The sequence below is a fragment of the Sarcophilus harrisii genome, chromosome 4, assembly GCF_902635505.1.
Source record: "Sarcophilus harrisii chromosome 4, mSarHar1.11, whole genome shotgun sequence".
In the NCBI taxonomy this organism is placed as follows: Eukaryota; Metazoa; Chordata; class Mammalia; order Dasyuromorphia; family Dasyuridae; genus Sarcophilus; species Sarcophilus harrisii.
In genome coordinates, this window is record NC_045429.1 from 350,839,871 (window position 1) to 350,961,766 (window position 121,896).

At 35.0% G+C, this 121,896-nt stretch overlaps 2 protein-coding genes and 1 pseudogene across 4 annotated transcripts; 1 reads left to right on the forward strand and 2 right to left on the reverse strand.

Moving 5' to 3' along the window:
• Nucleotides 1-8,515: 8,515 nt before the first annotated feature.
• On the reverse strand, nt 8,516-28,446 carry LOC111720470 (annotated as a pseudogene).
• An 80-nt stretch (nt 28,447-28,526) lies between these two features.
• On the forward strand, nt 28,527-106,584 carry CLTC (clathrin heavy chain). Of its 2 annotated transcripts, XM_031966508.1 has the most exons (33): nt 28,527-29,022; nt 54,571-54,778; nt 56,946-57,214; nt 58,274-58,435; nt 59,413-59,526; nt 59,957-60,130; nt 63,022-63,219; nt 65,038-65,238; nt 69,730-69,882; nt 73,203-73,325; nt 73,799-73,936; nt 77,184-77,348; nt 77,614-77,794; nt 82,037-82,200; nt 87,650-87,775; nt 88,455-88,597; nt 91,155-91,389; nt 91,651-91,773; nt 91,883-92,028; nt 92,317-92,500; nt 92,688-92,880; nt 93,497-93,654; nt 93,807-93,971; nt 94,141-94,248; nt 94,335-94,502; nt 94,616-94,765; nt 94,866-94,997; nt 95,109-95,219; nt 96,264-96,434; nt 97,091-97,312; nt 98,722-98,742; nt 102,592-102,667; nt 105,540-106,584. In XM_031966508.1, the coding sequence occupies exons 1-33, from the start codon at nt 28,981-28,983 to the stop codon at nt 105,662-105,664; spliced, it is 5,049 nt and encodes a 1,682-aa protein (XP_031822368.1). In that variant the 5' UTR covers nt 28,527-28,980; the 3' UTR covers nt 105,665-106,584. The 2 variants fall into 2 exon arrangements, with proteins under 2 accessions (XP_031822368.1, XP_031822369.1); XM_031966509.1 differs by lacking the exon at nt 98,722-98,742 and having other exon boundaries at nt 28,528-29,022.
• A 3,302-nt stretch (nt 106,585-109,886) lies between these two features.
• Nucleotides 109,887-120,456, reverse strand: PTRH2 (peptidyl-tRNA hydrolase 2). Of its 2 annotated transcripts, XM_031966510.1 has the most exons (3): nt 120,108-120,456; nt 111,929-112,032; nt 109,887-110,585 (listed from the first exon to the last, which is right to left on the reverse strand). In XM_031966510.1, exon 3 carries the CDS (start codon nt 110,564-110,566, stop codon nt 110,027-110,029), a length of 540 nt encoding a protein of 179 aa, XP_031822370.1. In that variant the 5' UTR covers nt 110,567-110,585; nt 111,929-112,032; nt 120,108-120,456; the 3' UTR covers nt 109,887-110,026. The 2 variants fall into 2 exon arrangements, with proteins under 2 accessions (XP_031822370.1, XP_003767966.1); XM_003767918.4 differs by lacking the exon at nt 111,929-112,032.
• Nucleotides 120,457-121,896: the final 1,440 nt, after the last annotated feature.

Below are 121,896 nucleotides of genomic sequence, written 5' to 3' on the forward strand. Positions count from 1 at the left end.
AGTCACAAAAGAAAATTATTCAAATGTGCTAGAACCAGAGGACAAAATAAAAATCAAGAAAAATCCATAGAATTCCTTCTTTGAGAAATGGCAAACTACAAACACCCAGGAATATCAGTTAGTTGCTAGACCTTTGAAATCAAAGAAAAAATATACTGCTAAAAATCAGAAAGAATGCAAGTAACTACAAATCAAAGTTAAGATTTTTAAAAAGGGGAGCAGCTAGGTGGTATAGTGGATTCAGCACCAGCCCTTAAGTCAGGAAGACCTGAGTTCAAATGTGACCTCAGACATTTAACACTTCCTGGTTGTGTGACCCTGGACAAGTCACTTAACACCCCCCCATTGCCTCAGCAAAAAAAAAAAAGATTTTTAAAAAAATTATGCCACAATTACAACAAAGAAGAGCAAAATTCAGAATACAGTATTCCAGAAGCCAAAAGATTAAGTCTTACAATCATAAATAATTTAACCTGCAAGATTAAAATATAATCCTACTAGGTGAAACAAAATCTTTAATAGAATGTTTTTAAGCCTTTTTGATGAGAATACAAGAAAAGAAACTTTGAAACACAAACATAAGAATTGAAAGTCCTAAGAAGGTAAAATGCATCTGAGTAATAAAACAATTGCTAAATAAACCATTGTGCAGTGTTTATAATGTTAGAGCAGATAAAAATCAGGGTCACAGAATTAGAGAAAAAAGATAAGCACAAGGCCTGGATAGAATTTTCTTATTTTATTGCTTTTTTAAAAAGAGAGAAAGGAAAAGAGTAGGGGAAAGAGATATGCTAGAAAAGAGATGGCAAAGAAGAGGTAGCAACTTATTTGTAATAATTTTGGTACATGAAACAAGATTATAAATATGGAAGAAAAAATAGGGAGGATGATATTCTCATGATTCCCACTTATCTGGAGAAGACAAAACAGGGATGAACACATATATCCACATAGAAATAGAGTATACATACCATAAACTTAAGAAGCAAATGAAGGAGACAGAAAATGGAAAATGGGGTGGGGCTTAAGAGAGATGACAGATCTGAAGTACAGATAATAACAAAGGGAAAACAAACAACTTTGAAAGTAAAATCCAAAAAAGGGAGGATTAAAATAAGAAAAAGTAGATGGTCAAGATCAAGATCTGAATTTGGTGAGGAGAGGAATAGAGATGAAAAAGAATAGATGATTTTAATAATAAATTGTTAGTGTTAATTAGATTTTTTTTGGGGGAGGGGGAGTCCACATTCTTATTTGCAAAGAGATGGGCAGGGAGGAAAAAAGAAAAATTATATTGATTTAATGAGAAGAAATACATAATTAGCAATCATAATTAGTGTAAATGGAATAAACAGAATAAAGGAAAGAAGGGGTATATAAACCATTAAGCATATTACATGCTAGACACTATACTAAGCAGTTTTTTCCCAATATTAACTTATTTGATCCTCACAATAATCCTGTGTGATAGGGTTTTTATAGTGAAGAAATTGTAGATTATAGGTTAGATAGTAAAATCCATCAATAGGTGATTTACAAGAAACACATTTGAAACACAAAGGTTTCACATAATATTAAAAAACAGGACTACAGAACAATTTATTTCAGGCATATTTGAAAAAGCAAGGATAGCAATTGTGATCTCAAACATAACAAATAAAAACATGATTAAAGAAATATAATTAAAAAAAATAAGCAGATAAAGTACATAATTCTTAAGGGTACCATAGATAATGAAATAATGTAAATGCAGCATATATATGCACACATGTGTGTATATATGTTTATATATGTACATATGTGGAAGTATGTATATATACACACATATTTTACAGATGAGAAAAATGAGACAAATAAGACCAAGTGATTTAGTCAAAGTCACATTTATAATAAGTGTCTGGGGCCAGATTTGAATTCAGGAAGTTGAATCTTCTTGATTCTAGGCCCAGTGCTCTCCACACTGTGCTACCTAACTGTATTTTTCTTCTCTTCTCTTCTCTTCTCTTCTCTTCTCTTCTCTTCTCTTCTTCTTTCTCTCTCTCCCTCCCTCTTACCCTCCTCCTTCTTCTCCTCCTCTTCCTCCTCCTCCTCCTTCTTCTTCTTCTTTTCTCTTTCTCTTTCTCTCTCTCTCTCTCTCTCTCTCTTTCTCTCTTCTATCATCTCTTTCTCTTTTCCCCCCAAATACTATAATATCTAAGTACTTACTTAAAGGAAAATGTAACTGAATTAAATTGCGGATTAAACATCAAAACTGTACTAGTCAGAGATCTCAATATACCTCTTTCAGAACTACACACAAAAAGAAATTTAACAAAAAGACAAATAAGAAAGAAATTATTAAAGATTCAAAGGGAAATTTTGAAAAGTTAGTTATCTTAGATCTCTGGCAATTATTATATTGTATATTTATCAGCTGTACATGGCAAATTAGCTACTTGCTAGGTATAAAAGCCTTATAAAGAAAAAGGCAGCATGACATTATGGATAAAGAACTGACTTTAGAGTCAACTAGGCCAAGTGCCCTTGTTATATATTGACTGACTCCAGACAAATTATGTAACCTCTCAATGCCACCAGATAATTTTCTTACACTATAAATTGCAGGATCTGTGTTTGTAAATGGAATCCCTCACTGATAGATCTCTATAATGATAAAATCTCAGTTCTGGTTGACAACCAAACAAAGCTCATAAACAAAGAATATTCCTTTCTGACCTTTACTCAGGTCCTTTACTGACTGGTTCTTTACTGACCACAACATAAGAAAATTATAATAAAAAACAACTTTTGAAGAAAGGATTAAAACTTAAAGTGGAAGCTAATTAATTGAATCCTAAATAATATGTGAGCCAAAGAACATACCATTAAAAAAAGTAGATGTCTTCAAAGAAAATGAAAATAATAAGAAAATGTACCAAAACCTTTGGTAACCAGCCAAGGCAGTCATTAGAGGAAAATGTATATCTTAAAACACTTTCATCAGCAAAAGAAAGGTCAGATCAATAAACTAGATATATAGCTTACTGTACTTACCTAAAAAAGCAGCAAATAAAAAATCCCCAACAAAGCACAAATGTAGGTAATTTGAAAAACAAAGCAGAAATAAAATTGAAACAAACATTGTATTGATAGACAATAAGAGCTTTTTTGAAAAATTAATAAAATACATAAAACAGGTAATCAGAACCAAAAAAAGACAACCAAATAGTTGATATGAGAAAATAAAAAGAAGAAAATAAAAGTTAAACTTTTGTCCAATTATGTCAGCAAAACTATTGATTTGAAATGACTATGTACAAATATCTAAAATATTCCAATTACCAGAACAAAAAACTGAAAATTTAATAACTGAAATTCAGAAAAAGAAAATGAAAAATTATATCTGGACAGCTAAAGAAAAAATGTCAGGACAAGATAAATTTACAAGTGAATTCTAGCATACATTCCAAGAACAATTAATTCTAATATTCATAAATTACCCACAAAAACAGAGGAAGATGGTATCTTACCAGTTCCTTCTATGAGATACATATGATCCTGATACTTAACCAGGGAGAGCTAAAGCAAAGAAATAAAACTATAGACCAATATCTCTAATAAATATCAATGCAAAAATACTAAATAAAATAATAGCAAAGATCTACAACAACATATTGGAAACATCGTACAATATGATCTTTGAAGTGCCTAGATGGATTATTCCAGTGGTTTTCCAAATCTTTTAAGGCCACAGAGTCCTCTAGTTATTTTTTGATTTCCTTCTTTAGTACTTGTTGATTATAAAAATGATGAAGCAGAAACCAATTGAAAACTATTAACAATTACATGAAATAATGCTCCAACTCAGCAATAAGAAAAATGCAAATCAAAACTACTCTGAGGTTTCACTTCATAGTCTGAAAATTGGCAAGAATTCCAAAAAGTGGAAGTGGTCAAAGTTGAAGGGGTTATGGAATGATAGGTACACTAATGCATTATTGGTGGTAGTACAAATATTTTGGAAAGTATTTTGGAATTATGGAATAAAGGTACTAAAATCTCTATATCCTTTGGTTTGGAGATTACACTACTAGGCATATATGCCTCAAAAGTCATTGATAAGAAAAAAAAATCCTCACATTAACTAAAATATTTATACCAGTGCTTTTTGTGATAGGTAAAGATTTGAAAGCAAAGTAGATTCTCATTAACTGGTGATAAGTGAGTGTAATGGAATATTACTATGCTGTAAGAAAAGATGAATGTGATAAATACAAAGAAATTAGAAAAATATATATGAACTGATACAGAATGACTACAATAATGTAAATGGAAAGAACAACCACCAAAAAAAATCAAAAGTAAATATTACAAAATTATAAAGAATATGTCTGAAATTCTTCACAATAGTAGCTAGTATTTGTATATCACTTTCTGCATACATAACATATATGTGTTAAGCATTTTACAATTATTATCTCATTTGATCTTCACAACTCTTCCTGGAATTTAAGGAAACTAAAGGAAAAAGGTTCAGTGACTTTCCCCAAATCACACAGCTACTAAGTATCTGAGGCTGAATTTGAATTTAAATCTTCCTGCCTCCAGACATAACAGTCTATTAGTATACCAGGCAGCATCCTCATCCCACATCTCTGCAAAGATGAGAGGTCCACAAGTGTTATCTATTGCATGTTTTCAGGCTTTTTTTTTTTTTTTTTGATAAATTGATCCCTATGGACTTGGCTCTTTTTTTTTTTTTTTAAACAATGACGCGAGTCAAGGCAATTCCAATAGACTTATAATACAAAGAGCCACCCACATCAAGGAAGATAATTATAGAGCCTGAAGATGGATCAAAATATAATGTTTTCATTTTTTGTTATTGTTATTGTTTGTTTACTTGTTTTTTTCTTTTCTCATGTTTTCCCTCCCTTTTGACCTTATTTTTCTGGTGCGGAATGACAAATGTGGAAATATGTTTAGAAGAATTGCACATGTTTAACTTTTATCCGATTACTTGTTGTCTTGGAGAGGGTGGGAGAAAAATATGGAACACAGGGTTTTGCAAGAATGAATGTTTTAAAAACATACCACCAATCTCATTAGAAGAGTCTTTTAAACATTGATTGGGAAGTCACCAAGTTCATAGTGAATACAAGTCATTCAAATTTCTAATTTTCACTTGAAAGTTACAATTTTTAATCTCATTTCTAAAATATATAAAGAACTATGTCAAATTTATGAGAATACAAGTCATTACCCAAGTGATAAATGGTCAAAGGATATGAACAGATAATTTTCAGATGATAAAATTAAAACCATCTATAATCAGTCTTATGAAAAGATTCTCTAAATCACTATTGATTAAAGAAATGCAAATTAAAACAACTCTGAGGTATCACCTCGCTCTTTCAGATTGGCTAAGGCAGGAAAAGATAATAAATGTTGAAGGGGATGTGGTAAAACTGGGACACCAATGCATTGTTGGTGGAATTATGAAATGATCTAGCCATTCTGGAGAGCAATTTAGAACTATGCCCAAGAGCTATTAAACTGTGTATACCCTTTGATTCATCAGTGTCACTACTGGGTCTGTATCCCAAGGAAATCATAAAGGGAAAAGGACCCACATGTGAAAAAATGTTTATAGCAGCCCTTTTTGTGGTGTCAAAGAATTGAAAAGTATGAGTAGGTGTCCATCAATTGGGGGATGCCTAAATAAGTTATGGTATGTGAAAGTAATGGAATATCATTATTCTATAAAAACGATGAACAAGATGATTTTAGAAAGGCCTGAAAAGATTTATAAGAACTGATGCTGAGAAAAACAAACAGAACTAGGAATACATTGTACACAGTAATAGCAAGTTTGTGTGGTGATCAATTATGAAAGATTTGGTTCTTCTCAGTGGTTCAGTGATCCAAGGCAATCCTAATATACTTTGGATGAAAAATGCCATCTGCCTCCAGAGAGAAAACTATGGAGACAAAATGTAAATCAACATATGCTATGTTCACTTTTTTTCTTTTTCTTCTGTTTTTTTTTTCCTTCTCATTATTTTCCTCTTTTGTTCTGATTTTTCTTTTCCAACATAATTCATAAAGAAATATATTTTTTAAATTAACATACATGTATACTAGAAAAATAAAGAAAATAATACAAAAAAGAAAAAAAAAAGGAAGTTACAATTTTATCATTGACAACAAATACTGTTGATTGCTTTTCCTTGAAATGAGTCTTTTTCCTTCATTTGTTCTTGAGAAAATGTCTGAGAAATACCAAAGACTGAGTAACCACAGATTTTTGTTCTTTCAAATAACAATGGTGTTCCATGAAAAAGGTGGCTAGATTATCTCTCAGCTCAAACAGTGGCAAAAGGACTTTTTTCAAGACAATGTCTCATTATTCAGCAGAAGTGCATTATTCATGCTTCCCCTTTCATCAGATAGAATATTAAAAGGATGTGTGTTTAAAGGTTGAGATATTTTAAAATTAATCACATTTGTTACTTCATCAAGGTCAATTTCAAATGAAAATGGATTCTTTTTTTTCCAGTGATGAAATGTAACTTCTAATATAGTTTGGTATCACTGCCTTGATCATTGCTAAAGCATTTTATCCACCATTACTTTTGTCCTAATATTGAAAATGCAAACACAATAGCTATTTCAGGATAATTCCAGGATAAGGCACGAGATTCAAAAAAGTTATTTAATAATTTGAATATTTCAGCACCACTTATGTTTGTTAATAAGCACTCTTCTAAAAGGTCTTTTTAAATCATTAGCTATTGCTGATATTGGATGAATAAAAGCAAAATAGCAAGCCTATATATTTGTAGATTTGTCAGTTTGTAAGGTAAAAGTACAATTCTCTTTGATGAGCTATTAATTCAGTCTTCATGTTTATAGCTAGATCTTTAATTCACAGGCCATGTAACCTCCAGATAACTCCACTGATTTGAAAATACCCTGAAAGGTCTTGGGGAATAGCAGGGGTCTCTCGACCTTACTTTGGGAACCATTAGTGTATTGGTTAAAGAATTGGACTTGACCTCTGAGAGATTTAAGATGTAAATCCTCCCCCTAATATATCCTGACTATGTGACAGTACTCAAGTGATCCCAGGCCAATTTCCTAAGGCTTTAAAAGTTTCAGAAAAGTTGCTGATTTGCACTTATAGGAGGTTCCTTACTAGAAATTTCTTCACACTACTAAAATTACAAGTGAAGACTGAAAAAAAAAGGGGGTGGGGTGGGGGAGGTAAGCAATTTCAGTCACTTTACTGGTCATATGATCCAAGTATCTCCCACCAGCATCTCAAATTCAACATGTTTGAAACAGAAATCATCATGTCTCTCCCTTCTCCAGTTCATTCTCTACATAGCTCCCAAAATTATCCCTATTGTTTCTAAGATAAAAAGAGCATACTTATTAACTTGGTATTTAAGGCACTTACAATCTGATTTGAATTTACCTTTTTAACCTTGTTTCACATTACTCCACAGACTCTTATGTTCTAACTAAACTGAGTAACAAGCTCGTCCCTATTCTTTACTGCTTAACTCTTGCTTCTGTCATTTCATCAGTCTATCAAGAAACTTTTAAGTGCTTACAATGTACCAGTCAGTGAATGTGAAAAACACAGAGTATACAAAGAAAAGATAAAAGCAAAAAACAAACCAAAAAAAAATCCATTCCCTGTTCTCAAGGAATGCATGTTTAGCGAAGGAAACAAACTAAATAACTAAGGAAACAAACTAAATAGGCATATAGAAGAAATATGCAAGGTGGATAAAAGAAATCTGAAAAGTCAAGGATAATCCTTGCAGTTGGGGGGACAGGAAAAGGTCTGATGGTATTTGAACAGAGCTTACCAAGCATTGGAGACGAGAGTTGGGAAAGGGAATGAAATATTCCAGGAACTGCAAGTGAACTTGTGTGTGGATCATAGAATGCTTGGGGCAAGGGGGGAGGGGGAATGAATAAGAATGTTGGAAAAGTAGGCAAGGAGTCAGGGTATGAATGGCTTCAAATTCAAAGAATTTTTTATTTGATCCCAGAGGTAATAAGGACCTAAATGAGTAGTGGGTATGTTATATTCAGACCTGCCCTTTAGGAAGATCACTTTGGCTGCTCTACTGAGTGGAGGAGGAGCTAGTGGGGAAAGACTTGAGGCAGGGAGAGTAGTTAGAAGGCTATTGTAGTAGTTTAAAAAAAAAAGTGATCAGATACACTTGAGGATTTTTTAAGAAATAGAAAGACAAACAGCAGACAAGGATGGAAGATAATGGGAAGAATAGTGGAAGAATTTTCTAGAGAAATCAGGAGGGAATAGAATTCAGGACACACAGAGTGATTTGCCTTGTTAAGGAGGGCTCTTTACCTGAGGAGGATACAATGGAAGGAGATGTCTGAGTGATGTAAGATGAGCAAGGGAGAAATGCTATGCATTCATTTTTACTTACCAGTAAATTTTATTTATAAATTATTTTATTTTATTTATAAATTAAAATTTCAAGGATGGTAGATTTTAAATATTATTCAAGGCAGCAACATCCATGGATAACACATAGTTTTCAAAGGCAATTACCTGTTCCTTCAGCATATCACTTTCAACTTTATTATCTTCAGTTACACAGTGTATTTGAGATTTTTGGATGCCAGGTCACATTCATTCATTTTAGAAGATCCCTAGAACAAGCTGAATGCTTCTGATACATTCCTTCCATTTTGCCATGTCTTTCTCATCCATCATTCCAAAGAGGGAAGGCTTTTTAAACAGTTTCAGGGTGTTTTTTTTTTTTTTTATTTCTCTGATTCACACTGAGCAAGACTTTCCTGTTTTAGGCCCTTTGCTTCTTCACTTTGTTCTTCATCATCAGATCCAAAGAGATTGATGCTATCATCATTTTTGCTGTTGTAGTTCTCCTTCATGTAACATCTTTTTTCTGTATCATCTGCAAGCCCATATCTGCCCAAAGCACTCTTTATTCCTGGCAAGTTTGTCTTTTGCTTTTCTTAAGACTTAAAATAGTTAACTAATAGGTCTGTATACTAAAGAAATCATAAAAGAGAAAAAAGGACCCACATATACAAAAATATTTATAGCAGCTCTTTTTGTGGTGGTAAAGAATTGGAAATTGAGTAATATTCATCAATTGGAGAATGGCTGAACAAATTGTGGCAAAAGATTATGATAGAATACTATTATGCTATAAGAAATAATGAGTAGATGAATTTCAGAAAAACATGGAAAGACTTACATTGTGTGATGATCAACTATGATAGACTTAGCTCTTCTCAACAATATAGTAATCCAAGACAGTTTCAATAGACTTGGGTGAAAAATGCTGACCACATCCAGAGAAAGAACTATAGAGTCTGAATGCAGATCAAAGCATATTATTTTTATTTGTTTTGGTTTTTTCTTTTTCCTGGTTTTTCCCCTTTTGTTCTAAGGCTTTTTTCACAACATGACAAATATGTAAATACATTTAACATGACTGTACATCTTATATCAGATTGCTTGCTGTCTGGGGGGAAGGGGGTGAAAGGAAGGAGAGAGAAAATTAGAGTTAAAATCTTACAAAAATGAATGTAGAAAAATATCTTTATATATAATAGGAAAAATACTATGAAGTAAAAAAAAAGACAATGTGGTTATACCAACATAGACCATAGTACAAATCAGCAGATGGTAGGCCTAAGATTGTATCAGATACCGAAATGTCAATTAGTGATAACTTATGTTTTTTAATAATAATAGCTTTTTTATTTTTCAAAATACATGCAAACATAATTTTCAATATTCACCCTTACAAAACCTTGTGTTCCAAATTTTTCTTCCCCCTCTCCCTCCCCTCTCTTTACCTCCTTCTTCTCCTAGACAGCAAGTAATCCAATATAGGTTAAACATATACAATTCTTCTAAACATATTTCCACATTTATCATGCTGCACAAGAAAAATCAGATCAAAATGGGGAAAATGTAAAAGAAAAAAACAAGTAAACAAACAACAACAAAAAAGGTGGAAATACTATGTTATAATCCACATTTAGTCTTGAAAGACCTCTCTGGATGCACATGGCTCTCTCCATTACAAATCTATTAGAATTGACCTGAATCACCTCATTGTTGAAAAGAGCCAAGTCTACCACAGCTAGTCATCACATAATCTTATTGTTGCTGAATACAATGTTCTCTTGATTCTATTCATTTCACTAAGCATCAGTTCATGTAAGTCTCTCCAAGTCTTTCTGAAATTAACTTGCTGATTGTTTCCTATATACAATAATATTCCATAACATTCATATACCATGACTTATATTCAGCTATTTCTCAACTGATGACTATCCACTCAGCTTCCAGTTCCTTGCTACTACAAAAAGGGCTGCCACAAACATTTTTGCAATATGGGTCCTTTTCCCTTTTTTATGATCTCTTTGGGATACAACTCAATGAACACATTGCTGGATCAAAGGATATGCACAGTTTGATAGCCTTTTGGGCATAGTTCCAAATTGTTCTTCAGAATGATTGTATCAATTCACAATTCCACCAACAATATATTAGTGTCTCACTTTTCCCCATCCCCTCCAACATTTATTATTATCTTTTCCTGTCATTTTAGCCAATTTGAGAATGTAGTGATACCTTAGAGTAGTCTTAACTTTCATTTCTCTGATCAATGGTGATTGAGAATTTTTTTCATATGACTAGAAGTGGACTTAATTTCTTTATCTGAAAATTGTTTATATCCTTTGACTCTTTATCAATTGGAGAATGGCTTGTATTCTTACATATTTGAGTCAATTCTCTATATATTTTAGAAATAAGATCTCTATCAGAATCCTTGTATGTAAAATCCCCCCCCCCCCACCTTAGTTTTCCACTTCCCTTCTAATCTTGGCTGCATTGCTTTTGTTTGTACAAAACCTTTTTAATATAATTTAATATAATCGAAATTATTCATTTTGCATTTCATATTCTCTTGTTCTTATTTGGCCATATATTTTTTCTCCACAGATCTAAGAGATAGACTATCCCCTCTCCTTCTAATTTGTTTATAGTATCACCCTTTATGTCTAAATAATGAACCCATTTCTACCTTATATTGGTATAAGGTGTTAAGTGTTGGTTAATGCCTAATTTCTGCCATACAAATTTCCAATTTTCCCAGTAATTTGTCAAATAGTGAGTTTTTATCCCAGAAGCTGAAGTCTTTGGTTTTATCAAACACTATATTACTATAATCATTGACAATTGTGTCTTGTTAACCTAAACTATTCCACTAATCTATTACTCTATTTCTTAGTACCAAATGTTTTGATGACTTTAACTTTGTAATATAGTTTTAGGTCTGGTACAGCTGGGGATAGGAAATATTTTTGAACATAGCTTTTGTCTCCAACTCCAGGGAGTTGTTGAAGTGCTACAGACTATAGGTTTCTTGATATCTTGGAAGTCCTTGACAGCAGGAATGATTGAGGTAAAGTGATGACAATTCTATAAAAGGAAATAAAATGCCTTCACAATGACAGTAGTTTCAGAAATAGGGAGTAATGGAAAATTAGGTGAGGGTCAAAATGGAGAGATATGACAGGCTAAGAAATTTGGACTTTTCCATTTGAAGGCTTTTGAACCATGGGGCGGCATGAGCAAAACAGTTTTAGGAAGATCATTTTGGCCAGTATTACATAGGATAAATTAGAGGTGAGCAGAGACAGAATATGACTGATTAGGAGATTTTTAATAGTCTAGGTATGAGGTGATGACTAAGTCGGGGGGAGATGCCTACAATAATAGAAAAAAAGAGATGACTATAAAAGATGGAATGAAAGAAATAGTGATAAAGTCTGATGGATAATTAGATGTGATGGAGGCAGAGGGAGACAGACAAGCCTAGGATGGTTTAGAGCAGGGCTTCTTAAACTTTTGCCACTTAAAACCCCTTTTTGTCTGAGATATTTTTACATGACCCCACATATAAAGATATATAAAATAGATATATAACTCAAACATTTACTGAAAATAAATCATAATTTTGCAACCCCCAAATTCAATTATGAGATCTCACAGTTTAAGAAGCTAGGATTTAAGAGGCCTTAAATCTGAGTATTAGAAATGGAAATTCCAAAGAGAAAATTAGTTTTTAGAGAAAGTTGAATTCAGATTAAGAAGTACTAAGAGTGGGGCAGCTAGTGGCGCAATGGATAGAGCATCAGCCCTGAAGACAGGAGGACCTGAGTTCAAATATGATCTCAGACACTTAACACTTCCTAGCTGTGGGACCCTGGGCAAGTCACTTAACCCCAATTGCCTCAAGAAAAAAAAAAAGGGAAAAAAGGTAGAAATAGTTGCCTAGAAGGCATTGAATAGAGAGATTCATGGTTGTGGTTCAGGAAAGAAGTCTAGCTGAGAGGCATAGATTTTGCAATCTTTCAAAAGGAGATGATCATGATTGAAGCTCTTCCATTTAAGTCTATGCTTACCTGCAACCTTTTGAACTCTGGAAGCAGGTTATCTTTTCTCTTAGTTCTTTATATTCAAACCAAACTTTGTTGACAGGCACTTGATAGACCCTGGGAGAAAGAAAGACTGCTGTAGACTTTCGTGCTTAGAACACAGGGTTTTTACAAAAGTTTATGGTGCCATTGAAGCCAATCAATTGCCTTTGCTAGTGAAGTTGGCTCTTCTGAGGGGAAAAGTTCTTCTTAACAAATGTGTATAACATATAGCTAAGTTGCCTTTTGTTTTTAATAAATGTGGTGCCATAATAAACATGCTGCTAATTTCCTTTTTTTTTTTTTTTTTTTTTTTTTAATTTTTTTTTATTTAATAGCCTTTTATTTACAGGATATATACATGGGTAACTTTACAGCATTAACAATTGCCAAACCTCTTGTTCCAATTTTTCAGCTCTTACCCCCCCACCCCCTCCCCTAAATGTCAGGATGACCAGTAGATGTTAAAATATATTAAAATATAACTTAGATACACAATAAGTATACATGACCAAAACATTATTTTGCTGTACAAAAAGAATCAGACTCTGAATTATTGTACAATTAGCTTATGAAGGAAATCAAAAATGCAGGTGGGCATAACTATAGGGATTGGGAATTCAATGTAATGGTTTTAGTCATCTCCCAGAGTTCTTTTCTGGTATAGCTAGTTCAGTTCATTACTGCTCCATTAGAAATGATTTGGTTGATCTGTTGCTGAGGATGGCCCGATCCATCAGAACTGGTCATCATCTAGTATTATTGTTGCGTATATAATGATCTCCTGGTCCTGCTCATTTCACTCAGCATCAGTTCGTGTAAGTCTCTCCAGGCCTTTCTGAAATCATCCTGTTGGTCATTTCTTACAGAACAGTAATATTCCATAATTTTCATATACCACAATTTATTCAGCCATTCTCCAACTGATGGACATCCATTCAGTTTCCAGTTTCTAGCCACTACAAAAAGGGCTGCCACAAACATTCGTGCACATACAGGTCCCTTTCCCTTCTTTATAATCTCTTTGGGATATAATCCCAGTGCTGCTAATTTCCTAATGCTAAATTAGATTATATCTAAATGGGGCTTCACAGGATCTCCATTCACCAAGTTTTATGCTTTTTCCAACGTTTTCTCTGGCTCAGGGCCTCCTAATGATTCCATTTATTTCATTTTAAGAAACCTCATTGCTTTTAGCTAGGAGTTGCTTCAGACTATAAAGGGAGACATTATCCTAGAACTTTGCTGACAGGAAGTCTTTAATATAAATTAGTCTCTAGTTGGAAAATGTTTTGAAATAACTTTTCAAATATTACTGGGCATGCCGAGGTTTAATTTCATAATGCTAATTTGATGCATCCTAATGCTATTTTAAACCCATTCCCCCATCCCATATTGTGCTGCAAATTGTTTTATGCTGTAGAATAATAGTTTTGAAAACCATGGTGTTGGTGTATGAGTCTGCATCAAGGGTCCAGAAAAAAGAAAATGAATTTTCTGATCATCTTAACATTCTATGGTGAAGACTATGAATCTCTTTCTAAAATAACATTTTAAAATACTCAAAACAAAATACTTAAATTTACATAAGCAATCACATATATTGAAATATAGTTTTTGAAATATTTTTAAAAATAAGCTCACAGAGAATACATCCAGTCATTCTGGAGAGCAATTTGGAACTATGCTCAAAAAGTTATCAAACTGTGCATACCTTTTGATCCAGCAGTGTTTTTACTGGGCTTATACCCCAAAGAGATACTAAAGAAGGGAAAAGGACCTGTATGTGCCAAAATGTTTGTGGCAGCCCCTTTTGTAGTGGCTAGAAGCTGGAAAATGCACCCAGAGAGAGGACTGTGGGGTTGAGTGTGGATCACAATATGGTATTTTCATCTTTTTTTTAATTGTTGTTTGCTTGCATTTTGTTTTCTTTCTCATTTTTTCCCTTTTTTATCTGATTTTTCTTGTGTAGCCTGATACTTGTGAAAATATGTATAGAAGAACTGCACGTTTAATATATATGAATTACTTGCCATCTAGGGGAGTAAGTAGAGGGAAGGGAAGGGAAAAAATTTTAGAACATAAGGTTTTGCAAAGGTGAATGTTGAAAATTATCTATGCATTTATTTTGAAAATAAAAAGCTTTAATAAAAAAATAAGTTAATGACTAATGCTAAGTGAAGTGAATAGAACTAGGAGAACATTGTACACAACAACAGCAAGATTATATGATGATAGATCCTGATGGATGAGGCTTTTTTCAACAAAGATGATTCAGGCCAGTTTCAAAACAAAATAATCTTAAATGATTTTCAACTCTGTCTCCCTCACTGGTGATTGTTCTTCATGATTGTGATCTTTGTCTTTTGGTCAATTTGCAGCTAGACTAAATTCCTTTCCCAGGAACTGAATTTTTCATTTTTCTATTATAACAATGGACATAAACTTGAATTAGTCAAGAGAATACATCAGATCATTTCTTTCCTTTTTTTAACATTCATTTTTTAAAATTCTGAGTTCCAAATTCCCCTCCCCCATTTATTGAGAAGGCAAACAATGTAATACCCAGTATACATGTGAACTCATGCAAAATATATTTCTACATTAAACAAGTTGCCAAAAAAATGCTAAAAACAATATACTTCAATCTGCACTCAGAGTTTATTAGTTCTTTCTCAGAAAGTGGATAGCATTTTTTCATCATGAGTCCTTTGAAATGTCTTAGATTGCTGTATTGATATAGTAGGTAAGTCTTTTGCAGTTGATCATTATAATATCATTGTTATAAGGTACACTGTTTTCTTAATTCTTCTCACTTCACTTTGCATCAGTTCACATAGCTCTTCCCAACCATCCTATTCATTTCTCATAGTACAATAGTATTCCATCACAATTTTATACTACAAATTGTCCAGCCATTCCTCAGTTGAAGGGTATCCCCTCGATTTCCAATTCTTTGTCATCACAAAAAGAGCAGCTTTAAATATTTTTGTACATATGAGTCCTTTTCTTTTGTCAGGTCATTTCTAGACTCTACACAATATGGAAAGCCTTTTTGTTTCCCAGAGGCTTGTTGAGATGAAATGATCAGAAATGTTAGTAGCAGCCTTAGAATAAATAATAAGAATACAGGTCACTTAATGTCAAGGTGACATTTCATTGTCCTATGTATTTAATCAATATTTTGAATGAAGAATAGTAGCTGTCTAGTAAACCCATATTTATTTTAATTCTAATCTGTGATGACTGCATATTTTAAAATCAGCCGGAGTCAGGAATTCAGGTTAAGGGAAAATCTTCAATCTTTATTTTCAGTAGAGGTGAAGAAGGGTTGGAGGTAAAAGGGGAATTGGCAATAGCAATGTGTGCATCTGAGTCAAGAAGCCAGCCAGATCAGAAGCCACAAGACCAGAAGCCACCAGAGCCGAACCCAGCCAGCAGTCTCTCTCAGCCTCTCTTCCTGCCCCTCTGCCTCCATTCACCAAAATCATCATTTCCTATACAACACATCAGGACTTGTACAGAGAGTGGGCAGAGGCCATTCTTTCTCCAAGCATATATATTAATAGAATATAGTCCAATTACTATTTAGTCTCACATGCTTGGGACTTCAGTGCATCAACTCAAGCCTTAGCCCATTACACTAATCCACAGAAAACCAGAAAATAACTAATCCATTTTTTGGTATGCACTCATCCTAGACTTCATTTTTTTTGAGACAAATGACAAACTAATATTAGGATCTATGACTTTTGTTGGTCTGGGTACTATTTGCCAATACAGATCATATACCCTCAGACTCAGTCTTCAAATTGACTAAAATATTCATCATCCTACATACAACCTAGTGATGATTCTTACTGAATTTAGCTAGGCTGGTCCTTAGACAATATACATAGAAAATTCATTACCTAACTTCTCACTGAAGTTTGTCCAGCTTAACAAGACTTGGAAGAGTTTGAATTTTGCTGCTGTAATCTTCAAGAACACAGCATTGTTATCTCCATAATTACAGAGAAGCAATAGAGTAGCACCTCAGTGAGTTAGGTTTTTATAACAAAAGTAATTTTCAGGATTTATTGTAAGGTCTTTTTAGTGGCCTAAATCATCTATATTTACAACAATGTACAATAATGTTTGCTCTGAATGCTCTAGAATCATTTCTTAACATTCCCCTCTTCTTCCTTGTAACAAAGAATAATATCTTGACCTGTGTCTTATCATTGGACTGAGATGATTCTGGAAAAGAAAGTGAGGCTGATGACTTTGGGCAACTCTGCCTCACTTAAATCCAATTCATGCACAAGTCAAGACATCATCCTGTAATGTCATTGATCCTCTTTGAAAAAACAAAGGATGAAAGAACTAATTCACAAACTATTTTGGCTACTCTTTTTGTCAAGGATATGAATAGATATGTTCCTTTGCTAAAACTCCAACCAAGCCTCAGATTTCTTTGTAGAACATTTTCCCCTTCAAAGTTACCTTTAACATTTATTTTAACTTGATTTTTCAATTTTAAGGCTGTGGTAATGGTACAGAATTTTAAAACAGTGAAATTTGTTTCAGTCTCATAAAAATGACAACTTAAATTCTTCAAATTGTTTTCCTCACACAATCCTTACAGTAAGTGGTGCATGTATTATTTTCTCTACTTTACAAATGAAGAAACTGAGGCTTAGAGATAATCCTTGTATCCCACAGTTAATAAGACACACACATATATATTATAATAAGCCTTAGAGATAAATACATATACACACACACACACACACACACACACACATATATATGTATTGCATGCAAGTCCAGGCCAAGGATGATCCTGGGCATCTCAAAGCCTTTTAGAGACAGTGCTGGTTACTCATAACTCAAATGCTTCATGTTCAATGATTTTGATTACAAAGCCTTGCATAAGGCTTTATAAAAATCATTCTTTTATGTATATATTATCTATCCCTATATATTATTACTATCCTCTCATGTCTTTCATGTTACACAAAAGAGCCTACTCCACTTCCCAAAACACAGTAGGAACTCACTAAATGTTAAGTGACTTGTGGATCTTATGTGATGTTTGATTCCTTCCTGTACCTTCAAAAAAAGAAAAAGAAAAGGTCTCACAGATGCTTCAAAAGATACAGACCTAGTTCAACCCTGCTATGATTCAAGCCAGCCTCCCTAGGGATCGGAGATGCTTCAAAGCTGCCAGATAAATGGCAAAAACCATGTGTCTGAATACTGCTTCAATATAAATGTTTTTGTCCATGGCAAGCATTCTGCAGAAACAATTCACATACAGACCATTTCAGTGGTGGGCAATTCTCTGATCTCATTTCCTAGTCACTGCAGATCAGATTTGAAATGTGTGAGTGGAGTTGGAAAGAAAATGAAGGAACCCCATAATAAAAGGGTACTGAGAGGTGCCTCCCTATTTCTTCATCCCCTCATTGACACATATGTATTAAAGGGGAGCAGCAATCCTAAAAGTAGCAGATAAACCAACAAGTCCATAGACCTGGCTAACTGTAATTACTTTCTCCCTGAAGTCACACAATGTTCTCTTATTGATAGGTTTTTAGGTATAAGAAGATATAGAAAAAAGGAAGGCCATTTACCTGAGTTACTGATAACTTGGCCACATTGTTTAAACTTATTCCAGAAATCTAAGATCTGATAGAATCATTTACAGTAGTAAACAAGAAAATGTCCATGTTTGCAATGTAAATGCTTGGGCATCAAAGGTGACCTTTTTAAGTAGATTTAAAGCTATCAGCCTAACCAATCTCTGGAACCCTTATTAATGGAATGAAACAAAATATTCCATTGCATATACAACATAAAAATTCATCAACTATTTAGGATCATGTCCCTTCTCTCTCCCACATACCTTGTACACAATAAAATTCCTACAAAGAACAGTGTATCCTGAGGGCAAAAATGAGCACAAGCTAAAGAATCTGTGCAAACAAGGAGCTTTTGTCCTATGGCCCCCACAGTATTATTTATACATCTTATTAATAAAGTACAGCCATTTCCACTATGGCTGTGTTCTATATCTCCCCTACAATCCCCCCCCCAAAAAAGAAATTTTTTGTTTCCTAAGTTCAATAAGCACGCTTTCTTAGTATTCTGTTTTCTCATCTCCTAGAGTATTCAAAATAATGTCATTTGTACCATCTGATAATTGTTAATATTGCTTCAGTTTGTGAGCATTTACCTTATTTCAGTACCTTATTTTTCTATTTGCCAGGAAAAAATTCCCAAGAAAATTTTCAAGCAAAATTGAAATTTTTAAATAAAAAATTAAAATATAAAGGAAATATTTTAAGGGAATTCCTAGATTGCTAATTAGCCTAAAATTTATGAAAATTACACGATAGTCATATTGTTATATAAAACGATATGGCATCTGAATCAGTAAATTTTGTTAGGTGTTCCAAGTAGTGATAAAAATGATTTTTGAAATCTCTACACACTGTCGCAGTATTTTATCAAGTTCCCATAGGTTCAAATATATTGGGCTTCAGTATCACATTTTCATCTGACTACTGGAGTATTCCTGAGCTAATCAATATCCTTCACCTGCCACACTGAGTAAATTGTCAGATTTTATCAGTTCTACTTGTACATCTCTTACAATCATCCCATTTCCCCATAATTCTCATAATTCAAATATTTGTTAGTTCTTGCTTGAACTGCTGCAGTGTCTTTACAATCTATACTAGACATAGATATCTAATTATTATTTCTAAAGCACAGGTCTTTATCATTGACTTATTCAAAAAGTATCGGAGGTTCCCCATGGCCTCTAGAATAAAGAACAAATTCCTCTGATATTTCAAAACATTCATAATTTGCCTATATATTGTTTCCAGATTGACTATATTTTTACTTCCTTTCACAGACTTTATAATCCATTTACTGCCTCCATATCTTAGTCTGGACACTCCCCCATGCCTGGAATATTCTCTTTTCACCTTTAACTCTTGGAACCTCTAGCTTCTTTCAAGAAGTGGTTCCTGCTACAAGAAACCTTTTCTCATTTCCCTGGTTGTTAATGCCCAGCCCCTATTACTTTAAATTTATTTTGATTTATCTGTGCACTAGTTGTTTCCTCAAGGAGGACAAATTCATTTGTCTTTGTATTTCCTGTAACTAGCACAATGATTGACATATACTAATTATTTAATAAATATTTATTGAATCAAATTTAATTAATAGAAGCTATTTCCATTTAGAAAAGATAAAGTGAAAAATGGGAAGAATTTTGTCTTCAGCCAAGTCAGGCTTCTGCAAATGTCTCACAGCCAAAATTTTAAAGGCAGAAACTTCTATTGCATTAGATTGGACTAAATAACAAGCAGCATCATTAGGAATTGATATTTGAAAAATACCTTTTAATGTGGCAGAATCTTTTACATAGATGCATATGGAGAAACAAACACTAGGCCAGAAGTTCATGACTTTTTTATATTATGTATTCCCTTGTAGAATAAATTTCTTTTAAAAAAATTCATAATTGAAGAAAATGCTAGGTTTCAGTTAGAGAGGTTAGTTAAAAATAAAAATACATTTTCCTCCATCTAAGTTCATGGATCATTTGAAGATACCAAGTTAACAAATTCTGCACTAAATGGAGAAAAAACTAGATTTGAATCTCATCTCTAACACTTATTGATTATGTGACAACAGGCAATTCCTGGACTTCAGTTTCTTTTGTAATATGGATATGTTGAACAGTTGTGAAGGTAATAAACTGAAAAGTATTAGGGTAGCCACTTGAGTTTCTCCAAGATCCCAGAGAACTGGGAATTGAGAATATGGGAACTTCTGGGTCATGGGATGAACAATGTGGCAAATTAGATACTTTCTTCAGAATCCTTTCATTCTTAAAATTTCCACAAAATAAATTATGTGCCAATAAAAAAAAGGAACTCCATAAGGTAAAAAATACTTACAAACTAACAACAGAGAAGACTAATCCCTAAAGTGCTCAGTGATTCTGCCTAGGGTCTACTTTGGGATTTTACCTGTTTACTGAAAAGATTCTGCAAGTACACTCTACCCTCTAGCTATGGGCCCACCTAGAAACGCGTAATAGACACTAATTCTGTTCCGCTATGGGAAGGGTTGCTTCCTGCTTTCCTTCTAATCTTGTTTCATTAGTTTTGTTTATATAAAATTTTTTTAATTTAATGTAATCAGAATTATCCACTTTGCATTTCATAATGTTTTCTGTCTCTGGTTGGTCATAATTTCTTCTCTTCTCCATAAATCTGACAGGTAAACTATTCCTTGCTCTTCTAATTTGCTTATGGTGTCGCCTTTTTTGTTCAAACCCATATATCCATCTAGACCTTATCTTGATATCTTGGTATATCTTGGTGTGAAATATTGCTCCTTGTTTTTGACATATGATTTTCTTGTTTTTCCACCAATTTTTGTCAAATGGTGAGTTCTTGATGAAGTACAGTAGTCATCCTGAGGCCTCCAGACTTAAGGCATGCTATTGTTCCAAAAATATGTTTGTCAATAACCCTAAAGTCTCCTGGATTTAGGAATATTATGATATAGTCCTAGAAACTTTGTTAACTTCCAGATAGTAATCTGTTGGTCAGTGATAACGAGATTTCTGAGACAAATGATGAAGTGCATACCAGACTTCTCAGTTCTACCTCTAGGCTATAAAATTAGCTTATCAGTGAAGTGAAGAGCCAGATTTCTGTCTTTTCCTAATACATTTGTTTTCTTGCTCCTGGTTCTTTGCCAGATCCTTTTGGAACTTGGCCTGCTTCAATTGGAGTTACAATTACAATAAACTTTGTCCCTTGACTTGAAGATGAGCAAAAATCAACCTAAACCTTGTTTTTCAAATTCCAAAATATGTAGAAATTTAATTAATTTGAAAAAATATTATTATAATTCTCATAACACATCACAACAATTTTTCCTAATTTTCATTTATTTTTTGTTATAACTGTGACATTTATATGAACTTTTCCAAAAATAAGGAAGATGAGACTGTATATGACACCAAATATTAATTATCAACTCATTAAAAAAAATTGAATTTAACATATTTCCAACATTGCTTTGCTTGACTGTTCTCTTTTAAGCTTCTTTCTGTTCTCTTCTATGTACTTTGTAATGCTTCAGTCATTTTTTAAAATATTAGTATCATCGTGTCCTACTTCTTCCCACTTCTCTGATAAAAGCCTTTCCTTATAATACAAATAAGCAAAACAAATTTACATTTTGTCCATGTCTGAAATGTCTCATTGTGTATCTTTAGTCTATTACCTGCATGGGAAGAAGTGGGAAGCATGAATCATTGTTAGTCTTTTGGAATAGTAGTTAGTATTATATCAATCATAGTTAAGTCACATAACTTCTTAATGCTATATAACTCTTTATAATTGTAGATATGTGGATATGAATTGGAAAAGTTTCTTCACCTGGGAATTCCCTAAATCTCTTAAATCACAGATCTAGTCCCTATTCCCTACTGTATTGCATGATAAATATATCAGCTATTCCCCAGTAAACGGACACCCATTGTTTTCCTCAGTACTTTGCTTTAACAATAAATACTGCTACAATTTTGTGCAGCTGGAGCCCTTTTTCAATTTGAATTCTTTGTGGGGAGTATGCATGTATGTAGGTATAAATAAGTGCATAATAGTGATATTGCTGGCCAAAAGGGTATGCAGAGTTTATTTTTTCCCCAGAATGGTTGGATCATTTCATAGCTCCACCAATGGTGCTTTTGTGTGTCTGTTGTATTCTTTTTTTCCTCCTGTTTATGTGAATTTTCCCAGGTATACTTGTTGCTAAAGTTGGAAAGCTTTAGCCCATTTACTAAGGGTTGGGCTCACTCTCTTGGTGCATCCCCTTTCCCAAACTCTGTGGGCTTCTGGATCCTTTTTTTTTTTTAAGCTGAATATCTTACTTTTGTTTTCTTTACCATCAGTTCTTTTGTTTAGATCTTTCCTGAGGTACATTGGAAAGCTGATCGTTTCTATATCCCTTCATGTTGTCACATTAATTGGGCATGGGAAGTTTGAGATCAGATGTACTGCAGATTGTTTCCACAACAATTGTGTCATGGGGTAAAGGCTATAGGTATTGAGTGAACCTTGGTCCTCTGACTGACTTTCTGAGCTTGGCAATAGCACAGAGGTGAACAGATCAGAGGTGGAGGTAGGGGAGGAAGGTAGAACAGGAAAAAAACTTGTTGGGTCACACTTTTCCAGGATAGATAGGAGTAAGGTGGTGGGAAGTAGAAAGAAAGTACCATACGAGCTTTATCTCACAAAGTGTTTAAACTGAATGAGTTTAATGAGAAACAATTCTACAAGTGGCAAGAGGGTCAAAATATTAAAATATAAAGGAAAAGGAATAAGAATAATACAAGTCTATTTCAATTCTACAAGAAGTTGTGGGGAAAAAAGCAAAAGACCTCAAGCTACAACTAAAAATGACACAATTTGCAAATCTGAGACTACTCATTAATGACAATTTAATGAAGGAGGGATATATGAGGCAATTCTGCCTCAACAATAACAAAAAGCTAACTATGAAAATAATTGATTTGCAGAACAACCCAAATAAAAATTATCTGTTTAGAAGTCTTATTTTTGTTTCAAAGAGAATTGGGGAAATGGACAACTGTGCCAAAGTCATACTACTTGACTTACTAATGGCATGGAAGGCAGGTTATCAGTTTAAAAGGTGCTTCTGTTCTATTCCAGAATGTGTGGCATACAACTCTGTTGCTGCCTGGGACTTCCAGTAAGGGGTGTGGAAGTTCCCTGGTGCCAACAGAAAAAACAGCTATTCCCACATGGCAGAGTGTGTGTCCTTGTTCCTTTGTGTCTTCCTAAGAGAAGAGATGAATGAAAAGTGGGCCTGAGATAGACAGATCTAGTCTAGTTTTGAGAAGTTGGGTCTCAGATTCCAACTAACTGGTAGCAGAAGTCTCTGCTACTAAGAAGATATTTCCTGACAGGAAAAAGAATCCAGACCTTGGCTTGCCAGAAGACAAGGACTTTGAGGGAATTATTTAAACAGCATGGATACTTTCATGGACAATGAAAGATATGGCACCTGTCCCATTAGTGGTCTATAGCAATCTTAGCAAGGTCATCAAGCTGGGTTATTCCTGACCTCATCTGTGAGGTCATTCTTTATCCCTGACATTTATTTCCAGCTGTCTTGCCATTGTGGGTAATGCCTCCCCTGCCTTGTTCTGGAAATAAGCATTGGAGGTAATTCCATTCCTTCCTTTGTTTCTGCAAACACTGTGTCAGTTGAACTATCCTAATGATCCAGTTACCATCCCTGTGACTTAAGATCATAAAATTCCTCTCTAGTACCATTCTTCTATTTTGGTTATAAGCTTGTCCTTTTTGAGTATAGGGAATATCTGCATTTTGTATTTGTATCCCCAGCATTTAACACAGTTTTTGACACATAGGGAACCTTTAAATACATCTACATTTACACTAAATATTCAACAACCATTTATTAAATTCCTATTATATGTGGTGATTCAAGACCATTCTAGTAGACTTGGGATAGAAAATTTCATCTGCATCCAGAGAGAGTTTGTTTGCTTTTTCTCTCTTGTTATTTTTCTTTTTTGGTTTGATTTTTTTTGTACAACATGACAGATAAGGAAATGTTTAAAAGAATTGTATATGTTTAACCTATAACAGATAGTTTGCTGTTTTGGGGAGGGAGAAAAATTTGGAACCGAAAAATCTTACAAAAATGAATGTTGGAAACGATTTTTAAATGTATTTGGAAAAATAAGATATTATTGCAGGGAAAAATCAACTTAAATTGTGTGCACTGGTGATACAAAGACACACAAAATTAAAGTCCCTGTCTTCAAGGGCATTCTACTGGGGATTAGAGGCAAGCTAGATAGTTTAATACAAAGCAAAGAGTAAAGGAAGAAAAGGAGAAACCAGGCAGAATAACAGTTGAGAAAGGGAGGGCAGAAGAGATGACATCTAAGCTGAACTTTGATGGAAGAAACATCAAAAACAAAGATTGCATTATAGACTGTACAAATGCATACAGCCCAGAAGTGAAATGTCTAGACAGTTCTAGACAGAGACTAGTCTAATTTGGCTGAAATGTAGAATGTACAAGGTAGACAACATAAGGGGGAAGGATAGGTTGTGTTTTGAGTAACAGCAGGAAAGCAGTGTCACGGGATAACTAAATAGTTGGATAAGAGGGAGGTATGAAGTGTAGGAAAACAAAGGTGGGGGGTGGGATATAAGTTATAAAAGGCTTTAAACACCATAGATATTTTTTAATCTTGGAGGTGATAGGGAACCACTAGACAATATTGAGTAGGGGGCTGAATTGGACTGACCTAAACTTTAGGAAAATCACTTTGGTTGAGTGGAGGATGGCATGAAGTAGTAAGAGACTTGTGGCTGGGAGACCAATCAGCAGGAAATTGCAATAATTCAGGCATGTGGTGATAAAGGGCCTTTGGATGATGGTAGCAGTGTCAAAAAATGGTGTATATTTGAGATAAGTTACCAAGGGAGGTAAAATTGATAGATTTTGGCAAGAGACTGGATATGGGGTTGAAAGAGAATGAGTAGCTGACAATGACTCCTAGGTTGATGGAATCTGAACTCAGATGTTGATTACTGACCTAGCATTTTATCAAGTGTACCACCTAGCTACCTCAATAGGAAGCTGCGTTTTCTTCAACAATAGTAGTAAAGTTAGAAAGAGGGGAGGGTCTGGGGAAAAGGGATAAATTAAGAAGCTTGTAGAGGAAACAGAGTCACTTAAATATTCTGAGCAGGTAGTAACATGGTCAGACTTGTGTCTATATTGGCATCTGGGTAGAAATGGAGGGATCACAAGTAGGGGATATATGTGGGGTAAGAGATGATAAAGCCTTGGACTAGGGTGGTTGCAGTGGGGTTGGAAAAGAATAAGAAAAGAGCAACTGAATGGATTTTAGCAGGTAAGGAAGGAGTTTGTTAAGAATATGGGTGATAAGACAACATTATACACAGCAGCAACAAGATTATACAATGCTGGATGTGGCTCTTTTCAACACTGAGGTGATTCAGGATAGTTCCAATGGTCCTGTGATGGAGAGAACCATCTGTACCCAGAGAGAAAACTGTGGGGACTGAGTGTGGATCACAACATAGTATATTCACTTTTTTATGGTTGTTTGCACTTTTTTCTTTCTCATTTATTTCCCTTTTTGATCTGATTTTTCTTGTGCAGCAAGATAATTGTGGAAATATGTATAGAAGAGCTGTATATGTTTAGCATATATATTGGATTATTTGCCTTCTAGGGGAGGGGGTAAGAGGAGAGGAGGGAGAAAAAAATTTGGAACACAAGATTCAATTCCTTCATTTTACAGATGAGAAAACCAAGGCTAGAAAGATTAAGTGATTTGTACAAATAGATACAAGTAGTAATAGGTAGGATTTGAACCCAAGTCTTTTGTTTCCAGAACCATGAAACTGGATGGTGAGACACACAGGTATTGCAGGGAGGGAAGAAGAGAGACAAAGGTAAGTTTCAGAGGTATCAACTGGACATTCAGGTAGAGTTTGCTAGCAGGTAGCTGGTGATAGGTTCAAATTCATTATCATTTTCAGGTATTTGGTCCAAGAATGCAACTTGGCTTTCTGCCATGCAAATCACTCCCAAACTACAGTAACAAGGTCTTGGCTCCTGTTTCAGATTTCTTTTATCATGGGAAAGAATGATCTATATTTGGAAATAAGGCAAAGCAAGACTCAAATTAACATGTGAAACATAGAAAACCTTGTTTCAATCCAAGAATATTTTTATATAATACACTTTGTGTTCCTAAAATATCTTTAATAAAGAGCACTAAAAGTTACTACTATGCCTCTATCCACAAAGTATTTTCCCCATGGTTTCAAAATTTCTAGAATATACTTTCTAAGTAAAAATAAAAGGAAGTCTAATTTCTTCTACTTCTTCCAAGATTCCTAATTTCCTCAGCCTGGGCACTTTCTCCATTGACAAGGATTATAACCATTCTACATTTCAGTAGATGACTCCAAATTGCTGTTGCCTGTACTAGGTAAACCATCTTTTGGTAATAGACCTGTCCTCATTTTGCTAGGCTAGTTAATGACAGGCTATATATAACTGGGCTCACATCTATAACATTTCCATTTTTTAAGAAATTGCCAGAGTTTGTATTCTGTTGGCATAGAATTTCAGGAGCTGAAGTTCACAACGCATGCAGCAAAAAGGGATTTTGGTGCATGTACAGCATCTGCATTAGAGAAAACTAGAGTTTTCACTGCCTTAAAGATATAGGTTTGGTATTAGCATAGCCCCTCGTTTTTATAAGTAACTTATAAATCTTCCTCTAAATGGTATATAAATGTTAAGTCGTTATGGAGTATACAAACCATGTCTTTCAGAAGATTCCTTGTTTAGATGTCATATTATGTTTTCAAGTTGATAATTAAGAACAAAATTCTTGAGGTCTAGTCCAGTCCCCTTCCTCTTGGTCTGCACCATACAAAGATATTCAAGTGATTTTCAATGCCTGTTAATATATTCTAAATCTTTTTTGTGCTTAATTTAAATCCTTGTCATAATTTAGAGCACATCTTTACGGGCCTTAGAGAGAAGTGAGTTTATGGGGGAAGAGATCAGGTTGAAACATGTTTCCATAGATGATAAAGCTCTCAGAACTTTAAATGATTCCAAGCAGTTTATTGCTACTGGCCACTTTATAATAAATGTCATATTCTGTTCAAGGTGCACAGGTACGCTCCACCACTCATTACTCTCCTACTGAGACTCACAGAACAAGAACAGACTAGCAAACATTCGGTTAACTCTACAGAGAAGGACTAGGACCTGCTCAAAGTCACAAAAGTAGCTACATGACTCAGTTGTGTTAGATCTGAAATTCGTAAGATCCGAGTTCAAATGCAACAGACCCTAGGCGGTGTGATGTCTATCCAATTTTCTCGCCTGTAAACAGGACTGTAAATAGTACTTGATTCTCAGGACTGTTGTGGGGCTCGCGTTATTTGTAAAAGGGCTTTGCAAATTTCAAAGAGCTGTATAAATGCTAGCTAATACTAGTAAGCGAAATGGGATTTGAACCCTGGCACTGCTCTTGATTCCACAGCCCTATTCTAGACTTCAAATGCAGTGCTTCCCCATGGGCCCTCTGAAGCAAGCCCCGACATGGGCCCTCTGAAGCAAGCCCCGAGAACGCAGGATCACAAGGTCCACTAGGGCAAGGATCAGGCTTTATTTCAATAGCTTCTTACTTCCCTCCACACCTGGTCTAGGGCAAGTGCCCGCCAACTTCCCCTCCCCCTCCCCTCTGCAGCAGGAACTGTGGAATGAATGAATGAACGAATGAATGAATGAAGGGGCAAGCCCGGCCTGCGGCCCGGACCTCAGTTTCCCCCCCAGGCAGGGCAGGTGCATTTGGATTTTAATCTTCCCGAGGGGCACCCACCCACGAAATTAGGCGGGGGCGAGCCGGCAGCTGGCTGGGTTGAGGCCTGGCCCCCGCGCCCGCCCTTCCGAGACGCAGAGGCGGTTTTCCTTAGTCACGGGGAGAGGAGGGTGGAGGCCTGCTGGCGCCCCGACCTCAGCCGGCCGGTCCCCGGAATACGGGTTGGAGTGAGAGGGGAATTTTCTCCCTCTCACAGGACTAATATCGCCGCCGCCGTCGGAGCAGCTTCTTCCTAGTCCTGATCCCCGCGCTCAACGAACCCCCCCCCCCCCCCCCCCCCCCCCCCCCCCCCCCCCCCCCCCCCCCCCCCCCCCCCCCCCCCCCCAAGCAGCGGCGAAGCTACTTGCCCTCCCTTCCCGCATCACGTGTACCCGGAAGCATGTGGGAGGGCCCAAACCGCCCACGGAAATGACGTAGATCCACCCTAGTCGCATGATGTGGCAAAATGAAAAAAAAAGGTTGGGGGTTGGGGAGGAAAAGTGAGAGGGAGGGGAAAGTGATGAGTCCAGAAAATAGTCCCTCGAGGTCCTAAGGGACTACGACGCTGGTCAGAGCAAAGAGACCGGCTGGCTTGCGCACTGCGCTCCCAATTCCTGAGCCCGGCCGGGCGTCGTCTTTTTGGGGGAGGGGTACATAAGGCGGAGGGAGTACTTTGCACTGGACCCGGCCGAAGTGCTCTCCCAGAAATCCCTCCGCCGGGCTCAGCCGTTTCCGGAGTCTGCGCTGCGCCCGGTTCCGCCATTGCGGCTCTCCCAACCCCAGGAGCCTCCGCCCCCGGCCAGAGCTTGTCCGTCCGTCCGTCTGCCTGCCCGCCAGCTACCCCCCCCCACGCCTGCACCCCAAGAGAGCAGCCTCACCGCGCCCGACCTCCCCCCCTTCCCCTCCTCCTCTTCCCCCCGCGAAGAGCCCCGGCGGCCTCAGCCCCTCAGCCCCAGTGACAGGAGCAGACAGGAGCCCCCGGCAGCGCCATGGCCCAGATCCTGCCCATCCGTTTCCAGGAGCATCTCCAGGTGCGGCCGGCCGCCCGTCGGGGCTGGTGCGAGGGCCCGAGCCAGGGTTAGGGTTGCTGCGGGGTGGGTGGCTCCGGGCCTGGCTCGTAGCGGGGGCCCGGCCGGGGTTGAGGCGGGCGGCGGGGAGGAGGGGAGGGAGATGCGGTGAGGGATCTAGAGATGGAGCCTGCGAAGGGGCAAGAGGGCGAGGACCGTGGCCGCCCCGCTGTCAGGTGTTGCGCACCGCAGCCGGACAGGCCCTTCCTCTTCCCGGGAGTCGCCTCCCCCACCTGAGGTCATAGAGGTGGGGGGGGGTTGTCACCTCCTGTTTCCCCTTTTTCCTATGCACCCCCCTATGTTGGCGCCCTGGAGAGTGTGAGTGTGTGTGTGTGTGTGTGTGTGTGTGTGTGTAGGTGGAAAAAAGCAGCAGCTCTTTCCCTCCTCCCTCTGCGTCTCCCTGCGACGGGAAGGGCACCTTTCTAAGGGAGAGGGGAGCTGTCTGCTTCTCCTTCTCCCCCTCCCCCCTGGGGAGGGAAGGTCACCTCTCCTGGACCCCCCCAAAAAGGGGAGCGTGATGACTCGGTCCTGTGTCCACCGGACACACCACGGCACAAGGTCCTTGGGGGAAAGGAGGATGTTCCCCCTCCCCACGGAGAAACTAGAAAGCATGACTTCAGTCCTGGTTGCAGGGATGAGGGATGACTATGTGAGACGGCCCAGGGGTCACCGAGGCCTGCTGGAGATTGAGGCCAGCTTAAGCTCAGTGGAGCTAGGGGCATCCCTTGGAGGTTATCTCAGAAAGGAACAGGGCCCCCAGGTGGAGAGAATCTGGCTTGCCATTGACCTGCAGAATTCCCGAGTCCTCACTGTCATTTAGCTTACCTAGACCTTCCCAAATGTTATGAGTCTATCAAAAGGGCTTGAGTAGCAAGAATCGGGCTAAGCCGGCCTGCGTCTGCTGGCAGGTGCATTATGGAAATGGTCTAGAATAGGTTTTTCTAGCCTCTGTTCTTGGAACGCCCCCTCTACAGTGGCCACTGTCACCTTGGCTGAAACCATATTTTTCCCAAATGAACAATCTGTTTTAGTTCAGGCTCATCAGAAGTTAGTTGGTTTTTTGTTTTGCTTTGTTATTTTTAATTAAAGTATTATTGATGTCAGGCATTGATGTCTAACCATTGCACTCCTCCTTCCTCCCATCTTAGAGTATTTTTGTTAACTTTTACTCTTTGTTACTACACCTAGGACAGAGGAGCAAGCTTCATGTTGGAAAAATCTACTGTTTTTAGGCCATTGATATTATCTTTGTTGATATATGCAAGAGAAAAAGAAACTGTTTCTTTTTTTTTAAACCTGTGTTTAAGAAACTATTTAGAAAGACTAAAGAAACAGTGGTGCTTAGGAACAACACTTAGTCCAAGTTTTCTGAGCATGGATGGAGGAAAGCATTCTATATTGTAACAGAATACACCTTAGCATCAAAGAGACCATAATATTAAATTTTATTTTAATGGTGGAATCTGCCTTTATTTTTAGATTGAGAAATAGTCATATTGTGAAAAATGTGACTCAGAAAGAAGAAATGAAAACTAGTATTCTAATCAGATTTTCTGCAGTACAGTTTCTCACACAATTGTATGTAGAACTTTTTTTAAAAGCAGATAGGACTTTTTTATTTTTTGAACTACAGAATAAAGCCTACCAGATAATCTTTTGAATTGTAATCCTCCTTTTTCTAAAGTTTGGCAATGGTAAAACAATACCATTTACCCTCTTATTTAATAAAAATGTACTGAGTAGGTAGAAGAAATATTTTTAAAATCGAAAACTTATTTATACTCATTGATTTCTTTAAAAGCCAGGTGTATCACAGATTGGATTTGGACGGGATAGACCTTGGATTTTTTTTTTTTTAATGTTATTTGCAAGGTTCCTTTTATATAGTTTTGTGCAGTATACTTTAAAAGTATACAGTAAGTTTGCACCATCAGTAATTTGGGATAATTTCAAGACACATAAAACCTAGATAAAATAGTTTATTAACAGTACTTTTAGTATAGAGGCTGTTTAACCTTTTTAAAGATGTTTGTCACTAATAACTGTAACTTGATTTCTATAGACTTATATTTATTGACAAGCTTTATATCTATCAGCAAAGGTTAATTTAACTCAGGAGAAGACGTTCCAGGGATTGAAGAGAGATGGTCAGCCTACCTATGTGTAAGGTTCTCTTGGAATAGGAGGTTTCCTTTAGAGACAGAAAGTGGAAAAAACTTTACTATTCCCCACCTTCAAACTGTTGTTCTCTCTCTCTCTCTTTTTTTTTTTTTTTTTTTTTTTAAAAGCACACATAGCAGATGCTATTATATTCCCAGGTTCTTTGGATTTGTAGTTGATCTTTCTCTTCTCTGGTGAATAAAGATATGAAATGTGTAGGTTAAGTGGTAAGAACTGCCAGAGCAAGTTTAATTTAAAAAGCAGGAAGCAATAATGAATTATTGGGAGACTTCTCTTTTTCACCTTTGTCCCCAGTTCCTACAGTAACTGTTGTTCTCCAGAATAAGCAGGTGTACAACAGAACATGCTGGGAAAGAAAGTTCCTAACTATGTCATTTAAATTGTAGTAATGGATAATCTCTTGAGATGAAAATGTAATCAAAAAGGGATATGGTTGATGGTTGAGAATGAACTTGTTTCACCATGATTGAGAACAGTTTATTAATTGGAAGCTTATGGAACTGACATTTAACTTGGTCACTTAATGCTTATTCTGCTTCTTAGAACAGTTATTTCTGATTATAATTGATTGGATCATCTGTGTAGAATTAGAGGGGATCTTGGGCCATCTAGTTCAACCTTCTTATTGTATAATTGATGTGATTTGTTCAAGATTACACTAGAATTCCATTATTTTGAGTGGTTTGTTCAACTTTGCCACCATATTCCTTAAATTTTCTTGCGTTTGATTTGATATAAAACCTACCATTGAACCTAAATATGTATTTTAAGATCTTTTGGATATGTCTCATTCTTTTTCTAGAAAAAATATGATAATGTACTAAGGATTTTCTTATTTTCTACTTGAGACTTTGTATTCATTTCTTCTTCTTCCTCCTCCTCCTCCTGCTACCTTCCTAGTTTAGGTACTAATCACCTCTGGAACATAATAGTCTCTTAACTGCTATCCCGGTCTCCTTTCTACAACTTAATATTCACATAAGTTTGACCATGTGTTTCTTGCTCTTCTGTACTCCCAGTGGCCTATAGGAGAAAATATGAGCTCTAGTTGGCCTTTGAAGCCTTCAGCATTGTTTTAAGTTATATTTATAACCTTAACCTGTAATATATTCTGTTTAGTCAGAATGGACTCAGTTATCTAATAGTTTTATCTTGTACAGACCATCTCTTGAGAAATTGAAATATTATCTTCACATTTTCACCTATCTAAATTTTTTCTGTTTATTCCAGGGCTAGCTTAGTGCTAGCCAAGAAATATGGGAGGATTGCTACAACTCAGCTAAAAACTGATCTGGCATATTTTTTCTTAGACTTGTTACTAGGGCAATTCTTGGCCTTATCAAAATCTCCCTTGTACTATATACCTTTGTGACTCTGCTCATATAAAATCAAATGAAATAACATGAGAACTGCTTTACAAATTTTAATAATATAAATGCTATTATTATAAATTCCACAAAGATAGGGACTATTAATATTTGAATGAAATTGGGAAGAAGACCAAGGTGAATAGTTTAGAGATATAAATAAAATCCTAATGTGTTAAATGTTCTTTGCTGCTGAATTTGAGGTCAAATAATTGACCTATTCTTCAGTCAGTTATGTTGAGATTTTGTTAGATTGTATGTTATCTTTTCCTCATTAAGCTATTAGACAATTACTTTATAGCTCTCCTGCCACCAGAAACTTCTGAGCAGCTCATCCTTGGGCGGGATACCAACCCTTTGTCATGGACCCCCACCCTGTACTGTGTTTGTACAACCCTGCCTTCTTTTCTACTGCTATATATATATCTGTACTATTGCACCCATTAAAATGAGGCTTGATCAGAAAAAAAAAAAAAAAAAAAAAAATTACTTTATAGCTCAGGTACCACAGTTCCTTCTCCAAAACATGTATCCATAGAGGCCACATATTCCAGAAGAAATAGCGCCAACTCTAGCATTAGAAAGCCTAGGTTCAGATCCTATTCTCATTACTTATCTGTTTGCCCTTAGTCAAATCACTTAACCTTTCTGCTCATTTGTAAAATGAGGAATTTGGATTAGATGACTTCAGAGTTAGAGACATATGGATATAATGTTGGGATGGGGTGGGGGGGAGAAGAAAAGCCATTTTAATTGAAACAAGAGGGTATTTGAAAGGATGATATTTTTGGGGGGTACTTATGGTGTTGTAGAATTGTTTTGTTATAGTAAAATCTTGTACATTTCTTTTGATATTGTAAAAAGTTCTGAAGGAGAGGTGGATGTTTTATAAATGAAATAGGATTTATTAAGCACTTACTGTGTTTCTGACACTGACAAGCTCTAGGGCTACAAAATACAAAAAGCAGTATAGTCTTTGCCTTCCAGAATCTTTCAAATAGTTGAAGACAATAGACCTTAGAGAATGATGGCCAGTGCTTGCTAAGCATAGATGATGAATGGAGCAGTAGAGCAAGTGATTGACATCCTTTTTAGGAATGGTAGGGTTGATTTGATTATTGGTTGTAGCAATGTCCAAGATGAGAACTGGAAGCCATAACACAGTTAAGTAGGCATAGCATGAAGATAGCAGAGAATAGTAGCAGATAGCATTTGGGGTCTAGACTATGCTAATTAAGGATAACTCTCCCACTAAATATCATATACCTAATCCTGGAAGGACCCTTATATGTGTGGTTGGTAATAGTGAACCAGAATGCTATGCTTGGAATAAGAACTTATGGGTTCAAGTCTTTGTCACTTAATAGTTGTGTATTTTAGAAGTCTGTTCCTACTATTAAGGACTGTTCCAACTCTAAATGTATGATCCTATGACTCAACTTTCTTGTCTTCTCTAAGTCTTACAAAATTATTCAGACTATTCCACTGATGTGAGTAATTTTGTTGGATATTGTAGGAATAGTGTAACAATAAAGACTCTGAAGGAATCTAGAATGTATTGGCTATGGTTTCAAACTGTGTATTTAAAAAAAAAAAAAAAAAGATTAGTAGGTACACCAGAATAGTGTTTCTTTGCCATACTAACAGCCACAATAAAGCTTATGCAGCTTATCTCATGGTGGCATATACCACTTTGGTAATTGCTAGTTTTAGGGTCTAAGAAAGAAGTGCTCATGTACTACTGTATTATCCAGCTTTTCATGTTTCTCTTCTGTTCTAGGGGTTGATCTGGCTTACCTATGTGCTTATAAGACAGCACCTTTGCCTTCCATCTGCATAATAAGCAATACTTCTTAAATATATATGACAACTTAGATATATTAACACATTATTTTGAATGGCAGTTACCCAGGGTTGTGCTTTGGAAAAGCAAATGTCAGCAACTGCCATCTGCCTGCTGGGTGAAGATAACAGGACTCAAAATTGGTCTGTATTTAAACAAGTTTTGGTAGACAGGTACAGGAAGAAGATCAACTTATTCTATGTGGAGGTCTTTATAGGTCCTTTTTGGGGGAAAAGTGGTAGAAACATTACCAATACAGAAGGAAAATATATTCTTCAGAAGTAATATAGCTGGGTACTATCTCTTGACTGTCTTTTTAATGCTCATCTTTGAAAGAAAAACTAGCCTATGGTCAGTTTATAATTTAAATTTGATTTTGTGATTTAAAAATAAAATTATAGTTCCCCAAAAAATCTATGAAACCCATATAATGATGCTAAGTGGACAGAAACCCTTTTTATTTTATTACTATTTTATACATGCTCTTCTGAAAAGGTTTGTTTTATCTTCTTCCCCTAGACAGAAGAGTGAGTTTATTTCTTAATATTTGTATATAGACCTTCGTGTTAAATGATAGGAGTACTCTTCTTAAATCTGATAAATTTATTAAAAGTTAATTGAGAGTACTTACCTCCTTAAACACTTACTAAAACAATAAATTAGGTTCTCCCTCCATTCTTGACTGAATGCTTTTTGTTAATATCTTCAAAGCTTTATTTAGATGTTTAGCCTTTAATGCACATCCTATCTTTCAGACTAGAGAGCTTACCTGACTACTGACTTTGATATGAAATACCAATTTAAAAATTTCTCATCTTATTTTTAAGTTAACTTAAAACATCTTAAACATTTATAACCTGAATTTAATAACAGTTTTACCCCTACAAAAAAAAAAGTTTCAGTTCACCAGGGCATGAATCAATAGCACAGGTATAGAATCTAGTGACATGTATGTGCTTGCATATTGGATGTCTTTGTTTTGAAATAAAAAAAAATAGAATTATATTATTTGGCAAGAATGCTTTAGGTCATCACAGTCATTAAAAGTATTTGATTTTCTTCTTTCCCTTGAAGAAGAAAAGATATGAATAGATACATATCATGTTAGTGGAACTCAATCAGATCCTATTCCCTAAAGCAAACTCTTCAACACCTTCTCTTCACCATCATCCCTTTCCCACCAGGCTATGTAATAGGTTCACCCAGAATGAGTAGGATAGAACCATGAATATTTCTATGTTCTTAAAAAAGAGATAAATAAGGTCCTCAAGTTTTTTTTGGGAAAAGCAGTAATTTTTAGGGACTTTTTTTGTATATGGAAAGGGGCTATTAATTTGAATTCTTTTTAAAAGTTTTTGGAAAAAATTTTAAGCTTCAGGGAAATCCATTTTATTTTGTCAGTATACATCTGTTGCTGTGAAATGCTAATTGTATTTAGAGATATAAATTAAGCTTATTGGCTTTTAAGTTAGTGAGTTCCATTGCTTTTAGCTTACATCTTGATATAACAATAACACTCAGTCTTCTGAGTGTCCAACTGTACTATTTGCTATTTTACGTATAAAAGAATTGTTATTTGTCAGGTAAGTTTGAAAATAACAAAATTACATTTAATTGCCAAGGCCATTTTCATGTACTAGGAACTCAGTTGTTCTCCCTCCATTTCCTCCCACCCCTCACTTGCTAACGTTAGCAGTATGTCAATACTGTGAGACATGATTGCTATTTTGGTACTTCTTTCTATAGAATTTTTAAGGGCAGGTCCTGTAGTGACAAATATTTAATTTATTTAAGACTTGGTGAAACATGTTAAAATTTCCTTTTTTGGATGAGCAGAAAATTATTAGAAATACTTGGAATAATTTCAGAGCATTGTAATCTGTATTCTAATATTTCTAGATACCATTGTAAATACCATATAAATTATCAGGATCTTTTTACATCTACCTTTTTTTTTTCACTTTAGCTTCAAATCTTTTTAAAAAAAAAAAAGCCACCAATAATTTCTAACCTCACTCAGTCTAATCCTCTTAGCTACTTATTGTCTTATGTACCCTCAGAAAGAGCCTGCTAAAGTATTGTGAAATACAAATTTGGGTATGACATGTTGAAAATATATGGCATAAGTTAAAAAAAGTTAAAATCGCCTTCATTTTAATTTAATATACCAAAGGACTTATGCTAGTTTAATAGCAAAAGCCACTAACCATCTAAAACACCATACTTTGCAAAGACAAAGACCATGAATATGTCTCTTGAACATTCTTTAATATTGAAAAGAAATTTAATATTGAACAAATGGACCAGACTTAAATAATTCAAAAAGCCTTGATTTTGAATAGCGTGGGAATTGTAGTGGAGAAGACCTCCCAGAGGCAGAGAAAACCCAAGGTCAAATTTGACTTAAGACATTTAAGAGTTGTGTGACCTGGCCAAGGCATTGTAACACCTACCTTGAAGGGTGGTTATGAGGATTAACTGAGATAATATTTGTAAACACAGTGTTTGGTACATAAAGAAAATTAATAAACCCTCCTTTTCTCCTATTGTATTTTTTAAAATGAGGTTAAGTCCCCAGAATCAATTGCATATGATGAAGGATTTTAGAGCTAACTAAGTGTCATTGTCTCTCTTTTTCTTCTATGTGAATCACCAACAACAGATTTATTCCTTAATAGAATAATATCCTTCTTTGGTCAAGAATATGTGGTGACTACATTTTTCCTGCTGGAACCTTCAAACACACTTGAAAGTTTTTGGTCTAACAATTTTTAAAAATCTCTATCTCTTCTCTCCTTCCCTTTTTTGGCGCCATTAGTATAGAGGATATACCTCGTGATCCATTCTCCTGATGAAACTCTTAACTATTCTACAGTTGTGACTTGCCTTGGGTCACACTATGTGTGTTAGAAGCAAGGCTTAAAAAAAAAAAAAACTAGAGGCTTTTCTGAATCCAAAGTTGGCTCTTTTGTTTACTTTGCTGTGCTGTTTTATAACAGTGTAACAGTGTAGAAACAGAAAATTACTTGAAAGTAAATCAGGCTCATCTGTCATTTTTGTCCGAGTACAGTATGAAAATGTTAACATTATCCAGATTTTTAGATTGTTTGAACACCTGTTAAGAATTACTTCCATGTCAGAAGAGTAAGATGTAAGTTCCATTCATTAAAGCAACTTGAACTTGAATCTTATTTTGGGTATATAAATTGACCAAAAGTTTAAAATTATGTAATCTGAGTTTTGATTAGATTTTTTCCATGTGAAGACTATTAAATTGATTATTGTTCCCTCTCTAGGGCCAATATGCCATCCTGTACTTCTCCTTGACTTTGCTTAAAAAAAAAAAAAAATCTAATACATTTATCCCTTCCACTTTGAGACTTTTGTCTATCACAGTTTTGATGTATTGTGGGTTGGCATAAGAAATTACATGGGAATTTTGGGGGAATTTTTCAGAAGCTGGAAATAACACAGAAAAATTTTAGAAACTCAGAAAAAAAATTGCCTAAAATATATGTACAAGATTATATAATATCAACAGTTTATCCTTTAATATCATAATAATTCAGATTTCTCATAAGAAGGGAGGACCAAAAATTTTATGCAGATTTTCTAGCTTAGGGTTGTGCCCCAACTCCTTAGGTGTACAAGGAATAACTGGAGTTCTAACAAATCTGTCAACAAAGGGTAGTTATGTGATCCATTTTTAGGGTAGAAAGGGTTGAGTTATATCTTAATAAAACAATGCTAGGCTAAGAGTTGACCCATAGAAATACTATTGCTATGGGACTCATCTAAGTTTAAATTTAACTTAAATTTTAAATTTCAATTAAGCTTAAATAAGAAATGTAATAAATGCCCTATTTATTGAACCTACGAGTTCAAACATTTGATATCTGTAATTCTAATTTGGAATGGCATTTAATAAGTTTTTCTTGGATTGTTTTAGAGGTCAGAATATTACTCTTCAATCCTCCAATGAAACTCTATTTCTTTTCTTACAAAGATTGTTTATAAAAGGACATCAGGGTAGGCATCTAATTTTTGGGCATCAGCTCAGCTGTCGCCTTCTCTGAAGTCTATCTACCCTGATCTCCTGGGGGTTAGTAACTCTATCTTCTGCAGTTATCTTAGTTTCGGGGACATGCTTTACCCCTATAGCAGACCAGAGCACAAAGATTTCTTCATTTGTTATAAGCACTAGAGTGCCTTTCACACTCTTGGCACTTAATAAATGATTGGTATTAATAAATTGCTCGATGCCAACCAAATGCCTCAAATAGATAAACGATGATGGAGTTTTTATGAGAATGTAATGCTTTATATAAGCTTGGTAAAATTATTCTTATGTTATTGTTTTTTCAGATACCTAATTTATTTTATGTTATGAGACTCAGAAATGAAACCTCCTTTTTATTTACTAGTCTCTTTTTATTTACAAGTACTTGAATAAATGTTTGGATGGTGGTGGAGGAAAAGCAATTCTTAGAGCAAATGAATTTTCAATCATTCTTGTGACATCTTGTGAAATATTTCTTAATGGTGCCATGTCACTTTAATGGTGCTTATATCTCTCTGATATTCAGTGAAGTTCAGAATGAGGTGGTAGGAATTCTTTTCACTAGTTTTTGCTGACAAACTAGATGGACAAAAAAATATAGTATCTTTTCTAGTAGCTTTTGAAAATCTACAATACTTGGTATAGAAGCATCTAGATTTCATAGAATAATAGAAATAATTGCTTCTCAAAAGATTTTTGACCTCTTAAAGCCCTGACTATGAATTTACCCTTTTGGTTCTATCAAATGGTTCATGTCTTTCCAGTGTCCTATGTAAAGTGAGCTGTTTCAAAAGATAGCATATAGAATAGCAACAAGTTTAATTAATGCTGCTCTCATATCGAAATTCAGCTGAACAGCGTGTCCCTTACCTAACATTGTTAGATCAGGGAGTTAAAGATTTCATTTGTTTCATAAAGATAAACGTTTGGGGCTTTTTCTGCTGAGAACAATGGTTGATATCCTGTTGTCCCTGAATTTAAGGAATGCTGCTTTTTCAGCATTTTTCTTCCCGTCTTTTGGAAGAACTCAGCAACTGTAGTTTCATATGACAGAATCTGCTGACTTCCAGGAAGGACTCAGTGGGATGACTACTGTCAGCACATTTTCACTGGAAGTTATCATCAGTCTTCTGTTGGAGAATGTTGCAAGGTTGTGAAATGGAACTGTGGTAAATTAATGATCTAGGATAATTACTTTAAGCACAGCTATCTGCATTTTGGTATTGCGTTACATTATCATGTCATAGTAGAGCCCTGAATTAAATCATAAAGAATTCCATACATTAAATCTTTTTTAAAAAGGTAGCACGGTGTTTAGAATTGACTTTTAAGTCAAAATTCAAGTCTTGCAACTGACATATAGTGTCTTTGTGACCCTTGGGATAAATCACTTAACTTCTTGGTTTCCTAGATCACAGTTATGAACTTTTCCCACTTGTGGTTCCTTTTTCTTTTTTCTTTTTTTCATTTTAATAGTACTTTAGTAAAAGATAGTTTTCAATATCCATTTTTGTAAGATTCTGAGTTCAAAATTGTTTTCTTCCTCCTCCCCAAGACAGCAACTAATCTGAGATAGATTATACATATACAATCTTTTTAAAAAAATTTTTAATAGCTTTTTATTTACAAGTTATATGCATGAGTAATTTTACAGCATTGACAATTGCCAAAGCTTTTATTCCAATTTTTCCCCTCTTTCCCCCCACCCCCTCCCCTAGATGGCAGGATGACCAATACATGTTTAAATATATTAAAGATATACAATCATTTTAAAACACATTTCCATATTAGGCATGTTGTAAAAGAAAAATCAGAACAAAAGGGGAAAACCATGAGAAGGGGGAAAAAAAACACAAAAAGGTAAAAATAATATGCTTTGATCTATATTCAGTTTCCATATATTTCTCTAGATGTGGATAGTATTTTCCATCCCAAGTCTATTGAAATTGTCTTGGATCACTGTACTGCTGAGAAGAGCTAAGTCTATCATAGTTGATTATCACACAGTTTTGTTGTTACCATGTACAGTGTTCTGGTTCTGCTTACTTCACTCAGCATTAGTTCATGGAAATCTGTCTAAGCTTTTCTGAAATCAGCTTGCTCATCATTTCTTATAGAACAATAGTATTCCATTACATTTATATACCATAACTTATTCAGTCATTCCTTAACGGGCATTCATTCAATTTCCAATTCCTTGCCACCATAAAGAGCTGCCACAAATATTTTTGCATATGTGGGCCCTTTTTCTTCTTTTACAAACTCTTTGAGATAACAGACCCAGCAGTGGCATGACCCCTTTTTGACTAATGATTTTTTTATGTAAACCCAGGTATATAGATATAAAATAGGTATACACTTCAAACATTTACTGATAATCTTAATTTCATAATCCCCACATTGAGTTACATGACCCCATATGGGGTTGTGACCTCACATTTTTTTTAATTTTTATTTTATTTTATTTTATTTTTTTATTTTTTATTATTATTTTTTTATTTAATAGCCTTTTATTTACAGGATATATACATAGGTAACTTTACAGCATTAGCAATTGCCAAACCTCTTGTTCCAATTTTTCACCTCTTACCCCCCCACCCCCTCCCCTAGATGGCAGGATGACCAGTAGATGTTAAATATATTAAAATATAAAGTAGATACACAATAAGTATACATGACCAAAACATTATTTTGCTGTACAAAAAGAATCAGACTCTGAAATATTGTACAATTAGCTTGTGAAGGAAATCAAAAATGCAGGTGTGCATAAATATAGGGATTGGGAATTCAATGTAATGGTTTTTAGTCATCTCCCAGAGTTCTTTTTCTGGGCATAGCTGGTTCAGTTCATTACTGCTCCATTGGAAATGATTTGGTCTCATTGCTGAGGATGGCCTGGTCCATCAGAACTGGTCATCATATAGTATTGTTGTTGAAGTATATAATGATCTCCTGGTCCTGCTCATTTCACTCAGCATCAGTTCGTGTAAGTCTCTCCAGGCCTTTCTGAAATCATCCTGTTGGTGACCTCACATTTTTAAGAAACTTTGCCGTAATAAATTGTAGATCTACATATGCTATGGTAGTTTCCACCAGTGGAGTTTCCTATATCAATGAAATCATATGTCTGGATCAAAAGAAAAAAAACAAAACAAAACCCTACCTCTGAGTATTTGAGTTCTGTAGTAAGAGTTATTTTCACAATCTTTGTCAGTAACCAAAAATACTTTTTTTCTTTTTGCAGAAAAGCTTATGATAGTGGAAATGGTATTGTACATAATTTCGAAATAGCTATTCATATTTCAGTTGAATTAAGCCAGCATTTCCTTTGCATTCTAACTATCCAGGCAGAACAAAGAGGAAGAATCTTTAAAAAATGTAAAGTCTAGCACTAATTGTGAAACCATCAGTTCAGTTCTTAGTAACTGTCATAAATAAAAGATGGCTACAGTATTTAAGCTAAAGCAATGAGTGAGTTCTTCCCTAGTATTTCTGTGGATGTTTTGAAGTACTAGAAATTGCTTTCCAGGAACTGGTATAATTACAGTAAAGCTTGGTTCTGATGACTTTTCAGATGTGATCATAAATAGTTTAAGTATTTCATTAATTATTAGACTCTGAGACAATTTGACAATCTTAACTATGTTATTTGTAGACACATACAACTGAGATTGGATACCAGGAAATCCTTACATGAGTTGTAGGAAAAAACTTTGTAAATTTTAGATTTTGCAAGTCAGAATACTTGAATTAGCATTGGGATATTGCCTGTTCCATTGGGAAAAAAAAAAATCAAAAAATAGGCTTTTTCATATTTCCAGTAATACAATCCTATAGACCAGTAGTCTTCAAAGTGGGGTTCATGGTCCAAATCTAAGAAATATGTGACTCACCAATTAGAGAATGAAAAGATGAGTCGCAATCCACCTTCCAAGGAATATTGTGGGACTTGCCTTTATCTTCTAGCATTTCCTTTGCTATACAAAACTCTACCTTCCCCCCCTGCCAAACTACTATTAGCCCTTCCAGGCAGTCAGAACTCAATTATTACCTGGTACCCAGAACAGAAGACTAATCTCCACCTGCTATCCAGTAGATCATTTTGTGGCTGTGACAAGTGCCATTTGGAAGATGGGCTCTGTGATTTTCATTTGGAGTGGGACAAACTAAATTACACAGGATGTTTTACTTTGGATAGGCTGTAATGTTCATTTCAGATCTCTTTATCTACCTATTTCTGGGTTACTGTCAAGGACACCATGATCCTTTCAGTTACCAGGTTCACTATTTTGGTGTTGTCAGTTTCCCTACCTTATCTACTTGTCAAATATAGTTTATACCTTTCTGCTCACTAGAGCACCACTCTAGTTGAGTCTCTCTTAGCTCTTAATTGGATTATTGCAGTAGCTTTATAATTCATTTTCCTGTCAGACCCAGAGAGACTAAATGACTTGCCCAAGGTCTAATGGATTGTGTAACAGTGATAGAATTTGAATTTAGGTCCTCTGGCTTCAAATCTAATACTGTTTCTATTGTTGGCTCCCCACTGAGATAATAAAGGAAACAAATTGTTTTGATTGAAAGTAGCTTTAGAGAATCAGTGAGAGTGGAGGTTAATAAGATATATGCAAATATACTTCCTACATGGAATAGGATTATACTTGATAGAGGAAGTTTATCACTATTACATGAGGTGTAAAATATAAAGCCATCTTTATGTAGTCGAATGGGCAGTTTATTCACTTGGTTGATCAGTATATGTATCTTGGAGAGAAAATGAGCTGGGTTTAAAATTGCATAGAAAAAAGCATGTAAGATTGCATTTGGGAATTTGTACAGTGCTTAGATAATCCCAAATTGTCCTCTGGCATGTGCAGCTATCTGTTTAATAGCACTGATCATCCAGTGATGCTTTAAGTCTCTGAATCATAGAAGACCACAATTTTATAAATACCAGAATTGCAGTGACCTAAAAAAAAAAGATGCATGGTGGGTTTTAGGCATGCAAAACAGTATAGATTATTTAGGAAATATATAATTGGGAAAAGAGACTTGGCATATAGTAAGAATTTACAGTGATAGATGGATAGACAGTCCCACAGTGGTAAGGCTTCATAGTTTATGAAGAATTTATGGAAAGATTTAGGCAAGAATCACACAGGATGAGAAAACGGGGTGGAATTTTGATCTTTTCTCTTGAAGAGCTGAAAAACTAATTCATTGCAAATACAGGTCTCTCAAAGAGCCATCACACTTAAGTTCATTTTGTTTTCTGCATATTTGTAAATTTAATAGAAAAAGTGGTCATTTTACACATGAATCAGCAAGGCACTAAAGTCCAGAGTCTTGTTCTTATAAAGGTCTAGAACTTAATTTTCCTGAACTCGTCTGTAGGATTTTTATGTGTCATCTGGCATTTCTATTTTTTTAAAAAATTTATTTATTTTTTTTTTATTTAATAGCCTTTTATTTACAGGTTATATGCATGGGTAACTTTACAGCATTAAAAATTGCTAAACCTCTTGTTCCAATTTTTCACCTCTTACCCCCCCACCCCCTCCCCTAGATGGCAGGATGACCAGTAGATGTTAAATACATTAAAATATAAATTAGATACACCAATAAGTATACATGACCAAAACGTTATTTTGCTGTACAAAAAGAATCAGACTTTGAAATATTGTACAATTAGCTTGTGAAGGAAATCAAAAATGCAGGTGGGCATAAATATAGGGATTGGGAATTCAATGTAATGGTTTTTAGTCATCTCCCAGAGTTCTTTTTCTGGGTATAGCTAGTTCAGTTCATTACTGCTCCATTAGAAATGATTTGGTTGATCTCGTTGCTGAGGATGGCCAGGTCCATCAGAACTGGTCATCATATAGTATTGTTGTTGAAGTATATAATGATCTCCTGGTCCTGCTCATTTCACTCAGCATCAGTTCGTGTAAGTCTCTCCAGGCCTTTCTGAAATCATCCTGTTGGTCATTTCTTACAGAACAGTAATATTCCATAATTTTCATATACCACAATTTATTCAGCCATTCTCCAACTGATGGACATCCATTCAGTTTCCAGTTTCTAGCCACTACAAAAAGGGCTGCCACAAACATTCGTGCACATACAGGTCCCTTTCCCTTCTTTATAATCTCTTTGGGATATAATCCCAGTAGTAACACTGCTGGATCAAAGGGTATGCACAGTTTGATAACTTTTTGAGCATAGTTCCAAACTACTCTCCAAAATGGTTGGATTCGTTCACAACTCCACCAACAATGCATCAATGTCCCAGTTTTCCCACATCCCCTCCAACAATCATCATTATTTTTTCCTGTCATCTTAGCCAATCTGACAGGTGTGTAGTGGTATCTTAGAGTTGTCTTAATTTGCATTTCTCTGATTAATAATGACTTGGAGCATCTTTTCATATGACTAGAAATAGTTTCAATTTCTTCATCTGAGAATTGTCTGTTCATATCCTTTGACCATTTTTCAATTGGAGAATGGCTTGATTTTTTTATAAATTAGAGTTAATTCTCTATATATTTTGGAAATGAGGCCTTTATCACAACCTTTGACTGTAAAAATATTTTCCCAGTTTATTGCTTCCCTTCTAATCTTGTCTGCATTAGTTTTGTTTGTACAAAAACTTTTCAGTTTGGTATAGTCGAAATTTTCTATTTTGTGATCAGTAATGATCTCTAGTTCTGCTTTGGTCATAAAGTCCTTCCCCTTCCACAGGTCTGAGAGGTAAACTATCCTGTGTTCCTCTAATTTATTAATAATTTCATTCTTTATGCCTAGGTCATGAACCCATTTTGACCTTATCTTGGTGTACGGTGTTAAGTGTGGATCAATGCCTAGTTTCTGATCTGGCATTTCTATTGATCAGCACCTACTGATTCCAGGCACTATTGAATATACAAATAATGATACAAACTTTGCTTTTTAGGAATACATGATACAGAGTAAGTACAGAGTAGATTGAGGGTTAATTAAGAAAGGCCTCATAGTTGGAGAAGGTGTTGCATCTTGAAGTAGTAAGGGATTCTATGAAGTCCAACTTTGGTGGGGTAGGGTTGGAAATACAAAGTCACAGAGATGAGATAATGACATGTCTTGTATGAAAAACAGCAGAAAGGCAAGTCTGATAGGCAGGATTATCCAGTTGAGGAGGGAGAAGTAAGCTATAATATTACTGGAAAGATAGGTTGGAGCTAGGTTGCTTTCATAAAAGCAGTAGGGAACCTCTGGAGTGTGAATACAAAAAACAAAATGGAGGATAGACTTGAGGCAGGAAAATTCAGTTAGGAAGCCATTGCAGTAATTTAGGTGAAAAGTGATGAAGGCCTTACTCTAGGAATATCTGGACATTTGCAGTCTGCTAGCCCAAACACTAACTATAGGTCATGCAATTGCTGTTTCTAACTTAAATCTTTGAGGAATTATCTTAATGCTTCAGTGATAAAACATGCTATGTTTAAAACACAGTGAATAAGGACTGTTCTTCCTTATATTAGAGCTTCATTTTTTGGGTGTTGAAGGTGGTATGTGCTTTGATCCATAAGAGTTTAGTCTTGAAGTCTTTAGACTTCAGTATAAGACTGAATTCACTTTAAAAATGCTGTCTTGGAGGCATAGCATTTTGGCAAAAATAACAAAATCTTGGGGACATTGAGCTTGTTTTAAAAAATATTTTGAAAACTGTTTCAACGGCAGCTAGGTGGCATAGGGGAGAAAGTACTTGCCCTGGAATCAGGAGGATCTGAGTTCAAAATCTGGTCTTGGACACTAGCTGTGTGGTCCTGGAAAAGTCACTTAATCCTGTTTGCCTTAGTTTCCTCATCTGTAAAATGAACTAAAGAAGGAAATGAAAAATCACTCCAGTATCTTTGCAGAGAAAATCCCAAATGGAATAGAATTGGACACAGCTAATTGATTAAAGAATTACATTAACATTTCAGTATAATTAGTTTCCTTTGTAATGCTATTTTTATTTTATCTATTTAAAAATTCTGAGAAGGGTCCAGATTGCTAAACAGGTCCACGATACTATGTTTAAGAATCCTATAGACATTTAAATTGCTTCGTATAACCTGGTAGAGCTATTTTAATATCTTGCTTTGTAAACTGTGTATGCTTATGAACTAGGTTTTTGTTCTATGGCCAGACTAAAACAAATTCCACAGGATCTTGAATGAATGAATGAACTATGATTTGTATGGGCACCACACCTTTTTAAGGAGCTGCAGTCTTCCAGGTGTGTAATGGCCCTGTACTAAGGTGTGGTTTCTACTTGCTGAAACAAGTAGCTGTGGTCAAAGTTTAAATGAATATAGTAGTCTTTATTTGGTGATTTTCTTAGGCTGTCTTTTAGGAACACAAAATAAAAGGCCTATTTGTCCCATGTAATTTTTTTTCAATAACAATTACTATTACTGGTACTGCTACTACTACTAGCACTACTACTTACAGAGGCAACATTTCTTAGTGAATAGAGAACTGACAAAGTCCAAATTTTGATTCTATTGGCTGTATGACTCCACAAATCATTTACTCTCTACTGTTTCTTAACTCTAAGCCTAGAACTTGAGAACAAAAATTTTTTTGATTGTGGGGAGGGGGGGGGGTAAGAAGGGAGAAAGATTTATAAACACAGGGATTGTATACCTGAAACAAGCAAACCTCATTCTATCAAATTACCATATGGTATTCTCATTCCCGTTTTACTGAACTTCTTAATGAGTAGCAGAACAAAAATTGAGGAATTGACTTTCCTTTATTGGAGGGAGGCAGTACAATAGGAGAGAAGAGACCTGGACTTCACTTGTAAGGCTCACAATTCTGAAATTTATCTAGTTGCTTTGACTCGACTGTTTTCTCTTGCTCTGCATATAAAGAAATGAGACTTGACTGTCATAGTTCAGATAAGTATTTGACCGGTACTTTTAATTGAGGATGAAGTGTATACCTTGCCTTATTGCAATGAGGGCAGAGCTTAGGAGTATGGTACATGATTTCTTAAAAAATGACTTAGAAAAAATTGTTCATTGGGGGCAACTAGGTGGCGCAGTGGATAAAGCACTGACCCTGAATTCAGGAGGACTTGAGTTCAACTTTGGCCTCAAACACTTAACACTTCCTGGCTGTGTGATCCTAGGCAAGTCATTTAATTGCAGTTGCCTCAAATAAATAAATAAATGGAGCAACTTCTTTAAAAAAAAAAAAAAAAAAAAACACAAAAAACTTCATTTTTCAGATGTCCTGGCTTTGAGGTAAAGTAGGGATAGTGTTTCTTGTTTAGTGGATTAGGAAGTTAGTGAAATACTAGGTAAGAATTAGGAGGTACTGTCACCTATTCTGAACCACAGGAGAAATATAATCCAATATAATTCATCCAGGCCTAATGCTTATATGGAAATAGAAACAAAGTGAAAAGTTAATGGCTAATGTTTATATAACTCTTCACATGTATTATTTCCCTTGAGGTAGGTATTAATTACCCTTATTCTATGAGGAGTATTTTATTTTTCCAATTACTTGTTAAGATAGTTTTTTTTTTTTAACATTCATTTTTAAATCTAAGATTTTGAATTCCAAATTTTTTCTCCCTCCTTCTTCCCCTCCGCCCCAAGACAAACAAGTAATCTTATGTAGGAAGTTTTTGAAGTGTGAGAGAGAACTGAAAGTAGAATTTGACATACTCTCTTCAGTATATAAGCAAAGAACAAATCAAAGAAGCTTTTCTTAAAACCTTATTGTAGTAATTCATTTATAGTAGTGACAAATTTCCTTCCCTTCTCCTTCTCACTCCGCCCTCTTTCTCCCTCCCTCCCTTGTCTCTGGGTCTTTCCGTGTGTGTGTGTGTGTGTGTGTGTGTGTGTGTGTGCGCGCGCGCGCGCGCGTGCATGCGTTCATCTCCCTGTCTCTGTATGTGTGTCTCTCCCTATGTGTGTGTGTGTGTCTGTGTATCTCTTTCTCTGTCTCCTGCCTCCTTCTCTTCTCCCCTTCCGCCGCGCGCCCCCCCCCCCCCCCCCCCCCCCCCCATTTCTCTCTGTTTCTTAAAAAGCTGTGTCTATCTTTTTTGCACATACTAGAAAATACAAGGGATCCTCACAGACCTGATCCCACCAACTGGCATGGTAGTTTTGATTTGTTCTGGTTCCATTTTCCACTTCTTAGGTACTGATGTGGAATTTAATGTAATCTACGAAAATCACTGCAGCTCAACTCCTCATTTCAAGATCCAATAGCCTAGAGCCCAGGGGTCCTCAAACTATGGCTCGCGGGCCAGATGCAGCAGCTGAGGATGTTTACCCCCTCACCCAGGGCTATGAAGTTTCTTTATTTAAAGGCCCACAAAACAAAGTTTTTGTTTTTACTATAGTCCGACCCTCCACCAGTCTGAGAGACAGTGAACTGGCCCCCTATTTAAAAAGTTTGAGGACCCCTGACCCTAGACCATGAAGTCCAGGTTACAGGCCATGGATATATTACTATAAAAAAAAATTACACTATTCCAAAATTATACAGCTTGCACCTTCTCAGTAATTGGAAAGATACTAAGTCTGAGTAAAAAAAAGATACCTTTCTGAGAACTTAATACTTCTAAACGTTATTTGTTCTGTCCTGTACTTTAAAAAAAAAAAGTACAGGTGGTGTATGTACTTTTTTACCATTTTCTTAATTCTCTTTAATTTTTTTTTTTTATAGATTTTTATTGACAGAATATATGCATGGGTAATTTTTCAACATTGTCCCTTGCAATCACTTCTGTTCCCTTCCCTTCCTCCACCCCTTCCCCTAGATGGCAGGAAGTCTCATACATGTTAGACATGTTAAAGTATATCTTAAATACAATATATGTATTCGTATTTATACAGTTCTCTTGTACAAGAAAAATCAGATTTAGAAAGGTAAAAATGAGCTGGGAAGAAAAAAAAAATGCAAGCAGTCCACATTATTTCCCGGTGTTCTTTCTCTGGGTGTAGCTGGTTCTATTCATCACTGATCAATTGGAACGGCTAATTTCTCTTTTTTAATTTAATTTTTTAAAGCAGAGACTTTCTCTTCTTTTTTTGTTTCAAATTCTTTCCCTTTCCATACTACCTTTTCCATCCAATCTGAAGCAAGAAAAAAATTTTATGACTACATAGTCATGCAAAACAAAATTTCATATTGGCTGTGTTTGAAGATTCAATCTATTCTGAGGCCATCAAATTTCTATTTGGTGGTGAATAACATTTTATTGCAACTTCTTTGAAATTGTGGTGGGTTGTTGAATTACTTTTTGTATTTTTTTCTCAACCACATGTAAACAAATTTAACATTCATTTTTTTTTATAATTTGTGAGTTCTAAATTCCCTCTCTCCTTCCTTCCTGTATTTTGATAGAGATTATACATGTGCAGTCATGCAAAACATTTCATATTAGCCATGCAAAAGAAAACACAGACCAAAACATCCAAGAAAAATTAAGTGAGAGAATGTCTTGATCTCGTATCACTTCTTTCTTTCTTTATTTTTTTTATTTAAAAGTATTTTATCTTTTATTTTATCTTTTATTTTTTTATTTTTTTTATTTAAAAGTATTTTATTTTTTCTCAATTATGTGCCCAGGGTCACACAGTGAAGAAGTGTTAAGTGTCTGAGGCTGGATGGGCTGGTACTCTATCCACTGTGCCATCTAGATGCCCTGTAAAGATAATTTTGAATATTCAGTTTTGTAAGATTTTGTGTTCCAGATTTTTTTCCTCTCCCTTTTTCTCCCCCTAGACAGCAAGCAGTATAGTATAGGTTATATGTGTACCATAAATGTAAATATATTTCCATGTTAGTCATGTGAAAGAAAAATCAGAACAAAAGGGAAAGAAAAAAAAAGTGACAAAGTATGCTTTGATCTGCATTCAGTCTCCATAGTTCTTTTTCTGGATGTGCATATACATTTTCTTTCCCAAGTCTATTGGAATTATCTTGGATTACTGTATTTCTGAGAAGAGCTAAAACTGTCATAGTTGATCATCACACAATCTTGTAGTTACTGTATACAAGGTTCTCTTGGTACTACTCACTTCAACATCAATTCATATAAATTTTTCCAAGTTTTTTTTGAAATCTCTCTGCTCATTATTTCTTAAGGAACAGTAGTATAACTTATTCAACCATTCTCCAGATGATGGGTATCCCCTCATTTTCCAGTTCTTTTCTACCACCAAAAAAGCTGCTATAAGTATTTTATAAATATAGGTCCTTTTTCTTCTTTCCTTCATCTTGATGGGATATAGACCTAGTAGTGATATTGTTGGGTGAAAAAGAGTATGCACAGTTTAATAGCGCTTTGGGCATAATTCCAAATTGCTTTTTTGAATGGTTGGACTAGTTTCACAGCTCTGTCAACAGTGCGTTAGTATACTTGCCCATGTCACTCCTAGCATGCCATTTTCCTTTTTTGTCTCATAGCCAACTAACTAATGGATGTGAAGTGGTAACTCAGAGTTGTTTTAATTTGCATTTTTGTACTTATTAGTAATTTAGAGCATTCTTTTTATTGATATTGATAGCTTTGAAAACTGCCTATTCATATCCATTGACCATTTATCAATTGGGGTAAGACTCGTATAAATTTTACTCAATTCCCTGTATGTTTGAGAAAAGAGACCTTTATCAGAAAAATTTGTGGGGGGACAGCCGGGTGGCACAGTGGATAGAGCACCAACCCTGCTGTAGGAGGACCTGAGTTCAAATGTGGCCTTGCATTCTAGCTGTGTGACCTCGGGCACTTTAACCCCAGTTGCCTTGTCAAAAGAAAAGAAAAACTTGCTACAAAGATTTCATCCCCATATTCTTGCTTTTCTTCTGATTTTAGTTGCATTGGTTTTTGTTGGTATAAATTTTTTTATATAATCAAAATTATCCATGTTGCCTTCTGTGAACCTCCCTATATCTTTGTTTGCTCATGAACTCTTTGGGCCCTACTAATTTGCTTGTGATTATCATCTAAACCATGCATCTATTTTGATCTTAAACTTGCTATCCAGTGTGAGATAATGGCCTGTCCCTAGTTTCTGTTATTTACATATATATAATCTTGTTTCTATATTCCAGTTTTTTATTTTTGTTAAGTGTAGCGAGTTCTTTCTGTAATAGCTGGAATGTTTGGATTTGTCACAAACTGTTTACTATCTTTAATAACATTTATGTGTTCAAATCTAATGTGTTAAAACCTCTTATTTCTTACCCAGTACTAAATTATTCTGATGATTACTATAATTCTTTATACTGTACTATAATCTTAAATAGGCTCCCTTCCCTCCTCACTTTCTTCTTTTTTTTTTTTTTTTTTTTTTTGACTCTTTTGATATTCTTGGCCTTTTGTTTCTCCAGTGAATTTTTTTCCCCCCTGACTCTATAGAAGTTAATGACAGTTTAGTTTGGTGTAGTATTGAATAAGACTTAGTGTTCTTTTCTCTGCCTTTCATGAGTAAATATTTCTGCAGTTATTTAGAATGCTTTTGTAATTGTAATTTTGTACTATAGCTCTTATATGTCTTGAGTAGACTTTCAAGTATTTTATACTGTTTTATACTGTTGTTTTGTTTCTTCCTTTTGGATTTTGTAGAGAATATAGGAAAAAGTGGATTTGTTGAAGTCAATTGTTTTGGTTATTATATAATTATCTTTTCCTCAAAAAATTGCAAAGATCGGTATGCTGGTTTTTTAATGTTCTTCACTGATCAATATAGTTCATTGATCAACAATAGGTGATTGTTTCCTTCATTCATAGTATTGAGCCACACGATTATTATGGCATTTAAAGCATCCCTGGAGCCTTTCTTTAGATAATTTCATTGTTTCTCTTCCCTTAATAGGAAGATAAAGGCCTCAGAAATGGAAGGGTTAGGATAAAGCATCATGCAATTAAAATAAGTGAGATTCTTTTTTTGGGTCTTAACATCAGAGCAGGTTTGAGCATGGATATTTTCATGACTAATGGAATCATGGATTCTAAAAATTGGAGGAACTTCAGAGGACCATTTTGTCTAAACTTTACCCCTCAAATGCTTTCCCTCTCAAATGAGTTATTATTGAGTTTCAGGACTTTACAAGGAGAGTAAACTCAATAATTCTCAAGACCGTTCATTTTTCCATTGTGTGAAGACTAATCTTGTGAATAAAGAATATCTTGTGACCAAAATATTGTAAGGAAATGGATATAATAAGTAAATAGGGTGATCAGATGCTTAATAAGTATTAGGTGTCCTAGTGACCTAACATAGTGTTATCTTATACCTTAGTTTATAATAACTTAATATATATAATTTAATATTATTAACCTAAACATAATAATAGCTAGTATTTATAGAGCCTACTATGTGCCAGGTGCTGTACTTTAAAATATTATCTCATGTGGCAAGTACTTTAAAACATTATCTCATTTGATACCTTAGGATACAGTGCAAATATCCCCATTTTACTGTTGGGGTAACTGAGGCAAATAGAAATTGTGAGGCAAACAGATCACTTGGCTAAGTCTGAAGCCAGTTGAATCCTGGCCTAGCATTCTATCCATCTCATCCCTAGGCATCCCAAGTTTAGGTGGTTCTCCATGACCAGCCACTGTTCATTTGTGTCCAACTCTTCATGACCCCATGATCCATACTGCACATGAAATTTCCCTGGCAAAGATGTAACTTAGCATATCCTTCTCCAGTGGATTAAAGCAAACTGAGAGTTAAGTAACTTGCCCAGGGTTGCACAGTAAGTATCTGAGATCAAATTTGAACTCAGGCCTTCCTGATTCCAGTCCCAGTGCTCCATCCTGTGAACCATTTAGCTGCCTTTAACTAGCTATTATTTTCAACTATACTTTTATATATTCCAAAATTAGGTGTGACAGATCTCTTGATCTCAATAATTATCATTTATTTTCAGTGCTTGCAGGAATTCAGGTTAGATTCTTTACAAAGGCTTTCAAAAATAACTAGACAGGCTCATAATACTTTACTCTTTCCAGCATCTTTATGTGTATCATCCAATAATGAACAGAATTGATTATTTTGACATTCTCTAAACTAAATGATTTCTCTATTTTTGGAACATTCCTTGTTCTATTTTCTCTCAAACCCCTACTTTTTCTGTACTTCTTAAAGATTCTTACCAAGTGCTATAAAGCATTCTTTGATCTACTTAGTTGCTTATAATTCTTACATTGTTAGATCATACACAACATCTTGCACTACTCTTTTTTATGTATGTTTTGTATTATCTCTCAAATACACAAAGATAAGATGCTTGCTTCAACAGATTGTGAGCTTCTTTGAGGGAGGGAAGGTGTGTGTGTGTGTCTGTCTGTCTGTCTGTCTCTCTCTCTCTCTCTCTCTCTCTCTCTCTCTCTCTCTTTCTGTCTCCCTCCTAAAGACTTAAAGATTTGAAGTTGTAGGAGATATAGAGTACGTGGAGTCCCTGTACATGAGAGATAAATTGATAACTTTATATTCTAAAATGCCTTATCAGTCAGCAAGCTTATATACTATGTGCTAGGGGGGGTATAAAAATGAAATAATGTCTGCCCTCAAGGAGCTTATATTCTGAGGGGTTAGGGACAACTTGTATAAATGGGTACTTGCAAAAACAGAATGTAATCTTAGGGAGAGGCACTAGCAGCCTGGGATGGGGAATAGGTAGGGGGATTCTACCAGCACTTCATGTAGAACCATGACTGTTAGCTGTGGCTTATTGTTTTCACTATTTCTGATTTGTAGTTGGATGGTTTTTAATTCTGTGTCAGTTTTTTATGTATGGAACTGAATTTAGTGCTGCTGAGCTTCTCTTAAGGCAGAAGCCATTACTACCTTTTGCCTCTCACTGCTTTGTTTGAAATCATGAAATCAGGGTGGCAGTGCTCTAGTTTTGGCAAGTGAAAAATTATATCATGTCCGCCAATTTACAATATTCAATTAAATATCTTTCTGGAATTACTTGCTAGTAACTAATTGGTATTTGTTATATAACTATTATTTTGCTGTGTGCTTCTCTATTAATGGACCTATCTCTTCTTTCAGCTCCAGAATCTGGGTATCAACCCAGCAAATATTGGCTTCAGTACTTTGACTATGGAGTCAGACAAATTCATCTGCATTAGAGAAAAAGTAGGAGAGCAGGCCCAGGTGGTAATCATTGATATGAATGATCCAAGTAATCCCATTCGTCGACCAATTTCAGCTGACAGTGCCATCATGAATCCAGCTAGCAAAGTAATTGCATTAAAAGGTATGAAGAACCAATTTTAATATTATAAATTCACCTCATTGAAGGTATAAGTTCACTATTTGGGCTCTAGGTTTTAATGTAGTACATTTGTTAAATTTGACTAAAATGACATAGATTGGCAAAGATTAGGCCTAATGTTAGAAATTTATCTGTCTGTGGACTTCAAAGATACTACAAAGCATGATACTTAACTACTGTTTAATACACAACTGGATTTTTACTTAGATACAAGTGAGACTAAACTATTTTTGATTTCCTGTCCAATTTTGAGTCTTATTTCTTTGTAAGACCCTAAGGAAAACTTAAGAGTAAAAATATGCTGTAGTTAGCTGTTTGAATAATTGATCTGTATTATAGACAACTGTTTTAATATGAAAAGACAGGAGATTGTCATTGGTAACTTCAGTTGAATCATTGTTTTATATTCCTTGGGAGCTAAGATCATTTGACTAGATTTAAGAGGAAGAAATTTTCAAAATTTACAGAATTTATAGAGCATGTAACAATTTTAAACAGACAACTTGTTTTAAATCTTGCAGTGTGAAAGTTGAAACTCTTCATCCAGTGGTTATAATTAGTCTTGCTGATTAAACTTAATTAGCTACATCCTAGATTCTTCCTCTTTGTTTCAAAAGCCCTTTCTGAAGTTACCTACTTTCTGCAGGTTCTAGGGAAGATACAGAGTCTAGATGAGTCACTGTCCCTATCCTCACAGACTTTATATTGAAGTGCCTTTTGAAGGTACTCAAATAATTTTCTTAGAATACTTTCTCTAACTTTATTGTTACTATTATATTTTTTAATGCTTTCTTATGTGTATGCAGATGGTGAGTTCTCAATTTAGATTGTATTAGTTATTGTCCTGTTCTATGAAAAGAAAATGTAATGAGTTGAAAAGGTTTCAGAGCTCATTACTACAGCATAGTAGATAGGCATTTTTATTAAACCTTTTTTTTAACTATCTGAATATAATCTTAAGCTTTATATGAAGAAAAGAATATCATTTTAAGGTAGTTTCTCCTATGTAGCTAATTATATTAACTTCAGGCTACTTTTTATAAACAGGACTATAACTATCACAATTTTTCCAAGTCTGGTTTTTGCCTTTAGTGTGCTTTGCATATTGTGTAGGATGGAAATAATATTTATATTTTAGGGAAAGCTTTTCCAAACTCTGTGGTTAGATGGCAGCAAGTATAAAGCTGTTTGTTCTTCTCTTGGGAAAAGAGCATCTTATAGGAGCCACATATTTTCTGGCCCAGAAATGCAATCTCTGATACTTTAGCTGCTGTTTTTTATTATCTTTTAAGGACTTTGGCCTTTCAAATTAACTTTTAAATATGGGCCCTTATTCTGAAAACTTGCAACTAGTTCTGGAAACTTTTCAAACTCAAGGCACATTCCTTCCTTCTGGGACTAAATGTAAGCTGTCTTATTGGGGTGAAACTTGAACTTTATTCCTGCCTCCAGTATATTAACTATGTTCCTTGAAACCTTTCCTAACCCTTTAGTATATTATATCCTTCCTTGCATTTCTTTTTCCTTTGTAATTTAAACCAAATAGATACAGCATGAATTCCTTTTCTTGATATGAGTGACAAGGCAGAGTTTAAGTGGAACCTCTTTCTTCAAGAAGCAGCTTCCATAAATTTGGTCAGAGGGAGTATGCCAGTCTTAAAAGATCATTTTGTTTCTGTACATATACTTGTTCTGCTAGTATACATAGAACTAAGTAGCTATCAATGGGAAAAAAATTGGCTTCCAATCACGGCTATAAGGTTTACCTGTTTTCCATCCTTTTGTCGGAGTGTTGTGCTTTGTTAGTGTTGTCTCAATTCAAGGCTTAGATGGCTATATGATCAGATTATTAGAATAATCTAGGATGGTAATCTTTAATTTTGTCTATATTTTGTCTTTGAAAAGTTAACTTTGCCAATACTAAATTAAAGCTTATAATACATTGGGTAGGAATAACTTAATGCTTCAAATCTTTTCTGTAGAGTGTTAGACATTAACTCCTTAATGTTATTTTTGTGATAAATTGATGAAATGATTCTACAACTAGTGATAGTGTGGTAGTCCTTTGTCAAGTGGATGAATGTGAAGACACAGAAACTACAGTTTACCCTGAATCTCGTTTTTAAAATCTTCCTTTTTTATTTTAAAGCTGGGAAAACACTTCAAATATTTAACATTGAAATGAAAAGTAAAATGAAGGCTCACACCATGACTGATGATGTCACCTTTTGGAAATGGATTTCTTTGAATACTGTTGCCCTTGTTACGGACAATGCAGTCTATCACTGGAGTATGGAAGGAGAGTCACAACCAGTGAAGATGTTTGATCGGCATTCTAGTCTTGCTGGTTGCCAGATTATCAACTATCGTACAGATGCAAAGCAGAAGTGGTTACTTCTTACTGGCATATCTGCACAGGTATTCCAATTTTATGTAGATTAGAAAGGAATAAAGGTCCTTTGCTCAGAATTCAGTAAATTTCAAAAATAAGGCTTTTCTGAAGTTGGGATAATCTGCAGATAAATGGGAACAATTTGCTTACAATATGGTTCCTTTTGGTCTAATTAAATTCCCTTTTCTTTCTTTATTTGAGGAAGTAAACAAAAATGATTATAAAGGATTCTAAGCCTGGTGAATATCTAGGCTTAATTCATATGAGCCACAATATTTAATAAAAACAAATGAAATGATGATAATTTATGGTTTTCTAAGTCAATATGCCTGCTCACAGGGATCCATTTCTGTTTGAGTCTGATACCACCAATCTAGAACCTGTAACATAGTTGATCAAATATAGTTATACTCAATATAGCAATTGCCTTTTTAAAAATTTTTATTTAAGCCTAAATTATGAATTCTTTTGCAAATTAGAGGTTATGTCAAAGAGTGGGGTAGAAATAAAGAGCTTTGGGGGCAGATAGGTGACACAGTGGATAGAGCACCAGCCCTGAAGTCAGGAGGATCTGAGTTCAAATTTGATCTCAGACACTTAACCTTGACTTGTGTGACCATAGGCAAGTCACTTAACCTCAATTGCCTCAGCCAAAAAAAAAAAAAAGGCTTTAGGTGGACTCTGGAGACTTGGGATATTAATCATGATTCCATATGACCTTGAGCAAGATACTTAAATTTCTGTGCCTTGATTTTTCTCTCACCTGTACAATGAATTGAATTCATTATCTAATGTCCCTTCTGTCTCTAATATTCCATGAACCTATTCATCTTTCTTTGACAAGGTTATTTGAAACACATCATTAGGTTGCCATCTACAGAGAAAAATACTGTTTTCAGTCTTAAATTGTTAGCAGTGAGATATGTCTACCTTGAAAATGGTTCAATAACAGAAGAAATAGCTCTCTGAAGAAATGGATTTCTGATGGTCATAAAGTATTGTCATTGATTATTGTATTAATGAATTCAGGAATTAAGTTTTTTATGTAAGAGATTTCATTTTGATAACCTGATTTTTTTTTGCAGCAAAATCGCGTGGTGGGCGCCATGCAACTCTATTCTGTAGACAGAAAAGTGTCTCAGCCCATTGAAGGACATGCTGCTAGCTTTGCACAATTTAAGATGGAAGGAAATGCTGAAGAGTCAACACTGTTTTGTTTTGCAGTAAGGGGACAAGCTGGAGGCAAGGTAAACTTTGGTTTCTTGAAATGGAAATGAAAATATACAAACACTAAGCAAACAGATTTTTAAAAAATAGTACTTGCTTAACTATTTGTCTTCATCTCCCAAAATTCACTCTTTCTTAATCCCCTAATTCCAGTGTTCCTGCAATTTAAAGCATATTTCTATTTGGTTGTTGCTGATGTTTTATTCCTTCTGATTTCTATAAAATATTTGATCATTCTCTAGATGCTTTGAATAGTCTTTTAAAAATTAGATGATTTGAATGCCTCTACTAAATGATGACCATTAAAATGACAAATGTAGTGTCATCAGCTTGAAGTAAGTTGCTAGAAATCTTTTTCTTGAGGGGAATCCAGAGGCATATTTTCCATTTAGATTTGAAATGATAAAATGAAAAAATAGATTCATTATTATTATTATTATTATTTAATAAAAAGTCACTCTTGACATCTTGGGTAAAATAACTTTACGTAAGTGCAAGAGCAAGGTACTCTGAGTGACTTTTGTCTCTAATATACACATAATAACTCGCACTTTACATAAAAATATATGGTCTCTACAAATATCTTTCTTTAAAGCATTCATTAACTCTTTTAGGGGCCTCACTGCTGGTTTTTGCCTTCTGCTTTGTCTTTTGTAAAGAGATTTTTGAAGTGGTTTATTATAATAACTTGGAGTCTTTTCAGTAGCATTCTGAGTTTGACTTTTCAGTTATACCTTTGTTTTTGTGAATTCCCAGTATTCTACCACTTTTTTGTAAATGTAAATGCCAAAATATAAGTTGGAGTCCAAAATATATAGTTTTAAGGTGTTCTAGGCCAGTGTTCCCTTCTACTTCTCTATAAGATGATCAGAAACTGAACTAATTCTGCTATTTCCTTGGTCTTCAGTTGATACTTTTGTTTGGCAAAAAAAAAAAAAAAAAATGCAGGTATCATGAGAATTCTTATGGAAAATGTGATTGTGTCTTGTTTGAACAGTTACATATCATTGAAGTCGGCACCCCACCTACAGGGAATCAGCCTTTTCCAAAGAAAGCAGTAGATGTCTTTTTTCCTCCAGAAGCTCAAAATGACTTTCCTGTGGCAATGCAGGTATGTTAAGAGAATTTTGTTTTTAAAAAAATAATTTCATTGATCTTTTTTTATATTGCTAAAATTTCTCCCAGTATATCTGCTCTAATCTTTTCCAGCATTCTGTCTCATGTAACCAAAAAAAAAAAAAAAAAAAACAGTATGGGGGGAAAAAAATAGCAAAACCAATTATTCATATTAAGTGAATTCAATATGTTTTAAGTGACTTTTAAAAATTGTCCTCCTAATTATGAATTTAAGCTTGTTTCTTTTATATGGTATATAGAAAAATTACCAATTCTGCACATTTTAGAAATGGGTGAATTAAACTCTTAAACTTTGGCAAAATTCTTTTAAAAAAAAAAAAAAAGGCCATACAAAATAAAGCACGTTCTATGACCTGATTTCAATTTAATTTTTTTTTTTTAAAGTGTTAATTTTCTTTATACAGATCAGTGAAAAACATGATGTGGTATTCTTGATTACCAAGTATGGCTATATCCACTTATATGACCTGGAGACTGGTACCTGCATTTACATGAATAGAATCAGTGGAGAAACCATCTTTGTTACTGCACCTCATGAAGCAACAGCTGGAATTATTGGTGTAAACAGAAAGGGACAAGTAAGGAATCTGTTTAATACTCCACTTGAGGAGCAAAGACACACAAACCTTATTAAATAATCTTGAAAAGCTTTTCAAAGTGATTATCTCCCTATAGAAAATACCACACTACTATACAAAATAGATCATTCTCTAATATCTAAGTTACAATGAAAACTTTTTCCTACTACTAGTATATATTTTTAAAATTAATGCTAAATATTTAAAGAAAAGTGATGTTTTTAGTAAGTATCACGGACTAAACTAGATACTGTGTTTCACAAGACTTTAGAATTTAGACTATTCAACTTTAGATTTCTACCTACGTACTATTTATATTTTCAAAGTATTACATAGTTGCAAGTACTTCATGAAGAATAACTTGGATCGGATCTATTTAGTACCTTGTGTTTTTAAAAATACCTAAAGTAGTAGATTGTAGCGAGATAATAGAAGCATTATTCCTATTTCACACATGAAAAAACTGAAGCATAGGTGAGCTAAATGAATTTTCACAGTTAATAAAGCTGACCTGTTTTGTCTTAAACCAGTATATTAAAAGTTGTGAAGCTCATTACTTTTTCCTATGTTGTTATATAGATAAGTTAAAGGAAAGCTTAGTAAGTTGAATCCCAAAGTAGCCAATTTATTTTATTATTTTATTTATTTATTTTTTGGTGAGGCAATTGGGATTAACTTGCCCTGAGTCACACAGTTAGTGTTAAGTATCTGAAACTGGATTTGAACTCGGGTCCTCCTGACTTAAGGGCCATTATTCTATCTACTTCATCATCTACCTACTTCTCCAATTCATTTTTATTAAGACCTCAGTAGACATACTTAAAATTCTTAACTCACTTTGAACTTTGGTTAAAACTTTAATTTTTTAGTTTATTATTTGATAGAATCTTGGATCTCGGGATTCTTCCTTTGTTTTTCTCAAAGCTAATAGATAAACATATGACCTACATCTCACTAAGGAATAGTTTGTAAACTAATCCTAGTTGACTGCTTTGCTTTTTCAGTATTTTCTCCTTTATAACTGTTGGCTGCGTTATGGATGATTATATTTTACTTTGATTCCCTTACTCTGAGGCTAAATAGAATGTGGATGTTTAAGACAGTGAATTTTTTTAAAAAAATAGATATATATTTGTTTGTCCAGCTATCTTAATACTTCAAAATAAATCTCCCCATAAGCTGCATTCCACCTCCAATCCTCAACAGTTAATGAGCTATAATACAGCAGAGCTCTGAAATAACTGATTAGTCTTGTTTTCTCTTAGTGTTAAATTAACTTGATTTATAAAATCATTGTATAAATATGTGTGTGTTATTGTCTTGGTTCTGTCAATTAACACGATATTATGTGCCTATTATGTACCTGGTGCCAGGCGTACAAATGTAAAGAATGAAATGCTCTCTACTTGCAAAGAACTTATATATTCTAAAGCCCTGTGTATTTTATTTTGCATCATTTCGTAGAAGTTTTCCAATGTTTTGGAGAAACCAATCTTGATATGTATAGGAGGATCAGTAGAAATGTATATTAGATTTTGTTAAAATAACCTATAAAATCAGGAGAATCTAAGTTCAAATGTAGCCTCAGATACTTGCACTTCCACACAGCCAAGAAATGTTGTCACTTAACCCAAATTGCCTCAGCAAAATAAACAAACAAACAAATAAATAAATTAAATAACATAAATTTTATAGGATTGACATTTTGTATTTGATGTTGAAAGTCTAAGTTGATAATAGAAAGGCTGGAATTTAATCTCATCTCTAGAGACAGGAGTAGTAATAATGGAGGGAGAAGAGGAAGAGAACAAATAATATTCTGCTTTTTAAAAATAGATTTTTATTGGAACAAGGGGTTTGGCAATTGTCAATGCTGTAGAATTATCCATGCATATGACTTGTAAATAAAAAGTTATTTTTAAAAATTGATTTTTGATGTGAGGCAAATATGTATATCTTGAAACAGCATCCACTTTGCAGAATATCTTACCTGTAGTAATAGGCTACTTTAAAGGGTGAAGTCAGGCTAATGTTAATTTTGTTAATGTTTTCTAGTTGAAAAGGAAAAAAATGTGAAATATTGGTGGATAATTATTATATGTTTGATTTTTATAAGCAGTGTTCAGTTTTCTGATGTACTGCTAGTTGTGGGAATTGGAAAAATGGAGCCTTAACATCTTCTGCTAGTGCAGTACCATGCCCTTTGGATCATATTCTGATAGTTTAGATTAGTAGGGCAAGGATGATAATATTACTTAAGTGGCCCAACCAGTGCCACAGAGTTGGTGGAAAGTATTAGGAGCAGTTAAGCTTATGAAGTGTGGGGAGAGAATACAACATAAATATAAAGAAATCAAATATCAACAAAATAACTTATTTTGGTGGGAGACCCACTAAGCATTTGTGGGCCAGAGAAGTCTAAGAATAGATTTAATATAGGAGACAGCACAGCACTTGAGCTAAATTGAAGGAAGCCAGGATTTAATGAATATATCTCTTTTCATCCGACTTGAACTACATTGTTCCATAATATACTGTTGGGCCATTTTAGAGGCAAAAGATGAATTTAAAGTATCTGGAGCTTAGTCTAAGAAAAATTATGGGCTGGTAAATTGTAAGGAAACACAGAACTTGATTTGACTTATTTGTCTAGTAGTCTTATCTAGTTTAGTAATCAAGACTACTAAATAAAGAACCATGACATACATTGCTTTCAAAAGGATTCATTTTACTCCAATTTCAAAATTTCCCAATACTTTTCTCTTTTCCAAATAACTGTGTTGAATCCTAATTTCATTAATGAGTAAGGAGAATACTAGTCCTATCTAAATATATTTAGAATAGTTGTTTTACAAAATACTCAAATATCTGTTAACATTTTTAAATTATAGGTCCTATCAGTGTGTGTGGAAGAAGAGAATATAATTCCTTATATCACCAACGTCCTACAGAATCCTGATCTCGCTTTGCGAATGGCTGTACGTAACAACTTAGCTGGAGCTGAAGAGCTTTTTGCTCGGAAATTTAATGCTCTCTTTGCACAAGGGAATTACTCAGAGGCAGCAAAGGTGGCTGCTAATGCACCAAAGGTAAATTTTTTGGAAAAAACACATTGAAACTCCCCAAAACATTTATGTCCTTTTCAAATGCCTTTCATTGTTGCCATATTAGGAAAAGATCAAAATTTGCCTTTTTTGGGCTGTGTGGGTTTAATAAATTTTTTTTTTTTTTTTTTGGGTAGTCATTTCTAATTTTTTGTTAATCTTGAACTTTGCTTTAAAGTGTTATTTCCTCTCCTATCTCTTGGTAACAAAATAAACAACATATTAGCCGTGGCTAATATGCTTTAGTTCACATACCAAGAAAAAATATTCATTAGTTTTCTCAATTCAAGATTGGTTATTGCATTGATTTTAATGTTTTTCTTGGCATAATCTTTTGATTCTACTTAATATTCTCTGTATCAGGACATAGAGATCTCTCCAGGTTTCTTTGAATATTTTTTTCTTAGTGTAATAATATAGACCATTATATTCATATCTTGCAATTTAATGGTGGAGCTATTCCCTCCACTACTTCCCATTAGGGAAAGTTAAAAATTCCTCCAAAAGACTGCCATGTATCTGTGCAACCTTTTCATTTATCTTTGACTTCTTGTATTTGTTACAGTGGCAAAAGATATATGAACAGTGTAGTTAATTTTCTAGCATATCTCTAAATTGAGCTAATTCAACAGTTCTTAGAAACATAGCTTTGCTATATTTGCTTGGGGTCTCACTGTCCCTCAATACTGACTCTTTAGGTCATTATTATCTTGCTTCAGTGAAGCCAGACTTTTTAGCTTAGTATTATTACTATAGGTTTGGATGCTGATACCGTTGCTTTTAATCCAAAAAGAGTTTGATTTATGCCTAATATACTATGAATTTCTAGAATTTAAGAAAACCAGAGCAATATCTGTTCACAGTTGAAGATGACTACTGATAATCTTCACCTGGAAGAAAATTCACTTTGTTCTAGTTGTCATCAATTTGACTAATTGAATAAAATTTTTAGAAATGAAGAGATTTGGAGAGGATCTAATCTAATCCCTTCATTTTTTTTTTTCTCTATAAAAAATGTTTCTTTAATTTAAAAAAAAATCTTTCTCACTTCCCATCCTTCTGAAGTTAGAAAAACATGACTATGGTATAATCATGTTTGGAAACTGTAGATAAACAGTTTTATATCTGTAGCCTACCACTTCTCTCCTGAGAGGTGGAATAAACACTTAGGTCTATAATTCCTCTAAAATTATGATTGTTTATGGTATTAATTAGAACTCTAAAGTCTATTGTTATTTTCCTTTACTGTGCTATAAATTGTTCTAGTTCTTGTTTACATGGCTTTATTCTATCCATTCATAGATATATTAAGGTTTTTTTTTTTTAAACTTCATATTAATCCTTTTTTTTTTTTTTTTTTTACACAATATAAGAATACTGGATTGTCTTCTTGCTCTACAGTCCTTCCTTTTCATTGTTTCTCCAATTAATAGCAAGTCACTTGCCTTCCCTTTTTTTTTTTTTTGCGCTACTTTATCGAAGAGGAAAGTCAAATCGTAATAAGATTGAATCTAAGCAGATTGTTTCTGTGTTGGTATTTATCCTGTCATGATTTACTCAGGTACATGTGCTTTAAATTTAAATAATGTACTTTTGTATACAGTGGTACCTACACAGTAGACCACCTATCTTGATACTTTATGAATATATTTAGTGTTTAAGCATATCCTGAATATGCCTATAAGAGTGAGTGGTGCTTGTCACAGACTTATGTTAATACTTGTATCATATTCTTAGAGTTGTTTAAGTAAAGAACTTGTAAATGGAAAAAAATAATTTTGTTCCAAATTGTCTTTCTTAAAGGGAATATTACGTACTCCAGACACCATTCGTCGGTTCCAGAGTGTTCCAGCACAACCAGGTCAGACTTCACCTCTACTCCAGTACTTTGGAATCCTTTTAGATCAAGGCCAACTGAACAAATATGAATCCTTAGAACTCTGTAGGCCTGTGCTTCAACAGGGGCGCAAACAGCTGCTAGAGAAATGGTTAAAAGAAGATAAGGTAAGAGTTAACATATTAGTTTAACTAAATTAAATGCTTATATTAATAGATTGTACCCAAAATGAGTACCTAATATATTTCTAGAAAACACAGAAGCACACAGTGCATGGAATGGTTAGAATTATTATCAAAGTAACTAATACATATGACCAACTCATGGAATTTTAAATCTAATTGAGTTCTTGCACTGTTCCACTGTAGAAGAATGGTCTTTACTTCCAGGAAAAATTCATAGGATGGTAGAAATCCTAGAGCAATTTAGAATCAGATCTGTGGGCAGAGCAGTATATATATACTGCCTATTTTTAGAGAATCTAAAACCTTATAACATTCACAGAAATTTCATCCTTATATATTTGTTGTACCTTTTTTTCCTGATTAAAACATAAACTGATCATCTCTTACCATTTAAATTTGCTAATAATGGAAAGGCTAATGGATATGGATATTATTGAAAATAAAGTTGTCATAGAACTATAGAAGCAGAGGTATCACTAATCCATCATTCTTTCCATTAGTCCTTCAATACTAATTACTGCCAGCACTCAAGTCATTCTTCTAATACTGAGAAGTGTATTATAGTATTATACCAGGAGCTCTTTGGAAGGTGAATCACTCTTGACGATAATACAGGTTACAGTAGTTTGCTTTTTTTCTATAGATTTTTATTCAGTCATTGTGAAAGAACTAAAGTGGATTTTAGTTTTTTGTTTGTTTTTTTTTTAACCTTTTATTTTCAAAACATGTATGGATAATTTTTCAACATTCATCCTTGCAAAACCTATGTTCCATATTTTCCTCTTCCTTCCCCCACTCCCTCCCCTAGATTGCAAGCAGTCGAATATATGTTAAACTTGTGCAGTTTTTCTATATGTATTTCTACAGTTATTGTGCTGCACAAGAAAAATCGGATCAAAAAGGAAAAATAAATAAGAAAATAAAATACAAGCAAAAAGAATGATACTATGTTGTGATCCATACTCGGTTCCCACAGTCCTCTCTCTGGGTGCAGATGGCTCTCTTCATCACAAGACCATTGGAACAAACCTGAATCATCTCATTATTAAAAAGAGTCATGTCCCATCAGAATTGATCATTGTCTAATCTTGTTGTTGCTATGTACAATGATGATCTGGTTCTGCTCACTTCACTTGGCATCAAAGAACTGAAGTTTAATTGAGCCAGTAGAATGCTTATAGTAAGAAGTATGAATTCTGTGGAAACTATTCATCTCTGCATAACATTTTAGGCAAACTTCTTAGCTCTTATTAAAAGTGTGTGAAAATTTATTGTCTTTTTATTATAAAACATAAGGTAGAGGTAGCGTACAAATTTATTGATAACATTTTAAATTTTCTTGTATGTTGAGAATTTGTTCTTGAGGCAATTTCCTTCAAACCTGATCACTCAGTCCACTACTGTTCTTTTCTCAACTACAAATCACAGTAGTTATTTATCTTTGCAGAAAACCTTATGCTATATAAACAAGATTTTATAGAAAATAGATAACTTTTGTTTTCCAGGCCAACGAAGTCTTCTTTAATTTGACAGGTAAAACATGAGGATTTTCCCCCCCAGTTTCAAATACTTCAGTCATAGGACAAATCTATTAATGCAGTACATGTACAAAAGGAGTAAGCCCATATATTTTTCTGTTGCAAATGGGTTCCTTTTCTATTTTTATCCTATTTTTGAAGATGCAGGTCCCTTTAAAAAAAACACTAGTTTTGAATACGCAGGTTGTCTTATTTAATTTTCAGAACAGCTATTTTTAAAATTGGAAAATACATCAAAGAAACACTTTTTCCTTCAAATATCATCCATAGTAAATGATCAAAGGATATGAACAGATAATTCTCAGATGAAGAAATTAAAACCATTTCTAGTAATATGAAAAGGTCATGGTTGATCAGAGAAATTCAGATTAAAACAACTCTGAGATACCACTACACACCTCTCAAATTGGCTAAGATGACAGGAAAAGATAATGACAATTTTGAGAGGATTTGGGAAAACTGGGACACTAATACATTGTTGGTGGAATTGTGAACAGATCCAGCTATTCTGGAGAGAAATTTGGAACTATGCTCAAAAAGTTGTCGAACTGTGCATACCCTTTGATCCAGCAGTGTCTCTACTGCGCTTATATTCCAAAGAGATCTTAAAGGAGAGAAAGAGATCTGTATGTGCCAAAATGTTTATGGCAGCCCTTTTTGTAGTGTTTAGAAACTGGAAACTGAGTTGATGCCCATCATTTAGAGAATGGCTGAAAAAGTTATGGTATGTGAATGTTGTGGAATAATATTATTCTATAAGAAACGATTGGGACAGCTAGGTGGTGCAGTGGATAGAGCACCAGCCCTGAAGTCATGAGGACCTGATTTAAAATCTGGCCTCAGACACTTAACACTTCCTAGCTGTGTGACCCTGGGCAAGTCACTTAACCCTATTTGCCTCAGCAAAAAAAGAGAGAGAGAGAGAGAAACAATCAGCAGGATAATTTTAGAGAGGCCTGGGGAGAGACTTATATAAACTGATGCTGAGTGAAATGAGCAGAATCAGGAGATACATACGCCAAAATGTGTGTTTTTTCTTCTTTAAAATATAAGATTTCTCTCTGGAGGAGAAGGTTTCTTGAGGAGGTTTTCTGGAGGCAGCTTTAGTTTCAGTTACAAGTAAATAATCACCCAAAATCGCAGCCAGCTGATAAAAGTTCAGATCTTTTATTGTGTACTTCAATATAGCCCAGTTAGCTCAGGCCTTTCTCTCTGCTTGGTTCTAAGAGCTCTTGCAGCTTTGTCCTTCGCTTTTGCCTCTGCTTTCTTCAGCCTCCAGCCAACACCAAGGTGGAAGATGCAATGAATCTCTCTTGCCTCAGAGAGGGCTTATGCGCTTCCTCCCAGAGTGCTCCTCTCCGACCCCAGTCAATGTTCTGGAGTAACATGGAAACAACAATATCATATGATGATCAATTTTGATGGACATGGCTCTCTTCAACAATGAAATGATTGAGACTAGTTTCAATGATCTTGTCATGAAAAGAGCTATCTGCACCCAGAGAGAGGACTGTGGGAACTGAGTATAGATCACAATATAACATTTTGTTTTCTTACTCATTTTCTTTCCTTTTTGATCAGATTTTTCTTGTGCAGCAAGATAATTGTATAAATGTTTACATATATTCGATTTAACATATTTTAACATGTATAGCATATTAGATTGCTTGCCATCTAGGGGAGAGAGCGGAGGAAAGGAGGGGAAAATTTGGAACACAAGACTATGCAAGGGTCAGTGTTGAAAAATTATTCATGCACTAAGTTTTGAAAATAAAAAACTAATTAAAAAAAGAAAAGAAATGTAAAGAGAGGGCAAAAAAACCAAGTATCATCCATAGTTTATTGCATAGAATAATCAACTCTTTCAGAGTATGTATTTGAGAACTTAGCACTAATTTTGTGGGCTTGTTGAGGGTTTTTAAGTGACTGTAAATATATAAATTTCAGGAAGAAATTTTTGTTCTAAGATTATTTTTCCTGATTTAAATACTAATTTCTTTTTAGCTCAAATTCTCTTCAAAGTAAAGTACTTTGGCATGGAAGGGCCAGTGTTTTGTAATACATCTTACATTATACTTCTTCACACCTTGTACAAATGATTGTTTAAGCATGCAGTGTATTTAGATAGCATAGGGTGGAGCTACACACATTTTAGACTAATACTTATAGACCTACATCTAGATTTGATTTAAAATTGTGTTTTGGCAATCCATGGTGTTTTCACAGTATATTTCTAACATTAGTTTCAACTATATAGCATTAATTACATAAGGAAATGTGTATCTAAACATATTAATCCATTTGTAAGATTTTAGTTTCTCAGTTAATTGATTAGAAAGCTCTTCATATACATGTTTAATTTTGCTTCCCATTGGATTGTATTATCTGCAAAGAGATTCATTCAGAAATGTTTGGTAAATATGATTCATAATCATTTCAGCCATATCAGTTTTGCTACTTAGAGTCATTGATATATCTACTACTGAATAAGACTTTTTATTCTTAGCAGTTCTATAAGTAGCCTTATTTATATGATGCAAGTAATACTTTTGATATCTCGTAACTTAAGAATTCATATGCTTTGTATCCAGTGCAGTATGTTAGCTTAGGTACATTAATTTATGTTAACTAACAATGATTAATTGTAACTGTGACATGTTCAGTATTTGGTAATTGAAATTTATCCTTTATTGTACATATCATCATATGATATCTGTGCTATATTTACAATTAGTTGGATTGAATTTGCTGTGATTCACTTTTTACTTGATTAGAATTTTTTATTGAAACAGTTAAATGTTTATATTGGAATTGTATTTTAAAACATTTTAAAATTTTGTGCTTTCCTTGAAAAAAGATTTTATCCCACAGTTTAGAAAATTGTTCTGAGATTCAGATCAGTTGAGCTTTTCTCTCTCTTTTTCCCCTTGGGCAGCTGGAGTGTTCAGAAGAATTGGGTGATCTAGTAAAGTCTGTGGACCCTACATTGGCACTTAGTGTGTACCTACGGGCTAATGTTCCAAATAAAGTTATCCAGTGCTTTGCAGAAACAGGCCAAGTACAGAAGATTGTACTATATGCCAAAAAAGTAAGTTCAATGAAATTCAATTCATTCCATTTGTCATAGGTTCATATAATTTTCATTCAGTGAAAATAAAGTGACATGTGTTGAATTAACTTTAACAAAATGGGATTAGTTTTCTGAAAGTTTTAAAATATCTTTAATTCACTTTGTGATACCTTAAAACTTTTAAAAATATTACTTTCTACCATGATATAGAAAGTATGATATTAACATTTTATATAAGAGATTAAGGCTAATTGATAAGGTCAGTGCTGCACAACTGATAAGTTATTTGAATACGGGACTGTTGGTTTTTTTTTTTCACTTGACTGGAAGAAGTACAGTGGACGTTCTTAGATTGGAATGATAACCTTGGCAGCCAGGGGTTCTACCTTCCTTCTGGACATGAAGAACCAGAGAAATGGTCTAAGCTGCATCTAGCTCCTCTGACTTATATTAATGCTCATCAAGTGAAAATGAATCAGGCTGAAATTTGCTTTATAAAAGATTTCCTAAACAAAATCAATATTTACAGAATTTTAGAAAACTTTTAAATTTTTACTTAAGCATTTCAGTAGTTACGTGGATGACTGGCTACATATTCTCCCTACATTTACTGAGAAAGCAAATAATATATCAGTTATATATGTAAAATCATGCAAAACATTTCAGTATTAGCCATGTTTAAAAAAAAAAAGAAGAGAAAATTATACTTTTGCTTTGCCCTCAGTGTCCATCATACTCTCTCTGGAGCTAGATAGCATTTTTTTCATCATTATCAGTTTTGTTGGATCATTATATTGCTCATAATTGCCAAGTCTTTCACAGTTGGTCATCATTATAACCTGGCTCCTTAATGTGTACAATGATTTTCTGATTGTTATTTCTCTTTGCATCAGTTCATATAGTTCTTTCCATGTTTTTCTTAAACCAACCCCTTTGTCGTTTCTTATAGCACAATCCATCAGTCATATGAGACAACTTAATCATTCTCCAATTAATAAACATTCCCCCTATTTGCAATTCTTTACTACCACAAAAAGAGCTGCTCTAAATACTTTTGTACACATAGGTTCTTTTCCTTTTTCTTTGATCTCTTTGGGATTGCATACCTAGTAGTGGTATTACTCAGTAAAAAGGTCTGCACAGTTTTTTAACCCTTTGGGCACAGTCATAAATGGTACTCCAGAATGGTTGGACCAGTTGACTACTCCATCAGTATTTAATTATTATACCTCTTTTTCCCTCATCTGCTCCAGAATTTCTCTGTTAGGTATAAGATGGTATCCCATAGTTGTTTTAATTTACTTTTCTCTCGTAGATAGATGATTTTTTCATGGTTTCTTCTAAAATTATGTCTTTTGACTATCAATTGAAGAATGGCCCTTAATTTTATAAATTTGATTCACTTCTATACTTTAAGTCATTATTTCTTATATATGGATTATCAGAGAAATCTGCTGCAGAAGTAGGTCTCATTTTGCTTTTATTTTGTATTCTGAGATCATGATTGCTACTCTTGCCCCCCCCCCCCTTTTTTTTGTTCAGCTGAAGCATTTTAGATTCTGCTCCCTCCAGTCTTCTAACGTCTTTTTATTTAAAGTGCTGTCTCATAAACTTTATAGATTCTGTTTTCTAATCCCTTCTGCTATTTTCTATTTTATGGGTTGAACTTCTCATTCACATTCAGTTAATGATCACTAACAGCATATTTCCCTTCATCTCATTTTCTTGTTGTTCTATCTTTCATCCTAATCCTCTTCAAAAGTCTATGTTGTTTGCCTCTCTTAATCCACCCTTCTTTTTATCATTACCCCCATTTTCTTTCTCTTATCTCCCTCCCTCATAGTTTTCTATTGGGAAAGTCACATTTCTATCTACTTGGGGGGGGGGGGGGGAGTGTCTTTGAACCATTCTGATAAGAGAGTCAAGCATTATCTCTCTGCCCTTTCTCCCTTTTCCCCCTCCATATTGAAAGCTCTTGTGTGTCTTTTATGTGTGAAAAGTTTCTCCATTCTGCCTCTCTCTGTCAAGAGTTCATGTCTTGAATGGATTTTTTTGTGCTGTTTATACTCTTTGGCCAATTCCGTTTTTTAAGGTTATATTTTCTGAAACATTTCTTTGTACTTTTCTTACCAAGTTGTTAATTACTCTTTTTATAATTTTCTTGCATAATCTTCATTTCATTTCTCAATTTTTCCTCTACCACTATTAATCTCTTTTATCAATTATTCTAGGAATTCTAGTGTAGTCTGGGTCCAATAAGCATATTTTTTATAGCTATTTTCACATTGTAGTCTGAGTTTGTCTTGGTCTTCCGTACCATCTAAGTCATAGCTTTTTAAGATCAAATCCTCTCACTGCTTGCCATCTTTGGGGAGAGGGCGGAGGGAGGGAGGGGAAAAATCGGAACAGAAGTGAGTGCGAGGAATAATGTTATAAAAAATTACCCTGGCATAGGTTCTGTCAATAAAAAGTTATTTAATTAAAAAAAAAATCAAATCCTCTTCCTCTTTTCCCCTTTCTTCCTTCCTTTCTACTTCCTCTTCTTTCCCTCTTTCTTGCCTTCCATCTTTTCTTCTGATTTGCTTATTTTTCTAGTCTATTTCTTAACTTTGAACTTTATATTAAAATTAGACTCTACTCACTTGTGGATATGTAGACCTTGTTCCAAGCTTCAGGCTTTTTTGTAGTACTATTTTCAAGCTAGTTCAGAAAGTCTGTTAAGGTGATAATAATTCTGGGAAAGATATGGTTACTATTTTTCTGGACTTCACTTTTGTGTTTACCCTTGTCCACTGCAGCCATAAGCATTTTTCTGCTTTGGAAAGTGTGACCAGGGCCCCTGCTCCCTTGTGATTAACAAGCAGTGCTCCTTCATACCCTGGAATCGTGACTCAATACTGTATATGTGTCAGGTACCACCAATTGTACCCAGTGCCAGCAGAGGGGGTCCCCATAATTTCTTTGTGACCAGTTTTCTGACCCCCTTATCATTTTTCGACTGAGAGGTCTTCAAGCTGCTGCTATGGTTGCTTTTTCTCTGTTGCCTCTGGACTCTGAATAGACCTCCACCAAGGTTTCACATTTTTATGATAACCTCTCAGTTTTTTAGGCCAGAAAAATGTTTTGCCTTGCAAAGAAAGAGCCTTTGTTGGCTCTTCCACTCCAGAATTTGATTTAAGGTGTTATTTTAAAATTATTTGGAGGGGAATGTTAGTACAATTCAGCAGGTGGGTAACCCTAATCTACCATTTTGGCTCTTCCTGTAGTGAGTTTTTATTATGTAGTTTGTCTTGAAAACAACCCTATTTTTGGCCTCTACTTTTGAATTGTTTTTGTAGGTTGGTTATACTCCAGATTGGATCTTTCTATTGAGAAATGTAATGAGGATCAGCCCAGATCAAGGTCAACAGTTTGCTCAAATGTTGGTTCAAGATGAAGAACCACTTGCGGATATAACACAGGTAAATGTGTTCAGATGTTTGCTTGTTTCTAGACTTTGATTTTTTTCCCCCCTGGGGCAATTGGGGTTAAGTGACTTGCCCAGGGTGACACAGCTAGGATGTGTTAGTGTCTGAAGTCATATTTGAACTCTGGTCCTCCTGACTTCAGGGCTGGTGCTCTATTCACTGCACCACCCAGCTGCCCTCTAAATCAAGACATCTTAAACTTTTTCCTGTTCACTACCCCTTTTTGCATGACCCCAGGTATATGGATATACAAATCAAACATTTACTGCTAATCATGATTTCTTGATCCCTAGATTCAGTTTAAATACTTCATGTGAATTGGTGCATCACTATTTATGCAGTTGGGGTTTAAATGACCTCTAAATCTTATTCTTCTTTTTAAAAATGGCTCTTTTTATGAGACCAAATTTTTTTATTCTCATGTTTATATATAGCAGTATTTTCAAGTTCTTTTTTCTCTTTCACAGATTGTTGACGTGTTTATGGAATACAATTTAATCCAGCAGTGTACTGCATTTTTACTCGATGCCCTGAAAAATAATCGCCCATCTGAGGGCCCCCTGCAAACAAGGCTGCTTGAGATGAACCTTATGCATGCCCCTCAAGTATGTTGTTGTTTTTTTAACTTGTGCTTTTAATGTTTCAAGTATCTTCTTTTGTGTGTTAAGTTAAAGACAGAATTTAGCATAATTCTTGTGTCTGCTTTTTGAAATCAACTGGCTTATCGTATAAATTAGTCTACTGTTACTGCTAAATCAGTTTCTAAGCATTATTAAGTACCTACTATGTGTCAGATAGTGTAATAGGGAAACAAAGGATCTATGAATCTGTGCCCTGACAAATATATATATATATATATATATATAGTGTGGGGGGAAGGGGGGAGTAACTAAGGAGAAGGGCACTTGTAGTTGGAGAGATCAGAAAAAGTTTCCTGATGTTTGAATTGTATTTTGAGAAAGTGGTGTTTCTAAGAGGCAACTTGAAGTGGGTATATATTTCAGTTATGGGTAACAGCCAATATACAAAGACATGGAGTTAAGAATTGAAGTGTCATGTATTAGAATGGTAAGACCATTTTGGCTAAATCATAAAATGTCGGAAAGGAAATAATGTATGAAAAAATTGAAAAAGTGGTTGAGCCCAATTGTGTGGTGAAGGCTCTGGCAACAAGCTTGGAAGCAATAAAAAGTGATTAGCGTTTGATCAGAGGAGTGCCAATTATACCTGCACTTAAAGGGGAAAAAAAACCATTTGGGCTGCTGGGTGAAGGATAGATTGGAGAATGAGAAATACTACATATAGTTAATTCAAGTAGAAACTTTTGGGATCCCAGCAAAATGTGATGATGACCTGAACTAGGGTGGTAGTTGTACCGGTAGAGAAGTGGATAATGCAAACAATATTGTGTAGATAGAAATAGTAAAATTTGGAGAAAGGCAATGTATGTGGTGAGAGGTAGGAATGAAGGATCACACTAAAGTTATAGCCCTAGTAAAGTGGGGAGAATATTTGTCCCTTTGTCAGGATTAGGAATATTTAGAGGAGGAGGGGGTTAGAGTTGGAAGATGAAATCTTTTTATACATATTGAATTTAAGGTGTCCATGGAATGTGCACTTGGTGATTTGGAGACTAGGTATTGATACAGGTTTTGGAGTAAGAGAAATGATTCATTTTTTCATACATTAATAACTAATTATTGAATTAGGGCAAAGGTTTTTCTCTTTTTCTACTTCCTCATTCAGAAAACAACCAAAGTGGGAAATCTTAAGTAAAGATTTAACTAAACTAAGATCTACTTGAAGACCACAAAGAAATTCTATGTTTATGTGAATGAGTGGGTTCCTGCTCATTGTGGGAAAATATGGATTCTTTTGTTAGACCAAGTAATATGGAAATTGATAAATCTCTTTGGGTGCCCACTGTCAGTACCCCAAGACTCTCACTGGAATAAACCCACATTTCATAATATTCATTCTGTCATTAATTGTTAACCAATCACACGTTGATTGCCACCCTGAGGAACACTCACTTTTCTAAGAGCATTTACTCTGTAAGTCTATTGCCATGATTTATCTTTGGTGTTTGAGAGAATTAGTGACCCATTTTATTGACAATATGCTAGAATTATTAATAAGATGATTAATTACTCAGAAATTATGTATCTTGAATTTCCTAAACATCACAGGGAGTATTTGAAAAGAGATATTTGAAATCATGGGAGCTAATGATGATCATCAAGTGAGAATGTAGAAAGAGAAGAAGGCTCAGTACAGATTCTTAAGGCACACCCACACTTTGGGATTGGCATGTGAAAAATTGGATTTTTTCAATTAAAAGATAGTAACTTTGAAGAAAGGCATTTCAATTGAATGAGGTCGGAAGCCAGATTGCAGAGTTGACAATTGAGAGTAGAACATGCAAAGAAAAGCAAGTATTTTTGATACTTTTGATCGCTTTTCCTACATGTTTGATTGAGAAAAGGGAGAATTCTATAGGATGTTGGTATGAGGGAATATAAGTTCTATAGTGATGATTTTTCAAGACAAATATTTGTGTAGGCAGCAAGGGAACTAGTATGTAGAGTGAGATTGGAGATTAGACAGAACGGATCATTGCAAGGAAATAGAGGAATAGGTATATGTGAGGGGTTAATCTTAGTGAGAAAGGCAAGCTCACCAGACTGGAATAATAGAATGGGGACTTTTGAGGGCTTTTCAAAATGTAGTGAACTCTATGGCAAGAGCTTATTGTAAATGGTTTCCTTTTTTTTTTTTTTTCCCCCAGTCAAGAGGCAAGGTCCTCAGTGGAAAAGCCTCATAGGGAGTTAAAATAGAGAATTTGTTAGAGTAGGAAGGAAGGAAAAAGATGAATTGATAAAGTTCCAGGCACTAAGAATAAGGATACAAATACAAGCAAAAAAGAAAGACAGTGTTTGCTCTTAAGATGCTTGCTTATATTCTAAGGAGGGAAATCTGTACACACAAGAGACTTGAAAAGGAATGGCAGAGGAGGCAGAGGAGAGGGCCACATAGCCTTAAGGGAACAGAGAAGTGGGATTAGTGTTAAGAGGGAGAGGGAAATGAAGGCCAGTCTCTACAAAGTCGAGGATCTAGGAGGAACTCCCCAGTAGCAGAATGGGGTTAACCTTACAGAGTGATATCCCATTATAGTCTTGGTCCAGTCAGATTCTTTGTTTGCCTTCTGTTCACCAGCACATGAATAGAAATAGAAGAGTTGGATGGTAGGAATAATCCAGGGTTGGGGGCAGCAACATTAGAACAAAAGATTAAGAAAAAGACAATATTAAGTTAAACTGGTTTATGATGGGGTAAAGATGGAGAAGGAAGTAAAGGGAAGTTGGAACATTGGCAGTGGTCTACAAGAGTACTTAGTAATAATATGAATTCCTTCTCTCCAAAGAAGTAATGGGAGAAAGGAAATAACTTGTGATTTCATAATTGGAGGGAACTACTAAGTAGAGATGTACTGATGTGGTTTAGCAACTTACAACATTAAGAAATGTGCCTAACATAGAAAAATCAGATTACTTGCTCAAGGCCACAGAACCATTGTGTCAAAAATGGGTCCTGAACCTCGTCTTTCTGTCTTCAAATTTTGTCCTTTATCTATTGTACCATGCTGCTTCTCAAAGAAGGATCTAGCCCCATTGGTGCATATTTGTCATTCAGATCTTTAAGCTAACTATCATGTTTTTTAGATTTATTGTATTCTTTTATTTTAGCAAGTCATTAATGAGTAGTCAACATATAGTACTGTGTAAAAGTTTATTCTATGGGGTATAGGATGAATAGTCTTAAAGGAAACTGTCTTTTTGTATCTTCTTCTAGGTTGCAGATGCTATTTTAGGAAACCAGATGTTCACACATTATGACCGGGCTCATATCGCTCAACTCTGTGAAAAGGCTGGCCTGTTACAGCGTGCACTGGAGCATTTTACTGATCTTTATGATATTAAGCGTGCAGTTGTTCACACTCATCTTCTGAACCCTGAGGTATGTCTTACATATACCTGTTATTGGTTTAATTTTACTTGAGGTCTGTGATCTCATTGAATTTTTTTTATTTTTTCCAAGGATGCACACTGTACACTGTAATTTTATTCATGTCCTCCCTGTGGAGGTCATTCTTAAATTATGGTCATTCTTAACTGATATTATTGTAAGCATAATATATTTATTGGTAATTGTGCTGATAGTACAAAAACTTTCCACTAGCCTGACTTTAAGTTTGATCTTTTTTCATCATTTTGTCTTCTAGTGGTTAGTCAATTACTTTGGTTCCTTATCTGTGGAAGATTCCTTGGAGTGCCTCAGGGCTATGCTTTCTGCCAATATTCGCCAAAACCTACAAATTTGTGTCCAGGTGGCTTCCAAGTATCATGAACAGCTTTCAACTCAGTCCTTGATTGAACTGTTTGAATCTTTTAAAAGTTTTGAAGGTAAAGTTTAAGACTTCCACACTCTCTAATAAAAACAAACAAAACAAAAACCATGAGAAACACATACTTTTATATAATGGACAGATAATTGGTTTAGATAGAAAACTTTAGGCTCTTCCTTTTCTGTTGAAGGGAAATATATCTCTATATAGATATAGATATAGATATATATAGAGAGATATATTTTTTTTTCTGAGAGCACTTACATAATGGCTCTTGTTACTCTCCAAAAGGGAGAAATTTAGGAAGAGCTATGAAACTGAGATCTTAAGCCAATTTCATCACCACTATTCAATACTAGTTGGTATCCCAGCAGATTTTGAGTTGTGTGAAATATATTCTTGTGAAACACAAATGTTTATTATGTGCAAGTTAGGAACTGCAACTTCAGATGGTTCTTTGCACTTGAAGCACTTTAAAAACTACAAAATACTGCTGGGAGGATATGAGATGTGGGCAGACTGAAATGCATGTGTAGGATAAAGTTAAAATCCATATCAAGTAGATTTGTGAGTTTCAAGGACCACTCAAAGACTATCTGGGAGGGAATCAGGATACACTTTTGGGGAGGAATAACACCTGGGTTTGATCTCAAAATAAAGGAAATATTTCAGTGTGACATTTTAAAATAAAAAATTATTTTTCAGGTGTTGACAAGTGCATGGAAACAAGTCAGATTTGGAAAATGGCTAGTATTCTAGTTTGACCATATTATAGGTTGTTTGGAAGGGAGTTGGTATGAAATAAGAAGATTCAGATTTTAAAGGACTTTGAAAGGCAGGTTATCATATTCTTTAGATAATATAGCCATTGAAGGGTTTTTGTTTGTTTGTTTTTTGGCAGAAGTATGTGATTTTCATTACGAATATAATTTTGCAAATCCCCAGGACCAGATGGATTTACATGTGAATTTTACCAAACATTTAAAGAACAATTGGCCCCAATGCTATATAAATTATTTGATAAAATAGGGAATGAAGGAGTCCTACCAAATTCCTTCTATGACACAGACATGGTACTGATACCTAAACCAGGTAGGCTGAAAACAGAGAAAGAAAATTATAGACCAATCTCCCTAATGAATATTGATGCTAAAATCTTAAATAAGATATTAGCAAAAAGACTACAGAAAATCATCTCCAAGATAATACACTATGATCAAGTAGGATTTATACCAGGAATGCAGGGCTGGTTCAATATTAGGAAAACTATCAATATAATTGGCCATGTTAATAACCAAATTAACAAAAACCATATGATCATCTCAATAGATGCAGAAAAAGCATTTGATAAAATCCAACATCCATTCCTATTAAAAACACTTGAGAGTATAGGAATAAATGGACTTTTCCTTAAAATAATCAGCAGCATCTATTTAAAACCATCAGTAAGCATCATATGTAATGGAGACAAACTGCAACCATTCCCAATAAGATCTGGAGTGAAACAAGGTTGCCCACTATCACCGTTACTATTTAATATTGTATTAGAAACGCTAGCTATAGCAATAAGAGCTGAGAAAGAGATTAAAGGAATAAGAATAGGCAATGAGGAAGCCAAATTATCACTCTTTGCCGATGACATGATGGTATACTTAGAGAACCCCAGAGATTCTGCTAAAAAGTTATTAGAAATAATCCACAACTTTAGCAAAGTTGCTGGTTATAAAATAAACCCACATAAGTCATCAGCATTCTTATATATCACTAACAAAATCCAACAGTCAGAGTTACAAAGAGAAATTCCATTTAAAGTAACTACTGATAATATAAAATATTTAGGAATCTATCTGCCAAGGGAAAATCAGAAACTTTATGAGCAAAATTACAGACCACTTTTCACACAAATTAAGTCTGATCTAACCAATTGGAAAAATATTAAATGCTCTTGGATAGGGCGAGCAAATATAATAAAGATGACAATATTACCTAAACTAATCTATTTATTTAGCGCTATACCAATCAGACTCCCAAAAAACTATTTTAATGACCTAGAAAAAATAACAACAAAGTTCATATGGAAAAACGAATATTATTTTGCCAATTGTATAGGGGATGAATTGGAAATAGGGAGACCAGTTAAGAGCCTGTTAGAGTTGTCTAAGTGAGAAATATGGTATAGTAAGAAGAGATTAATCCAAAAGATATTAAGGTGGTAGAATTGACAAGATTTGGCTATTGAAGAGATGTTGGAAATATAAGGAAGGACAAAGAAAGTATGAAAAATAGTTTTAGTATTTGAATCTTGAATAACTTCATAAAATGATGGTACGATAATAGGAAAGAAAAAAGGCAGGTTTTGAAATGAAAGATTATTTGTTTTGGACACAGGCATCGTTAGAAACATATAAGTTTTCTTATGCTGGAACGTGATGATTAATGAGTTGTCATAATTAATAACTAAACTATATTTCCTCAAATAACATGCCATTTTGATGAAGCACTTTAAGAAATTTAATCAAAAAATTTCTCCTCAGTTATTAAAGGAATAGAAGCTTTCAGTTTTTTTGTTTTGGTTTTCTTAAGTTATCAAATATAGGGTTTCTTTTATTTCTAAATATTCTAAAATAGATGATAGGGGATTTCAGAATCTGAAAGCTATTGCATTTTCAACTTAGTTGGCTCTTGTTAGGATTTTCTTGTCTACTGTAATGTTAAGGCAAGTTTCAGAAGTAAGAAATTATTGGATAAAGGGGCACCAAGGTGGATATAGCACCAACTCTGAAGTCGGGAGGACCTGAGTTCAAATCTGACCTCAGACACTTAACACTTCCTAGCTATGTGAACCTGGGCAAGTCACTTAACCCCAATTTGCCTCAACAAAAAAAAAAAAAAAAGAAAGAAAGAAAAGAAATTATTGGATAAATCTTTTCTACTATAAAATAATCAAAGAATGTCCAAAAAGAGTTTTGAATATGGCATTCTTCAGTACAAATGCTCAAATCATAATATTCTGCCTTGTGTTAATAGGTTAATCAGTTTTCCTTAAGCTTGTAAAACATTTGGTTTTATTGGAGGTCTGTATGTTTGGAGTACTTACTCAGATGATTTCTATTGTGCTAGTTCTAAACAGGTTAGTGCTAGCCATAAAAGTGCATACTTCCACTGTGTTGGGAAGTTGATTTCCATGCAGATTAACACACTTTTCTCAGTTCCCTGAGATAGTGAAAGTGTGCACATTTGTGGCTAACACTACAACTTCTAAGAAGATAGCACAACAGAAATCATCTGAGTAGGTACCCCTAAATTTGAGAGTTGCTAGAGCTTGAAAGCTCATCATTTTGCTACCACACTGGTGATAAACCTCATCAGATTTAGGTAGGCTCTAACAGAAATAGTGCATATTCAAACCTTTCTAGCTTGCATTATGTCTTTCAGAGGTAATATTCAACTGGTTTATTGTTACCTCTATTATGATGAACATTTTTTTTTTTTTAAATTTAATAGCCTTTTATTTACAGGATATATGCATGGGTAACTTTACAGCATTAACAATTGCCAAACCTCTTGTTCCAATTTTTCACCTCTTACCCCCCCGCCCCCTCCCCTAGATGGCAGGATGACCAGTAGATGTTAAATATATTAAAATATAAATTAGATACACAATAAGTATACATGACCAAAACATTATTTTGCTGTACAAAAAGAATCAGACTCTGAAATATTGTACAATTAGCTTGTGAAGGAAATCAAAAATGCAGGTGTGCATAAATATAGGGATTGGGAATTCAATGTAATGGTTTTTAGTCATCACCCAGAGTTCTTTCTCTGGGCGTAGCTGGTTCAGTTCATTACTGCTCCATTGGAAATGATTTGGTTGATCTCGTTGCTGAGGATGGCCTGGTCCATATGATGAACCTTTTATGGAGTTTCTCAGTGTAAGAGCTTTAAACATTTCCACCTCAATTCTTCAGAGCTTTTTCTGGTAATTCTAATCATCTTCACTTTCATCTGAATTTAAACAATTCTATTGCTTTTTGGGTCAGCTACTTACATCACCAAGTTCTTCACTTTATTCTTTTTCTTTTCTCAGCAATTTTGGCTTAGTAATTTAAAACTTAAATATGGAAGTTTCAAACTGTCTGTCCTTTCTCACAGATTAAGTCTTTTGAATCTTAATTGAAAATTGATTTTTTATGTTTAGTTATTAGATTGTTTCATGAAGGTTATGTATTGTGTATTGATAATATATATTTTCTTAACTAGAGGTGATCATGAATTTTAATTACTTTTCTTTTTTAAGGACTTTTCTATTTTCTGGGATCTATTGTCAACTTCAGTCAAGACCCTGATGTACACTTTAAATATATTCAGGCAGCCTGTAAGACAGGGCAGATCAAAGAGGTAGAGAGAATCTGCCGAGAGAGCAACTGCTATGATCCAGAGCGTGTCAAGAATTTTCTCAAGGTAAGTTTTTCTTAATATAGTAAGTTTATAGGTAATTGGTTATCTTTTTTTTTTTTTTTTTTTTTTTTTTTTTACAAAAATCACTAATTCTAGGAGATTTTATAAATACTCTTTTGTCCCTAAACCTACAAAACTGAATGTCAAAGCGTTTCTTCCAAATTAAACTTTGGGTAGTAATCCCTCAAATAGAGAAGGAAATTGGAAAGAAGTAGGCCATAAATTATCATCTTGAAACGTTTAAATGTGAAAATCCATAGCTTCATCTCAATTATTTAAGGTCTTTTAAAAGGAAGTTAAATTTTGTAGCTTTGCTTCAAATATTATCACTCCATGTTAGAAGTGTAAACTCAGTTCATCTACATTACCATTAGAAAACACTAGTGTCTCTAGGCTTTGATCATTTGACTTTGCTATTGAAAGTTATCAACTTGTTAAATAAGCTTCATATTTAAATATAGCAAGTAGGGCTTGAATAATTAGCAGAAGAAAATTTAAAAATTATCTTCAAGATGCCAATTGCTTTGTTACATGGTGAATAATACTGAGCTTCATAGAAATGGTAACTATTGGGTGGGTCACTATTAAAATGATAGGTTTTTTGTTTGGTTTTTTTTTTTTTTTTTTTGTATGTGCTATGATTTTTTTTTTCATTTGTTTACACTTAAAAATAATAATAGCCTTTTATTTTTCAAAATACATGCAAAAATAGTTTTAAACATTCATTCTTGCAAAACCTTGTGTTGCAAATTTTTTTCTCCCTCCATACCCCAACCCCTCCCTCCTCTAGACAGCAAGTAATCCAGTATAGGTTAAGTATGAGCAGTTCTTATAAACATATTTCCACATTTATTATGCTGCACAAGAAAGATCAGATCAAAAGAGAAAAAAATGAAAGGGGGGGAGGGGATGAGCAAAACCCATCAACAACAAAAAAGGTGAAAATACTATGCTATGATCCATATTCAATCTTCATGGTCTTCTCTGGATGTGGATGATTCTTAAAGATAAATATTTTTAAGAAAAAAAATCAATTTTAGCTTCTTTCAATACAAATAGCTTAAAATTGTCAAAGTTTAATTTAGACTTTATTTCACTCAGTGTTTTGTTAAAAAAAAAATTAAAATGGGAAAAGTTGTTATGCTGCTAAAAATTTTTTTTGTAATCTCTACAGACTTGCAGAACCATTAGCACACAACATTAATTTATTTTCCCCCTTCCAATTGTAATTAAAAAAAAGTGGTGGGCCAGCTGGTTTTACAAAAGCTTCTGATAATTTGTTCTTCAAAAGAATCTTAACTTAGAATTATATAATTGAAGGATGCTGTCTTATCAGATGAATTGAGAAAGGAAGCAGTTTATAACCTATATAGCTATGATTAATTTTAATCTTTCATACAAGGTGTTCATTAGACCTTGCCACACATTTTGTATTAAATAACTAAATTCAAAGCCTTGTATTCTATGAATTATACCAAGGGCCAAAACTTCAACCTAAATTTTAGAGTAGGAATTGATTCACCAAAAATATGAAAGCCTTTGCCTATTGATTCCTATTGTGAAGAGTTACAGTTTTGAGAAGTCTAAATTCACATAATCAAAAATCAGAACGGCCTCTTCAAGTTATAGCCCTACTGAGGGTTAAAGTATTATATTGTGTCACCTTTCTTGTCTTTTCTACCTACTCTGAACATCAATTTCACCAAGTCTTTATGGATCAACAGTCAAGTACCTCTTTGGGGTGGGAGGGCAGGGTTTTTGGCCAATTTGTATGACAACTTTACTTTCTTCAATCAAGGCCTCATATCAGAAGCAAATGGTATAGTTGTGGTTCATCTTTGGCTTTGGAATTATCTTAAGACCCCCATAAACAATCTTAGTCCATAATTTTTGTTGCCTGCAGGACCAAAGTTTAAATCAAGTTAGATTTAAATTTTGACTATCTTGAAGGCAAATCGTGAAACTATGCACTCTTGTTTAAATTGGAATAGTACTTTTGTTTCTCAGTCTTCAGGCTCTGATGAGTTTAGCGGAGTAGGGCACAGGTGATGCTGATCCCTAGACATCAAACCAACTTATGTTTTCCTTCTTGGTACTGCTCTTTTTCGTAACTGTTGCTTTCTGCTTATAACTGTTTTAGCGAGAGCATAGTTTGGTTTGTAGTAGTCTTAAGAGTCTCTGTTCTTATTACAAAGAAAAGAGGTAAAAATATCCATAAATGCTCCTTCATATTCAATAACAAGAGATTTGTGCTGAGGTACACATTTAATAGCTTGCAATAGTACATATTCTCTTGAAATTCCTTAATAAGAGTTAGGTGCAATCTAAAACCAAATACAATTTTTTTTTACTCAATAGGAAATGGAAGCTGTATTTACCTTTATAATTGTTCTAAAAATCTTAAATGATTATAGTTGATTTAAAATGGTAAATTAGTATGATGAAAAATTAGTTACCTTTTACCCTGCACAGGATTATCAGTAAAATATTGGATGAATATCTTTTCACTTTAGTTATTTATTTTGAGTAGACTTTATGTACTAGTTATATTGTTACATTCCTTCAAATACTGACTTTACTATAGAAACCCCTTTAATTTTAACCAGTTTATATATAGTTATGGCATATGGTATAGTTTCCTATAGAAACCCCTTTAATCTTAAATTATCTGACATTACCTCTAAGCATGCTGAATTCTTAAAAGTCAAAAATATGTTATTAGATTTATATAAAAAGAATGCCACAAACATAATTTGGTTTACTGTATTACTAACTCACTGAGGAAAAAATTATTTTAATTACTCACCCTTGTGAAAACAAGATAATAGAAATACTTTTTTCCTTTCTTGAAATTATTATAGTATATGATAGTATTAAGTTTTCTTTTACTTACACAATTAGCTTGTTTGAAAGACTTTCAAATGTGTAAAGATAAATCTGCAGTTGGACTTCAACTTCAGATTTCCAACCTTTATAGTTTTTTGGATTGTCACCACCTAGATATAATTTTCCTTCTACCTACTCTCTCCCAACCCCACATTGTGGGGTGACTACCATTGTGACTATTGGTTAGACCTCAATGATTAGATTTTTATTCTAATAAATTATTTATAAAAATAGTTTAATTTTTACCCTATCATTGAGGAAAGTTTCATAGGTTTCTTAGCTCTCTTTCCTCAGAGTGTCTTAAAAGCAATCATTGAGGAATTTTAGTCTGTCTGTATGTAAATAAATTCCTGATGGAAATTGTTGTTTTTTGTGCTGTTCCTTGTGTCTGTGGAATGTGCAGGACATGTACCAGGTAAATCTTCCAGTGCAGGTCTTTCCTACCTGTTCATAGCATCTTTCATGTCAGTTTGTAAGATTATATCCTGGGATGTCTCAACAGTTTGATTTATGAAAGGGCATCTTTTCTTTAAGTGCCTGTACTGGCCTTAATCTTACTACAGCAACACAGGATGTTTTTGTCTCATGGACATTATGTTGCATTGAAGGGGTTGAGTTAAAAGCATTTGAGTGGATGGATGCAGTAGAATTCATAAATTGGGAAGGGACTCAATGTTATATCCATCTGCAACAAATGTAAATTAAAGGTCTGCAATTTTAGCAGAGTGGTTTACTTAAAGCAATTTTCAAGTGTTGTTTTTGTATTTATCAACATCCCAGTGTGTTAATCCTACACTCAATGCCAGTGGCAATCAAAATCTGAAGTATAGTTGTTTGTCATACCTGTTGTCCTGTGGTCGTTAATAGTCTTGTAAATGTGGGCATGGGAAGAGCCTGCCTTGTGAGGGAGTTGTTAGATTACTGTTTGGGTGTAGATCGTAGCTTAGTGAGTTTACTGATAACCCTGGGAACATACATACTCAGGTTATTAGGATTTGTTTTGTTTTGTTTTTGTTATTTAAGTATTCTACTTTGCCCTTGCTAGATGTAAAAACAATTTTTAACATTTGCTTTTAAAACTTTTAATTTCAAATTTTCTTCCTTTCTTTCCCTCCCCCCAGAAGGCAAGCAATTCTATAGATAGGTGATTCATGTGTAGTCAGGCAAAAAAGTCATATTGTAAAAGAAAATGTAGGATTCTCCTTTCCCAACACCCCCCCCCCCCCCCCCCCCCCCCCAAAACAAACAAACAAACAAACCCTCAAGAAAAATAAAGTTAAAAAGTATGCTTCAATCTGTATTCTGTTACCTATCACTTTTTTTCTGGGGATTGATAGCATTTTTTCTTCTTAAGTCTTTCAGAATTGTCTGATCATTGCATTGCTATTCATAGCTATGTCACTCAGCAGATCACAGCTGATCATCTTGCAATATTGCTGTTACTTTGTACACAGTACATTTCCCTTTGCATCCACTCTTATAAGTCTTTACAGGATTTTTTGTTTTATTTTGTTTTTGAGAACATCCTGTTCATTTTTAAGAGCACTGTAGTTTTCCATCACAATTATGTGCCACAGTTTGATTTTAGCCTTTCCCTAGTTGATGGGCATTCCCTTAATTTCCAACTTTTTTGCCCCCAGAAATGAGTTGCTATAAATACTTTTCTTCATATAGATTCTTTTACTTTGTTTTTTTATCTCTTTTTTGAATACAGACCCAGTAGTGGTGTTTCTAGGAACTACTAGGGTATGCATATTTTTAAATATTCCTTTGGGCATACTTCCAAATTGTCCTTAAGAATGGTTGAATCGATTCACAGTTGTGCAATCAGTGGTTCATTTTCCACAAAGCTCCCCTCTCCCACTATTTATGTTCCTTTTCTGTACTATTAGCCAATCTGATAGGTATGAGATAGTACCTCAGAATTGTTTTAATTGGCATTTCTTCAATCAGTAATGAATTAGAGAATTTTTTCATATGGCTTTAGATAGCTTTGATTACTTCCTCTGAAAATTCTTATCTTTTTGATCATGTATCAATTGGGAAATGGCTCTTATTTTTGGAAATTTGACTCAGTTCTCTATATGTTTGTGAAATGAGACTTAGCAGAAACTTCAAAAAATTTTTAGTTGCTTTTGCTAACTGTATTTCCCTCTATCCTATTTCCCTCTCCCCTACCCCATTTACTCTATCCTCTATGTCCTTTCACTCTGTTCCTTTTAAAAGTGTTTTGCTTTTGAGTACTCCCCTCCCAAATCTGCCTTCTCTTCTATCACCTCTTTCCCTCCTTTCTCTTATTCCTTTCTCTTCTGTTTTCCTGTAAAGAAAGAGTTCTATATCTAGTTGAGTATGTATGTTATTTCCTCTTTGAGCCAGTTGTGGTGATAGTAAGATACACTCACTATGCCTTATTTTTCTAGAATTTTCTTTATACTGAAGATGAGACTACTGTAGAAGAATTCATTTACTTTTTGCATTTAATAAGAATATGGTCATGTCTTAAAACAGACCATATGTGATATTTAAAATAAAAATTTAAAGTTTTCTTATATGTGTTCTTTTTCAGGAAGCAAAACTAACAGACCAGTTACCACTCATCATTGTTTGTGATCGATTTGATTTTGTTCATGACTTGGTGCTCTATTTATATAGAAATAATCTCCAAAAATATATCGAGATTTATGTACAGAAGGTAAGTATCAAATTAAACACAAAAATTATATATATGTTATCTCCCCCTGGGTGTTTTAGACCATTAAGACCTGTTTTTTTGTACTGTGAGATTGAGTGTGTAATAGAGTAAGATTATGATTTGTTTTGGGAAAACACTGCATTCATTCCTTTAGTGCAAGTTTTCCTGTGTCGTTGTATCAAATACCTACTTTATGTTATCAAAAGACAAATTAAACTGGCTCAAGAATTCACATGCCCCATTAAGTCTAGATTGGTAGGGCAATACTTTCCTCAGTAATTTTATATAAAATGGTTTTTAAAAAATCTTATATCCAAATAAAGTTTAAATTTAAAGACAAGTGAGACAATTACTAATTTATTCCAGCATTGCAGATGTTTCTTAATGTGCCTTTGGCCTCATAAATTAATGAGGTCTAAAAGTCATAGCTTTTCCATGCTTAGCTAGACTGGTTCCATTATTGCTGTTATAACTTAATAGGAGTTAGCAGGGTTTCTATTCTGACAATAACCTTCAAAAATCTGATGTCAAATACATCCTTCTATGATATGTCATAGTAGATTATTTGTAAATAAGCCTATTGAGAATTCCTTTTTTTGAAACAATTGGAAAAAATATTGAGAGCAATATTCTTTGGATGTGACTTCTTGCTAAAATATTATATTACTCCTTTCTGTAGGTGAATCCAAGCCGTCTTCCTGTGGTTATTGGAGGATTGCTTGATGTTGATTGCTCTGAAGATGTCATAAAGAACTTGATTCTTGTAGTGAGAGGTCAGTTCTCTACCGATGAGCTTGTTGCTGAAGTTGAAAAGAGGAACAGGTATGGAAATTCTTATCTTGATAAATTAATAAAATAAACTAGTTCTGCTTAGAAAAGTACCCAATGATCGTGCCTGTCTAGTTACTTAAAGGTGTCTTTGTCATTGTATATTAATGACGGCTTCTGAATTGTATAACTTCTAGTAGGTTGGCTAGACTAGAATGTAGAAATCTTAGAATGGAAAACAAAATCAAAAATCAATTTCTTAGAGTAATTATTTGCATAAAGGGGAAGTCTATACAATTATTATAAATAAATTGCAGATAAATAACTTATTACAATATTGTTTATGTTCTATATTATGTTCTATGAGAACTAAAAGTATATATAAGTAAAATTTGGCATACACCAATTTGAGCAGGGAATTAATAGAAGACCAATTTTTAGTATTACTACATTACTCCTGAGAAAAGTAAAATTTTGTACTCTTTGGTACATGGTTTATTTATGATATGAAATCATGTGTTCTGCATGAAGACTCGAAGCGGGTGATACTCCAGGTAGTATATGTAGTATAAATTTCACTCCTTGATTAGGTTGTGAAGATGCCTTATGCCAGGATTACATAACAATATCTTAAAATTATAATTCCTAAACTTCCCTGATCACTAAAGAAAAAAATGTTCCTTTTTATAGTAGAGATGGGCTAGCTATCTAATTATGATTACGTTATCTGACTTTGTAGTAAACAAAGTATACTTTACTAATAGACTAGAGAAAAATGAATAGGAATATTATCTTGACTCTTGTAAATGAACTTGAATAAGGGTAACTATAACTAGTCAAGTTTTAAAGAAAGAGAGGGAAAACTTTTTTTTAAAAAATTTGATTTTTTAATAGCTTTTCTTTTCAAAATACATGCAAAGATAGTTTAACATTCACCTTTGCAAAACCTTGGGTTCCAAATTTTTCTCCTTTCTTTTCCCTTACTCTTTTCCTCTAGACAGCAAGTAATACATTATATAGGTTAAACGTGGACATTTCTTCTAAACATTTCCACATTTATCATGCTGCAAAAGAAAAGTCAGATCAAAAAGGGAAAAAAATGAGGGGATTTTTAAAAAGCAAGTAAACAACAAAAAAGGTGAAAATACTACATTGTGATCAAATTCTGTCACCATAGTCTTTCTGGGTGCAAATGGCTTTTTCCATCACAAGTTTATTGGAATTGGCCAGAATTACCTCATTGTTAAAAAGAGCCAAGTTCATCATGATTGATCATCATATAATCTTGTTGTTGATATGTACATTGTTCTCTTGATCTACTCACTTCACTTCCCATTAGTTCATCTAAAACTTTAAAATTTAGATTATAACAAGGTTTTTATAAGAGCTGGTGATGAATTGTATTGAGTGCTGGACTTAGGTTCACATAGCTACTTAGTATCTGAGGCCATATATGAACTCAGGTTTCAATCTAAGTCATTTAACTTTTGCCTGCCTCCTTTTTCTCAGTTCTAAAATAGTAATGAAAATAATAGAGTGCCTCTTCTCAGAGTTGTTTTGAGGATCAAATTAAATAATGTTTGTGAAGTGCTTTGGACTGTTCCCAGCATAATTGATGCTTTAATAAGTACTTTTTAAAAAATGTAACAAGCTTTTTATTTGCTGTAGGTGAATTCATTTTAGACATTAAAGTTGTTTGAAGTAGATATTTTAACATTTAGAAAGGGAAACTAGTTTAAATGTGTCCTCTTGGTGTCATCTAAATAGCCAGGTATTTCTCTCATCCTATTGCCTTTGTCTTTTTAAAGGACAAATACTAACCCACCAATGGTCAATTAAAGTCTGATTCACTAAAAATTTTTGTCATATTGTCTTAATCTAGAAATCTTAATTCAGATAATTAAACTTAAGTCTTCCAGGCAACATAGAATATCTGCTTGGGTTACAAATAGTTGTGTAATCTTTAAATCAACCTTCACTCATTTTATTACAATAAGACAGTGATTCTATATTGGTAATTATAACTTAGAAACGGAATCCTACTATCTTTTTGGCAATTCCTGTGCAAAGACTTAAGTAATGGTTAGAAATGGAGACGGTCAGTTCACAGGAAAGCTACTGTGTGGATGAAGCCTACTTAGAGCAGGTAAATCTTTCTTGGATAAGGTTTTGTTCTGAATTAATCATTATTTATTACACTTCTCCTTTTGGCTATAGATAACTGGGTACTTCTTTTAGAGCTAAAGTCTAGCTCACCCTCTGGGACTTTGACTTGTAGTCCTGGATAAGATTGTCCTTGACTAAACAGCTAAGATCTTTAATATTACCTCATCGAATTGTTTTTATTGAATCTCATGGGTGGGTGTACTTGGGTGATACTTAAAAGAGTCACCTATTAAGCTTTGTAGGTTCAGAAACTCAGTTGGTAAGTTACTTAAACATTCTATCAGGTACATACTCTGTATTGACTGCAATCATATTACCAGGAAAGAATATTTTGCTATTTTCTTTTGGCAGCCTCTTTGGCAGAATGCTTTACAAATATTGCATTTCAGATATTTTGCCAAGTGTCAGGTAGGTATTTAATAAATGTTTGTCTGTTCTTTCCTAGATTAAAACTTCTACTACCTTGGCTAGAAGCCAGGATTCATGAAGGTTGTGAGGAGCCTGCTACTCATAATGCATTAGCTAAAATCTACATTGACAGTAACAACAATCCAGAAAGATTTCTTCGTGAAAATCCCTATTATGATAGTCGTGTTGTTGGAAAGTATTGTGAGAAGAGGGATCCCCACTTAGCATGTGTGGCTTATGAACGTGGCCAGTGTGATCTGGAACTTATTAATGTGCGTATCCCTCATATTGTGAATAGAAACAAATTAGAATCAACTGTACATGCCAAGAATTTGTGGGGCTGGGGTTAGGTAGTTCTGAGAACTGCTAAAGGTTATTTTAAAGAACTGTCATCACTGAAAACCTTTTTTCTTTGGTTGTGTCTTGGCTAGAACTATAGTTTTTATGGTGGTCTTTTAATGATGGCAATTAAGTGTGGATAGAAGAGAGGTCTTTAGACCTAGCTTTGTCTCAAACTCTCTCCTGTTATATAGGTTTGCAATGAAAACTCTCTCTTCAAAAGTCTTTCCCGCTATTTGGTTCGCCGTAAGGATCCAGAACTTTGGGGTAGTGTTCTCTTAGAGAGCAACCCTTATAGGAGGCCCCTGATTGACCAGGTAAGACTAGCTGTGATAGCTGGATTTTTTTGGCTGCTCTTGACATTGGCAGAGGGTAGAAGAAGAGGGGCAGGTCTGTAATTTGAGCTTCTTGGTCTTAATTTTCTAGGTAGTACAGACAGCATTGTCTGAGACTCAGGACCCTGAAGAGGTATCTGTTACTGTCAAGGCCTTCATGACTGCAGACCTTCCCAATGAACTCATTGAACTATTGGAGAAAATTGTTCTTGACAACTCAGTGTTCAGTGAACATAGGTATGTTGTGAGTAATGTCTCTTTGTGGGTACATTCCATTTGAAGCTCACCTCATGTGTAACACTTTTAAAAATGCTGGCAAAGACACAGCTAAATTATTTGTGTTGTAGCTATAGCTTGAATAAATCTTGAAAGAATGAGTCCCTTTTTTGTATGGCTTTGATTGCGAATATTTCTAGCATTTGTATATCCTCCCTCCTCTTGCTTAGATTTGATATTCGTACTTATTTATGCTTAATAGTTTCTTGAATATACTACATTCAAGTGATGCTAATTTATCCTTAATAGGAATCTACAAAACCTCCTTATCCTCACTGCAATTAAAGCTGATCGTACCCGGGTTATGGAATATATCAACCGACTAGATAATTATGATGCTCCAGACATTGCTAATATTGCAATCAGCAATGAGTTGTTTGAAGAAGCATTTGCCATTTTCAGGAAATTTGATGTTAATACTTCAGCTGTGCAGGTAAAAACTTCAGTCAGCCATTTATGGCTAATTATTTAATCTCACATTCCTTTCACACCAGTTAATAGTTGTATACATCTTTGTTATATCAAGAAAAGAGGCAAAATATCCCTACTTTCTTTTTCTATTAGTAATAGAAGAGACCTAATTTAGCATTGTATTCACCCTATTAAAATCTATTTCTCAGGTTTTGATTGAACATATTGGAAACCTGGATCGTGCATATGAGTTTGCTGAACGCTGCAATGAGCCTGCAGTGTGGAGTCAACTTGCAAAAGCTCAGTTGCAGAAAGGGATGGTGAAAGAAGCCATTGATTCTTATATCAAAGCTGATGATCCTTCATCTTACATGGAAGTTGTTCAGGCTGCCAATACTAGTGGTATGACTACTAATGGTCTCATATTTTAGTAGTACATGTGTTATTTAGGCCCTAATTAAAGCTGAATAGTTAATAGCCCTGAAATGTGTTGAAGCCTCATAACACCTAACCTTAGATTTCAGTTTCCTTATCTGTGTAAGGGCTTGGATTTAATGGTTTCTGAGATAATTTCCTTCTGTAGATCATAGACCTTAAGATCTGATTTGGAAATTTATGTTGCTTTCTCAGCTATCATTTCTGTCTTAAAAACAAAAACAGACTTGAAAGTATACTGCTTAAACTTAAACTCACACAGGATGTTGTTTTAAGAGTCATATGCTTTCTTTTACCTTATGACTGTCTTATAATATGAGGATGGGGGTGGGTGAGAATCCTTCCTATTAAAACAATAGGGTTTTTCTCTTAACCTTACCTATTGAGGAAGATTAAATTATACTATTTTGGCAAGAAGAAAGAATAATTGCAGCTTAATTTCAGTCTTCTAATCTATCACTATTTCTGTAGGGGGCTCCTTTGTTTTAAAGGAAATTAAGCAATACCCATTTAAGATTCTTCACTATATTAATAGCTTTCTATGGGCATTTTCCAAAAAATTTATTTTTCTTCCTGTCTTCAGGCAACTGGGAAGAACTGGTTAAGTACCTGCAGATGGCTCGCAAGAAGGCTCGTGAGTCTTACGTAGAAACGGAATTGATCTTTGCTCTGGCTAAGACCAATCGCCTTGCAGAGCTGGAGGAATTCATCAATGGGCCAAATAATGCTCATATTCAACAAGTAAGGTTCTTGTTTAATTTCTTTCTGAAACACTTGAACAGATCTTCTTTTAAGCCTGATCAGAACTGGTTCCCAGTTCACAGTTCAGGAGCTATGTAGAAAGAGAATTAAAATATGCCTCAAGCTGATAACCAACTGTTTTCTTTTCTCAGGTTGGGGATCGTTGTTATGATGAGAAAATGTATGATGCTGCTAAATTATTATACAACAATGTTTCCAATTTTGGTCGCTTGGCATCTACCCTAGTTCACTTGGGTGAATATCAGGCAGCTGTTGATGGGGCACGGAAAGCTAACAGCACAAGAACATGGAAGGAGGTACCCAGAAACACAATTTCAGAATTTTTTAAAAAGTAGGATAAACTTTCAGGCCTTTAGCTCTTCCTTAGGAGTAAGCTTTCAGTAGTCCCATACCTGTGCTAAATCATCAACCAGCCAATGTACCTGTTTTTTAATATATAAAATCATCCGTATTTCATATCCCTAGGTCTGCTTTGCCTGTGTAGATGGGAAAGAGTTCCGCTTAGCCCAGATGTGTGGCCTTCATATTGTGGTGCATGCAGATGAACTGGAGGAGCTCATAAACTACTATCAGGTAATGAAGAAAGGTCTTTGACATGCATGATCTTTACATACTCAATAAGCAGCCTTTGTTTGAATAGTGTGATTTTTTTCCTTTAGGATCGAGGATACTTTGAAGAATTGATAACCATGTTGGAAGCAGCACTGGGGCTTGAGCGAGCTCATATGGGGATGTTTACTGAATTAGCTATTCTCTACTCAAAATTCAAGCCACAGAAAATGAGGGAGCATTTGGAGTTGTTCTGGTCCAGAGTGAATATTCCAAAGGTAGATCATTTTTGTTAAATGGCTAAAACTAATACTGAATGCTAATTTTTTTCAAAATGTACTAATTGATATTAGTCTATATTTACTACTACCTTAATCTTTTTTATATGCAGGTGCTAAGGGCTGCAGAACAAGCACATCTTTGGGCAGAGCTGGTATTTTTATATGATAAATATGAAGAGTATGACAATGCCATAATTACGATGATGAATCATCCAACGGATGCATGGAAAGAAGGACAATTTAAAGATATCATAACCAAGGTAGACATATACCACCAGAATATGAAGTCTTTATATGTAGATTTCTTTGAATTAAAACAAACCTAAATCCAACATATATATTTCAATCTTCCCACTTCAGGTAGCCAATGTGGAATTATATTATAGAGCAATACAATTCTATTTAGAATTCAAGCCTCTGCTACTAAATGATCTGCTGATGGTATTATCTCCAAGGTTGGATCATACTCGTGCTGTCAACTATTTCAGTAAGGTAATGATTTTAACTAATACTATTTGGAGGGTGTTTGTCCCAGCTCTGAGGATTTTTCCAAGTAACTTAAATTTAAAATGTGCTACATTAACTTCATAATCTGTTTCAAAGGTTAAACAGCTTCCATTGGTTAAACCATACCTACGCTCAGTTCAAAACCATAACAACAAATCAGTGAATGAATCATTGAATAACCTCTTCATTACAGAAGAAGATTATCAGGTAAAACATTTTTGGTTGTTTGATAAGTCTCTAAACACTAGTTATAGTTACAGGAAAGAAGAAATTGGAAAGCCCTACGTTCTATTTTATACTTCAATACTTCAGTTTTATTCATGTGACTTAAACAGTATTACTCTGAGACTTAAGATGTTTTCATCTATAAATGCTGAAATGACTGAAGCAGAATTGTTAGGGTTTTTTTGTTTATTTTTGGTGGATGGTGGAAGGGAAAGCTTTGACTGCCCTTATATAGCAATATGAGAGTAAAATTTTAAAAAATGTTTGGTACTTTGATCCCCCAAAACTAGAATTTTGCATCAACGTAACAGTTTTAGTCCTTTCATTATGTTTTCCCCCCTCTACTTTCTTACTTTTAGCCTCTAAGTAGTGAGACAATTAGGTATGGTATGATGAAGTATTTGATCCAAATCTTGCCCCAATGTTAGTCATCTGCAAATCATTCACCATCTCCAAGCCTTAAGTTTCCTATATATATTTAATTTGTGGAGTTCATATGAGATAACATGTAAAATACTTTACATATTTCAGTTCATATGAGGTAACATGTAAAATACTTTACATATTTCAAAGTGCTATATAGATACTGGACTGATTACTGACAGAAGGGCAAATGTTTGCTTCTAGCAGCCTTTCAGTGAGGATTAAGACAATAAAGTCAACAGACAATAGATCTAAACCAGGTCATAAATATCTTACTATATTTACCAGGTATCTCCTTAAAACAGAACTTGATTTGCAGTATATAAATCTATAAACCTCATGCCCAAATCCAAATTGTTTGTCAATTTTGAGCATGTTTGAAAGAAAATCAGGCCTTCAAAGCGTTGTTTTGTTATCAGCATTTTTATAGTCCAAAGAGAATTTGATGGAAGAAACTTGTGGATTATATACATATTTATATCTAATCTTTACATCAAAACATCACAGCAGGCTTTGTGTCATTGGGTCTTATGGATAGAATTGATTGTAACTTTTGAAAATGTTACATTAATTTGGTATTTTTATTTAATTTTTTTTCTTAAGGCGCTGAGAACGTCAATAGATGCGTATGACAATTTTGATAATATCTCCCTTGCTCAACGTTTGGAGAAACATGAGCTCATTGAGTTCAGAAGAATTGCTGCATATCTCTTCAAAGGCAACAATCGCTGGAAACAAAGTGTAGAGTTATGCAAGAAAGACCGACTTTATAAGGTACAGAAGTTAGAGTAGAAGGGAAGAGGGGTTAAGTAAAGAGGGGAAAAAAAAATTTGAAAAAAGACCATTTCCAAAATGTATTATGAACTTCTAACCAAAAGGGATACTTTCAGATTGTGTTCTATAAAACGATCATTGTGGTATATCTGAAAGATGTCAAAATTCTCAAATGGGACAGATCAAAGTATTTCACTCTTAAAGCATTATTTTAGTAGCCAGGGTAATTTACTTAATGCAAAATAAATTTATAAATGTGAAATCTTTTGAATTCTGCTATTTCTTCCCCATTTCTTCACTCTTCCCACTTAAAAAAAAATCCTCACATAATCCCAGTTTACTACTTGAATTAAAGTTTAATTTCTGGGCAAACAACATTGCTTTATTTTCTTATCTAGTTTGATTCAAATCATTGTAGGGTTATTTTGAGGGGGCCATTTCTTCCTTGCAGGTTTATTTTGTTCTTTTCATGATTTTAAAAACCCTGATGCACTATAATTTTAGGAATTCTTTCTTAACCAATGACCAAAAAAATATATATATATTTTGTTCCCTTCTATCATCCTCCTATATAAAACATTGGTTTAGATTGCTTAGTTAACTTCTTAGAAGTCTGGTGTAGTTGATTTTTTTGAAATTTCCTTTTTTATTCTTAGGATGCAATGCAGTATGCCTCTGAATCAAAAGATACAGAATTGGCAGAAGAGCTGCTACAGTGGTTTTTGCAAGAAGAAAAGAGAGAGTGCTTTGGAGCTTGTCTCTTTACCTGTTATGATCTGTTAAGGCCAGATGTTGTCTTGGAAACTGCGTGGAGGCACAATATCATGGACTTTGCCATGCCCTATTTTATCCAGGTCATGAAGGAATACTTGTCCAAGGTAAGGAGATATTTTTAAAGCATATTCATCAATAATTGCTTCAAGCAAATGCAAAATTTTTTGAACAGGCTTAGATTTCAGAGGTGAGATTGATTTGAAACAAAATCTACTTAAACAATCATGTAAAAGTGACTCTTATTTTTGTTATTTAGGTTCCCTCAGTCCACATCGATATTTGTAAAACACTGAAACAGAGTATTCTTTAGAAATGACTTCTCAGAATATCACCCTTGTATGTATATACATGAGTTTGGTCACTTCTAAGTTCCACCCCCATCTTCCACCTTTTTATATCTCTTGGTAGAGAAACTCATTTCTTCAGAAAAGTCCCACCCCTAGTTGAGTACTCAGAAATCTCAGGTAACAATTCATGACCATTAGCCAGATGTTTATAACTAATAAAATGAATTGCCTTTATGCCAATTATGTCCTCTTTTAACAGTAGTAGTAATGGTGTGTTTGTGGCCTTAGGGAGGTCCATATACTTTTCTTTTAGACTGCAACTGATGATAATGACTATCAAAGAAAATTGACTTAACTGTACATTAAATTGGGGGACCTAATTCTTTATTTATTAATTTGTTAAACTCTGTCTTACCAAGCTTCCTTTTTTGGATTTGCTGTCTTTTACATAAATACATTTAGAGTAAAGGCAGGTTTTTCTACTTTTTACAATTTCTCTGGGTTTGGTTTTAGATCTTGTGATAAAGAATGTCTTTATAGAACAACAAAAATTCATATTCTTGAAGGATTTAGTACCTTCCTTCCTCCCACCTCCTCATTTAGTTGATTTTATTATCCTACCATACTCCAGGAGGACCTATTTATCTTATACTAAGGAATGAGATAGGTGCCTAAACTATGGGTAAGTCATCAGATCAGCATACCTGACTACTTTTTTTTAAAATAACATTTTCCTAATGCTTCATGTAAAATTACTATTGCTATTTTTTCCCTCAATAACTACTTTTTAGATTTCAGAGTATTCAGTTTAGTTTTTTTTTTTTTTTTTTTTTTAAGACCCATCAGTAAAGTGCTTAGAAAAAGTAGTTAGTCAAGGAAACGTTACTTTCTCTCTGTAATCATAGAGATCTCTTCTAATGTGCTTAATATCCTGTATTGTGGTGAGGGGCTCTTAGTTGCTAATTTAAGTGCTATTTATTTATTGTGGATTAAGCTGCTTCTCACATATACAAATTTAGTATAAATACACTTTTTTGCAATAGACTTTGAAGTTAAACTGATTTAACTCTAAAGTTTGCTTCCAGTGTGCCCTTTATTTTCACTTCTCCTGTACCTTTTTAGTGGTGAATTATTTCTCCCCTAACTCTTTGTTGCTGATTCTACCTTTTTATGCTCAATATGGAATTTAATTTTTTCTAAGCTGCACCTTCTGAATTCCTTTGCAGGTTGATGCAATAAAGGAAAAGGTGAAAGTTGATTATTTTCCATCTTTAAGTCTGGAGGACTAAGTCTAAGAAATCTGCATGATTTTTTTTTCCTTCCTACCTTTTCTACACTGCTGCTGCTGCTTTTTTCCCCCCCAACAAAATTTCACTAAAGCCTCTGCAAGTCCTTTGAAACATATCTACAATAGAGCTGTAGGAAATTAGTAGATGTTTGCTACTAATCGGCTAATAGTCCTTTAGGAAGGGCAGGAGGCTAATCAGTAGTTGGTTCACAGTCTCTTAAAAATGTTTTTTTAAAAAAAAATAGGATGTTGAGTTGCTTTCCTTACTCAATCCAAAAGTTATGTATAAGAGATTTCTGTCAGGGTATCTGGACCATAGGATTTTCTCTCTAATACATGGAACAAATTTAATTAAAGCAGCCTCTGGTTTGACTTTTTCAACCTTGCCTGACAGTTGATGAAAAATATGTGCCCTAATGGCTTTTCTTAACTTCACATTGAAGGACTGTGATCCAGTTTCTGATCTCTTGATTATTACTAATTTTTTTGCTGAAAGTAGAGAGAAGATGCTAGCTGCTTCCGAAGTGACTTTCCTCATGTTTCTCTGGGTGTCCAGTTCTTATGGTGTTAGTTCATTTTCTAGGAAAAAAGTGAAAATTTTCTTTAATAAATAAGTCTTAATAAAATTTAAATTGCTGTATCTTGTTGCTGAGCCAGCATGGAATATTTCATTTTATGACGACCACAGTATCAACAGGTATCTTTTTTTGTCATCAGGCATACTTTTAAAACCCCTATCAGTTTGTTTTCTTCCTGGTGTTGGTTTATTCCTAGGAAGATCAAACTTAGTGTTGCTTGTTGCCCCTACCTCCTTGACTTTAGACTCGTCTGCATCCCAATATAAATGAAATACTTTGAAAACTTGTGTCACATTCAAAAAATGTGGTTGGTGGTCAGGGGCTGGGAAAGCAGACGGAGGTTGACCCAAATTTTTAAAAGCATTTGGAAGAACTTATATTGGACCCAAATGAAATCACCACTGGAACTTAGGGCAAACCTGAGTAAAATACATTGTGTGTGAGGCTCTTCAGCAGCTAGTAAGCAAGGCAGTAAGAAAGCGTGTGTGTGAAAAACAGGTAATTGAACTGCAGTGTATGCATTGTTTAAACTGAGCATGTACAACAGTCATTGCAATTACATCACACTATTTCTGAAACTCTAAAGCATTGCTGTGGGCTGTGTGTGTTTCTTGGGAGCCTGTATGGCAACAACCATCTTCAGACCTCACTTCTTGCTTCAGTACTTTTGCCTTTTTTTCATGCACACATACACAAAATAACTGACTGCATGTTAACTTTTCCTCTGCAGCTTATTGCAGTCTTTGTGGAAAAGCCTTTTTACATTTTAATGATCTTTCAAATAGCGTGGATGAACTGAACCCAGTGACATGCTTACTTGTCTTTTTATTCAAGGATCAGAAACTTTTGTTACAGCTCTTTTAACAAAAGCTTGTGTTCATTAAAACATTCTCTGCTTTTTCATTCAAGCAAACTGGGTCAATGAAAGCTAAAATTGGATATTTCTGTGCCAGAGGCTGTCCCTGTGTCTGGAAAAATCTAAACTTTTTGCTTAGCTTGATGCTACCCCTTCAGTATTCCTCCTTTCCTGTGCCCAGCCTACCTATGTCTGTGCTTGGGTATTTCACCATTCTAGCTTGTCTAAAATCTTCCATTTTTCTCTATAACAGGAGTTATGTTGATCATTTCACCTTAATGTGGACTTTAAACAGGGATTTACTTAAGATTCCCTTTCCCCCTTTAAAAATTCATAAGCATTTGTGATTTTTAAAAATAGTTGCTTGAGTAAATTACTCAGCATGATTTAATTTGGGGGGGTTTTCATAAGATCCCAAGTAATAATTTGATGGTGTAGAGTTTTGTTAAGACTTTCTAGCTGTGAATTTATTTTGATGGATAAAGTTTAGTTTGCAGTTATTGTACTTTTGGATACTTTAAAAAATGCTTACCCAGTAGTGTGTAGTGTCATTTTTTAGAGTATTTTGGGACATAAACATCTAGGCTGTGATATTCTTTTCTTTACCTTTTGAAGAATACTTTCCTGGGGAAGAATAACCCCATTTCATCTGAAGTCTATGGTTGACCTTCAGCTTACATTTTAATTTCTGTAGGCATACTGCTCTTTTGCATAATTATTATGGATTATAGCTTAATATAAAATACTAAGTACATGACAACCTTTCACCATTGGATCCACTGTGGGCAGAGAGTTAACTTTTGGGAAATCATACAATAGCTAATGCTTTAATTACTAACACATATAGCATTTTAAAGTTGACAAAGGACTTTATATGTATTTGATATGAGTACAATCCTTTGAGGTAGGTACTATAACTATCCTCTCCATTTTGCTTAGAAACTAAACCTAAGAGAGGTTCAGTTGCTTGGCCAGGATAACAGTTATTAGTAAGTGTGTGAGGCAGGATTCAAACCTAGCTATCATGCTTTCCATTGTGAAACCTCAAAGCTAAGGTTTACACTTTAACAGCCATATATTTATCTACCTGTCTGGATTATTACAGCTTTTCATAACATTTTGGTATTTATAACTCCACATGTCTTTTTGAAAGATACTAAACTTTCTTCTCCTTTGTTGTATATCAAGGTACCATGACTTTGAAAAACCATGTACATCATGTTCTAAAAGTAAAACATAATATAATAGGGAGTCTTGGCCATACATGTATAATAATAGATCTGAGATATTCTTTGTAGTCTCCTATGTTGTTGGTCAGGCCCCAATAATACAGTACAGCTTGTCCCTTAACACGCATATACACTTAAACATGTGCGCGTGCACACACACACACACACACACACACCTGATCCCCCATTTCTGCATTTCTTTTGAGTGGACTCTTTCCCTGCCCTATTCCTGTTGCTTTCTCTCACATGTTGTGTTAGAGTATCAATGTAGCTAATATATTAGTCTTTGCAGAATGGGCAGTCATCTGTGCTTTATTGGTAAGAAAAATTCCTATATGAGGAACTTCCTTTATCAATTCAGATAAACACCTTTTCTGCAATTGCTGTTCTGAGTAGTTTTAGGCATTAATCTGCCTTAGTGTCATACTTTACTGGGTCAGAAATGAGACTTGAACTCAGGGCCTTCTGAGCCAGGTCAGTTTTCCATTATATTGCCTCTCATAATCTTTTTCTGGCCTTAAAAGTATAATTATATGTACAAGAAGAATTTGGTTAAAATAAAGCCAGGTAGAAATCATATAATATTAATATATAACCTTTTTTTTTTAAAAGAAAATGAAATCTGGAGTCACTTAGATCTTGAAAGATTTAACCTGTGTCATCAGGAGCAATATTTGACAAAGCATAGTTTACAGTACCATTGTTGATCTTTGCCAAGTTAGCCTGCTGGTTTTTACATTTTTAGAAAGCTACTTTATTTTTGGTAAGAAATGCTCTCCTCTTTTCCAAGAATTCATCAGTTTCTTTTGGTCCAGTTAACTAGGAGGCAAACTTCAGTTAAAATGGTTCCCTCTCCTCTTCCTCCTTCCCTCAGGCTGCATCCTAGCATGTCCAGTTTTAGCCTGGCGTAAGCTTTTGACAGTTATAAATCCCTTCTTCTTGAGGGTTTATAACAACAATGCTGAAAAACGACCTTGACTGATGTATGACCATAGCCATTTGAATCTGAGGGGGCCTGAGAATGTTCTTTCAAGTCCGGTTTTGACAGTATTTAACACACTAAGGCTTTTCCACTTTCTGCCAGAAAAAAAATAGGTGTATGAAACCTTTTTGGGTGTTGATTAACATTACCACTTTTCCTCCAGGTGGATAAACTAGATGCCTCCGAATCTCTGAGAAAAGAAGAGGAACAGGCTACAGAAACGCAACCTATCGTTTATGGTAATGCCAGTTTGCTGCTGATATAAATAGTAAAAGTGAATTGATTAGTTGATATAAATAGTGGATGGATTTAAACTTCTCTAAAAAGCTATACTATAAATTGATAGTAGGAATAGAAGTGGATAAATAAGGAACTTACCTTCATCTATCTTTTATGAAAAGACAAACCAAAGTTAAGCATCAGTTATTTATCATCTCTCTAAAAGCCATGAAAAATTCTCCAGGCACTACTTGTTTTCATATTGAAACTACTCCTAACAAATTCATGTTATTAGTATGCTGCTTGATCTTTTAGTGTTTAAAAAAATTTTTTTTTTAAATTACTATTCCTGCACTGATGGCATGTTCAAATGAACCAAATTTTTTTTTTTAACAGTGGTGGGGTTAAAGAATTTGCCTTCCATCTAAATTTCTATGTATGTAGGCATAGAACTTGCATTCTTTCTTTATGACATTTAATTTTCAAATTAATATTAGACTTAAAGATGGGCTATCATCTCTCAACTTCAGTAAACTTTTGATTCCGTTTGTCAAATAGTACGTATTTGACTACTTGATTGACTAGTGTAGTTAATGAATGAAAAAATATGTAGGGTTCTCCATAAGTTAATAAATTAAGTTCTGTAAAACAAATAATAAATTGAAATTAACCTCAGTAGCTCAAGGAATATTTAAAAAGCGAATAATTTTGCCTATGGAAAAATTTTTTTAAAAAAACATAGCACTACTGCCAGGCATGATGATACATATCTTTTTTTTTTTTTTTTTTTTTTTTTAAATTTAATAGCCTTTTATTTACAGGATATATGCATGGGTAACTTTACAGCATTAACAATTGCCAAACCTCTTGTTCAAATTTTTTACCTCTTACCCCCCCACCCCCTCCCCTAGATGGCAGGATGACCAGTAGATGTTAAATATATTAAAATATAAATTAGATACACAATAAGTATACATGACCAAAACGTTATTTTGCTGTACAAAAAGAATCAGACTCTGAAATATTGTACAATTAGCTTGTGAAGGAAATCAAAAATGCAGGTGTGCAAATATAGGGATTGGGAATTCAATGTAATGGTTTTTAGTCATCTTCCAGAGTTCTTTTTCTGGGCATAGCTGGTTCAGTTCATTACTGCTCCATTGGAAATGATTTGGTTGATCTCGTTGCTGAGGATGACCTGGTCCATCAGAACTGTTCATCATGATACATACCTTTAATCCTTGGTACAGAGTGGGGGGTAGGGATGGGGTCTACTGCTACTGAGTCACTTGATCTCAGAAAAACATCTAAGCTGCATTAAGCTTAAGCCAATTATTTATTCACAATAAATCTCCTATCATTATGGGGAGTCTCTGGAAGCAGGGGGACATCAAACTAAGTAGGTTTAACCAACCTAGCTTGGAAACAAAATAGGTCAAAGTTGTGCCAGTCATTCTTGGGATTAGATTCCCAAGAATGACTAATGTACTTCCAGCTGGTCAAGATAATGGACACTGTGTCCTAGATTAATGTGAGTACTCCATGTACTTATCTGTATACTCACGCACACTCTTTTTGAATTTTTGAAATTTATTATGAATTCTCAGATTACTTCTTAAATAAAAGTTAAATCTTGGTTAAATTGGTAAGGTAAATAGAATATTTGATCTGAAAATTTAAACTTAAAAGCTTTTTGAAGTTTGTAGTGTATGTCGTTTCATTTTCTATTATTTGTATTGAACTAGTTGCAAAAAAATTTCTGAAACAATTTAGATAATTTAGGAATTTAGACAAAACACTTCAGATTGATATGGTTGGTATGATTTTATCATTGTTGCATTGGCATGCATACACTCATTTAAAGTGTAATAATAATTCCTGTAAATTTTAGCTCTGAGAGGATGATTCCCTATAAAACAAGTGTCTTTAGGAAGTTTTTTAATAAGTCAAGTTTCCTACAGCTATCTACTAACAGGCTCATTGAAGAAACTGTTACTATAGTATTTAAGTTAATTCAATCTCATATATTTCAAGGTTAATGATATTTGGAAAATTTTTTTCTATCTCTTGTCAGATTTCCCTTTCCTAGAAATATATCTTTGCTAGAAGGGTTCAAAAGGCATTACTCAACTGAACACTGCATATCTCAAATAATCTTGGTAAAGAATTGGGTGTTTATTAGTCAGATTTTATTGGCTTGAACAAAATAAAGCTAAAAAGCATTTTGTAGTTGGCATATAATAGCATTTGAGCACTTAGGTGCACATTGCTATACATATAACTCTTAGCCATTTTTATTACCCTGTTGTTTTTACTCTGCTGGATGATTCCATCCTCCTGGACATAAGTGCTTTTCCAGTTGTATGTATTTTTTCCCCCTTCTTCAGGCTCTTGCTTTTCTCATATTGAAAAGCCTCATTTTTTTCCCCTTTGAGCTGAACTTCGAAAAATTAGTAGGATTCTCAAATTCACACTCTTTCTACTCTCCATACTAGAACACTTGTGTGTTATAGAGTTTTTATTTTATTAACTTTGCCTCTACATCGTTTGCATACATCTTGTGTCTCCTACATTTTAAAGTCATTGAAGGAATGGTCTATCTTTAATCTTTTTTTTTTTTTTTAAACAACACTGGTACTTTTCATATAGCAGCCAGTAAAAGATAGTTGAGTAAATAATAAGTCATAGTATATCACTGTTGTGGTTTTGATAAGTTTACTTTATCATTTGTGAATTGCCAAGTGGCTCCTTTAATAAATTTGCTTGCATATTAAAAAAAAAAACAAAACAAAAAACACACAGTCTTAGCCTATTCTAACACTGAGTTTCATTTGGTAGTTTCAGAATCCCATTTTAATTTGGCAATGACAGTTACTTTTCTCTTGTTTATAGGTCAGCCACAGTTGATGTTGACAGCAGGGCCCAGCGTGGCAGTTCCTCCACAAGCACCTTTTGGCTATGGCTACACTGCACCCCCCTATGGGCAGCCACAACCTGGCTTTGGATACAGCATGTGAGGCAGAAAACAGATCCTGTAGCTGTCTATCTTCTTACTGAAACTCCACCGTCCCTACCCACCTCTCAGTTAATAACAGGGAAAAAAGCAAGAGTTTTTGCTTCGTGTTCTTGTAACCTTTGTTTCATGAAGGACTTTTTTTTTCCTAGCGCAAACTTGGATCACCTATGTTTGAACCTTTATTTCACATTCCACATCATCTTAGAATTTATTTTCAAAGGGGAATAGTTTAAATGTTTGTTCATGTGGGCTTTTTTCCTCCCCCTCCTCCTTTACAGAACTGCTTAACATTCAAACAGTCTGTTGTGAAGAACTTGATTTGCACTCTGTAGTGTTTATAAAAAAAAAACAAACTCTAATATCAAATCTCTTAAATTCAGTGTACGCGACCAGCTTAAAATATGTACTGTCTAAATGCATTTAAGTCTTATTGTATATTCAAAGAAAAGCTAAAGCAAAAATCGGTATTTGACCATGCAGGACTGCCAATGACAACAAAGACAACACTAATCAGCATCTCCTACACTGGTTGGATTGCAAAGCTCTTCAAATTACTTTAAAGTGCATACAGACAACTTTGCCTGATATTTTAAAATGAGCATAAAAGGCCCTCTAACCTATGCAGGTTTAAAGTTACACATATAGAAATGCTAGCGTGTTTTGCTCACTCCATATGCCCTTATGTTGTGCTGTATCCTGTGCTTTTTTTGTGGGACCATTCCATTCAGGAACAAAGAGCACCATGATTCCAATCCATGTGTATTTACTAACCCTTCCCCAAGGTTTGTGTATGTTGGATATTGTGGTGTTTTAGATCACTGAGTGTACAGAAGAGAGAATTCAAACAAAATATTGCTGTTCAGTTTTGGTTGTGCAATTTGAAATTACTCAAATTTAAAATAAATTACTGGACTGTGGACATATCCTGTATAATGGCAGTTTTAATTATGTATTTTCCTAACTTTAACATAAGCCAGATCAGCAGATGTGGCAGGGTTTCACATTGGGCTAAAACTTAAATAGTAGCAGGATATCATAATAGAGAGGGATGAGTAAAGATTGAGACCGTCTCAAATAATGTAGAACTATGCATTCTACAGTGTGTATTCCTGTAGTTAAGGTACCGTACAGAACTGAGCAATGTAAATTTGACTACATTTCAGCAATTTATCCACTACGTTAACTGAGTGATACTTTAGATTTGTATCCAAGTATTTCAGTTAAGTTAACAGATCATGTTTAGGTATGTTAAAAATTGCCTTAATATTAGCTTTAAATAAAAACTTAAATGTTTGACTCTCGAATACTTTTTATCCTGTTTGAACATGCAGTTAGTGCTTCGTGTCACCTATGTCTAGTCTACCAGGTCACCCCAAATAGGGATAAATTACTTAAAAAAAAAAGTGCTACCTTTTATGGCAGTTATTAATGCATTAAATTATTTTCTAAACATCCCTGGCACACAAATAAGATAAACCAGCAGGTTTCATTGTTTAATTGCCAATTTCTGTAGCCATCTGTGAAGACCCTATACATAAGTAAAAGACAGATCCTTTGAATAAAAGTAATATGATCTAGTCTCTGCTTTAAGAGTATTAGCATGAGATATTTTCTGTTACTCTGTACCTGGGGATAGATTTACCCTATATATCTGTAAGACTGACTAGAAAAGTCACTTTATGAAATGTCTATAAAGGAAAAATTGCTGTTAACAGCAGGTCTTTTCTCTCCCCCACCCCCTCACCCCCATATTTACCTTAATAGCTTCAGTTAGTAGTTTTTTAGGTTTAGTTTTTAATTCTCTTTATTGTAGTTAAGACCCTGCTTTCTCTTCATAACATCAAGATTGTGCTCGTCAGAGATGTAATATAAAAGATATAAAGACCATTAATCTTGTTATTTCTCTACTATACCCTAGTCTTTCTACCTGGTAGACTCCTTAAGAAAGTAATTTTTCATTTTCCCCATTATAACGTTTCCCAGGCATGTTGTGGCAATTGTAGTTTGCAAGTATATATGGCTTTAAAAATAAGTTTCTATTTAAGGGAAATCTTTTTGTAGAGTGCAAATGTTAATATTCAGTGCATTTAATTTGGGTCCCTCCTAAAGTAAAGAAACTGGTGGCATGGGAGGAAGGTCAAATTTGACAATAAGAAAATGAAAGTATTCCATTATGTCCATGTACCTTCTGTTTGGGGTGAAATTTCCCATCACTGAGGCAGATCCCCTGTACTCTTTTGTGACTTAATGACTTGTCTAGGGCCTTAGAATTTATGTCCAGTGACAGAACTCTGGTATTCCTGACTCCAGATCAAGACTTCTTTGGCTATGCTGCTTCTCGTCCCCTACGTTAGATGTAACTACACAGGAATTATGGAAGCATATCCTAGGTTTTATCCAGATGTTTTTGTTTTTATGTTATAGCTTAGTTTAAAATGAAGCTCTTCTGTTTAGTCAGTCATATAATTTGATCTAAACAAAATACTGGTACAAGAGATTCATGGCTTTTCTGATTCATAGCTGGGTATTTTGTCATATCTTTTTTGTTTATATTTTAGAATACTTTATTCATATTTATAAAATGATTGCCAGTTGCAGCTACACTACAGTCCTTAATAGCTCATTACATAACATGTTGTAAAGTAATTGTTTTTAATAGCTTTTTGTCTTCAGAATATATGCAAAGATAGTTTTCAACCTCCACCCCTGTAAAATCCTGTGTTCCAAATCTCTCTCCCTTCCCTCATCACCTCCTCCCAGACAGCAAGCAATATAACATGTGCCAAACATGGACAATTCCCCTACACATACCTCCACATCTGCCATGCTGCACAAGAAAAATCAGATCAAAAAGGGGGAGGAAGGGGAAGCGAAACAAAAAGCAAGCAAATTAAAAAGATAAATCCACATTTAGTCCCCACAGCTCTCCCCCTAAGATGCACAGTCTACAATTTCTCCAGCATTATATCTGGACAAATTCAGTAAAAATGGATAGTTTGTGAAATGAAAAACATGCATGATACAATTCTCACTACCTTGTTTTCAGCAAGATTCAAGAATCTGAATTGTATTATAGCTGTCCATAGCTAAAAGACAGCCCATGCATTGCCTGAATTTGAAGTGAGATAAGCTGACTTTGTAGCACACATGGGCAAGTTGTTTCACCACCTTCTATCTTGAAGAATTCATGTTCTTTATAAAAGGGGATAAGACAGGATTGCTTTACTGAATCCATCAACTTTTAAGTTAAGCTTAGCAAATATCTAACACTGGAACTGAACTTTAGAAGTCCTCTCTGTAACATTTGAATTACTATAACAATTATAAAAGATAAAAGTTACAAAAGGGATAGGCTTTTAATATGTGAGTTTGGGAGGAAATACTATTGAAAAAAAAAATAAATTCCTAAACAGAATTGCTTTCAAGAAATATGGGCAAATTTATGTATTTTCAATTTATACCACATAGTAGATGAAATTTTCTGAAAGCTCAGGGATTTTGATAGGTTAGACACATTTTTGTCACTGTCACTATTTGGAAAATTTTAGGTCATCCTGGGGAAACTGGAGAGCCCACTGGCTAAGAAACAGATTGGAGTTAAATGGGTATCAAATTACAAGATATGATCTGAGCTGAGCCCCAGAGTACTATATAATTCAAGTTTAGCCTCTTTTGCTTCTGAGGCTGTGAGATGACAAAAGCCCAAGAAAAAAGAATAAAGGTAACAAAGAATTGGGGATTGAGTTGACCTGGTCTTTGGTTACATGATGTTGCATCACTTTGAAGTCTGGCATAAACAGTCAGTTTAGAGACAGTTGCTAATGTGACATCATTCTCACTGTAACAACTTCCCTCTCCCTCCCCAGCATTCTCTACCTCTAGCTATTTATGGAATAGACCAAAGGCAAATAACTTTTCACCTTAAGACACTCTTAGAACAAGAACTACCCTAGGTATCTGCCACACCAAATACTAAAACAGATCTTGGAAGAGGAAGCATTAAAATCCTAAATGTCTCCAGTAAGGTACACAGATGAGACACTGGGAAATGTTTTACTACTGTAGCATCAACGGATCAAAAACATTTGCATTGCAAATGACTTTTTTTTTTTTTTTTGTGGTCTAGATGCTTAGCAGTAGGTCAATTCTATGTTTTAAAGTCAAGTATTAGCCTATTATTTCAAATGGGATATGCTTATTGGAAAAATTAAAAGCAGGCAATCTGAAAACCAGAACAAACTTTATTATCATTCCAGGAACTCAAATTAAAAAACAGTTAAAAGGGCAGGTTGTCTTTCACTGTCAGAACACAATGGAAGTTGAGTCTAAGAACCCTTAGACCCACCACCATACAAAATGCAACTCAATAAAGTTTTAAATGGCCAGTAACTTTGTCAATTAAATCTGCTGGTCCTGGCCCAATTCCTAGGACAGTCCGAGAGCCTGGTTCTATCTGAGTACGCCCAGCATCTTGGATTAAGCTCACAGTTAGTCCTAGCACTTTGGCATGAGTAAGCAATTCAGCCAGAGATTCTTCATCAGGCACTTTGACCACCACTTTAGGCTGACCACAGTACTCCCACTGTTTCAGAAGCTCTGGATTTCTTCTTTGTACTTGTTTATAAGCAGAAACGGCAGCATGAGAACACTGAGCTGCCACTTTCCCCTTCCCCATCTTCAGATCATTGCGGACAACAAGAATCATCTTGAACTCCCCACTTTCTCCCAAGATGCTGGCTTCAGTGTGGGCCTCTGGGCTTTTCTTGTTCACTGGATTTGAACTACTCATTGATGTGGTGCTGGGGGACACTCCAAATCGGATTCCGAGGCCCCAGCCCAAACATATACCACAGGCAACTCCAGCAGCCAGGCCGAGTGTGCCAGGGTGAGCCAAGTAGTCCATGCTGAGACTTGGAAAATATCTAAAGGGAAAGAAATAACAATGAACTATTTCAGCAACAAGTAAACCCATTGACATAATTTCTAACATACTTCTGAGTCTATATCTGAAAACATGCAAAAAAAAAAAAAAAAAAAAGTAACTTTTGAATGCATCAGCTCAAAATTTTCCCTCAGGCCCTAAAGGCCTGACAAGGTAGAGCTATTTAGGTAATTTAGACAATTTTGGGTTCCTGGACCCAAAAGAAAGTCAGTTTTTAAATTGTCTTCCCAATTTTATTGTCGATATAAGACAAAAAAAAGGACTGTAGGTTTCAACAAAATGCTTCCAGGATCTAAATGCTCTCTGTAGGTAGGTAAAGGTAGTTTCAACAATGTGCTAGGATACTGTGACACACAGTGTCACTACTGCATTTTAGCTTATTACCACATCCTGACTTTATATACCCAGTCTTTGCTTTAGATAGAAGGGTGAAAAAAAAATAAGTCTCCCAAACCAAAAATAGAAAAATCTTCCAATGCCCTTAAAGGCAATGCTTTGACTCAGAAGATGGGTAAACTACTACTACATTCCAGAGGATTTCAAATATCATCTAATTTAGCCTCTTTGTTTCATAGAAGAGCAAACATATGAGAGGGAGGTATGATCATTTTCCTATGGACATTGCTAATTACCTATTAAGAGATAGAACCAGGATTTGATCTATGTCTGACTCCAAAACCAATATTCTTTCCACACTGTCAAGCATGCCTTATTACAGTAAGGGGTCCAGGATAATTTAAAAGTAACCTAACTGTCCTCCAACTTCCTCCCATTATTTTTGAGCCTCAACTCTTGGTCATTCATCATCTTTATTACTATCACCTCTACTTCAGAACGATTAGCACTATTTTCATGCATCTAAACAGTTCTCTCAATACTTGATATTCAAACTTTATAATTCTTGTGATCTTCAATTCACCAGAGACTTTAAGAATTCTTCAACTTTGATTTCACTTTAATATATATCAGGATCATAATTTGAGAGTCGGAAGGTACCATGTATGTCGACTAATCCAACCACTTTTTTCCAGATGAAACTTTTTCTAAAGAGTTTAATCTTGATACTCCACCTCTCCCCATCATTTTCTTTCTTTCCTCTTCAAATCTGTTTCAACCTAGCACCTAGCAGTACAATGGATTGAGTATTGAACCTGGAGTCGGGAATATACAAATTCAAATATGGTCTTCTACCTCAATTTCTCCATTAATAAAATGGGGATAATAATCCTAGAGTTGTTGTGAAAATTAAATGAAATATTTATAAAGTTTTTTGCAAATCATAACTATGCTACATATTTATAATAACTTATGCTATATAAATACCAGCTATCATCATCATCTCTTCATTCACAAGCAGCTTCCTCCTACAGGGATGGTTGTACCACAGTCATCCTCTTCCAACCAGTCACCCTCTAAAGTATATATGGCTACAATATAAAAAAATCAATATATTCATCTGTGAGCAAACTTAAACTTCAGACCTACACGTCTGAAACTGAATTCCCTATCTTTCCTCAAACCCTCCTCTCTTCCTCACTACTATTTTTTGGGGTAATTTTTTTTATTTTAAACTCAAAGGGGAAAAACCCCCAAAACAATGACATGTACACAGCAGACCATAAGAGAGGATCCAATACAAAATAATAAATTTCTATTTCAAGAAAGACTGACCTTTGTGTTCTTCCATAATTCAATGAAATAATCTTTTAGTAATTTAATTGGGATGACATTGAATAAATAGATTAGGCCAAATCGCCATCTTTAAAATTGTATTGGCTTTACCTACCCATCAAAAATAAATATTACTTCAATTATGTAGGTTTGAGTTTATATAAGGATGGTCTCATGTTTGTATTCATATAGTTTCTGTGCCTGTTTTTACACTCAGCTATTTTATACTTTTCGCTTCTTTATTATTGAGTGTATAGCCACTCCTAATCATCAAGAACCCAGATGTCATCCTTGACTCTAGATTAATGTTACCACCACTATCCCCTCCATTCAATCATCTGAAGAATCTTATTGTCTCTAATTTTGTAACAACTCATATAGGCCGCCCCCTTTCTCCTCTGACATTTGCTACCATCCTGGAACAGACACCCTTCACCTCATATTTGCACTACTGCAACAGATTTTCTCCTGACTTCAAGCCTCTTCTCCAACTCCTGTCTACTTTCCACTTAGCTGTCAAAATGATTTTCCTAACGTGCAGATCTGACAATGTCACCCCCAACTCCAACTCCAAAACCACCAATATTAAGTCCTCTCTGGCTTTCAAAGTCCTTCATAATCTGGCCCCTCCCTACCTTTGTATTTTTTTAAAACATATTATTCCTCTCCTATTCTGTGATCCAATGACACTAGCTTCTTTGATGTTCCTGCTAAATGACACTATCTCTCTCAACTATGTGCATTTTCATTGCTGAGTGTGCCCCAGGTTTGGAATTCTCTCATTTTTCATTTCTTCCTGATTTTCTTCAAGTCTTAAAGTCCCACCTTCTACAGGAAACCTTTCTCAGTTCTTAATCTTAGTGCCTTTCTTTTAAGATTATCTACAATTTATCTAGTCTGGATTTTGTTTCTACATAGTTTGCATGTTTTTCACCCATCAGCTGAGTTTCTCAAGGGAACTGATTTTTGTGTTTATCCCCAGAATTTGTCACAGTATTTGGCATATAGTAGGCATTTAATAAATGCTTATTAACTTGACTTAAAACTTGAAATTCTCCTTTAGATTACTTTTCAGTTTGTAATATCCTCTTAACATGTATTAGAAGTCATTATGTATTGGGAACACTTCTCTGTGTAACTGAAGAAAAAGCAATGAGTTCGAGAATACTATGGAAATAGAATCGACAGCAACATACTAAATCTGAGGGAAAGAGGAGTTGAGGAAAACTCTAAAGTTATGAATTTAAGTAACTACAAGAATGGTGATGAGAAGTATGGGGATGGAGATGGGTTTAGAGTAGAAGATAATGAATTTCACCTTGGACAAGACAAATTTCCTACTCAGGTAGATTTGTCTGATAAGTAGCTGGTGATTTAGGAATGGAGGACTCAAGAGAGATTATCTCATTTGATTTTCGCTACCACTCTGTGATAAGAGGAAGGAAGATACTATTGTGTAGATGTATAAAATGAAAAAGGGCTTATGTGGTCTGTTTATACTTTGGACAAAACAAATTGCCCAGATCCTTTTAAGTCCTTGTCTATCTTTTTTTAACATTTGCAAAAAAAATGTATAATTTTATCTAAGCAGTTTTCATATTCTAGATGCTCATGGACAAAGCATGATTTAACACCTGTGTCCAATGGCATTGGCAGGAAGATTACTTCTGAACTTGGTTCAAACCATTCCACTATTTCCACGAGCTTGAGTAACTTCTCCAGATCACTGTTTTTCTGTTGGGTTTCCCATAACCATAAGCACATCTTTTGCCTAAATAAAATAGAGTTTCATTTTGTGTGGGATACAAGGAACCCTAACCCAAAATGACTACTCGGAGATCTCTCAAAATGAAGGTTGAGAAGTTTTATTAGAATCTCATGAGAAGCAGGCAGTCCTTACCTCTGGGAAGTCCAGAAGGGGGAGGCTGCATTCACAGGAGAGCTCAGTTAAATAAAAAAATACTACCCGACCTTTCCCCAAGATCCCCTTATGCAAAGCTTTTAGTTTAGATTGTCTCTTGTGGTTACTTTTCCCTTATATGGTGGGTGGGATGATAATGAACTGACTAGAGATGCAGTAACTACATAAAAAATTTCATTTCTTCAAGATCACATTAAAAAAAAAAATCAAAACTGAGGCCTAAGGCTTCTCTTACTTTAACAAGACAGTTTCTGAGGAACCACATTGCTTGCTCCATACAATTTTAAGCAAAGACACTTCAATTTTCAGAAGAGCTATATATTCTAATTGGTTTCATAGGCCTCGCTTGTAGTCAGAAAAAATGGTGTTAAGTCACACAGCCTCCCAGACAGTTTGCTGTTTTACAAGTCCTATTGCTAGTAGGCCCTCCAAGCTACAAGATGGAGGAAAGAAGAGCCCAGTTGTCCTCGCACAGAATTTCAGAATTGGAAGGGAATCTTTTCCATTCTGACTACATTATATTATCCTTAAATTTTCCTATAATACTTTTCTTGGATGGTTCTTTTCTCCCCAGTCATTCCTACCTGGTAGTATACTTGTTAATATTAGTATTGCACCTTCCTCTTCTTCGCTCCCTGCCCCCAACATTTTAATATTCAGTGACTTCAGTGAATAGATGGGCAAAGGAAGAATAGAAACATATGCTGGAAAAATTAGGGGTTTTTTTATTCCTGGACTCATTTTCTCTCTTAGAAGAGTTTAGAACTTATAAACTATAAAGAAGACTCATGAATACTATCTCTGGGAACAGAGATGGCGACAACCCTACCAAAAACCATGTAAAATCATAAAAAATTAAAGTGCTTACATTTTGAGGCAGGAAAACAACAATTTGTTATCAATTTATATTTTTCAGAAATATAATCAATTGTTTATGTACATTCACACAATAACTTATTGGAGCAAAGATCAAAATCATTACCAAATCAGAATAAAGAATAATTTAAAGGGGCAGCTGGGTGGCACAGTGGATAGAGCACCAGCCCTGAAGTGAGGAGGACTTCAGTTCAAATCTGGTCTCAGACACTTAACACTTCCTAGCTGTGTGACCCTGGGCAAGTCACTTAACCCCAATTGCCTCAGAAAAAATAAAGAATAAATTAAGAGATTTGGTATGACATTTGAGGCAAAACTAAAGTAAGCTGTTTAAATAAACTGTTAATGTTCAAGAAAAAAAATGATTAAGAGTAACACAATTATCATTTCCTGTGGAAGTCTAACAAGACCATAAAAAGAACTAGAAACAAACAGCTAACATTAGATTCTTCTTGTCAGCTTTGCCCCTTGACGTTTTTTGTGCTCTCTTCCTACCTTTCCTCCCTATCTCTACTTACTCTGTGAGCCAATCACATAGGTCTCTGGACTCTGCATTTTTACTGCCTACCCTTCCTCCCTGGAACTCTCTTCTTATTCTTACCTTCTTTCTTCAATGTCAGTTGAAGAAAACTTTCTTCTGCAAGAAGCCTTTCCCAATCCTCCTTAACTTCAGTACCCTCTCTCTGCAACTACTCCTAATGTATCCTAAATAAATCTATTCTTACAGAGTTGTGTGTTTCTCCTTCCCTTATTTGACTGTGAACTACTCAAGAGCAACAACTGGGTTTTTTTGTCTTTCTTTGTGTCCCCCACCACTTAGTACAGTTCTTGGCATTTAATAAATGCTAGCCAACTGACAGACCTTGGGCAAGCTGCTTAATCTCAATGGGTCTCAAATGTAAAATGAGGGAGTTGAATCAGATTATCTCTAAGGTGGTCTTTAGCTCTAAACTTATGACCCTATTCTGTACTGTTAACCAATAAGTAACAATACATAAAGGAAATCCTTTAACACACTGGACACTGCACAGATCTTCTATGGCATATGAATATAAGGGGAAAAAAAACACAAAAAACTCCCAAAAAACATAGAAAGAGGTGAGAGAACATGTAACCATGAAAAGAATATCCCTCTCACTGAATTTCTTTGGGTTTTTGTTACATGGCTCTGTCATGGTTGTTTTGCTGATTATAATGTGTATGAATGGGAGTAAAATATTAGAAGATTCAAAACACAGGAAGTATTGTTTATAAAAAAAAAAAAAAAAAAAAGCTTACATGATGAAAAAGAAGTTTACATTTGATCCTAGGAGCAATGGGGAGCTACTGGAATTTATTAACTGAGCTTAAGAGGAGAGATTACATGATTAGGGCTGCACTTAAGGAAAGTAATTTTGGCAACTATATGGAAGGTACACTTGAATGAGAAGAGATTTCAGGTAGAGACTAACTGGTCTCTATTGTAATAGCTAAGACAAGAGGTGATTAGGGCCTGAACTAGGGTGATATCAGGGCAAGTGGAGAGAAAAGAATTATACATGATATGTTATAGAGAAAAGATAAAATTCAGTACTTGACTGGCATCTTTGAAGTGAGTGAAAGTAAGGAGCTGAGGATGATGGCAAAGTTCTGATTTTGGTGAATTGGAGAATGGCAGTAGCTCTAGCTAAGAAAGAAGTTTGAAATATGAGATATTTTGAAGACAAGATAACAAATTCTGTTGAAATTGAGATGGCTATGAACTTTCAGTTGGAAAAGTCTAATGGGTAGTTAATGATGAGGGCCTGACATTCAGTAGAGAGGACAGAAATAGCTATAGATCTAGGAATCATCTGGCATAGAGTTGATGACAGAATCCATGCAGGGCGATGGATCACCGAAAGAGAGAAGAGACTAGAAAAAAGTAGTCCAAGACAAAGTCTCTGAAGGATAATTATAATTAATGGTTATGACATAAAGTTCCAGCAAAGAAAACAGAAAAGTGACAGCAAGAGTAGAACCAAGACATACAGTCATAAAAATCCAGAGAATGTATAAATTGCTGTAGAGGCAGTAAAAAAGGTGAAGACTGAGAAACGATCACAGATTTTTTCAAGAAAGTTGAGAAGGGAAAGAGAGAGAATAATAGGTAGCAGGTAGAATCTTTTAAGGACAGAAGAAACATGGACAGATTTGTAGGCAGCAAGGAAGATGCCAGTTGATAGGGAGAGACTTAAGATTAAAAAGAGTGAGTTTGACAGTGAAGCTCCCATATTGCTGATGAAGATACTTAAAAGGCAGGAGAGTAACAAAGAAAGATAGAAGACAAAGGCTGTTGCAAATGACTTCAACTTTCCAGGCAAAGAAAGTCTAAGGCCAAGAGGTCCTCAGCTGAAAAGGTGGAAAGAGAGAGGCTCTAGAAGACTTGAAGAGAAACAAGGTTTGGAGTGGCTAGTTCATCAGGTGGGATACAGAACTTACAATATATAAGTACCCTAGTAAAGGGGCAAAAATTGGGATAGAGAGGAAGTCTATGGATTAAGAACTATACTCATGAAAGGGGCAAACTTGAGGATTGTAAAAGAAAAAGCTACAAGAAGCTGGAGTAGGTGATGAAGCTGGATAGATTGGACCATTAAAGAAGAATTGTCAAATGATAGGGATAGAAAGTCAGCAAATGGTAATGGAAAATAAGGAATTTCAATTTCTAGACCAGGACCAGATAATAAGTAGTTGAGTGGAGATACAACTAGTTCTGTAAAGTTTAATTAGGGATGCACTGTCATCTGTGGGGAGCCAACTCTTATTAAGTACGAGAAGAAGGAACAAATTCACAAAAAGAAAGAAGTCTAAAATGGAAGGATATTTATTGATCTTAAAGTAGGAGTTCCAGAAGGTACAGTGGAAAGAGATGAACAGATCTGGAAAAGGCATTAAGGGGATCAATAAGTTTGAGATGTAGGGGAATGAGAAAATAGATACCTGGCTTTGGGGAGGGAGGTTTGTCCTTTAATTCAGTATTACTGGGATGGAGAGAATAACCGATTACTTCTTATGAATCTTGTTAGTATATAATGAAGGCAGATGATTAGAAGGCATCTCCCAAGGCCTCATCTGTTCTTGGCATATAATAAGTACTTAACACATGCTTGTTAATAGATGATCTGCTTAAGAACTGGGATTGATGTGAAAGATGCCATGCTAATTGCTGGGGATACAAATTGAGCTTAATTGATAATCATATAATCATGATAAAGGTTAAAAAACAAAAAGAGAGAAAAGGAGACTACAGGGAAAAGGGAAATGGTGACAAAGTACTCTTTGTACTTTGAGGGCAAGCAACAGTCCCATAGTACAAGGCTTTTTAAACTTTTTCCACTCATGACCCTTTTTTGCCCGAGATATTTTTATGTGACCCCAGGTAAATGGATATATGAAATACGTATACAAATTAAACATTTATTGATAACAAATCAATTTTGCAAATCCCCCCCCCCCCAATTCAGTAATACAACCTCATATGGGGTCAGTTTAAGAAGCTTTGCCATAGTACAATTTGACTGAAATGTTGAGTTTGTGAAAGAGTAATAGGAAGTTACAATGGGACCAGGTTATCAAAGAATTTAAATGCCAGAATAAAGAATTTGTATTTTCTCATATATATGACAAAGAACCAATCAACTTAAGGAGAATGAATTTTGCACACATTTCAGATCTGACATACTGGTGAGAGATCCAGCCTATAGCTGATGATGTAAGTACTGGAAATCAGGGAAAAGACTGAAACATCACCTGTAGATTTGGAAATCACATACAAAGGGGCGATAAACAATGAACTTGGATTGGACCACAAAGACTCAGAGTGTGAAAGAATAGGATCATTAGAGGTTATCATAGTAGAAGATAGAAAAGCAGCTAAGAAATTGTGTCACAGAAGCCAAGATAGTTTCTTATGATTTACTAGAATGAGAAAGCCATATAAAATGGTGAAGAAATCCTAAGGGATAGAGACAAAGAAAAGGCCACTGGATTTGACAATCCAGAGGTCGTTGATGTTCCCTGAAGGAATAGTTTCAGTAAGGCAAGGAAATTAGAAAATATAGTGTGCCCAGAAGAATGAGTGGTAAGGGAATGGAAGCAGGGCCTGGTTCTGGAAGTTTGGCAGGAATACAGCAAAAAACCGTAGGGCTATCATATTGGAAATGGAAGAGCGCAGAAGACAGGAAAGGACTGAAAATGAAGCAAAAAGAAGTCGATGGTGGATGTGAAGACAGAAGGCACAGACCAGTGGTTCTCAAAGTCTGGTCCAGAGCATCCTGGGAATCTCTGAAATCCTTTCAGAGAGTCTACAAATTCATAATTAGTTTTAGTTTAATGTGATCAATATCTATAACTATAAACCACATAGACAAAAACTCTTCGGACAGATCCTCAGTCATTTTTTAATAGGATAAAGACATTGAGAACAAAAGTTTGAGGAGCACCGCCATAGGCAATAGCTTCATTTTCACGGACTGCAGCCACGGGGCAATTGGACGGGTAAAGCCCATTGCATCATGGGCCTCGCTCGGTCCAACCTCCTTATTGGGTAGAGGTGGGCTTTCGTGAAGCCACGGGAGATCACCAACAAGTAGAGAGGTTCGGAGGTAGGATAGAGACACTCGGGGGGAGCCAAAGCCCCTGCTAAGGGACTGGGGGGGTGGGGGTGGGGGTGCGAGATGAAGGCTTGAGGACCAAGGTTTGGGGGGAGCCGCAGTGCGGAGTCCAGCCCAGATGACCATCCTAGTCTCCCTGACCGGTGACTGGGCCCGGCCCTGGAGCTGAAGCTGGGGGCCTTGCAGGCAGCTCCCCTGCCTGCTGGGCAGGAAAGGATAAGTTGGGAAGCTCTGTCTGCCAGCGCTGCCCCTCCGGGCTGGAGCGACCTCCGCTCCTGCACCTGCGGGGGAGTTGGGCTCATCCCTCCCGTCTCCCTCATCTTCCTCATGCCCCCATTCCCGGCCTGGGCAAGTCCCGGCTGGGGATGAACGGTCCTGAGGGCCCGGCTTTCCTCCCTACCTGACCCTTCCTTCAGCTCAGCGCGGCCGGCGCTCTCTTCCTCCCGCGCGGGTTATCTCTTCCGGGTTACCCCACAGCCAGTTCCGGGGACTACTCTCAATGAGGGATGAATCATCCTAACTCTTGTTTCTTCCGTGGGGCTAAATTTCGAGAGCTGGCCCAAGATCTCGCGAGAATCATTATACAGGTGGTTGGGAGGAGTCAGAAGGAGGGGACGGGCCAATAAGGGGCGGAAGGAAGTTCCTTCTTTTGGCTCCTTTGAAGTAAAAATTTAAAACTACCGTTTGATTTAATCTTTTCGCTGCTTGGTCCTAACCTATCTTTGCAGCCTTATTATAAATCTCTTTCCTCAGCACCCCCTGCCCCGTCTGTACGCCCTTGCACCCGCGGTCCCTCATTGCCCAGAATGCCCCGCTTCACCTTCGCTCATTAGAATTCCCAACTTGTTTCCAGACGGCTCGAGCTCCACTTTCAAACGGTTAAATGCTTCTGATCCCCGTAACGGACCACTTTTTTCACTGCCTTCCATGCACCGTCCGCAAGCATTTAACTTATGGGCCAGTTAACATGCGTGCTTCCAAGGACCAATCGATAACCTTTAAGCGGCTACTACAAACTAGGCACGGGAACGCAAATACAGCAAGAGCTTCCATTCTAAAAGGAGACACAGGGTTGATTAGGTTTTAAACTCTTGACAGAAGTTTTTTGCCTTTCTTTGCAACCCGACCCCGCTAAGCATTGTGTCTGGAATATCATCGGGCTTTTTGAGTCGTTTTCCTGCCTTCTCGGACTCGTTGGGATGCCTTTTGGAGTTTCTATGGCAAAGATAACGGAGTGGCTGGCCATTTCCTTCTATAGCTCATTTTTGCAGACAATTGAGGCAAACAGGGTTATAAGTGACTTGATCAGGGTCATGCAGCTAGGAAGGATCAGAACAGATTTGAATTCGAGAAAATGTCTTTTGGTCTCCACACTGAACCCTACCTGTACCTTAATAAAATACTAATTAACTTGACTCAATATCTAGATATACAGGTGATTTATTTATTTATTTATTTTTTTTTTTTTATTTAATAGCCTTTAATTTACAGGATATATACATGGGTAACTTTACAGCATTAACAATTGCCAAACCTCTTGTTCCAATTTTTCACCTCTTACCCCCCCACCCCCTCCCCCAGATGGCAGGATGACCAGTAGATGTTAAATATATTAAAATATAACTTAGATACACAATAAGTATACATGACCAAAACATTATTTTGCTGTACAAAAAGAATTAGACTCTGAATTATTGTACAATTAGCTTGTGAAGGAAATCAAAGATGCAGGTGTGCATAAATATAGGGACTGGGAATTCAATGTAATGGTTTTTAGTCATCTCCCAGAGTTCTTTTTCTGGGTATAGTTAGTTCAGTTCATTACTGCTCCATTAGAAATGATTTGGTTGATCTTGTTGCTGAGGATGGCCTGATCCATCAGGACTAGTCATCATCTAGTATTGTTGTTGAAGTATATAATGATCTCCTGGTCCTGCTCATTTCACTCAGCATCAGTTCGTGTAAGTCTCTCCAGGCCTTTCTGAAATCATCCTGTTGGTCATTTCTTACAGAACAGTAATATTCCATAATTTTCATATACCACAATTTATTCAGCCATTCTCCAACTGATGGACATCCATTCAGTTTCCAGTTTCTAGCCACTACAAAAAGGGCTGCCACAAACTCGTGCACATACAGGTCCCTTTCCCTTCTTTATAATCTCTTTGGGATATAATCCCAGTAGTAAC

Excerpts from the sequence above, each read along its gene's own strand:
- CLTC (XM_031966508.1), top strand. The coding sequence starts at position 28,981 with ATGGCCCAGATCCTGCCCATCCGTTTCCAGGAGCATCTCCAG. Across the intron at positions 57,215-58,273 it reads TTACTGGCATATCTGCACAG|CAAAATCGCGTGGTGGGCGC; the intron begins GTATTCCAATTT and ends TTTTTTTTGCAG. Across the intron at positions 97,313-98,721 it reads TGAAGGAATACTTGTCCAAG|GTTGATGCAATAAAGGAAAA; the intron begins GTAAGGAGATAT and ends ATTCCTTTGCAG.
- PTRH2 (XM_003767918.4), bottom strand. The coding sequence starts at position 110,566 with ATGGACTACTTGGCTCACCCTGGCACACTCGGCCTGGCTGCTGGAGTT.